This window comes from Squalius cephalus (genome assembly GCF_949319135.1).
Source record: "Squalius cephalus genome assembly, chromosome: 1".
NCBI classification, from domain to species: Eukaryota; Metazoa; Chordata; class Actinopteri; order Cypriniformes; family Leuciscidae; genus Squalius; species Squalius cephalus.
Window position 1 is genome coordinate 8,800,830 of NC_137122.1, and position 120,704 is coordinate 8,921,533.

Here is a 120,704-nt window from a genome sequence, read left to right on the forward strand (position 1 = left end):
CTCAGGGTCATTGGAATAAAAACACACAAGGTACATAATCACAGTGTTTTGTCTTTGTCTATAATTGTCCCCAATCTGGCCTGTCCGTCTCTGACTCTGTGCTCGATCTCTTCTTCAGTCATAGTGATTTCTGTCGCTGCAGTCGCTGTTCTCCTTCTTGCTCTTCTCTGGCTGATCTGCAGAAAAAGAGCTGGTGAGTTTTCAGATTTACTCCTTTACAACAATTAAAAACAGTTCAGATGAGCAAACAAACACATCATGTTCAGACTGTAAGTATCATAGAAACATGTGGATTATATGAAATTCTCAAACAGAAGTTTATTCCTGCTGAGAAATCCTGTAATGTCAATCTCTCAGAGTTATCAAGTCAACAATCATTTTTATTATTCATTTTAATGCTTCAACAAAATCTGATTGTTTCAAAATATTAATGCTTAACTTTTGTGTTTTTGTGTGTGTTTTATCATAAATACTCATATTTCATGAGGCACTTGTTTTCAGATAATAAAAGAGGGACTGGCTACTCTGCGGTGAGTTCAGTAATGCAGTGATTTAGATTTGATTACTGTCTTTAAAGCTCAATAAAGTGTCATTCATGCAGTTTAACTGTTTGTTCTGAAGGTCAAAGATGAGAATGATCATAAAGAGACGAATGAGATGATCAACATGTCCATTCCTCCCTCTGCAAGAGCCAATGTGAGTCCACTAAAAGCTTTTATGTTATTCTACACACTGTTAGACCTTACCAGGTTTTTTTACAGTAAAATACTGGCAACACTGTTGCCAGTAATATACTGTTAATTGTATAGTTCTTTACTACAATCTACAGTATGTTACTGTAAAAATGCACTAAATTAAAACTCAAGTTAACTAATTTCACTTGCAGAAACCGACTGCCTTAAATTGACCAACTGTCATTTAAATGTATTAACTAAAATTTATAATGCATTAATAATGTGAGCAAAGTATTACTGTGAACTTCTTTCATTTGAAACCACAACAAAACCTTTGTAAATAAAGAGATTTCCACTGGACCAGCAACTACACAGTCACCGCCTGTTAAATAAAGCAACATACAGCATATCATCAATGTTAGTAGATCTTCTGCTGGACTGAAGCACAGGCTCTACTCTTCTGCACAATGGTGACCCAAAAAACAAGAGTTTACAGTAAACTACTGGCAACAGTGTTGCCAGTATAAACCTGTTTTATAACTTACAGTTTATTACTGTTAAAATAGATTTTGTGGGTGTGTCTTTTTATCTTACACTGTTAACCCTTTCAACCCCACAGGGAAATCCACACTACAAAGAGTAAAAGTAACATTGAGACAGTGTTGCAGTGAGATAATTAAGAGAATATGTAAGTGATTGTTGAGCATTAGTGATGAACACCTGCTGTTAGAACAGAAAATAGAGAAACACAAGAACTACAACTGACTTCCAGCCATTACACATTATTACACTTATTGTTAACCAGTATGACTTTATGTCTGTCATACATCTACAGAAGTTGTTATTGAGATGTTTAATTGAAAATGTTTGGTTTGAAGTTACCATTATAGAGATCAGTGCTTTAGTTGGGTTGCTGATGCTAAAGCATTAGTTTTTCTTTTGCTGCTTGAGCTGTTCTTGTGCAAGTCACACTTGTGCACACACAGTTTATGAATGATTGCAGTTATAATGATTATGATGAAAAAATCTTCATATTGCCTGTTCATTCACTAAGGAGTTCATTCTCACTCGTTCAGAGTTTAATCCTCAATCAAAAGTGTTACATTAGCACCACTGTGAAACCACAGCAATAAATTACAATGACTCTTTTTTTTAAAACACATCATGCATAAACCAAGAAAACAGAGCTACACTGTCTTTTAGAAACACAGAGATATCACAATTTAGCACATGAATCTCAACAGTGGTGGCAATATATATATATATTTTTTTTATTCATGCAGCAGTGCATGCTGGGAGTTTTATATTATCCTGGAACCCAGCATGCATTGCGACATGAAACTTTTGATTGTCACCATTGTTGAGATTCATATGCTGATTGTTGATGTATGTGTGTGTCTGAGTAAAGCAGGAATTAAAAATGTTTTAAAGCACTATCTGATTACGATATTCTTCAGAAGACCTGAATAAAGAAATATTGATTTCATGTTGTAAATTCACAAATATATGCAAAATATGAAATACCCATTAATTCAAAGAATATATACAGGAAAGATCAGAGAATCAGACATGTCCAGGATGATTGTGACATCATCACAAAATCCCAAAAACATCTGATCATCATACTCTTGACTTTTTCTTGCCATAACAAATGTGTTTTATAAACTCACTGTTACAGCAGTCAGAGAGAGATGAATGGTAAGAAGTCCAGGGACAAGAGACCAACTAAATCAAATACTGATCTCCATTATGGTGACAACAAACTTTACTATTAACTAAATCTCTGTTAATTCTCAACAAGAACTTTTGTACATGTATGAAATAAATAATTGTAAACTGGTTTCACACTCTGTGGCTGGAAGTCAGTTGTAGTTTTTGTGTTTCTCTTTTTTTTCAGGTCTTGTTTCTCTGTCCTTCAGTGATTCTGCTTATCAGTGTTCATCAGTGTCTCAATTCACTCTCTTCTTTTCATTCACTCTGTCAAGGGGACTATATTAGTGAACTAATGTAGGGAATAGTGAATGAGGGTATAGGGTGTGATTGGGAAAACAGCCTCTGAGTGTTGACTTTGAGCGCTGTTAATTTACAGTATATTCCTGTAATCTATTTTTGTTTTCTACGGTATATTACTGTTTTAATGGAAAATGGTATGATATTGTCAGAATTTGGCCTTTTTTTACAGCAAGGGTTAACAGTGCATATAATAGTGAGAGATATGTCTGTTTTGTGTGTTAAACTTGACTCTCTGCACGTTTGCATTGATGTTTAGGAGCAGACAGATGATGGGACTTATTCTGAGGTCACTTCTTCCAATACAAAGCCTGTAAACTCACTCAATGTGAGTAGATACCAGCACATGAGTTTGACTCTCAGATAAATGAAGCTCATGCTCTAATAATAATAATAATAATAATAATAATAATCGCTGGGGTTCAAACATTGATGGACATAATCTGTTCTTTCAGGATCATGATGATACAGTGACTTATGCTGCTGTCAGAGGAAGAGAAGATCAACCGTAGGATGAACTTTATGCCTCTGTGAACAAGAACAAGACCTTCACAAATAAACATTAACCCCCTGAGGTCGGCAATCACGCCGACGTGATCTGCTCGCTTTTTTTCCTTATCAGTGCAAAAAAGAGTCAAAATACTCTTTTGATTTTGACATACTTGTGTTATACATCAATCGATCCTGTTAAGTGTGTTTTTTTTTTTTGTGTATACTCACAATAAAAACAAAGTGTTGTGCTTTTTACCAAATAAAGAAAAATAAACATGAAGCGAGTTCTGCCTTCTGTCAGTTAAGTCCATTCTGAAACGCTTCCGAAAATTAACCATAACTCAGCGAATACTCAGTCAAACAGTCACACAGGCATGAAGCTTGAATTCTCTTCTTTTAAATGAAGTAATTTTTATAAAAAAAACAAATATTCTCAGTTTATGTAATTTGTATAAAGAGAGAGAGAGATGTTGAATAGCGCGTGCTATTCAAACGCAAATGTGAGGCGATCCATGCAAACCTTTGAGCCCACTTCAGCTGGATAACAATGAACACACACCGCGAGTTCACTTTCAGACTCGTGTACTTTAAGACGCTGTGAGGAATAATAGGCTACTATCTTGATAATAATCCTGGAAAATTTACCTCAGAAGTGCTGGAAGTTTCATTTCGAGGAGCAACAGATCCGGCTGAGGAATAGGTCAGTTCTATATTTGCTTTGTTCTAATCGCAAGTGTCTACGCAAAAAAGACTGTTTAAATATGAATCGCGTTTCTGTGTGTGAATGAATGAACAGCTTTTACCAAACTCTATTGCTATACTGAGATGAGTAAAAATCGACTACAAAAATTGGATAGATTATAAAGTTTTTACTGTAAAATACTGTTCATACATTATTCTCTCAAAAATACAAACATGTACATACATGTTGCTCACATATTATGGTAGCCCTGTTTGTGCTAAATAGAGTGTAATTACACCTTTGCCATTAATATGTTTATAAGCAACTGAAAAAAAACACAAATGTCAGGGCATGTCAGAACATCTCAAGGACCCCAAAAACACCTTAGACCCCAGAGGGTTAATGATCCAGATCATGAGCTCATCATATCAGGAGCAGACGGGAAGATTTCATCTCTCTGGGGTTTGGAGGAATTATATATTTGTGTGTGAACGAGCAGATATTTGTTGAATGTCCTGTGAATATGAATGAGATTTATTGTGAATCATCATCTGGTCAGAGCACAGAATCTCATCTATATCATCACAGCTACAGTAAAGTTAGAGACAGAAGCCCTGATGTGTTTTCATACAGGCCAGACTCAATCTAGTGTCTCACAAGCCTTTTCCATGACTGGAGTCTGTTTGACTGGCAGCACGTCACTCCTGGATAACAGAAAATGGGCAAAAAGGCGGGACGTGGGTGAGCTGAGGCTATTGGTATTGACCTGTTGCTGAAACCACGCCCGCCTAGCTCGACGTGGTCGAGTTAGCTCAGGCTAAGGAGCTAATGCTATATGCTAAAGGCCTCGCGCTAAAGTGACAGCTGATGATGTAAAGCCAATAGTTAAAGTTCATGTTTTTGCCCTTCGAAATATTATAATAGTTAAAAGACATAGCTGGGCCATTCTACAGAATTGGTGCAAAGTCAGAGTTGGAAACATCTTGAAATTTTTTTGTTTTTTCCCACAAATTTTGCATGTATGCAAATTGTATAATATCCAAGGTACGCTTTTCTAGTAATTGTGCAGTTAATTCTCATATTGTATTTTCAGAAAATGCTGGAATATTTTCCTTCTCCCCAAATTTGTCACTACCGAAACACAATATTAAATCATTTATTAAGAAGGCTTATAATGACCTATTAAGATTTTGTTTACATCTACCTTATAAATATATATTTTTTCTATTTAAAAAAAATATTTTTACTGGTTAAATCAATAAAGATTATAATTTTAATAATATTTTAAGTGTGATTTATGGGATTTGTTGTATTTTGAACCCAATCTTTCTTTGTAGAAGGCATAAAGTTTATCGTACTGATTTCAAAGTTAAGGATTCATTAGTTTGAATATGCATTGAACCAAACACTATCATAACATCTTAGTTGATAATTCAATATACTGTATTTTTGACAAAACATCCCATGTTACGGTAGTGACTGCACATTTTTGGTAGTGACAGTAATGTTTTGGTAGTGACCACAATACTTTGTTAGCCATGGCTGAATCAGACTGTCCACATTTTATGTTAATATAAATAAATAACTATGATGCACATATGCAGTCAGTACATATAGCAGACACACATCTGACAGTAAATATCTTATAAGAACACCTAGAGCTATTCTATATTTTGGGTCTTGAGGTGCAAGTGAGAAGAGGTATGCTCATAGATTTTTCTTCCCAAAAAAACAACAACTTACAATGTAGACTCAGACCCACTTTGTTTTATTTTCACATTTTCAACATTTTGTTTATGAGTCATTCAGATAAATCTCCAGAACCACTGAACTCTCTGTGTGTGTGTGTGTGTGTGTGTGTGTGTGTGTGTGTGTACATAAAACATTAATTTCAGAATAATTTTCCTCATTCAGATAAATCTCCAGAACCACTGAACTGTGTGTGTGTGTGTGTGTGTGTGTGTGTGTGTGTGTGTGTACTGGTGTCTGATCACCCTCACTGGATGTGCTAGGTGGTGTGGAAGCCCTGCAAAATGTCTCCATCTCTTTTTGTCTTTTCACCATCATCCTGTGTCTTTTCTGTCTTTTCCTCCATGCTTTTCTGACATGTCTTTGCTCCCTGTCAGATAATTCACTGATGCTCTTCTACTTTCCTTCTTCCCTTCGTTTCTTATTTCTTTCATTTTCTTTCCTCAAGTATTCCTCGTACTTTACTGGGTCTTCCCTCAACCTTTGTTTGTATTCTCTCTATCTCTCTGTTGTAGTTTTTCTATTTTTTTTAGGCATGTTGGTGTTTTGTCATTCTCCCTGTCAAGTTAATCATAGAAATTAACATTACTGACAACAACCTTACACCTAAGCTAGTATCATGGACTGCAACCTTAAGTAATTGTAACCTCATCACATTACAGAATTTTAACAGAATCTTGCATACTAAAACACTACTAAAACATACTACAGTAGTAATTATTTGCATAACTGTACTAAAATGTAGTTTATTCCTCCAAATAAAGGATTATGTGTTCCCTTTTGTCACTACCAAAACAATGTCACAACCGAAACTTCAAGAAAATGTTTCGGTTGTGACTGTTTTGGTAGTGACAATTTTAGATAACTTTTGAGCCTAGCTCGAAGATGCTAATCAGCACATGGTTAGCAATCACTGGTCAGAACAGTTGAACACATATAACAACTAAATTTTATGGAATAACATTCCAAAAAAAATTCTCAATAGCAGAAAAAATGAGTTTGGTAGTGACATTCCTTAAAGTTACACACAGATTTTTAGACTTTAGAACACATTTACCTCAAAATGATGGGATCAATCTACTCACCATATAGCACATGAGAGAGAGGGACACAGGAATATTTCCTGATCAAAAATGTAGGAGTGTGGTTAAAATCAGTCTCAGCCAATGGACTACAACATTCACTGTTTTGGTAGTGACATGAAAATGCGGGACATGTTTTTTTAGATAAAGTTTCATGATTTAAAAATAAAATATAAAATAAATATTTTTTTTAACTTCATTTTTAAAAAAAAAAAAAAAATATTTTTTTTAAAACAAGAATGGAAAAATTTGCAAAAAATTTTTCAATATCATTTTCACAAATTGAAATTTAGGGGTTAGGGTTTGGGACAGCCACCTCCTAATTGAAAGTAGCCCATAAATTATGATTTTATATATATAAAGCTTACTGATATCTTAAATATTATTGTGGGTTTCAATAGATAATTGAAGGATCTTAGTAAACATCTAAGATTTTAATAATTAAATGCTTTTCAAATGTGTTTTTTGGATGAGGGACAGCAGTTTGCACCAATTCTGTAGAATGGCCCAGCTACAAGTGAGACTGTGTATCGTGATTCTGTACTATTCTGCTTGTTGAAAATGTATTATGCAGTAACATACAATATTACTCTGAGCTTGTGTGTGTGTGACAGTGATTTATGTGCATACATGTCAGTCACTCTTTTTTTACAGTCTATGGTCCGTCAGCTCGGCATAGCTCATCAAGTTCGTGGAGAGCTTTATTATTTAGTCCATTTTAAATTCTGATTTTGGCCGCCTCTCTAATGGGTCAAAATCATAGATATAACCTCAGAAGTTCAAGTAAATGCGCTAGAAATCCTCGCTCATTCAAGGATGTGCATCTACTGCATGGCTGGAGAGAAAGCACTGACACCTGCAGGATTTCATCTGACAGTACTTTTTATTTAACACTAAAAAGATAAATAAGCATATTTAGTCTATCTGTCCCATGAGAGCAACTGTACCGCAGAACGAAATTGTCAGACATCCATGACTGCATATTCACAGAGGCAAACAACTGGAAAACCCATCCATCCATCCATCCATCTTCTTCCGCTTATCTGGGGCCGGGTCACTGGGGCAGCAGTCTAAGCAGGGATGCCCAGACTTCCATCTCCCTAGACACTTCCTCCAGCTCTTCCGGGGGGACATCAAGGCATTCCCGGGCTAGCCGGGAGACATAGTCCATCCAGCGTGTCCTAGGTCTTCCCCTGGGTCTCCTCCCGGTGGGACGCGCCCGGAAAACCTCCCCGGGAATGCGTCCAGGAGGCATCCGGAACAGATGCCCGAGCCACCTCAGCTGTGGGTTTGAAAAGCAAAACGCACCAAACAAAGGCTTCATGTTTTTACTCTAATCTCATTTCATATCATCATAACGAATGGAAACATTTTAAGTAACATATGATAATCAATATATTTTTCTCTAACGTAGTTGTTACTGAAATCTTTTGGAATATTTATAGGCTGCTATAGGCTATTGTTATTATTATTTTATACAGCACTGTGCATAGCCTATGCCTACAAGGCACACCAAACCTGGTGTTCATTATTGTTGGAAACATTTGTGTGTGTATTCTGTTCATTTTAAAAAGCAATTTTAATCAGAAAAATCTAAAAACTATTCCCAAAATCGTGCAGCCCTATACTATAGTTTCTCTTTATATCAGCATGTTCACAGGTTTTTTTTTTTGTTTTTGTTTTTTCAGGGACCAGATGCCCCACGGTCATGCTGAGTCCTGCTGACTTCAACATTCACATGAGTCTCTGTACATGAACATGGTAAAGTGAAAATCAAACACATTGGAAATGAAAGGTATGTACAATGTTTTTAGGAATGGCAGAAAGGTCTCTGTCTTTGGATCATTGTTTTCAATAATGTGCTTTTTTGTCATTTGTTGTGTATCTTTGGATTATGTTGTGTTGTAAATAAATCCAAACAATCTAAAAGCCATTCTTTTTTAAATCTGCTCATTCTTTGTGCAAGGTTGCTCAAAATGACAGGGCCTGATAGCTCCTAATAGAGCCATTAGGGGAGTGTCTTTGTCTTTCTCAGGTGTAAAAGGCTTACATATTAATGATGTGATCACGCCTCTTTGCATTAAGCTTTCTTACAGAAAACACGTCTTACAGTTTTTAAATCAATATATTGTCTTATCTGAATGAGCAGTCAGGGTGATTTTCACATAGTTTTGGAGCAAATATTCTAGGCTACGTGATACAATTTTCAAAAGTCTTGTGAAGAAATAATCAGTATGGGTTTCATGACCTTATTTCAGTGACAATTTTTTTTGTATTTTCACAAACCACGCATAAATGTCATTATCTCAAACCTACAAACGTTAACATACATGCTGCTGATATATTATTGTAGCAGAGTTTGTGCTGAATACAGTGTAATCAGACTTTAGCCATGAAAATGTAACAAGTAACAGAAATAAGCACAAATGTCAGAGCATGTCAGAACACCTCCAGGACCCAGAAAACACCTCAGACCCCAGAGGGTTAAAGGTACATATTAGTACCTGTGTACAAAGGTACCTTTTGAAAAGGTTCTGGCCCAGTGACAGCTTTTGTAAAGTTTTTACTAAGAGTGATTTCTATCAGGATGACTCTGAACCAGACTGTCGATGTGTAAACAGACGATTCAGAACAGGACTATGTCTTGGTCAATATTGCAGAAAACAGAAGTACGTTTGGCAGTAACTGCTATTTTAAGGGGAAAAAAAATATTACTGATATTCAATTTTTTAACAATAAATAACAATAAAAAATAGAGGGGACCTAGGATGATAACAGCACTAAACACTAGACAAGAGAGTCCATTATTCTGATCTACAAGGAAATGCTGAACATTTCGACACCATGTTTCACTTCCTCAAATCTGCTTCACAGCTTTATCAGCGCTTTAACCTATTCTGAGAACAGAGCTTGTTATTGACGCAGAGCAGAGAAGAGGTAAGCTAGCAGCGATGGGGTTAGGCTATGCTATATTGAGGATAAAAAAATTATCTTCCAAGCCATGGTAAAACAATATAAGTGATTATATTGTAACTTAATAACATGAGGTTTAAAACATCAGTCATATATGTCTGTTTGGGTTTGATTAGACAGGGTTTATGAACATTAAAATAAGAGGATATTTGCATTATTATTTGTATCATACTGCAGATATCTCTACTTAAAGTTAGCATTAAATGAAAATTCATGTTTCTAAGTGAATGATATTCATCTTATTGTGAATGTTTCATACATCCATAAAAATAGAATAGAATAGAATAGAGCAAAATAAAGTAGGATAGAAAAGAATAGAATAGTCTTTATTGTCATTATACGCAGGTGCAATAAAACTCTACACAGCAAATTTACCAGTGTTAAATGAACACTGCTCAGTGTTTATATGAGTCCAGAAATAAAGTAAATCTGGTTAATAATACACTGTAAAAAAAATTACATCCCCAAGTCAAAAATTTCAAGTGACCGATAACATCTAAATTTTTCAATTAGTCTGACGTATTATTTCTCATTGAGCCAATGTTAACAGACTATTGCAACAAGAATTTCACTTGAGCCAATTGAAAAATTTAGATGTCATTGGTCACTTGAAATTTTTGATTTGGGAGGGTTAGAAATTTTTTACAGTGTAAGTGTGTCACGGAGTCACCAGATCCGCACGCTTCGCCCACTCGTTCCCTCTCCCCGGAAGTCTGATTCACCGCTCCTGCACATCATCACCGACTCACACTATAAAGAGACACTTCCCTAGTGATGGCAAAATGAGGCTTCCTGAACCACTGAGACCTCGCAGCCCATTGCTTCACTCAAAGGGTCATTACTCGAAGCTTCATTCAGCATTGCTCACTAGTGACACCTAGCGACTGTGCAAAGAAACAGCAGACAGATAAATCAATACTGAACCAATGACCTGAGCAGACATTTGTCCATTGCCTGGGTATAAAATGGGACTGGGGATATATAGGAAACTGCAACACTGCAGGTTGGGGTGGGTGAAGGAAGGATTACAAATGATTTTTATTGAGGAACAGAATTATTTCACGTGTGTTGGGGTTTAGACGATTCCTCTTCTTGGACAAAACCTCTCCAGCCTTGGAAAAGATCCTATCTCATGGAACAGATGATGCAGGGGAACATAAAAACGCCAGTGCCAGCTGATATAAATGAGGATACTGATGCTTATGTTGAGCTCAATATTCTAGTGGATCCTATACTAGTGGTATAAATCAAGGTGGTCATAAATCAAGCAAAAGTGACACATGGTATATGTTAATACTACTCACACAACAAAGGTATATACTCATTGCTGTGGTGTGAAGATTGAGCTGCTTCTGAAGAGGCCGGCAGCTGAGCTGGGGGTGTGTTGGTGGAAGCAGAATGGAGACCACAACTTCTGATTACAGAAGCGCATTCAGATTTTAATCTTGATACCGCTTCTTGCAGTTTCCCTTGACTTAACAATCCCAGTGTTTTGAATCTGGGATCCAATAACGTGGGTATGGTCATCACACTTAGGCCATGTCCACACTAATACGTTTTCATTTTAAAACATATATTTTTCTCTCCGTTTTGGCCTTCCGTCCACACTGAGACGGCGTTTTATTAATGAAAACGAAGCTTTTTGAAAACGCACTCCAAAGTGGATACATTTGAAAACGCCATTTTTACGTTGTAGTGTGGACTGTGAAACCGGTGGTATTTAAAAACGATGACGTAAATGTAGTCATGTGACGCATATTGTACCAATAGATATTCATGTTTATGTGTTCATTATTCTGTTGCGTGATAACTTCATTATTTATTTTTCCATCTGAATCATATCAATGATCTTTTGTGGGGTTTTACGCATGCGCAGTAAAGGTGAATTTAGCGTTTTCAGGCGTTTTTCAAAAGTTTCTCATCCACACTGAAACGTCTGAAAACGCCTGAAAACGCTAGTCTGGACGGAGAGACCGTTTTCAAATATATCTGGATTAATGTAGACGTAGCCTTATTGATTCTAAATGTGCTGCAGGTTCCCTGACCCTCCGTACAAGGCTGTCACCCAGATGATGTTAACTTTGAATTGAGGCCTTCTAGCTTCTTATTTTAAGCGACGGGTGGCAACCCTAAGGCAGACACCGTTTTCTCTCCCGAAGGCTCTACTGTATCCTGGCGGAAAGGGGCAAGAACATCTAGAGCATCCTGGACTGCCTCATACTCCAGGGCTGTAGGAGGGGTGACGTCAGTCTTTAGAGAGGTCAGGGCTGCCCCCACTGGCTCTCTCAGCTGACAGAGACGCTCCAGCTTGTTACAAGAGCTGTTCCAGCGAGTGTCCACTTCAGTCATCATTTTCAGGACTGGTCTCCCCATCTGCTCCTGTACTTGGGTTAGTCTCTCTTTTGCTGTAGTGCTGGTTCGGAAATAGGTCACAAGTTTCCTACATTTGGATCGGATGTCGTTGAAGCTACTGATGTCATTTCGAGTCGGGATAACATAAGTGGGATCCAACACATACAGGAGCTCCCTAAACCCATCATCATCCACAATGGAAAAGGGTTGGGGGCCCGTGATGACCATGTTAACCAGGGCCTCATTCACCATTTCTTTTTTGGAATCTATAATAAAATAAAATACAGATGTATTGTAGGAGCCTAAAAAATTATTTAAATGATGTTTTTATTATTATTATCAATTACTTTGACTCCTGTGTGGATTGTTAGTAGTTTGATCTTGCTCATGCTGTGCTCGATAATGCCTGAGCATGGAGGAGGTGTTATTGCTGTATGTCAGCTCCTTTAGGCACAGCAAGCATTTCACCTTGAAACATAAATTAATAGACATGAAATATAATACAGCCATATAGTGAGGATTATTTTAATATCAAGACAGAAAAAATAAAATAATAATACACATACCTTATTGTGAGCCACCATTTCAAAATACTCCCAGACAGGGCAGGATCACCTCTTTCTTGCTGGCTCCATTACAAGGAAAAAGGTCACAAAAAGCAAACAAATCCAAAAGGGCAATCCAAGTCAAAAAGCAGTCCAGTCCAGATCCAAAAATCCAAAGCAATCCAAATAATCTTATCTAATTAATATAATACTATAAAATAGCTACTATAATGAATAATAACAATATACTATAACTAATCTAACCTGATATAATGTAATAATATACAGCCCTAACACAATAACGACGATGACACAACTCTCTAACTCTGACTCTACAACTGCTTCTACTACTCCTGCTACACCACAAGGAGGCAAGAGTTTCAAACCCCTTTTATCCGGAAGCGACACTCAGACCGAACCGATGACGTATCCACACAAACCGAGGCCTCGTTTGTCATTAGTCCCGTGATTTCCACGTAAACAACACAAGCCTGGAATCGCGGCTTCATCTGGCAAGCCCATTTTTTCTCAACACAAGCTCCGACGCCTCGGTTCAAATGTCACACCACCACACTTCCCCTTCACTTCCTTGTCTGGTCTCCTCCTTATGTGACTTAACACACTCCTACCTAACACTTACCTGTTGCTGCCTACCTGGAAGATTCCTCGTCAGTGCTTTATCTCCAATCATCCACTTCCTGTCTTCCGTCATCTGACCACTGTATCCACATTCATCTACATATGATAGTTCCTTATCCAGTTCAGATTCTTCAATATACACTCACCAGTCCTCTCTGCTGTTCACTCAGTGCCTCTGTTCAATAAAACTCTGTTTCTGAACTACTCCTGTCTGCTTCTCTCTACACCGTGACAGAGTGAAGCTGGTAATGCTGTCTGTGACAGGGTATTTATGAGTTTTGGAGGGCTCTTGTTTTGGAATACAACATCAGAATGTCCTGAAAAGGTGCAGTTGACTCTGTGAGAAGGTGTACTCTCCACCTGAGCTGAAATTGAAACAAACAGGGATCCCTTAAAAGATAGTACTATCGAACTTCACTTAGGGGTAGTGATGTAACGTTCGGCACCGAGGCTTCGAAGCTTGTATCAAAAAAACAAAACAGAATTTCTGGATCTCACACTGAAGCAGTGTATCAGAGCTTGATTCGTTTTGCCATAACCAAGTGATCTGTGACGTCCGAAGCTTCGTTTCCACACACAGTCACGTGACTGCTTCGTGTTCAGATTCAAAGATAACTCGAACCCCTTGATCAGGTCTCGAGTGTCGTGCCCTTCGGTAGTAGAAAATAAAAAAAGAAATAGACTTAGCCCTCACACTGTTGAACAAGTCCTGTTCCTTAATAAAAATCTTTAATTTATTAAATACCCACAAAATAAAATTCCAGCTCCCCAGTTCACAAGCACTTCACCAATAATTTTATTTTATGTTGATTATATATGCCTACATGAGCCTTGCCTATGAACTCGTAGGATTAGGACTGAGGGTAATGTTTATGTGAATAAGGCTGCATTTGTAGATCAAAGCAGATTCATAAGAACTGTTTCTGTACAAGTTAATTAGTCCCATTTATTATTATTTTTTCATGAATTCATTCATAGTTGTTTGTTCATACATTGTGTAAGAACTACATCAACACTAACACATGAATTATGAGGATTAATTGTATTGCTTTGTGGTTTACAGAGCACAAAGAGATTTATTAAATGAAACAATAAAAATAATAAAATAATAAAAAGTGTCTTCTGGGACAGAAAGGCAGCTTTTCCACCTTTTGACCACAAGATGTCGTTAGTGTGCAACGTGTTGAAAAGCTTCAAGTAATTGTTGCACACTTAAAACAGACTCCGTCTTCTCTTTTGCAACTTTATTTAGCCAGTTCTGTAGAAATGATCTTTTTTACACGAAGCAACACAACCTACGTTCACTTTTTCTCAGCCTGCCTACGTTTTTTTTTTCTCTCGCGCTGGCCTATGACATCATCGTAGCTGAACTTTCACCTCTCAGTAACATAAATCATTTTATCAAATTCAATTACAATGAAATTATAGTGATTCCCCTTACATAATTCTAAACATATCCCTATTCTAGGAAATTATGAAATTATAAGATAATACTTATAAATAATACTTCTAGGTCGCAACATAATGAACCATTTTACTATACATTCAAGGGGGAAAGCCCCAGTGCTTCACAAAGCTTCATTTCACCATCACTACTTAGGGGCAACAATAAATACAGAATGTGGAGTAAAAGTAGCAACAACGATTACCTTCTTTGAAGTCTCAAACAGAAAACAAAGCCAGTAGCCCACGCAAAAAACTGCTCTTCCGGTCTTAAACAGCGCACGGAAATCTAATCGCGTTCACAACTCCGCCCACAGAGAAACGCTCTTAAAGGGGCCATGTCACTTTTACCTTGTGATAAATAGATAGTTGATAGATAGATAGATAGATAGATAGATAGATAGCTGATGTTAATCATTTCAAAATACCTTAAAAACTTAATTTTCTACAAGTTAGTCATGGATAGTGGAAACCTTTTCAGTAACAAACAATTTTTTCACTAATAATGCAATAATCGTATTTCTAGATTTTAACGTCATGTGAGAAACTGCCAAAAGAAAGAAGTGAGACTAACAGTAATTCTCTCGTGTGAAAAAGTAGCCAATAAACTGTTCAGAGCAGATGTGTGTTGAGACAGTGTGTTCACAGTATATGCACTTCTCACACATTTCACACACACTTAAAGCAACACTTCACTGTGACATCGTGTCACAGCAACTCTAGCAGAATTTAATCACTCATTTGATCAGATGAGAGGAAGTTACACAACCAGAGGAGGAGCTGATGATGTTTAAAGGAAGAGCTGTAACTATATATAATGAAGAGGAAGACTGACAGAAACACAAAATGGCTGATAAGTGTGATCTGTGTCTGCTGCGACTGATCATTCTCTCTTCACTTCTCACAGGTAAGGAAATCTGTATTTTCTCTAAAGACATTGTAGGACTGAAAATAATCCAAGATATTTTAAATGAACAAAGACGTTTGCTTTACTGTTTTCCACCCCCTCTTTCTACCACAATGACCATTTGTAGTTCCTAAAGGCACAGAGGGGCTGATAGTGATCACTGTAGGCCAAGATGTGTGTACTTCAGGGGTCGATGAATTGTCACACATGTAGTACCGTGGGGGAAGTTGTAATTATCTGATTGGTCAGTTTAAACATCTCACATTTGGGTTTTAGTCACATGGTCAGGAAAGTATAAAAGAAGATTGTAACTGTTGCTCTGTCTCCTTTTTTCTCTGGGTCCCTTTCTTGGGTCTCTCTCTCTCTCCTCTCTCTCTCTCTCTCGCTCTCTCTCTCTCTCTCTCTGAGGATTGTGGGTAGCGGCGAGAGTGTTTGCATCAGAGCACGTTTGATTTTTCGGCGTTACCTGTTTTTTTTCCCATTTCTCCTTAATTATAAACAGTTTTTTAAGTAAAATTGTCAGATTAACTTCAGAGCGCTGACTACGGTCAGTGCAAATTTGCACGCAGGTATGGAGCTAGGCAGTGATTTTTCACGTTTGACCCTCGACCATGGTTGCAAGTGTACGCCGGATGACTCCATGTCAATTGAGGACGTACTGATATCGATCAGCGAACAGGTCGTTGGTTTAAATATTAAATCTGCCTCAAGGATGAACAGAGCACTCGTTATATTTCTTAATGAAGTTTCAATGGTCGATGAACTGTTAGAGAAAGGACTTGTTGTGAATGATACTTTTTTACTGGTACTGCCTTTGTCAAATCCTTCTAAGAAAGTTGTACTTTCAAACGTACCACCGTTCATAAAAGAAAGAACTTTGAAAGAAATTCTTGAACGGTATGGAAAACTAACTGCTCCGATTAAAGGTATAGTGGAGGATTTTCCCGAATTTTAGAAAAGAACCGCCCTCTCCACTTTTTGAAAAAATGCACATGTGCAACACTCTACCTGCTCCCAAGAGGGAACGCCTATTAAACGTGTGCACGAGAGAGCATGCACGAGCCTAGTTCTCCTCGTGCATGCTCTGTTTACAAGTTGCTGTCAGCATGGCTCATACAAGCCTACTTTTCAAAAGAAGATTTGCACTTTTTCCACTATGTTGCAAATTATAAACTAACTCAAAAACATTCATGCAAGACAAAATGTCAAATGCCCTTCCGTGTTTTATTTACTTATACTGATCGATTGAGTGAGGACTCAAGACATGATCTGCAATGGAGAAGTAGCTTGTTGCATTTGTGTAATAAATACTATGGTGAACACATTGGAATTATCAAAAATGAACACACAAGTTTTTAGAACATTTCAGCGTGATACCTTTTACCATTTGGTCATAAGGCTACTTTAGACAAATTGAGATGTTTACCATGTCTGTGCGTGACTTGTGCAAGGCTAGCATCGCTAATCATAGCTTACATTAACTTTTACTAGCAGTGATTTTAAATGGATTTCTCCAAATAGCATGCCAAACTTTACCTGTCGAGTAGAAACTTTGCGAAGCCCAACCTGTGCTTTTAGCGCATGCCAGCGTGTGAAATATTCTCCCAGAAACACTCTTTCTTCAGAGGCCTTTCTCTTCTTGGCACATAATTCGTAGACACTTTTTCTATTGCGACCCTCAGACATTTTGAAAAAACCCGGTGAGACCGGCGAGCTTCAAGGAATGTCTGAAACTGTAGCTCACCACACATATACACCTAGGGACGAGCACCTAAAAACTACCTAGGGACGAGCATGTACGACGGCCTTACGGAAACATATCACCAGAATGATTGACAATTAGGAGGACCAATAGTCTTGATGATCCACCCGGAAAAAGAAAATCCTCCACTATACCTTTAAGATGATTCCGTTGGGTCTTAAAAATCCAAACTTTAAGCATGTCATGTCTTTCCGACGTTTTACGTATACCGTAAAACTTTAAATAATAGCCCGGGCTTCTATTTACCCAAATCGCCAAACTGTACTGGCTTGTATTTGAGACAGGCGTCTATAAGAGACAGGCCTTTAATTTAGTGTTGAGATGTTCAAGCATGACAGTATGAGGTTACCACATTATATTATGTTTTATTTATAATTAATTCGAATGTGTTTAACAAATCAATTAATGTAAGAAATGTCTTTGGCTATTGGCAGCATAAAAAAATACATAAAAAACGAAACGATGTGACAGCAATGGGCAGAACACAAGTTACCGCTAAAATCCATCGAGCATATGAACTTGTTGCCCGAAACACATCAACAAGAAAGAATGAAGGCTACCCTGTAAACAACTGCAATCATGTGATAGAAAATTACTCTATTCATCACTATCATCATCCCCGCGATCCTCAATTACAAGTTCATTGGCGAATTCCTCCTCCACGTCGCTCTCCTCCACTTCTCCCTCTCCAGCCTCCGCTAACTCTGCCTGCCTTGCTTGCACTAACAGCTCCCGCCCCGATGCACACGGCTCTCCCTCTTTAAAACAATGGATAAGGTGATCCTCGCTTCCATCAGAAGCTACTGTCAGGCCACATACCTAAGGATAACATCCCGAAGTTAATGAAATATAGTATCTCCTCTTTCTCCCTCTGAGTCCCTCACACACACACACACACGCACGCGCGAATATTGATGAGTCGTTCATGAACGGTTGCGTCTGTCACGTGAAATCTAATCAAAACATAGACCAGACGATCTGACGGGTATTAGAAGATCAAATACAACCCGATACTAAAAAACAGACCAGGCCTCTATTTGAGACCGGCCTTTATTTACCCAAACCTGTCGTCACACCAGGCGTTTAAAAGAGACAGGCGTCTATTTGGGACTCGGCTATTATTTGAAGTTTTACGGTATGATACCCAATTCACAAAATGAGCTGCTTAATCTGGTGCTAAAAATAGCAGTAGAGGGTAAATATTATACAGTCTTTATCACTTCAGATAATATGCAATGTTTTTTTCTGTGGTGAACATGGACACCAGAAACAGACATGTCCCAAACAACAGAGCGTTAACATTTTGGCATGTTCACAAACAACTCCCAGAAAAAATGTTCAGGAGAATAATGCGGCCGTTAAAGAAAATAACGCGGACGTTCAGGAAAATAATGCGGGCGTTAAAGAAAATAACGTGGCCGTTCACGGAGTGATAGATGAAGCTGTTGAGAGAAATGTAGAGAGAAACAATGTAAACACTGGAGATGACACAGTAGATGGCGCTACAAGTGCTAATGCTGTAGGGGGAAAAAATTAAAGTATAGAAGCACAAAAAGTTCCTTCTCAGTCTAAAAACAGAGATGAAGATCTATTGATGAATGTAGAAAAATGATGATAAATCAGATGAAGAAGTAAATGAAAATTGTAGTCAGTCGTTTACAGCCGGCTCTAGTGTTGCCAGGTCTGATAGTGATTCAGATGAATGTGAGAGTGTAGGGAGTTTTTTAGAAATGGGAGACATTGATTCTCAAACAGGCACATCAGAATTGAGTGGCTGTGAAACAAAAGTCTATTCTACAAGAGAGATTAGTGCTTTCCTTGATGAAACTAAAGATGTACGGAATCCACAATTTGATTTGTTTTTTCCAGATTTAAGAAGATTTTTAGCGTCTTGAAGAGATGTGATGATAAATGCAACAGTTGAGGAGTTTAGTAGACAAAAACGGTATTGTCTTAAAAAAATAATTACAAATAAGTAATAAACTTAAACTTAAATAATAAAATAAGTAAAGAAGACGATTCATCAAGATACGAAAAGAAAGTAGCCGTTAAGAGATTGGAAAAAGATAGTGTTGTGAGATATCACCTGCTGCATTAAGATATTATGACATCCTTAAATACCGGATCTTTAAATGTAAATGGATGTCGTTATAAAGAAAATAGAAGTGCACTTTTCAAATTTTTGGCTTTCAAAAAGTCAAGTGTGATATTCTTGCAAGAAACACACACAGATGTATTTAACCAGGCAGAATGGCTAAGTAAATGGAAAGGACAGGCTTTTCTTAGCCATGGTTCCAGTGTAAGTGCTGGAGTAGCTGTTCTCATATCAGAAAGTGTTCAGGGTAACGCTTCCAATATGATAGAAATTATTCCTGGAAGAATGCAGCGGGTTGATATTATTTTGCAAGGTCTGTCTTTTTCCTTTATTAATGTATATGCTCCTAATGTTGGGTACGAACGAGTTATATTCTTTAAGAAATTACAGGACGCAATGATTAATATTCCTCGTGATAACTTGATTATTGTGGCTGGAGATTTTAATTGTACTCTTGATCATATAGTTGATAGGAATCATGACGAACCGCATCCTAATTCCGCTGAAGCTCTTAAGAAAGTAGTAACTTTTTATTCCCTTGTAGATGTGTGGAGAGAATCTTTCCCCAAAAGTAGGCAGTACACATGGTTGAAAGTGAATTCCAATACAATATCGGGTGCTAGATTAGATCGAATATATGTTCAGAAATGGCGAAGAGGAAACATTTTTGATAGTAAAATAGTTCCTACTCGAATTTCTGACCATTTCTATGTCTCTGTTATAGTTACAACATCGAGTAATACCTTCAAATCTTATTGCCATTTTAATAACTCTCTGTTGCACGATCGCACGTTTGTACATCTATTTGATTTCTTTTGGAGAGCTTGGAGAGAGAGAAAGACAGAGTTTAAATCCCTAAGTCACTGGTGGGACATTGGGAAAATCCATATTCAGTCTTTTTGCCAACAGCATGTAAAAAATAATACAAAAGAAATTCAGAAGAAAATCGAACAGTTGGAACAAGAAATTATGAGATTGAATAGCTCCATAAGTGAAAGCGGTGGATCAAGTGTGGATTTGCTTGAACAATATAATTTTCTCCTGAAAAATTTGCATGAAGAAAGAGATTATGGAACAATAGTACAACAAATATTTACTTAGCTTAACAACATGGACTCTTCAACATCATTCTTTTTTGCTTTGGAGAAAAAGGTTAGAGAAAAGAAATTAATTAGTCATCTTAAATTATCTGATGGAAGAGAGACAACAGATAAGAGAGAAATTACTTCACAAGTTTTGTCCTTTTATGAAGAACTGTATAGTGCTGAACCTTGTGATTCTGAAGCAACAGATTATTTTCTTACTGGAACTCCAAAATTGAATGAAGATGAGAAGATGCAATTAGAAAAGCCACTTTCACTTGAAGAGTTGAGCGAGGCTGCTAAACAGCAGTCTGTGGGACGATCTCCAGGATTGGATGGACTGACGTCCGAGTTTTACAAGGCTTTGTGGTCATTGATTGGACCAGATCTGCACTCTGTGTTTCTTGAATGTGAAAAATCAAGAATTCTTCCTCTCAGTTGCAGAAGAGCAATAATTACGTTATTGCCAAAGAAATGAGATTTAGGACTTTTAAAGAACTGGCGCACTATCTCGTTTTTAGGGATAGATTATAAAATACTTTCAAAGGCATTAACAAATCGCTTGAAAAAAATGTTATGGCTTCAATAATTTATAAAGACCAGTCTTATTGTATTCCAAGACGTTAACACTAGCAAGAACTTTTCCTGTGCGCAGAGGCGTAAGACAAGGATGCAGCCTCTCAAGACTCTTATATTCAATATCCATTGACCCTTTATTGACAGTTCTTAGAGAAAAGCTACAAGGTATTTCAGTCCTCAATCCCAAAATATCAGAAACTACTGTAGTAAGTCTTATTGCCTATGCTGATGACGTTACAGTCATAATAAGATCTCAAGAAGACATTTTTCAATTGAGCAAGTGTCTGGACTGGTTTCAAAAAGCATCTTCAGCGAAGGTAAATTGGAATAAAACGGAAGCATTACTTTGTGGTCAATGGCGGGAAGAAGTTATGTGGAACACAGAGGGGTTGAAGATCCCCGGAATCTTTTTTGGCACTCAGCAGTATATGACAAGGAATTGGGATGGAGTGGTTGAAAAGATATTGGGACGATTGAAGAGATGGAATTGGATTCAGCCACAGTTATCATGTAGAGGAAGAGTTTTTGTGATAACTTAGCTGCTTCAATGCTGTGGCATCGACTGACTGTTTTAGACCCTCCAGCTGGTCCTTTGCAGCTACTCCAGAAACATTTTGTTAAACTTTTTCTGGGGAGGACATCATTGGGTTCATCCAGGCATACTGAATTTACCTGTGTTTGAGGGTGGTCAGGGTCTCATTGATCTAACCGCTAAATGGAAAGCTATGAGATTACAATCAGCTCAAAAACTGCTTTATAACACTGATCCACAACCATGGATTATGTTTGGGTTAGCAGTATTACGAGCAGTTAGTAAAATGGGACTTGATAGATAATTATTCCTTATTTCTAACAATGCAATCAAAGGTTTGGGTTTAAATGGATTCTATCAGTCTGTATTAAGAGCATGGAGTATATTTAAGATGGAAAGAGAGAATCATTTTGGTCTTGAAGAACCACTTTCATAATTCATGGCTATGTCATCCGTCTAACTTGCCAAGTATTGAAATTAACACTTTTATTTCATCTGGTGTTTTAAAAGTGGCAGATTTAGTTGACACGGAACATAGTACATGGTTTTGTGCACAAGAAATAACTAAACAAATGGGCAGGAAGTCAGAAAGGATAGTGAAGAATGTTTTAAGCAAGTTAAAATCATCATTTCCTATATCATTTAACAAGTTTCTTGAAGATTATTTTGTTAATGGTTCAAATCAATGTTTTTTTCCTGAATTATTTGTAACACCATTGGCAGGATAATGGTGATATGAGACAACTTCTTTCCTTAAAAGAACTTCAACATATGTCATTTTCAGAAAGCAGTAAGCGACTTTTGTATATAGCTTGTGTGAAGTCAAGATTTTGTGAACAACTTAAAAATAAGACAGAAACAAAATGGAGGAGTTATTTATCTGTCCCTGATGTTCAATCACCTTCATGGCGTTTGTTTTATAAAAGTCCATTGCCAAAACGATCAGGAGATTTACAGTGGCGTATCCTGCACTGTGCATTAGCAACAAAAACATTTTTGTTCAAGAGCAACTTTAGTACATCTTCAGTTTGTAAATTTTGTAATGTATCGGATACTGTGTTTCACATTTTTTCCGACTGTTATAGAATTGTACATCTTTTGAATCTGATGATCATTGTATAATATGATAGAATAATACAAAAAAGTGGTTAAACGTCTCTCTCTCTCTCTCTCTCTCTCTCTCTCTCTCTCTGGTAACATTTTACATATATGCTGGGTACAATTAATGGTATAAGTTATCATCTCATACATTTATTTTGTAACTATTTTAAGTATAACTATATAACCATAACCATCTGATGATATTAAAGGAGAACTCCGGTCAATTTTAACATTGAGCTAATTTTTTTGTACATTTGGAGTGCTGTCAATACAGAGAACAACGACAAAAATCGGTGTTGCCTACACCGTGTTTTCCTGTTTTTAAAATTTGCACCCTGTTATCTTCAATGGGGCAAGTTTTAAACCTGCTTTTAGCCTCTTAACATCCTTTATGTGTCATTACAAGTGCACAGGTCATGTGAGTGATTCCTTCAAAGTGAACGCGAGTTAATCTGACTGCAGTAGATGTGAAAGATATGAATAAAAATGATGTTATTTCAGCCAGCGCACATACCTGTATTTACATCCTGTTTTCGGTCAAAGTCAACAGTAATCGATTGTCGAGTTCACGCGCATTGGTTTAGTACCTATGATCACGCGCGTGAACTCGACAATCAATTACTGTGGCCTTCGACTGAAAACAGGATGTAAATACAGGTATGTGCGCTGGCTGAAATAACATAATTTTTATACATATCTTTCACATCTACTGCAGTCAGATTCACCCGTGTTCACTCTGAAGGAATCACTCACATTTTCTGTGCACTTGTAATGACACATCAAGGATGTTAAGAGGCTAAAAGCAGGTTTAAAACTTGCCCCATTGAAGTCAACAGGGTGCAAATTTTAAAAAGAGGATAACACGGTGTAGGCAACACCGATTTTTGTCGTAATGTACAAATGTACAAACAAATGAGCTCAATGTTAAAATTGACTGGAGTTCTCATTCATTCATTCATTCATTATTTATTTGTAGAGCACATTTAAAAACAACCCATGGTTGACCAAAGTGCTGAACAGGACAAAATAATCAATACAAGGATATAGTAAAATTACAAGAGCAGTCAATATGATTACAAGCATACTAGAATAAATAACACATTGAATATAATACAATTACAGGTTAGGAAAGTAGATTAAGGATCAGCATTAAGAAAGTGTCTTTTAAGCTTAGATTTGAAAGTGGCAACTGACGTCTCTAATCTAATTGATAATGGTAGGCTATTCCATAATTTGGGGCCTGCTATTTCAAAGGCTCGGTCACCTCGATGTTTCAGTCTCGATCGACGTACAGAGAGCAATCCAAGGTTACTAGACCTAAGTGACCTGGGTGGGTTGTGGTAGTGTATTAGGTCCGATAGGTACCCCGGTGCAAGGCCGTGTAATGATTTAAAAACAAAAATTAAGATTTTGAACTCTATTCTCTTTCTGACTGGTATCCAATTTAGAGAGGTTAGGATAGGCGTAATGTGATCGAACTTTCGACTACCAGTCAACAGCCTGGCGGCAGCATTTTGTACTAATTGAAGGCGCGCAATTGATGATTGATTAGCTCCAAAGTAAAGTGAATTACAATATTCTAGTCGTGAGGTGATAAACGCATGAATGACTATTTCGAAATTCTTAGGAGAGAGAAAAGATTTTACTTTTGCAAGATGCCGTAAGTGAAAGAAACAGGATTTAACAACAGAATTAATTTGTTGATCAAACTTAAGGCCTGAATCGAACAGGAAACCTAGATTTTTTGCTGATGAGGTAACATGAGGATTTAACTCATCAAGATCTAAAGTCCCGGAGTCATAGCGATCATTTGGTCCAAACAATATTACTTCCGTTTTGTTTTCATTAAGAGCTAAAAAATTTTGTGTAAGCCATAGCTTCACTTCCTGAAAACATGCAAGAAGGACTTCTAGAGAGCTTGAGTTGTTTTGCTTAAAAGGAAAGTACAATTGGGTGTCGTCGGCATATAAATGAAATGACACTCCGTGTTTAGAAAAAATAGAACCCAATGGTAACAGATAAAGAGAGAATAAAATCGGAGCTAGAATGGATCCCTGTGGTACACCGCAGGAAAGATGTGCTGCTGAGGAAGTGCAATTTTCAATGCATACAGAGAATGTTCTATTAATTAAAAAAGACTGAAACCAATTTAAAACGGTGCCATGAATGCCTAAATTCTTCAGTCGAAAAATAAGGGTTGAATGATCAACCATATCGAAGGCAGAGCTCAGATCTAAGAGGACCAAGGCAACAGCACTCCCAGTATCTGTAGCCAGCATAATATCATTAGTAACTTTCAGTAAAGCCGATTCAGTGCTATGCAGTTTCCTAAATCCTGACTGGAAAGTATCATATAATGAATTTGTACTCATGTAGGAATGTAATTGATTGAGAACGACCTTTTCCAGGATTTTCGAAATAAATGGAAGATTAGAGATAGGTCTGAAGTTACTTAAATCAGATGTATCGAGATTAGGTTTTTTCAATAGGGGAGTGACTGTGGCATGTTTTAGGCAGTCTGGTACCGTACCAGTATTCAAACAAAAATTGATAAAAAATAGGAGATCAGGCCCTATGACATCAATAATTTGCTTAAAAAAGTGTGACGGAATAGTATCATTAGGACAAGAGGTAGGTTTTAGATGTTCAACAATGTCTTTGCAGGTAGTTAACGAAATTGGATCAAACATTCTCCAGGTAGATGGGCACCTAGGCACTTCAGGGAAAACAGGAGAACTCAGCGTTGTTTGTGGTCTTAACCTTATTGTCTTTGTGATAAAAAAAGATGAAAAATTTTCACATCCACACTGAAACGCCTGAAAACGCTAGTCTGGACGGAGAGCGTTTAAAAACGAAAACGCCGTTTTCAAATATATCTGGATTAATGTAGACGTAGCCTTATTGATTCTAAATGCACTGCATGTTCCCTGATCCTCCGCACAAGGCTGTCACCCAGCTGATGTTAAATTTGAATCGAGGCCTTCTAGCTTGGTCGTTACAGCGTGATTAAGCGTCTTCATCAGAGGTATCACTTTGGAGGCAGACACCCTTTTCTCTCCCGAAAGCTCTACTGTATCCTGGCGGAAAGGGGCAAGAACATCTAAAGCATCCTGGACTGCCTCATACTCCAGGGCTGTAGGAGGGGTGACGTCAGTCTTTAGAGAAGTCAGGGCTGCCCCCACTGGCTCTCTCAGCTGACAGAGACGTTCCAGCATGTTACAAGAGCTGTTCCAGCGAGTGTCCACTTCAGTTATCATTTTCAGGACTGGTCTCCCCATCTGCTCCTGTACTTGGGCCAGTCTCTCTTTTGCTGTAGTGCTGGTTCGGAAAAAGGTCACAAGTTTCCTACATTTGGATCGGATGTCGTTGAAGCTACTGATGTCATCAAAAGATTTCCTCGCAATAAGGTTTAGTGCATATCGCATGCCTAACATTCAATGATCTTACACATGCTATCATGTTGGCTGCAGCATCAGTTACCAGGCACTTCACTTCATCCTTTATGCCTCACTCCACCATGAGCTTGATATGTCCAGTAGTTCTCAGCAGAATGGCTCTTAGGGAAATGCTCTACACCTAGTAAAATAGTGCAGAGCTTGTCATTGTCATCTATAAAAGGACAAGTTACTGCTAGGTAGGCATCCATGTTTAGGGATGTCCACATGTCCGAGGAAAGGCTTATAGCTGCAACTTTCTGCAGCTGCTCTCTGGCCTTCTCCTTAGCCTCCTTATATTATGATCAACCATGACCTTCAAAGCCTGTGGATAAAAATAAATGCAGCTACTCTTACTTTTAACTCGTTAAATAATGATGAACCGCTTTATTAATCACATACCTTTCGAGCTGGGATAACATAAGTGAGATCCAACACATGCAGGAGCTCCCTAAACCCATCATCATCCACAATGGAAAAGGGTTGGGAGTCCGTGATGACCATGTTAATCAGGGCCTCATCCACCATTTCTTTCTTGGAATCTATAATAAAATAAAATGCAGGTGTATTGTAGGAGCCTAAAATATTATTTAAATAATGTTTTTATTATTATTATCATCAATTACTTTGACTCCTGTGTGGATTGTTAGTAGTTTGATCTTGCTCATGCAGTGCTCGATAATGCCTGAGCATGGAGGAGGTGTTATTGCTGTATGTCAGCTCCTTTAGGCACAGCAAGCATTTCACCTTGAAACATAAATTAATAGACATGAAATATAATACAGCCATACAGTGAGGATTATTTTAATATCAAGACAGTAAAAAATAAATAAATAAATAAATAATAATAATAATAATAATAATACACATACCTTATTGTGAGCAACCATTTCAAAATGCTCCCAGACAGGGCAGGATTTCCTCTTTCTTGCTGGCTTCATTACAACTATTAATAATAACTATATACTATAACTATTCTAAGCTGATATAATGTAATAATATACAGCCCTAACACATATATGACACAATAACGACGATGACACAACTCTCTAACTCTGACTCTCTGACTCTACAACTGCTTCTACTACTCCTGCTACACCCACAAGGAGGCGCGAGTTTCGAACCCCTTTTATCCGGAAGCGACACTCAGACCGAACCGATGACGTATCCACACAAACCGAGGCCTCGTTTGTCATTAGTCCCGTGATTTCCACGTTAACAACACAAGCCTGGAATCGCGGCTTCATCTGGCACGCCCATTTTTTCTCAACACAAGCTCCGACGCCTCGGTTCAAATGTCACATCACTACACTTGCCCTTCACTTCCTTGTCTGGTCTCCTCCTTATGTGACCTCACAGACTCCTACCTAACACTTACCTGTTGCTTCCTACCTGGAAGATTCCTCGTCAGTGCTTTATCTCCAATCATCCACTTCCTGTCTTCCGTCATCCGTCTTCTGTCTCCAGCCATCTGACCGCTGTATCCACATTCATCTACAAACAAGAGATCAAGATTATCATCCAGTTCAGATTCTTCAATATACACTCACCAGTCATCTCTGCTGTTCACTCAGTGCCTCTGTTCAATAAAACTCTGTTTCTGAACTACTCCCCTGTCTGCTTCTCTCTACACCGGGACAGAGTGAAGCTGGTAATGCTGTCTGTGACAGGGTATTTATGAGTTTTGGAGGGCTCTTATCTTGGAATACAACATCCGAATGTCCTGAAAAGGTGCAGTTGACTCTCCACCTGAGCTGAAACTGATCTGTGGAAACTAGGATAAAAAAAAAATAATAATAATGATTTTCTGAATGTATAGACACAACAGCATATTTATGAATTTTGGAGGGCTCTTATTTTGGAATAGACAGATAAAAAATAATTAGATGGATGGATGTATAGAAATACAAAATATAGTGGCGGATCTGATCTATTTTCTCATGGCTGGAGAGAGTAAAGCAGAACATTATAATCCATGTGTAGAAACTCTTCCTGAAGACATTTAATATCCGCTTTACAGACGCTCATGAAGTGTGTGCAAAATACTTTCTGTTTCACCAAACTGGAGCTGACGTTAATCATTTCAAAATACCTTAAAAACTGTTTTAGAATTAATTTTCTACAAGTTAGTCATGGATAGTAGAAACCTTTTCAGTAACAAAACAATTTTTTTCACTAATAATGTAATAATTGTATTTCTAGATTTTAACATGCGGGAAACTGCTAAAATAAAGAAGTGAATCTAACAGTAATTCTCTCGTGTGCAAAAGTAGCCAATAAACCGTTCAGAGCAGATGTGTGTGAGACAGTGTGTTCACAGTATATGCACTTCTCACACGTTTCACACACACTTAAAGCAACACTTTAGTGTCACTAAACAGCAACTCTAGCAGAATTTAAACACTCAGTATGTCAGATCAGAGGAAGTGAATAACCAGAGGAGGAGCTGATGATGTTTAAAGGAAGAGCTGTAACTATATATAATGAAGAGAAAGACTGACAGAAACACAAAATGGCTGATAAGTGTGATCTGTGTCTGCTGGGACTGATCATTCTCTCTTCACTTCTCACAGGTAAAGAAATCTGTATTTTCTCTAAAGACGTTTGCTTTACTGTTTTCCACCCCCTCTTTCCTCCACAATGACCATCTGTAGTTCCTAAAGACACAGAGGGGCTGATAGTGATCACTGTAGGCCAAGATGTGTGTACTTCAGGGGTCGATGAATTGTCACACATTTAGTACCGTGGGGGAAGTTGTAATTCTCTGATTGGTCAGTTTGAACGTCTCACATTTGGGTTTTAGTCACATGGTCAGGGAAAGGATAAAAGAAGATTGAAACTGTTGCTCTGTTTCTTTTATTCTCTGGGTCTCTTTCTTGTCTCTCTCTCTCTCTCTCTCTCTCTCTCTCTCTCTCTCTCTCTCTCTCTCTCTCTGGTAACATTTTACAAAAATGCTGGGTACAATTAATGGTATAAGTTATTATCATCTCATACATTTATTTTGTAACTATTTTAAGTATAACTATATAACCATAACCATCTGATGATATTAAGAGTGTGTCTGTGATTTGAACAGCTCTCTGATAAAGACTAATAGTTTATTCTGGAGAGTGTGTTGTTTGCTTTAAGTGATGAAAAAGACTATGATTTAAAACTTCTGCTTTTTATGATGATGTGTTTTATGGTTTAATTTATTAATATATAAAATAATGATCACTGAGATATACTGTGTTTCAGGTACCAGTGGAGTGGATGATCATGTGTTCATCAGTTCTGGTGAAAATGTCTCTCTGCCCTGTAATAATACTCTTTCTGACTGCAAATCAACTACATGGACCTACTATAACAGATTCAGTCATCCAGTAGTAGTTGAACTGATTCATGGAGGGATAAATAATAAAGACACAGAGAGACATGAGAGACTGAGTCTGGAGTCTGACTGCTCTCTGAACATCAAGAACGTCACAGAAGAAGATTATGGATCTTACACCTGCCAACAATGGATGCATGTGAATGGAAAAGACCAAAAACAAGGAACTGATGTTTATGTTTATCTGCATGTTCTTCATGGTAAGTTTATGATTATGTGGTCAATTTGAAAAGGGCAAATTCTCCCTGTAAACTCAGATGATGATTGAAGAGTCTGTGATTTGTGTCTTGTGTTCAGTTTCAGTGTCTCCATCATCATCATCATCATCATCTTCATCCTCACCGACTGAGATCAGTCCAGGCCGCTCTGTGACTCTCTCCTGTCAGTTGTATTTTTATACTGGACTCTCCTGTGATTATTGGGTCAGTTCTGGGAGAATTGAGCTGTTGTGGGTGAATCAGGCTGGTGTTGATCTGAAGACAGACTCCAGATATCAGATATCATCATCATCAGATCAATATCGCTGTATCATCATCACTCTGACTACAACACTCCTGAATGAAGATAACAACAGAGAGTGGAGATGTCAGCTTACTCACAGAAATCAACTCAAGACCTCAGTCAGATACACTGTCAAGTATTCAGGTGAGAAAACAGTGTTAGAAGAGCCTCATAATGTCAGTAACACTAAGGTCTATCAGTATCACTGAACCAGAACAAACTGAGGGAACAAAAGCTTCTTTGACTCTCACAGAAGAGTAACTCAAAGCATTGCTTCAAACTAATGAACTGCAGTGAAGGAACAGTCCAAAACGTGATGCTGGAAATAATAAAGGAATTGAAACTTGACAGCAAAAATATTAACTTTTTATGTAATATGATGATCAAAGTTAAAATATGATGGTCATATTGTACAGCACATGTGTCAAACTCCAGTCCTGGAGGGCCACTGTCCTGCAGAGTTTATCTCCAACCAGCCTGGAAGTTTCTAGTAATCCTGAAGACCTTGATTAGCTGGATCAGGTGTGTTTAATTAGGGTTGAAGCTAAACTCTGCAGGGTTGTAGCCCTCCAGGAACTGAGTTTGACACCCCTGTTGTACAGTATTAATGATCTGAACTAACATTCATCTTCACAGCTCAAGCTGATTCAACGACAGCAGTGAATCCAGTCCACATCACACACTCTCAGGATCCCTCAACTATAAACACACACGTTTCTAAAGGTACATCATCACTGTCTTTCTCACATCAGTGCTTTTCAGAGCATAATGCTAGAGTTATCTTCAGTGTTAACTCATCAAAATATGACTGTCATATTCTACAGTATGATTGTCACATTGAGTTGTTGTTTTAATTTAATTTCATGGACTTTTATGGTGTGTCCCAATTAGTGTACTTATGCATATTCTAGGACAGCCATTCCCAAACTGTGGTCCGCGGACCACTAGTGGTCCGTGAGGGTACTGCAGGTGGTCCGTGGAAAGGCAAAATAAAATATAAAATAATATATATTTTTTTACCTTCATTTTACTAGGAAATTCCCATTAAAAAAAAGTAAAAAGAATATGTAGGCCTATATTGATATAACATTTTAATTAAATTGTCAAGTTATTGTGTGATTACTAAAATAGCCTAGTGGTGTTCTGCCGTGACATTCAAGTTCAGTGCCGTTAGAACCACAACATTGGTTCGGTGGACAGCAACACGTTCTCTGAAGAGAAAAGGGCAGAGGCAAATCTCATTATCACATCACACGCATAGCCTTTAATGGTGCGTTCACAACGGACGAAATTTCGCTTCAAACTTTTGGTTTTATTGGTACAAAGTGGTCAAGCGTATCACTAGACGCAGCAGGCGCGAATTTGACATATGATCCCTTTTTGAATTTGACGCGCTCGCGTCCGGTGTGAACGCACAGTGGCATAGGCAGTTTATATGAAACGAAATGTTTATAAATGGAATGAAAAAGGCCTGTTATTATTTTAATTTCCAGTTAGTTTCTTGATTTCGCGTTTCTGAAATGTTTTGCTGATGTGCTGTTAAGTGGACAAACTCAAGCCTAGGTACTTTTTGAGGACTTTGAAGATTAAAAATCACGTAAAATCGCCAAAGGTTTTGAAATGTTGACTATATTCCAGTGTTCTTATTACTGTATAGATTTCATACTCCATTGCTATGGAAATAAGCATGTTGTTCAAATGAACCTGATTATGCCCTCAGGCAGGGACGTGCAGTCAGGGTAGGCAGTGCCTCACCAAAGGAAATGTTGACATTACATTTATTAATTCCAAGAACTTTATTAATTCACCACATTATTAATTGCATTTATTTTATTCCAAATATAATTTTTTGTAACAAAAATGTTCAGGAATACACACATAATATACAAATTTTGCCATTGTTTGCTCCTAAAACCATTGTTTCATGCAGGAAATTCAAAGCCATGGCCATTGAGGCAGAGGTTAGCAGTGCCTCTTCGGTCCATAGAACGTAGTTTACGTAGGTTTGCGCATGCGCAGTCAGTTCTCATGCTGTCTTGAATGATCAACATTGAGGCAGAGACCGAGCTTGCTTCATGTCACGTGACCCACTCGCTCTCGGGCTTGGCAACCGACGTCACTGCGCAGTGCATTCTGGGACGTAAACAAGAATGCGCCGCCATTTTGTGAGGCCACATCGGGCGAGATTTAAAACAATCACTTACTACACGAAACAATGTTGAAAAGTCGATTAAAAGAACGAAATGTACTATACAGAGACAAACTTCTACCTGACGCAAGAAAACGGTACATGGAAAAGATGTCATTGATCGGAAATATGGATCCGTATGAGGTGCCTGCAAGAGAATATACTCGAGACCCCGACGATTTACCTCCTCTGACATTTCCAGATATTTTTGTTTATTTAGTCTGTGGTGTGAGTGCTTATTCCGAGGCTCAGTTTCGTAATTATAAATCTATGGAAGCCCACGTTCAGTTCACAAATGGCTGGGTTCATGACTTGGAAGCCTACAAACCGCCGAGTTGTGAAAACACTGTTGTTCGTACAAAGGTGCGTATCATCTTGCTTACCTAGTTGTGATTAGTAAAACTCCTGACTACCTGCTATAGTGTTTTGTCCTCTGTAGTGGACATTATGTTTTAGCGATTTCTCTGAGACATTACATGTCCTGTACAGAGCACATTCAGGGCTTTTCAGAGATAAGTTACCAAATGATTGTATGTTTCACCATGACAACTGCGTGTCGGTGTGTGCGCGTAGCGCAGTTTGTAGGAATAAGCTGTTTTTGTACTTTAAAGCTGTACTGCTGACACAATGTTTTCTGACTGTAGCCTATTCAAATCCTGGTGCGCCGTCACCAGACCAATAGTGTGTGTGTGTGTGTGGCTGTCTGTGCGCGTTTGCGCATTTTGAAGGAGTGACTAGGCTGGTTGTCGGTTCGCTGACACCGCGCCGCCTCCCTCTCTTACTGTGTCCCGCACAAAACATTTGTTTGTTGTATAAGTCATAAGATAGATGTGTCCATTAATTTGATTATTAGATTTGATTGTGCATTAGCCTCACATATGACTGACTTTGCTGTATGCAGGCAGCGATGTGATGATGCCTGATATTGAACTTGGGTTGCTGAATGAATATATGAACATATATGCCACATTGATAGGTCACAGCCTACCCATGACAAGATTTCACCGCACGTTACTGCCCTCGGGCTCTTCAGTAAATAAATAAATATATGTGGCAGCCGTTGTGTGCAGTAGGCTAAACTTTCTTTTAACAAGCCTGTTGTACTGATATGATGACCAATGATAGTTTTAGTGCTAGTAAGCCTATTTAGAGGTGTGGATTAATTCAGGTAGGACTCTGAGACATATTTTATTATGAGGTGGAAAATTATCAAAAACATACATGTAAAAGTAAACAAAACAAAATATACAAAATAAGAGAGAAACACAAAATAAGCCGTACACTCGTAATGCTCGGCAACAAGTTTAACAGATAAAACTTCAGTTATTCATCAAGTCTGGGTGTCTTATGACCCCAATATGAAATAAACTGATTTAAATATCTTTTTAAAATATATATTTTTGACCCTAAAGAATAATAGTTATCTCTGCCTACATTTTGTTTCTGTCTGACCGGAGAAAGTTTGTCCTGCCATTCACCTCAACAGCTCAGATGAAACTGAAGAGAAAATGGCCGACTTCACTTATTTTTTACTCTAATGCTCAATTCGCCTTCTTATACTACGCCCTAAAAGTATGTGCTCTTTTTTTGTGAGAAAAAACAAACAAAAAAAAAAACTACATTGTTTCAGCCCAGATCCGGCCCACATCTGGCACATGTGGAAAGATGATCTGGCCCTCATGCAGTGTGGAATGACGGCCCTTGGGCGGACCGCTCCTGTTTGCCAGATCCGCTCCTGTTTGCCAGATCCGCTCCTGTTTGCAAAATAGTAATAAGTGAAGCTGGTAATGCTGTTTGTGGAGTTGTTTAATCCTCCTCTGCTGAGATCTTCACAGATTTAATGTCTTCTTTTCTCTTCAGTTGATTTCATCTAAAGCTGTGGCTGAAGTCAGTTGTAGTTCATGTGTTTCTGCTCGTCTCTTCTTCTGTTCTCTTCTTTCCTTCAGTGATTCTGCTTGTTAACAGGCTTATTAAGGCTGAGATGACTCCATATTTAATATACACAGGTTTTGTGGCTCAGATAAGGTCCAGTTCTGGTTTATTTCTTTGCTCTTGGCTCACATGTGGCATTGCTGTGGCCTGCTTGTGGCCCAGATCTGGCAAACAGGAGCGGTCCGCCCAAGGGCCGTCATTCCACACTGCATGAGGGCCAGATCATCTTTCCACATGTGCCAGACGTGGGCCGGATCTGGGACGTCACAATGTTGCTATGTGGGAATAGCTAGCCTAACGGCTAAGATGCTAACGGACTTTTTCGAAGACGCTAAACCATTTCTGTAAACGAAATATTCAACAGAAGCGTATCAATTACATGTAAGAAAGTGTCAGGAACAGTTGTGTGTATTATTTGTGTAACTTTAGGGCATAGACTTGCCTGAAAGCCGTGAAAACAACAGTGAGACAGAGTTTTTTGCAGCTTGCCAGTTGAGTTGCCCCGTTTTAAATCATACACTCATTGGGAGCTGATCCCCGCTAAAATGAAAATCCTGTGTGAAGATTGTAGACAAGTATTATGTGATGATGATGTTGTGTATATGTGGCATTATGTGTTGAACTGAACTAACAGACGTGATCCACAGATCCAGGAGAAACTGAAGTCAGTGTGACTGCTGGATCATTATACAGAGGTACGACACGTTCATTTATACTGACAGCTTTATAACATTAAACTATCAGTCAGTCTGTAAAAGCTTCATCAATAACTGTTGATAGTTGAATACCCTTGACTCTCCCTCGCACATATTAATCAAAATAAATCGACACGGTGGTAAAAGGTCGGAAGACCAAAGTTTCATGTGTAAATACAGTAACACACCATTGCGATACATCCATATGAAGACGTTGTTCTGCAGGATCGTCGTCTTCATTTTCATCTCGCTCCGGCTCCGACTCTGGCTCGAACATGTAAGGCTGGCTGGACAAGTCTTCCGTTGTTGACATTTTGTTAATAACGTGTGAATAAAAAGTTTCTGTGCCGCTAGATAATCGTATATCTGCTATCAAACTACAAAAATGGCCGAACGGGGTGGAGTTGAACCTCTGCAACCTGGAGAGGGGGCGGGGTATGAAGTGTCTCAGTTGTATTTAAAGAGACCGCACCAAAACGAGTTGCTCTCAGACGCACGTCAGGAAAGGGGCCTGTGGAGCTATAATAATGAGGAATTCAGACCCAAGCATTGCAGTTCCGCTTTATATAGACTACAAATGTATGATTTATATGTAAAAAGGAACGATTTAAAAGCATGATATGTCTCCTTTAAATACAGTAATGGACAGACTCAGACTGTATAATCTCTCTCTGTTCTGTGTGATGGAGCTGATTTGTTGATTCTTGGATCTTGTCTGTTCATTCCTGTCTTAATAAAACCTCTGCAATTGTGTTTAATATATCTCCTTTCCTGAGATGTTTCTTACAAATATGGTGATTTCCCCTCATGAGCTCGTAATGTATTGTAATATAGAATAGTAAGTGTGAATATTAATGGGTCAAGTGTTGATGTAAAAGAAGCGTTTCAGTCGTTTCTTGAAAGTGGCTTAAGTCTCTGCAGTTCTGAGAAAATTGGTTTGTTACTGAAATGCTACTCCTGAAATGCATATATCCACAATTTCGGTGTTCGAGCGCTATCTGAACCCGTCTCTCTCTCTCTCTCTCTCTCTCTCTCTCTCTCTCTCTCTCTCTCTCTCTCTCTCTCTCTCTGTATGCACGCAGATGGGTGTGAGTCCCGATCTTCGCCTCTTCCTCTGCGTTTAAAATTGTTTGAATATGTAAATTGGCAAGACAAAACATGTCCAAATTGTAAACTTTCACTCTATGATGGTTAAATTCAGCAGTTAAGTGATCGATCGGATAGCTCTTATATTATTTGTTTGTTTTTTCACAGAGATTAATCACATCCCAAAAGATAATGGATTTATGAAAATGTATAGATAATAAATGCTTAAGGAAAAATCTAAATATATATAAAACCTATGAAATGTAAAGCATTAAAAAATACTAAAAAGCATATCTATATAATAATAAATAAATAAATAAATAGATAGATAAATAAAACACACTTTAAAAAATGGCACCCCCCTGCTGGACAATACGTGTAGAAGCAACCTTCTAATAAACATTACATATCGAGCAGCTGTGTAGTCGTTTCATAAAATATTATAAGTAAAATTTTATACAGTATATATAAACTTTTAAATCTACAACGCAAGAAGTGTTTTTACAGAGATTAAGCACATCCCAAAAGATAATGGATTTATGAAAAGTTATAGATAATAAATGCTTAAGGAAAAATCTAAATATATCAAACCTATAAGATGCATTCAAAAATACTAATAAGCATATCTATATAATAATGAATAAATAAAAAAATAAAAAAATTAAACGCGCTTTAAAAACAATTAACAACAATACCCTCAGCCATTAGACATTGCAAATACAGCGACGATCCCCCTGCTGGACAAAAAGTATATAGACGCATCAAACTGGGGTGAAATCCTGTGATTCCTAGAACCTTGCATAGCATAAAGACATTGCAAATATAATCAAAGGCTTTTTAAAAAGTTCTTTTAAAATCAGAGACTGTAATAAAATATATCCTCAAATCGGAAAGATCTAGTATTACTTTGAAATATAATGTCAAAACATTAATCCCGTCTCTCCGTCAGAGAAATGCAGGGTTTGAACCTCAGGCATCGTTACAGAAACACCATAGCTATCACGGATGCATGCTATGGGGCGTTATGCTACGCAATCTTATGCATGCATCAAATAGCCATGTGCGAAAATACAGCAAATACGTTAAAAAATTAATATCGGTGAAACACACCATAGCAAATGACATAAAATTACATGCGGCCTCGAGCGATCAAAGCAACGCATCTGAAAAGACTGGCGAAGCACCCAGAAATGCATGAATTACGAATTGCCAGCCAAATAAATAGAAAATGGTGGTATCATTCACTGACTAGGTCAACATTATTTACACAACATATCGTAAACATTAATTAAGCTTATTCTAGACAATATTCATTAATATTGATAATAATAATTAAAAACTTATTTCAGCAACAGATATCATCGTTTAAATCATACCACTTTTCAAATAAAATAATTACACCCAATCACAGTTTAAAACTATAAAGAAAATTTAGCTCTTACCATGAAAAACGTGAAAAAACAATAAGGGTCTTGCGTGACCTAAGCCAAACTACTATTGAAACCCCCGTATGTTGACTGAAGCATAACGCTTTCAAGCCGATTCATACATATTATTAGTAAGATATTGTGTATAAATTTATTCAGTTTAAACATTTTAATGGTATAGGTCAATATAAAGGCTCATTGGTTTTAATGCATTCTGATAATCTGTATTTAACAACAGAACCTTTATCAACGACCCTTGGTTTTATAACTAAAAATGAATTGTTTAAATAATTTTGACTCGTAGTAAATAGACCCAAATTATAACCCGTCAAAATGTAACGAATTAATGTTTATCTCTGGCTTGTTGAATAATTTGGTCTGATGTGAAAAGTATATTCACAAGTATATGTGTAACGTTATAGGTTACTATATTTAATTGTAGATTATCTTAAAATAAATGAAAAAGCAGAGTCGTTTACCAATTAAAAAATAAACCTAATAAATGATAGGAGGGCAATATTGTATTAATACATTTCTTTATATCCAATGAAACTTTATTTATTTATTTATTTCAGGCGTTCAGACACCAGTCAGTCTGGGTTGGTGTTGCATCACTGTATGGGGTCGGGCGAGAGGATGTTTATCCGGACAGTATGTGTCAGAAATATCGCTTGGGTCTAGACCGGGTGAAGCCAGAACCCCCGCGTTCGGCTACAAATGGTTTGGGGGCTATTGATCATTCAATCATAAAACGAGGTGTTATTTCCCACCATAAAACCAAAAACACACCAGCTCAGACAGGATGGCAACAGATATGAGATTTAATGATAGGAGACAGTTGTGATCATAATTTCATCGTTCTATGGATATTATCCTGCTGTAATAAAAACACCCCTGAAAAACATTCACATCATTGTCACACCAAGCAGATTGCAGTCATAAACACACATCCATAAACCTCACACAACCACACAGGGTCAAAGGTCACATACCACCTGGCCCCCATATATGGTCATATCCTGTCATAAAATAATAAATCATAGGGGTCATAAATCAAAAGTGACACAAGCTACAGCTTATCAACTACTCAGGTTCTTCCAGTCGGATCTCCGTATCCAGGCTTGTGTTGTTTTAGTGAAGGGACATTCAAAGCCTTGTTTGATTGCAGTGTCTCGAGAAGGGTTTGGACTCTTTCTGAAGACACTGGAAGAAATATTGACTTCCACTTCTCTCTGTCCAGTCCATATTACTCACTCTTACCCTCTTTTATCCAGTCTAAATAACTCCATCATTCCCCTCTGTTCAACAAAATCTCTGCCCAGTTACAAAATTATGAAACAACAAAACTTCAAAGAACTCTTTTATTTATTTATACATGTGTTTATGCTTGTATATGTTAATATATCATGAGCCATGTAACTCATCTTGGTGCTGTCAAGACTCCTGAGGATTTTTGTTCTGCACAATATTAGCATTGACCAGCAGGTGTCGCTGTGTGCATTCGAAACCTCGAGAAATCAACCACTTTTACACACATCAGGCTGAAGCTTCATCTCACCATAACTACCTTCAGGTTCACTTAGCTCAACAGTTATACGGTATATTCGCACACACACACACACACACATATATATATATATATATATATATATATATATAATTACAGTAGTAAATCACTTGCAACATTTTTTGAACAATGTCTAAAAATGTAAACAAAATATGAGTTTTGGTTTCTTTCCACTGTCACATTCGGCTTGCTCAGTTAATTAATATTCTGAAAATAATATAATAACTGTACTTGACCCTTTTATATGAGAACACAGAATAATTGAATGAATTGAGCTGGATAATGACACTATTGTCTTCAATAGAGGTGAAGTGTACAGAACATCTTCAGTTTGCTGTATACAGTGACACTTCACATGAGAGCATCCGCTAAAGAATGAGTCTCTTTCAGACTGTAAAGTTCGACGTCACATCAGAACGCACCGATGAATTGGGATCTGGCCTGAGAGATTCTGCTGTTTATTCAGCTTGAAAGAGTGAGTGCTGCTGCCATTCCCCCTGTGCGCTTCAGCACTATAAAGAGAGATACAGTTCCCTGAAAGAGCGTTATACACGTGTGACACTGCGTCTTTCGCCTGGCGTGTTTGGGCATTAAGCTCACTGAGGTAGAGGTCGTGGTTCAGTGATGTTCTCACTGCGGGAAGATGATCATCTCTGTGTTACGGTCGAGACTCCAATACCTCAGGAGTGTTCGGAAAAGGAAATAATTGTTTAAGCTCTGGTGTTTCCCGGACACATTTAAATGGTGAACAGACATGAAGTAAAGCTTGTTATGATGTGTTACTCCCTGTGTCCGTCTCATGCTTTCCGCTCACATAACATGGTGTCAGAAGTTTAGGAAAAACCAGTTAACTGTTAGTTGCGACGCCACCATAAATACTCGGGAGAGAGTGTGTGCGCGGACAGAAATGAAGATTAAAGTGGAGATCGGAGAAGCCACGAGTGAGTGAGACGGAGAAAAGAGGACAGATGAGCTGGTGAGATACAGCAGGAAAATAAAAGGAGGTGACAATGGATGATGAAGCAGCAAGTATGCGGCATCTGATGCCGTCGCTGATGCCCCCAGGCAAGTTTGATTTCAGCCATATTAGTGAATGGCCCAAATGGATGCGACGCTTTGAGTGTTATAGAATCGCGTCAGGCCTAGACAAGCAGTCACGAGAATATCAGGTTAATACGTTTATGTATACCATCGGAGACGAAGCTGAAGATGTACTGAATGTTCTTCCTCTGTCTGAGAAGGAGAAAAAGTCATATGAGACAGTGGAAACGGCGTTCACACGGCATTGTGTAAGCAAACGTAATGTGATTTTTGAACGTGCACGTCTTAACAGACGTAATCAAGAGGCAGGAGAGCGTATCGAAGCTTTCTTCACTGCTGTACATGCTCTGGCAGAACATTGTGAGTCTGGAGCTTTAAGAGACGAACTGATGAGGGACAGAATTGTCGTTGGTATACAAGATGCAAGACTGTCTGAAAGTTTGCAACTTGATCCTAAGCTCACACTGGAAAAAGACGTGATTAAAGTGAGGAAAAGTGAGGTCTAGTAAAGCAAAACAAAACAAAAGAGGCCTAGTAAAGTGGATGAAGACAGTAGATCGGCTGGGTGTGGGAAATGTGGAAATATAAAGAGACACAATTGGAGAGAGTGTCCTGCATGTGAAGGGGAATGCTCTAAATGCCACGAAAAGGGACATTTTGCAAAGCAGTGTTGGTCAGCTGGAACGGTTCATGGCATCACTCAGGATCGAGAAGAGCAGAGCATGAAAGACTTTGCTTTCCTGGGAGAGGTGAGTTCAACAGAGACAAGTGAGTGGATTGAACTAGTCAGATTGAATGGTCAAAATACTGAGTTCAAGCTGGACACTGGCGCAGCAGTCACTGCAATCCCAGAAAGCTTTTCAGCAGCCGTTCATGACAAACTCCAGCCACCCTGCAAAGCCCTGTATGGGCCCGGTAACCAGGCCCTCGATGTTCAGGGACTATTCACACACAACGTAATGAAGACCGTGGTCGCCCAGCCCTGTTTATTTGAACCGCGAGAGGCATCAATTGCCGTCATGTGCGTCAAGTTCAAGTGTTACTCTTGGCGTAAATCGATGCTTACGACCGTCCGCCAGAAACTAGTTATTTTAGTCAATAAAGGTTTAAATATTGATATTTTTCTAACACAAACACATCGCTGCACTTCAGAAGGCCTTTATTAACCCCCGGAGATGCGTGGAGCTCTTTAATGATGGATGGATGCACTTTGATGGACTTCCAAAAACAAACGGCCATTCACTGCCATTATGAAGCTTGGAAGAGCCAGGACATTTTTTTATATAACTCCGATTGTATTCGTCTGAAAGAAGAATGTCATATACACCTAGGATGGCTTCAGGGTGAGTAATTTTCATTTTTGGGTGAACTATCCCTTTCAGTTTAGCTTTGCATATCATATTTCTCCATTCCCATCTAGCAAACCGTCAGGAATGCTCAGCAAGCTTTCATCAAGTAATTCAAAAGTACGTTCTTAAAGGGATAGTTCACCCAAAAATGAAAATTCTGTCATCATTTTCTCACCTTCAAGTTGTTCCAAACCGGTATGATTTCCTTTCTTCTGCTGAACACAAAAGAAGATATTTTAAAGAAGGTTGGTAATTAAACAGTTGCTGGTCCCCATTGACTTCCATAGTATTTTTTTTTTCTACTATGGAGGTCAATGGGGTCCATCAGTCGTTTGGTTACCGACTTTCTTCAAAATATCTTCTTTTGTTAAATTAAATCTCCTGAGGTAAGCATACAATCTATACAAACTTCTGTTTGTGGTGGCAGTTTCCCTTACTTATTTATTTCCCAGCCAACCCAGCTTTTTCCATTTGGCCTATCGAGGCTAACTCACTAATAACTCACTAACTCAAGCTGTCTTCTCCTCACCACGGCCTAATGTGATAATATCTTAGGATCTTCATACAGAGAATCCTCCAACTGGTGGGCTTCATCTTCAGGCGGGAACTGAGAGTGTCTTCTTGTTGATTTCATTTATGGCTGTGTCTGAAGTCAGTTGTAGTTCTTGTGTTTCTCTTTTCTTCAGAAACCCACTTTAAGAAAGAAGAGGAACTGTTTTCTGAATGTGTGAGAATTCACACCGGCCCGCCTTAACAGCCAGCGATGACATGCTTCTGAAAACACTAGAGCTCAAAGCCACAACACAAAGAGACGGTCTACAGATGTAGAAACACATGCGAAGATGAAGATGAATATTTAATAAATCCAACAGGTAATTCAAACAGGAACAGAGTAACATGCAACACACACACTAAAGACGACACCAGACACTGACTGAACCAGAACTGAACACAAATACAGATGATGATGGTGATTGATGAGTGTAAAGCTGAAAATCATTAGTGTCCATGACAACAAAAGAGTGATTAAGGCAGACGATGATGAAACACAACGAGTCCAAACAAACCTGACTGTGACCGACACAAAAGACAACCATTACTGTGGACAGCAAGTTCGGTCCGACTACGGCATGATTGGTGTCATTGTTCTCAGTGTGACTCAAGAAATCTGTCAAGACCCGTTTCATTACAAAAGGAAAAAACAAAAGATATACATTTTTTTCATTATATTTTTTCAAGGAAGAAATATGTTGAGTATCTTCAGATCATGGTGCCGATGACACATACTGACTCTCATAATGACACACCAATGTATTCATAAAATATAGCCAACACTGGCTCATTGGAAAAACGTTGCAAAACGCAAAATACGTACCAATATGTACATATTACTGCAGTTTCTAAAAGAAATGAAGCCTAGAGGCAGTAAAACAGCAAGCACTTTTAATCGTTTTCACACACATTTCTAAGCTTGCTCAGTAGCTCAGCTGGAAGACCTTGGGTTCGAATCCAGTGAAAGACGAGTCATGGTATAAGAGCTCAAAGTTCATAAATAATCTTAAACACCATGGCTACGATTACGTTTTCATGTCGCATTTGCTTTTGTTAACACTATCGGGTAGGTTTAAGGTATAGTGTAGGTGTACGTTATTTTAAAGCGTGATGGTTAATCTTTTAGCGCCACTCACCGGACATTTCAACTCAGAACTGCGATGATACGGACAAACTTCGACGTAATAAAACGTTGCCATATTCACGTTCATCTGTTCCGGAAAAAAGGCTAAACACACTTTTAGCGCCACTCACTGGACATTTCACTTTGATACTGTTGTATTCTGCGTCTCGCAAAAATGTTGCCACAGGAACGTTAATCATTTCAAAATACCTTAAAAACTGTTTTAGAATTCATAGTCAACAAGTTAGTCATGGATATTGGAAACCTTTTCAGTAACAAAACAATGTCATCACTAATAAAATTTTAATGTCATGCTGGAAACTGCTAAAAGAAAGAAGTGAGACTAACAGTAATTCTCTCCTGTGCAAAAGTAGCCGATAAACTTCTCAGAGCTGATGTGTGTCGTGTGTTCACAGTATATGCACTTCTCACACGTTTCACACACACTTAAAGCAACATTTCACTGTGTCATGGTGTCACTAAACAGCAACTCTAGCAGGATTTCAACACTCATTTGATCAGATGACAGGAAGTGAATAACCAGAGGAGGAGCTGATGATGTTTAAAGGAAGAGCTGTAACTATATATAATGAAGAGAAAGACTGACAGAAACACAAAATGGCTGATAAGTGTGATCTGTGTCTGCTGGGACTGATCATTCTCTCTTCACTTCTCACAGGTAAAGAAATCTGTATTTTCTCTAAAGACGTTTGCTTTACTGTTTTCCACCCCCTCTTTCTACCACAATGACCATTTGTAGTTCCTAAAGGCACAGAGGGGCTGATAGTGATCACTGTAGGCCAAGATGTGTGTACTTCAGGGGTCGATGAATTGTCACACATTTAGTACCGTGGGGGAAGTTGTAATTATCTGATTGGTCAGTTTGAACGTCTCACATTTGGGTTTTAGTCACATGGTCAGGGAAAGGATAAAAGAAGATTGTAACAGTTGCTCTGTCTCTTTTATTCTTTGGGTCCCTTTCTTGGGTCTCTCTCTCTCTCTCTCTCTCTCTCTCTCTCTCTCTCTCTCTCTCGGGTAACATTTTACATATATGCTGAGTACAATTATTGGTATAAGTTATTATCATCTCATTTCATTTATTTTGTAACTATTTTAAGTATAACTATAACCATGTTGTCAATAAACCCTTTCAATTACAACTAATGTGCTAACTAGTTTTGATTTGGTATTGACTTGCTATATGGGCCATTCTACAGAATTGGTGCAAACTGCTGTCCCTCATCCAAAAAACACATTTGAAAAGCATTTAATTATTAAAATCTTAGATGTTTACTAAGATCCTTCAATTATCTATTGAAACCCACAATAATATTTAAGATATCAGTAAGCTTTATATATATAAAATCATAATTTATGGGCTACTTTCAATTAGGAGGTGGCTGTCCCAAACCCTAACCCCTAAATTTCAACTTGTGAAAATGATATTGAATAATTTTTTGCAAATTTTTCCATTCTTGTTTTAAAAAAAATATTTTTGTTTTTTTTAAAAAAATGAAGTTAAAAAAAATATTTATTTTATATTTTATTTTTAAATCATGAAACTTTATCTAAAAAAACATGTCCCGCATTTTCATGTCACTACCAAAACAGTGAATGTTGTAGTCCATTGGCTGAGACTGATTTTAACCACACTCCTACATTTTTGATCAGGAAATATTCCTGTGTCCCTCTCTCTCATGTGCTATATGGCGAGTAGATTGATCCCATCATTTTGAGGTAAATGTGTTCTAAAGTCTAAAAATCTGTGTGTAACTTTAAGGAATGTCACTACCAAACTCATTTTTTCTGCTATTGAGTATTTTTTTTGGGATGTTATTCCATAAAATTTAGTTGTTATATGTGTTCAACTGTTCTGACCAGTGATGGCTAACCATGTGCTGATTAGCATCTTCGAGCTAGGCTCAAAAGTTATCTAAAATTGTCACTACCAAAACAGTCACAACCGAAACATTTTCTTGAAGTTTCGGTTGTGACATTGTTTTGGTAGTGACAAAAGGGAACACATAATCCTTTATTTGGAGGAATAAACTACATTTTAGTACAGTTATGCAAATAATTACTACTGTAGTATGTTTTAGTAGTGTTTTAGTATGCAATATTCTGTTAAAATTCTGTAATGTGATGAGGTTACAATTACTTAAGGTTGCAGTCCATGATACTAGCTTAGGTGTAAGGTTGTTGTCAGTAATGTTAATTTCTATGATTAACTTGGCAAGGAGAATGACATAAAACACCAACATGCCTAAAAAAAATAGAAAAACTACAACAGAGAGACAGAGAGAATACAAACAAAGGTTGAGGGAAGACCCAGTGAAGTACGAGGAATACTTAAGGAAAGAAAATGAAAGAAATAAGAAACGAAGGGAAGAAGGAAAGTTGAAGAGTATCAGTGAATTATCTGACAGGGAGCAAAGACATGTCAGAAAAGCATGGAGGAAAAGACAGAAAAGACACAGGATGATGGTGAAAAGACAAAAAGAGATGGAGACATTTTGCAGGGCTTCCACACCACCTAGCACTTCCAGTGAGGGTGATCAGACACCAGTACACACACACACACACACACACACACACACACACACACACAGTTCAGTGGTTCTGGAGATTTATCTGAATGAGGAAAATTATTCTGAAATTAATGTATTATGTAAACACACACACACACACACACACACACACACACACAGAGTTCAGTGGTTCTGGAGATTTATCTGAATGACTCATAAACAAAATGTTGAAAATGTGAAAATAAAACAAAGTGGTTCTGAGTCTACATTGTAAGTTGTTGTTTTTTTAGGAAGAAAAATCTATGAGCATACCTCTTCTCACTTGCACCTCAAGACCAAAGTATAGAATAGCTCGAGGTGTTCTTATAAGATATTTACTGTCAGATGTGTGTCTGCTATATGTACTGACTGCATATGTGCATCATAGTTATTTATTTATATTAACATAAAATGTGGACAGTCTGATTCAGCCATGGCAAACTAATTATTGTGGTCACTACCAAAACATTACTGTCACTACCAAAAATGTGCAGTCACTACCGTAACATGGGATGTTTTGTCAAAAATAAAGTATATTGAATTATCAACTAAGATGTTATGATAGTGTTTGGTTCAATGCATATTAATACTAATGAATCCTTAACTTTGAAATCAGTACGATAAACTTTATGCCTTCTACAAAGAAAGATTGGGTTCAAAATACAACAAATCTCATAAATCACACTTAAAATATTATTAAAATTATAATCTTTATTGATTTAACCAGTAAAAATATTTTTTAAAAATAGAAAAAATATATATTTATAAGGTAGATGTAAACAAAATCTTAATAGGTCATTATAAGCCTTCTTAATAAATTATTTAATATTGTGTTTCGGTAGTGACAAATTTGGGGAGAAGGAAAATATTCCAGCATTTTCTGAAAATACAATATGAGAATTAACTGCACAATTACTAGAAAAGCATACCTTGGATATTATACAATTTGCATACATGCAAAATTTGTGGGAAAAAACAAAAAAATTTCAAGATGTTTCCAACTCTGACTTTGCACCAATTCTGTAGAATGGCCCATATAGTATAATAGTGCTTTGCAATACAATATTGTCACTCTCTATAGCAACGCTCTCCCACATATTAATCTATTGTAACTGCGCTTATTTCCCTCATTGGTATAAGTGGCAGTGGGTGGAATAGACAAGAAATGTACAGTTTTCTACAGTCTTGCTGACAATGTTTCTTTAGTCATTCGTCAGTCTTGCAGGAAATCCACCCTTACAACATTTAGTGGAATTAGTCTGGAAAGAGTTCATTTGAACATGCTCAGTTTATTCTTGCACACATTCACGTTGTGATCTCAGAGTTGTGTATTGATACACACAGATCATACTGTATTATTCCTGATACTGGACATAGTGTCACTCAAACATCTGATGATGAAGAATTATCTTCATATTAAGAGTGTGTCAGTGATTTGAACAGCTCTCTGATAAAGACTAATAGTTTATTCTGGAGAGTGTGTTGTTTGCTTTAAGAAAGAATAAAGACTATGATTTAAAACTTCTGCTTTTTATGCTGGTGTGTTTTATGCTTTAAAGGGACATTGTGTAGGAATTTCTCCCATCTAGTGGTGAAATTGTATTTTGCATTCAAACGAATAGTGCTCTCCAGCGCCTCACTTTTTCAAATGCGTGTTGCATCTACGGTGGCCGTTATGTACTAAAAAGCTATGACAGGATGTCTTATAATAGCACTTCATCGAGTTTTCCTTCGGGTGAACAGGTTTGTTATTTCAAACAAACTGCAACTTGACACAACGAACAAACGAATGTTACAGTATGAATTACTGACTGTGAAAAACATGAACTATGGCTATAGGCATACATACAGAATTACTGTATGGGTCTGTATTATTCAATGTGAGGTCACAGTATATATGATAAATAACAGAAAATGTCAGATGACATAAAACTTGAAATAGCTTTAGGTGTGCAAACAATGCAAGAACAGTCATATTAAAATAGATTATTATCAAACTTCTAGGTTACAAAAAGTAAAACTTACAACCTTGTTTTTAGCGCCTTCTCTACTTTACTCAATAGCTGCTATTCATCAAAGAGCCTGTTTAACTTTTAACTATAAATGTTCTACTGTCTATATAATAAAGTACACAACCAAGCAATGAAAAAAAGAAAGCAGGCAACTTCAGGGTCTCTTTTGAAAGCTTTCTCCTGCATTAGCTCTTTCCACCTGGAAAAAGCTATCCCGACATTAGCCCTTGTGTTTTGTAATCTCCGCTCACGTTTCCTTTTACGGTCTATTTTGGTCTTTTTCGATGCCGAGGACTTCTTATCCTGTGACTCAGCATATGTATGCTCCTCCATTATAAATAACCGTGCAGTGCAGCCTTTTAAACTTGCCGCGGCAGTGACAAGCGCCTCTCTCTGCTCTGCTCCTCCACTTCTGCTGGCTTCAGTCACGTGACGCTGGCTCTGAACGAAACGCGTTGGCCTGGTACTTTTTGTCCCTCTCTGCTATTATAGTTTTTCAAGATGGCGGAACTACATGGAAGCTTCCGTGGACCTACCCGTCCAATGTATATAAAGATAATAAATTCTTCGTTTACGAGGATTAGTCAGATCATTGGCAGAGGTATTTGTACACCATCGAGGACATATTTAAGAATAAAAATATTGATTTTAGATAATAAAATACTTACAAAAACTACACATTGTCCCTTTAATTTATTAACATATAACATAATGATCACTCAAATACACTGTGTTTCAGGAACCAGTGGAGCGACTGAGACTGATGTGTTCATCAGTTCTGGTGAAAATGTCTCTCTGTCCTGTAATAAAGACAAATCTGGCTGCAAATCTAAAACTACATGGAACTATAACAGATTCAGTTATTCAGAAACAGTTAAACTGATTACTTTAGGGATAAAGAATAAAGACACAGAGAGACATGAGAGACTGAGTCTGGAGTCTGACTGCTCTCTGAACATCAAGAACGTCACAGAAGAAGATTATGGATTATACAGCTGCCAACAATGGATACATGAGAATGGAAACCACCAACAAGAAGGACCTGATGAACGTGTTTCTCTGCATGTTCTTCATGGTAAGTTTATGATTATGTGCTCAATTTAAAATTCTCCCTTTAAACTCAGATGATGATTGAAGAGTCTGTGATTTGTGTCTTGTGTTCAGTTTCAGTGTCTCCATCATCATCATCATCATCATCATCTTCATCTTCATCCTCACAGACTGAGATCAGTCCAGGCCGCTCTGTGACTCTCTCCTGTCAGTTATATACATATACTGGATCTTCCTGTGATGATCGGGTTCGTTCTGGGAGAATTGAGCTGTTGTGGGTGAATCAGGCTGGTGTTGTTATGAAGACAGACTCCAGATATCAGATATTATTATCATCTTATCCCTGTATCATCACTCTGACTACAACACTCCTGAATGAAGATGACAACAGAGAGTGGAGATGTCAGCTTACTCACAGAAATCAAGTCAAGACCTCAGTCAGATACACTGTCAAGTATTCAGGTGAGAAAACAGTGTTAGAAGAGCCTCATAATGTCAGTAACACTAAGGTCTATCAGTATCACTGAACCAGAACAAACTGAGGGAACAAAAGCTTCTTTGACTCTCACAGAAGAGTAACTCAAAGCATTGCTTCAAACTAATGAACTGCAGTGAAGTAACAGTCCAAAACGTGATGCTGGAAATAATAAAGGAATTGAAACTTGACAGCAAAAATATTAACTTTTTATGTAATGTGATGATCAAAGTTAAAATATGAATGTCATATTGTACAGTATTAATCATCTGAACTAACATTCATCTTCACAGCTCAAGCTGATTCAATGACAGCAGTGAATCCAGTCCACATCACACACTCTCAAGCCTGTTTTATACTTCTGCGTCGAACTCACGCCGTATCTACGTCGTAGGCTGTGTGTAGCGCGCGTACCCTTCGGCGTAACCTGACGTGCACCTCTCCAAAAATGTAACAACGCGTCAACTCTACACGGACACAAGCGCTGTGATTGGTCTGCTAGAACCCCTCCCTCGGGTTTCACATGCTCCCTCTGCAAGTGTAATTGCGCATCAACGCGGACAACGAAGCAGAAGTATAAATGAAAACCAACGCGTTGCCTACAGCGTAGAGGCTTCGGCGTAGGTCCGACGCAGAAGTATAAAACAGGCTTCAGGATCCCTCAACTATAAACACACACGTTTCTAAAGGTACATCATCACTGTCTTTCTCACATCAGTGCTTTTCAGTGCATAATGCTAGAGTTATCTTCAGTGTTAACTCATCAAAATATGACAAAACAAATATACAAAAAAAGAGAGAAACACAAAATAAGCCGTACACTCGTAATGCTCAGCAACAAGTTTAACATATAAAAATTCAGTTATTCATCAAGTCTGGGTGTCTTATGACCCCAATATGAAATAAACTGATTAAAATATCTTTTGTAAAAGAATATTTTTGACCTTAAAGGGGTGATGAACTGAGAAATCAAATTTTCCTTGAGCTTTTGACATATAAGAGGTCATCATACTATAATAATATCCTGTAAGTTTCAGAACTGAAAACGTTCTTGTTAGTCCAATAAAAGCTTTTATTGACACCAGGCTCAGCAAACGACTCGTTTTTCAAAGTGGGGAACTATGACGACAAAGAGGATAAAACACCACCTCCGCAGAAGAAGATCAACGCCTACTTCAACACGGCCGGTTTAGCCCCGCCCACCGATTCACGCAGTGAGTTGAAACCAGGGGCGGCCTTAAGCATCTGGGGGCCCGTTTCAATAACTAAAATGGGGCCCTGCCCACATAAAATGTAAACATAATAGAGCAGAAAAAGCAAGGATTCCTGTTGGTTTGCATCATATTATTTTATTACGCGCACTTTCAGCTTCATGAACAGGCAGTTCAACATAGAAATAATCCAACCTTATTTGATTAAAACTATATACAATTATACAGCGTTTTACGTTGGAATAAGCCTCGCCCTTTCACGCAGGGCAACATCACTGCTTTTGATTTGCGCAGTAGCTATATTTTCAGCTGTCTGGGCTGACTTAAAAAAAAAAAACAGCTCAAACATCCCCTCAACTTGAAGTATTACGGAGCCCGAGAAGTCACCTGTGTGAGTAAAAATAATTTTTTAAAAATCCGTGGCGACGGTTTTGCAATCCGTGCGCCCATGCAGTTTATAAACCGTACTCACGAATTCTCAAACTGTTCCCTCGGTTTAACAAATCGTGCCCACGAGTTTTTAATCCGCGCTCTCAGATTTGTAAACAGTGCCTTCAGTTTTTGCAATCTGTACCCACTAATTCATAAACCGTGCCCACGCTTTCACAATCCGTTCCCACGGGTTTGTAAAATGTAGGCTACTCACGGATTTGTGGCTCACTCTCATTTTAGAAGAACACCAGGAGGTACGTTGTTAACGAATCTTATAGTAGGCCTATATTGTTTTATTGTGTATTAAGTGGAATACATCGAATTGTCTTAACTGCGTCTAGCGGGTTTGGGTGAATATACAATTTAATATTAATGGCGTGCATCAAAATCTTTTGTTTATTTGTGATAATCTTAACACTTTAGTATTCTAAAATACTAAATAACAAAAATAACAAAAGCGTCTTCTAATGTAGCCTATAAAATGTAATAATAATAATAATAATTATTATTATTATTATTATTATTAGTTTATAACTATAAATGAGTCCACTTAAGACAGTAATATGTTTATCATAAAATAATTTATGAACGCTTTATTTAAGCAAAAATTATGCAAAAAATGTAGGCCTATTTTATCCAAAACTGTAAAAGGTTAGGTTATAGCCTATAAAAATAAAGCATTGATAAATTATTTTATGACAAACATATTACTGTCTTAAGTGAACTCATTTATAGTTAAACACAAATAATAATAATTATTATTATTATTATTAATAATAATTATTATTATTATATAATTATAATATATAATACAAAAGCAATTCGTCAAATATCAGTCATAATACAGGTTAGAAAATAATACTAAAGTGTTAAGATTATCACAAATAAACAAAAGATTTTGATGCACGCCATTCATATTAAATTGTAGCCTATATTCACCCATACCCGCTAGACGCAGTTAAGACAATTTGATGTATTCCACTTAATAGGCTACACAATAAAACAATATACTATAAGATTCGTTAACAAAGTACCTCCTGCTGTTCTTCTAAAATGAGAGTGAGCCACAAATCCGTGAGTACATTTTACAAACCCGTGGGAACGGATTGTGAAAGCGTGGGCACGGTTTATGAATTAGTGGGTACAGATTGCAAAAACTGAAGGCACTGTTTACAAATCTGAGAGCGCGGATTAAAAACTCGTGGGAACGGTTTATTAATCCGTGGGCACGATTTGTTAAACCGAGGGAACAGTTTTTGAATTCGTGAGTACGGTTTAATAAACATTAAAATAGTAACATTAAAAATGATGGCCAAATTTGAAAAGTACGGAGTGTCTTGCAACATGTTACTAACATGTACAAGTTCAAATAAAGTTTTGACAAAAAAGTTTTTATAAAAAGATAAACCTCGCATATTTCAGCCTTTAAATCATTTTTATAAAAAGAATGATTCAAAAAAGACAAAATACTGACATTTACAATGCACATTAGCTTATCTTTTATTATTAATAGTAAAATTAGGTCCGATTTTCCCGTGGCGTCTGTCGTTGCTAATGCTATGCAACCATGCGCTCTCCACAACGACAAAGAAGTTTTAATAGCTAATGGATTTCCACCACCGAAAAACGCTTGCTGTAGCTCTGCTAGAAGATTTATTTACGGAGAAGAAAAAAACACCCGTAGTTTGGGTGTACCCCCATCCTTCATGTTGACTCGTTGCGCCTGGAAAAAATGAGCGCGTCGCTTCAATTATTTGAAATAATGAACTTGAGCGCGCAAAAGACGCAATATTGAACGGCCCTTGTCGAGCTACCTCCAATCAGGCCACGAGCTACTCTCTCGAGCGACGTGTTGGAGACCACTTTAGACATTATGTCTGAAAATCAATATCCTAGGGAGAAAATGAATGAGATTTTCCTGTTATGTTGGGGGCCCCCTTGGAGGGCGGGGCCCGTTTCAATTGAAACGGGTGAAACATAGGTAAGGCCGCCTCTGGTTGAAACTCATTATAATATGCAAAACTGTTATCCACTCACAGCAGTTTACTTCCAAGTCTTCAATGCGACACGCCCATAAAAAACGAGCGTTTTTGAACTAGGCTCAAAACTAGAAAATAGCATATTACTTATTCATTTTGATGTTTTTGAATGTAAAAACCAAGCGAACGTCATAAGTTGACCTCAGACAACAATATAATTAAAAAAAAAAAAGCCAGTTCATGACCCCTTTAAAGAAAAATAGTTATCTCTGCCAACATTTTGTTTCGGTCTGACCGGGGAAAGTTTTGTCCTGCTATTCACCTCAACAGCTCAGATGAAACTGAAGAGAAAATGGCCGACTTCACTTATTTTTTACTCTAAGGCTGTGTTTACACTTTTTATGCTCATCCCTTGTTAATGTTGCATGAGTACCCACTACTGGAGAACTCTTGAAATGTGTTTGAATGAAATACTCTATGCCCGTGAACACATGTAATCTGATATGGAGCTGATTATAAATTATAAATGAGTTTTACACGCCATTATATAGGCCTGTATGTATGCTTGGGCTGTTGGAGCATTGTTGTCACCATTGTTGGGATTTAAAAACCTAAATTCAGAATGTCTGATCTGTTGCAAGAAAGTGTTGTTGGTGAATATAGTCTATTAATATAATAATAATAATAATTCATTACATTTATATAGCGCTTTTCTCAGCACTCAAAGCGCTTTACATAGAAGGGGGAATCTCCTCAACCACCACCAATTATTAATAACAAACAACCACTTTTACCGTCACCATAGCGGTGGCCAAACATTTTCAATAAAACACTGTGTAAAAATATGTGTAAGACATATACAAACATGTGTCCACAAGACTTTTGACTAATGGATGTTGTCGCCTAGTTTTTGCTTCAAAATGATCTGAAAATCATCCTGGCTAATCATTCACATAAAACAATACAATGATTTAAACTTTCTAAGACACATTTTGTTTGGAAAGGCAATATGCGTGTGGGATCATGAATAATGAAGTGGTTCACACCTGAGAAGACAATGAGCCGCATAATGAGCTGCATAATGAGCCTTTCATTCAGGTGTGTCACTGAGTGAATGAAAAGAATTGCAAGGACAATATATATATATATATATATATATATATATATATACACACACACACATACATATATACTGTACAGAATTGGTTCAGAGTTGGAAACATCTTGAATTTTTTTGTCTTTTTCCACAAATTGTGTATGCTTGAAAATTGTATAATATCCAAGGTAAACATTTCTAGTAATTGTGCAGTTAATTCTCATACTGTATAAATTATACATTTGATTTACATGCCATTATATAGGCCTGTGTGTGTGCTTGGGCTGTTGGAGAAAATATATTTAAAAAAATAAAATATATATAAAATAAATAAAAGTTTAATATCATACTCTATAGAGTTGTGTGCTGTGGCATGCTTCATGCCGCAATGCATGCTGGGAGCCATGAGTTTTATACTATGGGTGGCTCCCAGCATGCATTGCGTCATGAAGCATGACACCATTGTCAATGGATTTTGTCTTTGTTTATAATTGTCCCCATTCATCCTTTTCACCAGACACAGACGCTCAGGGTCATTCGACTACAAACACACCAGGTACATAATCACAGTGTTTTGTCTTTGTCTACAATTGTCCCCAATCTGCCCTGTCCGTCTCTGACTCTGTGCTCGATCTCTTCTTCAGTCATAGTGATTTCTGTCGCTGCAGTCGCTGTTCTCCTTCTTGCTCTTCTCTGGCTGATCTGCAGAAAAAGAGCTGGTGAGTTTTCAGATTTACTCCTTTACAACAATTAAAAACAGTTCAGATGAGCAAACAAACACATCATGTTCAGACTGTAAGTATCATAGAAACATGTGGATTATATGAAATTCTAAAACAGAAGTTTATTCCTGCTGAGAAATCCTGTAATGTCAATATCAACGAGTTATCAAGTCAACAATCATTTTTATTATTCATTTTAATGCTTCAACAAAATCTGATTGTTGAAAATCTCAATGCTTAACATTGTGTTTTTCATGTGTGTTTGCTCATAAATACTCATATTTCATGAGGCACTTGTTTTCAGATAATAAAAGAGGGACTGGCAACTCTGCGGTGAGTTCAGTAATGCAGTGATTTAGATTTGATTACTGTCTTTAAAGCTCAATAAAGTGTCATTCATGCAGTTTAACTGTTTGTTCTGAAGGTCAAAGATGAGAATGATCATAAAGGGACGAATGAGATGATCAACATGTTCATTCCTCCCGCTGCAAGAGCCAATGTGAGTCCACTAAATCATCAAACATTACGTTCACTGTCTGTTCAATAATGTGATTTAAAAGCTTTTGTGTTATTCTACATATTATAGTGAGAGATATGTCTGTTCTGTGTGTTAAACTTGACTCTCTGCACGTTTGCATTGATGTTTAGGAGCAGACAGATGATGTGACTTATTCTGAGGTCACTTCTTCCAATACAAAGCCAGTAAAATCACTCAATGTGAGTAGATACCAGCACATGAGTTTGACTCTCAGATAAATGAAGCTCATGCTCTAATAATAATAATAATAATAATAATAATAATAATAATAATTGCTGGGGTTCAAACATTGATGGACAGAATCTGTTCTTTCAGGATCATGATGATACAGTGACTTATGCTGCCATCAGAAGAAGAGAAGATCAACCGTAGGATGAACTTTATGCCTCTGTGAACAAGAACAAGACCTTCACAAATAAACAATAAAGGTCCCATTGCAGGAAAATTTCACTTTATGAGATTTTTTAACCTTAATATGAGTTCCCCTAGCCTGCCTATGGTCGCCCAGTGGCTAGACGTTTTGATGGGTGTAAACCAAGCCCTGGGTATTTTTGAGAAAATGAAAGCTCAGACGGGCGAATCTAGAAATCTTCCCCTTATGTCGTCATAAGGGGAACGGTTACCTCCCCTTTCTCTTCTTTGCCCGCAAAGAGAATTTGGCCCGTCCATGAGAAAATGAGCTGCGCGAGCGCGATAATGGTTTTCCTCGAGAGACATCATGGCTTGCAAACGAGCGAAGCATTACAGTTGCTCAGTGTTTGGATGTACAAATGAACACAAAGGTATTTTTTTAGTTCCTTCATCCGAGCCTCTGAAGAACCAGTGGGTTATGTGAATTTCTGATGCGTAATTGTTCAAGTTCAGACATAATCTTTCTCTCTAAGTCGTTCAATACTGTTTATGCATCAGTAAATCAAGCCAGTGACTAAACGATCAACTTCACATCGTTTCTCTTAGTAGGATGAAAATAATCTTACTTAAACTGTGATTAATATATATACAGAAAGCGATCAAAGAAACAATCCCTTTCCAATCGCCCAAGCTGTCAATCACACAGCGCGAGTTTATCTGGACACTTGCCAAAACTCGTTATAAAATCAATGACGCTGTTACGCTGCACAACGAAGCTCTTACTGTACTTACCTCATGTTTGCATTGGTGAAATCATTAGTGAGAGTGCAGAAACTGCGTTGCAATGATAAGATCTTCATTCACGCGACGTCATATGCTCAATGCTCATCACTGCAACCTTTTATGTGACGGGAATAGATCTAAAAACTTTAAAAAACTTCTCACGATTCGTTAATCCCGATAGCTGTAATAGTAAAAACGTATAATAGCTGTAATAGTAAAAGTTTTCGAGAGAGTTCCACATGTAATGCGAGATATTCCAGCCCGTTCTCATCCTAGGGCGTCATATATTGACGCTTCTGACATTTCGTCGACATCGAACGCACATGGCACCCTTTAGCGTCAATATGAGACGCAGATAGAAATGGGCCAGAAGGCGCCTCCTAGCGGTCTAACCCTAACCCTACACCAGACCTAAACCTACCCATAACCGAACAAAGCTCTGTGCATGTCATATTGACGCTAAAGGGTGCCATGTGCGTTCGATGTCGACGAAATGTCAAAAGCGTCAGTATATGACGCCCAAGGATGAGAATTCGTTGGATATTCCATATGCAAGGATGTCAGCCAATCACAGCAGTGGGCGTTTACACTGAAGTCTCACAACAGCCAATCACAGCAGTGGGCGTTTACACTGAAGTCTCACAGCAGCCAATCACAGCAGTGGGCGTTTACACTGAAGTCTCACAGAAGCCAATCACAGCAGTGGGCGTTTACACTGAAGTCTCACAGCAGCCAATCACAGCAGTGGGCGTTTACACTGAAGTCTCACAGAAGCCAATCACAGCAGTGGGCGTTTACACTGAAGTCTCACAACAGCCAATCACAGCAGTGGGCGTTTACACTGAAGTCTCACAGCAGCCAATCACAGCAGTGGGCGTTTACACTGAAGTCTCACAGAAGCCAATCACAGCAGTGGGCGTTTACACTGAAGTCTCACAGCAGCCAATCACAGCAATGGGGGTTTACACTGAAGTCTCACAGCAGCCAATCACAGCAGTGGGCGTTTACACTGAAGTCTCACAGCAGACACGCCCCTTCAAGCAGAGCGTTCAAATCAGAGGCTAAAATCAGGCTAGGAAATATGCCTTTTATTTCTAAATTATAACAACTTTTGATCTAAAAAAGATACTAACATTATAAGGGCACCCCAGGAAACATTCTAAAATAATAAAATAATCCATGGAATGGGACCTTTAATGATACAGATCATGAGCTCATCATATCAGGAGCAGATGAGAAGTTTTCATCTCTCTGGTGTTTGGAGGAATTCTATATTTGTGTGTGAACGAGCAGATATTTGTTGAATGTCCTGTGAATATGAATGAGATTTATTGTGAATCATCATCTGGTCAGAGCACAGGATCTCATCTATATCATCACAGCTACAGTAAAGTTAGAGACTGAAGCCCTGATATGTTTTCATACAGGCCAGACTCAATCTAGTGTCTCACAAGCCTCTTCCATGACTGGAGTCTGTTTATCTGCTGGATTTCTGTCTGAAAACCTTCATCTTCATGCAGAAGCTCATGCTGAAATCAGGGCCGGATTAACAATTTCCTGTGCCCTGGGCAACAAGACTCAAGGCCCCCCGTAGTTAGGGGGGTTCGGGGGCATGCTCCCCCGAGAAAATTTGTATTTCTCTGACCTACATATGTGCAATTTAGGACTTTTGAAGGCCAAAAAAATTATAAGAAATAGGCTATCTTTAAAACCTTGTCATTAGATTATTTGTCAATACCTGCTCTCTCCTCATCTTCATATTTCTTATTATTTCAGTCTTCTTATCCTGGCCTATTTCTTCCCCTCCTAAAGCTGAACTTTGACTGATAGTCTTTTCATTTTCGTCTGTGTCAGTGACAAAAGTAAACATAGGCTCAACTGATATTTATACGTTTTATGAATCATTTTCTTAGACATGTTAATTTACTCAAGGCTACCAGAAAAGCTGTAGCCTAAGTCAGTACTGCCATTAGGAACCTTCTGCAAGCTTTGGAATTTGAAAACGTCTGTTTTTTAAAATAATACAAATTATAGACTACGTTTACCGCAGTTGGTGGAATTGGCAGATGTTCCCTTAAGCATTGTGCGCTGTGGAAACGCGTCAAAGCATTCTCAGGTATGATTATGCAGCATTAATGAATGAATGATTTTGAACGAATATTTCATCATGTCGATATACAAACTAATCTTGATATTGATATCTTTGTTAGACTACCGACCCTATAGAACAGTGGTTCCCAACCCTGCTCCTGGAGTACCCCCAACACTGCACGTTTTCTTTGTCTCCCTAATCAAACACACCTGATTCAACTCATCAGCTCAGTAACCCATGTGATAATGAGCTGATGAGTTGAATCAGGTGTGTTTGATTAGGGAGACAAAGGAGCAGGGTTGGGAACCACTGCTATAGAACAAATGTCCGGCTAATATCGAGCCTGAAACAAACTTTACCGCGCTCAACCAGCGGGAGTGCATTTCACGAATTAGTAATCGCTGGCGTTCAGCAGGGAGGGAGGAAAGTCTGCGTGAACCCGCGTAGATGCAGTTTATGCAGTGAAGACTGTAAAGAGTTTGATAACTTTATTAAATTTCTGTGTATTTCCTACCTGTCAGGGCCCCCTAGATGTCATGGGCCCCTGGGCAAGTGACCAGTTGCCCTAATGGTTAATCCGGCCCTGGCTGAAATGATCCTCTTGCTTCAGCTTGTATATCAGCTGTTTCTTCTACAGAGAGACGTCCGTCTGAGAATTACATTAGTTTCTGCTCACATTATATTGTCATAAAATATCCTAAAATTTGACTTTGCAGTGTGTATATGTCACAAAATGAAATGCTGGCTATTTCTTTCTATTTTTCACATGTGACAATAAAAAGCAAAGTTGTTAAAATAAAAGTTGTTGTCTCTTCAATTCCTGTAAAAACAGACATAACTAAACTTGCTCCTTTTAAAAACCCTCTATTTGAAAACCCACCAGCCGCCACTGGAAAACAAGTACGTTTGGCAGTAACTGCAAAGCTATTTGAGGAAAAAAATATTACTGATTTTCAATAAAAAATAAATAAATAAATAAATAAAAATAAAAATATGGGGGAGCTAGGATGATAACAGCACTAAACACTAGACAAGAGAGTCCATGAGCTACAAGGAAATGCTGAACATTTCGACACCATGTTTCACTTCCTCAAATCTGCTTCACAGCTTTATCAGCGCTTTAACCTGTTCTGAGAACAGAGCTATTCTCTGAACGTGTTCAAATGCATCCTGCAAAATCACCATCATCTGGAAATCACACTGAATGCTGCACTTGAAGTCCATTTCAGAGTCTTGCATATCTGAGCTTTCTCTATTCTCCTGAGTAACTCTCTCAGTTAAATGATCTATAAGAGATCGTTTGAGGTTTTGCATATGTGATAGTCCTATTTCTCTTTATTTTGCAGATTTTAAACACACATAAACACTAACATTTTACATGAAGCATTGGCTTTATCACATTTGCTGTCAATGAATAAATGATGTTACTGCCATGATGGTGTTGTTCCAGCATCTACCAGCAGAGGGTTGATGAGATTATTCAGTCAATTCCTGACCCAATCCCAGAGGAAAAGGATCAAGCACTCTTTTAAAAAGACAAATGTCGGCCTATACTTTTGGACTCTGCTCATATATATATATCACAAAAAGGTGCTTGTATATAGACTGTTTAATGTACAAGGGATCATTAAAAGATCTCTAGTAGAGAGAAATTGTACTAATCCCCGAACTTCATGACACATGACCCTAAGAGTGAAAATGAAATAAAATCATGCCCTGACGAACATAACTACTTTCTACTCAAGGACCTTGACAGAATTGTAGAGTAAAAAGTATGATGTTTGTCTTTCAAATGTAGTGAAGTTAAAGTAACAAGTTTCCAGAAAAAATAATACTCAAGTAAAGTACAGACACTCAAAAAGTGTACTTAAGTACAGTACTCAAGTAAATCGTTACTGTCCACCTCTGAATGAGAAACAGCACTTACTTCTGTTATAATCTCCATAATGACCATAATGATGAGATATATGGATGATGGAGATCATGAAGATATCAACTCTGACTCTGATCAACACAATGTTAATCACTCTCAGAAAAAAGTACTTTTTTCAAAAGGTACAACTTTATACCTAAAGCGTGCAAATTGGCACCACAGACTGTAAGAAAAATATGTGTGTAGTGTGCGTGACGTCACCCGTTGGTTTCTGAAGAGCGTTTTTGAAGCCTAAAGTGGACAGAGCCGGCCGTCGCCATCTTGGCAGCGCGTCACTCCCGGATAACAGAAAATGGACAAAGAGGCGGGACGTGGGTGAGCTGAGGCTATTGGTATTGACCTGTTGCTGAAACCACGCTCGCCTAGCTCGACGTGATCGAGTTAGCTCAGGCTAAGGAGCTAATGCTATGTGCTAAAGGCCTCGCGCTAAAGTGACAGCTGATGATGTAAAGCCAATAGTTAAAGTTCATGTTTTTGCCCTTCGAAATATTATAATAGTTAAAAGATATAGTTACAAGTGAGACTGTGTATCGTGATTCTGTACTATTCTGCTTGTTGAAAATGTATTATGCAGTAACTTACAATATTACTCTGAGCTTGTGTGTGTGTGACAGTGATTTATGTGCATACATGTCAGTCACTCTTTTTTTACAGTCTATGGTCCGTCAGCTCGGCATTGCTCATCAAGTTAGAGAACTTTATTATTCAGTCCATTTTAAATTCTGATTTTGGCCGCCTCTCTAATGGGTCAAAATCATAGATATAACCTCAGAAGTTCAAGTAAATGCGCTAGAAATCCGCGTTCATTCAAGGATGTGCATCTATTGCATGGACAGAGAGAAAGCACTGACACCTGCAGGATTTCATCTGACGGTACTTTTTATTTAACACTAAAAAGATAAATAAGCATATGTAGTCTATCTGTCCCGTGAGAGCAACGGTACCGCAGAACGAGTGTAGCCTCTATATCTATAGACACTTTTAAATCTGAACTCCAAAAAGCAACAAAATTGTCAGACATCCATGAGTGAATATTCACAGAGGAAAACAACTGGAAAACCCATCCATCCATTCATCTTCTTCCGCTTATCCGGGGCCGGGTCGCTGGGGCAGCAGTCTAAGCAAAGATGCCCAGACTTCCCTCTCCCTAGACACTTCCTCCAGCTCTTCCAGGGGGACACCGAGGCGTTCCCAGGCCAGCCGGGAGACATAATCCCTCCAGCGTGTCCTACTGTAGGTCTTCCTCTGGGTCTCCTCCCGGTGGGACGCGCCCGGAAAACCTTCCCGGGAAGGCGTCCAGGAGGCATCCGGAACAGATGCCCGAGCCACATCAGCTGACCCCTCTCGATGTGGAGGTGTCATGATAGAAACACGGAAGCAAATGCAAGTTAACTCTCTCTTTATTGTATAACAAGTTGATGGTAGATATAGTCCAGAGTGAAACAGGGTAGTGGCGCAGGGACTTCGATGGTCAGATGTGTGCCGTGATGAAGAGTGGTGACGTGACGTGACAAATCCAGGGTGAACATCCACGGGGACACGAACAGGAAACGAGGAGACACCGAGACTGGAACGAAGACGAGATCACACACCGGGAACCACATACAACGATCTGACAAAGGAGATGAGAATTGAGTGAGTATATATAGGTGCTGAGATGAGCTGCAGCTGGTGACGGGAGTGATGAGCTTGATCGCTGATGAGTGATGATCAGCCGGCACGCCCACACAATCAGCACACAACACACAATAACAGAAACACGAGACAAGAAAGAGGCATAGGATTTATGAACCGTGACAGGAGGAGCAGCGGCTCTACTCTGAGCTCCTCCCGAGTGGCCAAGCTTCTCACCCTATCTCTAAGGGATCGCCCAGCCACCCTGCGGAGAAAGCTCATTTCGGCCGCCTGTATCCGGGATCTTGTCCTTTTGGTCATGACCCACAGCTCATGACCATAGGTGAGAGTAGGAACGTAGATTGACCGGTACATCGACCACATTACTGCAGACGCTGCACCGATCCGTCTGTCAATCTCCCGTTCCATCCTTCCCTTACTCGTGAACAAAACCCCAAGATACTTGAACTCCTCCACTTGAGACTCTCCACCAACCTGAAGTGGGCAAGCCACCCTTTTCCGACTGAGGACCATGGCCTCAGATTTGGAGGTGCTGATTCCCATCCCAGCCGCTTCACACTCGGCTGCAAACTGTCCCAGTGCATGCTGAAGGTCCTGGTCTGATGGGGCCAGCACGACAACATCATCCGCAAAGAGCAGAGAGGAAATCATGTGGTCCCCAAACCTGACACCCTCCGGCCCCTGGCTGCGCCTAGAAATTCTGTCAATAAAAATTATGAACAGAACTGGCGACAAAGGGCAGCCCTGCTGGAGTCCAACATGCACCGTGAACAAGTCTGACTTACTGCCAAAGGGCCTTATTGGCAAAGGGCCCCGGACCCCATACTCCCAGAGCACCCTCCACAGGACACCGCGAGGGACACAGTCGAACGCCTTCTCCAAATATATCACAACTGGAAAACAGTGCTGGTTATTCTCTCGATACTCGACCACGACGGAGTCCAAAGGCGTGGGCGAAGTAATGGGTATATTAAATTGTATGAAATAATCCCAAAAAAAGCACAAAGCACAAAGTTCAGCGGCTGGAATTTGCTGAGGTGACGTGACGCTAACAGACAGACAAACTGCTGATAGTGACAGGCTGACATCAGCGGCAATCCACCTGTCACTCAAGTGGCCCCGCCCTTAATTATGCATAACTTTAAGGCTTAATGTTATTTAAACGGATGAGTTATAAATAAATTCACCCCCTCACAGTTTTCATGAAGGGCAAGATTAGTTATTTAGACCAAAACCAATTTTTGTTCCAGGCTGTAAACATATTGTTTTCTGCTGTAAAGTTGGGCATTTTAACATGGGGGATATATGGAATTGACTCTCTTTTGCAGCCTCTCTCTAGTGGCCAGACGATGAACTGCAGTTTAAGTTACTTCTGTATCGACTTCACAAGAGAGACCGGAAGGTTGCCGCTTGATTGGCACCTTAAAGGTACATATTAGTACCTGTGTACAAAGGTGCCTTTTGAAAAGGTTCTGGCCCAGTGACAGCTTTTGTACCATTTTTACTAAGAGTGATTTCTATCAGGATGACTCTGAACCAGACTGTCGATGTGGAAACAGACGATTCAGAACAGGACTATGTCTTGGTCAATATTACAGAAAACAGAAGTACGTTTGGCAGTAACTGCTATTTTAAGGGGGTAAAAAAATATTACTGATATTCAATTTTTTTTTTTTAAATAAAGAAAAATAAAAAAATAGAGGGGACCTAGGATGATAACAGCACTAGACAAGAGAGTCCATTACCACACTCTGGGCTACAAGGAAATGCTGAACATTTCGACACCATGTTTCACTTCCTCAAATCTGGTTTAACCTATTCTGAGAAGAGAGCTTGTTATTGACGCAGAGCAGAGAAGAGGTAAGCTAGCAGCGATGCTATATTGAGGTTAAAAAAAATTATCTTCCAAGCCATGGTAAAATAATATAAGTGATTAACATTACATTACAACTTAATAACATGAGGTTTAAAACATCAGTCATATGGGTTTGATTAGACAGGGTCAAATATTAAAACATGCTGTAATGTTAAACTATTAACAGTTTATGGACATTAAAATAAGAGGATATTTGCATTATTATTTGTAAATATCATACTGCAGATATCTCTACTAATGATGCTTAAAGTTAGCATTAAATGAAAATTCATGTTTCTAAATGAATGATATTCATCTTATTGTGAATGTTTCATACATCCGTAAAGAATAGAGCAGAATAAAGTAGGATATAAAAGAGTAGAATAGTCTTTATTGTCATTATACGCAGGTGCAATAAAACTCTACACAGCAAATTTACCAGTGTTAAATGAACACTGCTCAGTGTTTCTATGAGTCCAGAAATAAAGTAAATCTGGTCAGTAATAAGTGTGTCACGGAGTCACTAATGCTGCGTTCCAGTCCAAAATTGTCATGCCCTTCACTCGCTAACTTCCCTTCGTCTCGTTCACTCGGATGTATGTCATTGCGAGTGCCCACTACTGGCGGAAACTGCAATGGTCTGAACTGGAACGTCCTAAGCCCTTGATCACTTGGAATCAGCTGTGGAGTTGATTTATTATTTACATTTTTTTTCCCTTTAAGAATTTGTTTAATGCAGCATCCAAATGTTTATAGGTGTGTTTGGGTTGTTTTAAATTTAAAAAAATTATAATTAATATATCATAGAGTTGTCTGTGTGGTGGTGATTAGACGAGATATGCGGTGACGTCACAATCGTGTTGCATTGTGGGACATATAGGTGCCTGAAGTGTACATTTGAAGCAGACTCGCTCCCTCGGTCAAAATCGAGGGAACGAGGGTCTGTACATATAAACTTCCCTCGTCCACTTCACGAAGTGGAACGCACTTCAAAATGGCGGCAGGGATTCCCCCGAGGGGAAGTGCTTAGGGAAGTTCGCAAGTGCGTGTCTAAAAGTGGACTGGAACGCAGCACAGATCAGCTCGCTCCGCTCACTCGTTCCCTCTCCCCGGAAGTCTGATTCACCGCTCCGCTCCTGAACATCATCACCGACTCACACTATAAAGAGACACTTCCCTAGTGACGGCAAAATGAGGCTTCCTGAACCACTGAGACCTCGCAGCCCATTGCTTCACTCCAGAGGTGGGTAGTAACGAAGTACATTTACTTCGTTACATTTACTTGAGTATTTTTTTGGAAAAATTGTACTTTTAAGAGTAGATTTGAATGTGGGTACTTATTACTTTTACTCGAGTACATTTCTAATGAAAAAACTGTACTTTTACTTCGTTACGTTGGGCGACGTTCCTCTCGTTACTTTATTTTAATGCAATATGTGTTGTTAAATGCGTAAGTGTGATGTATCTTTTTTCTGGGCTTGAGCGATGCTCAATTCACAAATGAATCACTCTTTTGAGTCGATTCTGTTCAAAGACTTCATCAAACAAGTTGGCAGATCTGTCTAAATCGGTTCGCGAATCAGTTTGAATGATCTGTTCAGTTCCTGCACGCACTGAATCGTCTGAAACGATTTCAATTCACACTCGACTCGGAGTCGTAACAGGAACATTTAAGGACATCAAGAGCGTTGGATGAAGTGGCAGTGGACCTACAGTACAGTCAAGTGAGAGCAAATCTTCCAATGCATCATATATTTGCCAGCGATGAAGATCTTTATTAGTTGAACATCTTCGTAAGCTGTCTGTGAATGAATGATTCCACAGGACGATATATTCGATTTCATTTCACTCAGACTCAGGTAATACATTTTACAACCAAAAAGATTATTACGCCATGATAGCACTACTAGAAAGTATGACATTACCCGTTTTTTGGACATATACATTAATTTATACATTAAATAAGCTACCATTGTTCACAGTTTATGAACACCCGCCATCCCGCGGTAGTTTGTGTATTGTTGCGCAGTGGCGCGCGAACTCGGCTTGAAAACGAATGCCTTGCCTGCCGTCGACACAGTTGAGTTAACCAGTTTAAACATGCTTGCAGAAATACCGTATACATTTGATTATATTTTGGAGAACCGACAGAAGAAGATCCGTCGATGTACTTTTGTTTGTTTTTTTGTGTTCAGATATTCAGTAGCAGTCATGAGCGCGAGCACATGTGAAGAGTTTTAACTCTTTCTTCTCTGTGTCAATTACATGCTTTGAATGCAACACTCTGCAGATTCACTTTATTTCGACATTGTCTAATAATCCAAATGTAGTTGTATAAGTTACTATTATAAAAACCAAAGGACAGGCAATGATTTTCTTTTTCGGGCTACAGATTTTACTTTTTGTTGCAAAGAGAGCCAATCTACTTATGAAAACAATAGTCATTTAAATGAAAATAAAAATCTAAATAATATCATTTTATATATATGATGACTTCAGATGCAAAAGCCTATAAGTACCATCTGAAATTTTCTTCTAAAAGAGCATTTTTATCAAGCTTGTATGTTTATGTTCAGTTATTTCACTTAAATGGCAATGAAAAGTACCTATTAATTGTCATTAAAGTGAAATTACTGAACTTAAATATACGAGCTTGATAAAAATGCTTGTTTTAGAAGAAAGTTTCAGATGGCACTCAGAGGCTTTTGCATCTGAAGTCTTCATATATATATATATATGCCTATATGATCCGAAGTAAGTTACTCGCTACTTGAGTAGTTTTTTCATTGGATACTTTTTTACTCTTACTCAAGTAACTATTAAGATTATTACTTTTACTTTTACTTTGAGTAAATATTTCTATAAGTACTTGTACTTTTACTTGAGTACAGTTTTTGGGTACTCTACCCACCTCTGCTTCACTCAAAGGGTCATTACTCGAAGCTTCATTCAGCATTGCTCACTAGTGACACCTAGCGACTGTGCAAAGAAACAGCAGACAAATAAATCAATACTGAACCAATGACCTGAGCAGACATTTGTCCATTGCCTGGGTATGAAATAAAATATGTCTGAATTTACTTGTGCAGAGACAACTGTCACACACAGTTCATTAATTATTCATAAATTGTTTGGATAGTGACAGTATGAACAACAAAAGTGAGACTGTGTTGAGTGCAGTGCTTATGGTGGAGGGAGTGTAATAAACAGAAAAGTGTGGGGTGGGAAAGGTTAAGAATTGTTTCTGGATTGTTTAGTGCATTGAACTGTTACTAGTTTTAGTGCAGTGTTGTGCTTATGGGACTGGGGATATAGAGGAGCAAACTGCAACACTGCAGGTTGGGGTGGGTGAAGGGAGGATTACAAATGATTTTTATTGAGGAACAGAATTGTTTCAAGTGTGTTGGGGTTTAGACGATTCCTCTTCTTGGACAAAACCTCTCCAGCCTTGGAAAAGATCATGGAACAGAGGATGCAGGGGAACATAAACACGCCAGTGCCAGCTGATATAAATGAGGAGACTGATGCTTATGTTGAGCCCAATATAAAAGTGGACACATGGTATATGTTAATACTACTCACAGAACAAGAAGAAGATTTTGAAGATTCAGACATTTGTCCATTGCCTGGGTATAAAATAAAATATGTCAAAGAGACAACTGTCACAGTAAGGTTTAGTGCATATCGCATGCCTAACATTCAATGATCTTCCACATGCTGTCATGTTGGCTGCAGCATCAGTTACCAGACACTTCACTTCATCCTTTATGCCCCACTCCTCCATGAGCTTGATATGTCCAGTAGTTCTCAGCAGAATGGCTCTTAGGGAAATGCTCTACACCTAGTAAAATAGTGCAGAGCTTGTCATTGTCATCTATAAAAGGACAAGTTACTGCTAGGTAGGCATCCATGTTTAGGGATGTCCACATGTCCGAGGAAAGGCTTATAGCCACAACTGATCTCTGGCCTTCTCCTTAGCCTCCTTGTGTTTATGATCATCAACCATGACCTTCAAAGCCTGTGGATAAAAATAAATGCAGCTACTCGTACTTTTAACTCGTTAAATAATGATGAACTGCTTTATTAATCACATATCTTTCGAGTTGGGATAACATAAGTGGGATCCAACACATGCAGGAGCTCCCTAAACCCATCATCATCCACAATGGAAAAGGGTTGGGAGTCCGTGATGACCATGTTAACCAGGGCCTCATTCACCATTTCTTTCTTGGAATCTATAATAAAATAAAATGCAGGTGTATTGTAGGAGCCTAAAATATTATTTAAATGTTTTTTTTTTTCATTATTATTATTATTATTATTATTACTTTGACTCCTGTGTACTCCCAGACAGGGGAGGATTTACTCTTTCTTGCTGGCTCCATTACAACACACGTCCACCAGTCCCACGACCATCAGGGAGATCTAATCAGCCTAAAACAAATCCCTAAAAATTGTTAAAAGCAAGTCACAAATTTCAAACTAAATGAAAATCATTCTGACCTACCTCTCACTCAATATACAGCACCCACACACAAGCGTGGGGGAAACACCCTACAAACAAAACAAACAGGGATCCCTTAAAAGATAGTACTATCCGAACTTCACTTAGGGGTAGTGATGTGACGTTCGGCACAGAGGCTTCGAAGCTTGTATCCAAATAAAAAAAACATCTCACACTGAAGCAGTGTATCGGAGCTTGATTGGTTTTGCCATAACCACGTGATCTGTGACGTCCGAAGCTTCGTTTCCACACGCAGTCATGTGACTGCTTCGTGTTCAGATTCAGAAATATTTCACTTTCACTACCCAGTTCACAAGCACTTCACAATTCCACATTAATTTTCTTTTATTTTGATTATATATGCCTACATGAGCCTTGTCTGTGAACTCATAGGATTAGGACTGAGGCTAAAGTTTATGTGAATAAGGCTGCATTTGTAGATCAAAGCAGATTCATAAGAACTAGTTAATTAGGTTAATTAGTTAATTAGTCCCATTTATTTTATTTTTTTTCATAAATTAATTCATACAGTTGTTTGTTCATACATTGTGTAAGAACTACATCAACACTAACACATGAATTATGAGGATTAATTGTATTGCTTTGTGGTTTACAGAGCACTGAGTGATTTATTAAATGAAACAATAAAAAAATAATGGATGGGTCTTCTGGGACAGAAAGGCAGCTTTTCCACCTTTTGACCACAAGATGTCGTTAGTGTGCAACGTGTTGAAAAGCTTCAAGTAATGAACCATTTTATGATACAGTCAAGGGGGAAAGCCCCAGTGATTCACAAAGCTTCATTTCACCATCACTACTTAGGGGCAACATTAAATACAGAATGTGGAGTGAAAGTAGCAACAACAATTACTTTCTTTGAAGTCTGAAACGGAAAACAAAGCCAGTAGCCCACGCAAACCACTGCTCTTCCGGTCTTAAACAGCGCACGGAAATCTAATCGCGTGCACAACTCCGCCCACAAAGAAACGTTCTTAAAGGGGCCATGTCACTTTTACATTTCTATAGGCCTTATTCGCAAACACCGGAAGTAGCTAACCGCGGCCATATTGTTGACATGACATCTGTCCTGCCCCTAGCCGCACGCAGGTTTGAGTTGAGGGAAGCAGTAGCTTAATGGCTTCATCTCGTCGGTATCAAGAGAAGATAAGCTTGATTGTGTGGACCCATATCAAATAGACCCAATAGCCTTAAGTAAAAATCCGTCCTTATTGCCAGCCGTAACTTATCCGGATATTTATTAAATTTTACAGAGCTGCCAACTCTCACGCATTCACCGTGAGACACTTTTCACACGCTCTCACGCCACACATCCATTTTCTCACGAAGCAAAGAGGGCACAGAGACCGACAGACTAGACAGAGCAGGTTAGTTATGATATAAAAAATCTATCATTTTCTGTCACTTTTATTACGAAATTCAAACAATAAATACCGTTTTGGCGCTTGTAAATGTGACGCGACAGATCCCTAGCTGCACGTGAACCGATCATCTCTAGCTAATAGTAAATAAACACGAACACTGTTGAAAGATACAGTACAACTTACCGAAATGTATATTCCTCATACATAATATCGACCAATCAAACAAACAAACAAACAAAGGGTTCAATAAAACTGCTGGAGAACAATTATGTCACATAACATTTACCTCAGGAAAGCAATTTGATGACCATAATATAGGCTATAGTTAGTTGGCTAGAAAAAAGAGCTATAGAGTATTTTGCTAAATATGTGTACTATATTATATATTTATTATATGTTTACTTATATCATTAAATAAAGTTATAATAAAAAAAACGCATTATATCTCTCTCTGTATGTTTACAGCATTAGGTGAGTTGTTTTTTTCTTGAAAAAAAAATTATGCCTATCTTGTGTAGCCTACCTAATATTTATCCAAATGAGTCAATATTAAATCAAATCACAATAATTGAATCGAAATAATAAAAAAGCGTATAGCTTACCAGAAATCGTACCATGTAAACATTGTAACATGTTGTCACTAAACCTAATAAAATTCAGATTAGTTGCTAAAATGTTTTGACAATCACAAGTGGTGAGTGGTTTCTATGTCAACAACATGGCCGCCGCGAACATTGATGACGTAGATCAAATAAGAACTATAGATAGATAGATAGATAGATAGATAGATAGATTCATTTTCTACAAGTTAGTCATGTATAGTGGAAACCTTTTCAGTAAAAAAACATTTTTTTCACTAATAATGTAATGATTTTATTTCTAGATTTTAACTTCATGTGGGAAACTGCTAAAATGAAGTGAGACTAACAGTAAATCTCTCGTGTGCAAAAGTAGCCAATAAACTGTTCAGATCTGATGAGTGTGAGACAGTGTGTTCACTCATTTGATCAGATCAGAGGAAGTTACACAACCAGAGGAGGAGCTGATGATGTGTAAAGGCAGAGCTGTAACTATATATAATGAAGAGAAAGACTGACAGAAACACAAAATGGCTGATAAGTGTGATCTGTGTCTGCTAGGACTGATCATTCTCTCTTCACTTCTCACAGGTAAAGAAATCTGTATTTTCTCTAAAGACATTGTAGGATTGAAAATAATCCAAGATATTTGAAATGAACAAAGACGTTTGCTTTACTGTTTTCCACCCCCTCTTTCCTCCACAATGACCATTTGTAGTTCCTAAAGGCACAGAGGGGCTGATAGTGATCACTGTAGGCCAAGATGTGTGTACTTCAGGGGTCGATGAACTGTCACACATTTAGTACCGTGGGGGAAGTTGTAATTATCTGATTGGTCAGTTTGAACGTCTCACATTTGGGTTTTAGTCACATTGTCAGGAAAGGATAAAAGAAGATTGGAACTGTTAGGGGCCGATCACACCTGATGCATTTTTTGCAGTGAGAGGTGCCTATTTTCAGTTGGTTTCCTATATGGTGCTGCACGCTGTTTATGCGCCTGCTGCGCCTGCGTTTTTGAAGTTGAAAAAAAAAAAGCAACTCCGAGCGGAAAAAGCGCCGACGTCATCGCATTTTTTTCCACTTGAATGAAGTGAGAGGCGGGCCTTCCGTTGTAGTGATGAAAGCTACAGTTGCTTGAAGGCCCGGAGAGTGCGATGATGGAGGATAAACGTGTGGTGCTCTCGCGGGTTACCAGGAGCTTAACGACTCCACGAACAGTAACTATCACAATGTTAACAGAAAGTAAATAAAGTTAATAAAAGGTGATTGATTTTGACGTTTACTTGACTGACAGGACAGCTGTTTCAGTGGTTGCCTAGCAACATAACAAACGCAGCACAATGCTCGTTCTGTGTGATGGTAAGTGCTGTGTGCCTTGCGTTTTCGAACCTGAAAAACGCGTTAGGTGTGATCGGCCCCTTAATCGCTTAATGGCTTGGGCCATCACACTCTGTCTCTTTTATTCTCTGGGTCCCTTTCTTGGGGCTCTATCTCTCTCTCTCTCTCTCTCTGGTAACATTTTACATATATTCTGGGTACAATTAATGGTATAAGTTATTATCGTCTCATACATCTATTTTGTAACTATTTTAAGAATAATTATAACCATGTTGTCAATAAACCCTTTCAATTACAAATAATGTGCTAACTAGTTTTGATTTGGTATTGACTTGCTATATAATATAATAGTGCTATCTATTGCAATACAATATCGTCACTCTCTATAGCAACGCTCTCTCACATATTAATCTATTGTAACTGCACTTATTTCCGTCGTTGGTATAAGTGGCAGTGGGTGGAATAGACAAGAAATTTACAGTTTTCCATTAAAACAGCAATATAACGTAGAAACAAATGCATTCTGGGACATATTTGTCTTTTTTAAAACACACCCTATACCCTCATTCACTATTCCCTACATTAGTTCTCTAATATAGTCCACTTGACAGAGTGAATAAAAACAAGTGAGTTAATTCAGACACTGATGAACACCTGCTGTTAACAAGCAGAATCACTGAAGGAAAGAGGAACAAGAAGAACAGAAAAAATATGAAATCAACTGAAGATAAAGACATTAAATCTGAAGATCTCAGCAGAGGAGGATTAAACAACTCCACAAACAGCATTACCAGCTTCACTTATTACTAACCAGACTGACTTTATTTCTGCCAGACGTCTACAGAGGATCTTATTAAAAGGTGGCAGAGGTTTAGATCATTTGATGTCACCATGATGGTGATCAGTGTTTGCTTTAGTTGGGCTCTGGACCCTTGACTTTTGAACATTAGTTTGTCTTTAGCTGCGGTAGCTTTGTCTTTAAATACATTTGCTATTGCAAAAAAGCTGAAAGAAAACAGGATCAGATGGCAATGGCTGTTTGTTGATGGTCACATTCAGCATCTAGTGGCACAGATCTCATTTATTGTCTAATGTATTTTATCAGCACAGTTTTTTTACAGTGTGTATTTTAGCTTTCTGCTTTTAATGCTGGTATGTTTTATGTTTTCATTTATTAACATATATCATATTGATCACTGAGATATACTGTGTTTCAGGAACCAGTGGAGTGGATGATCATGTGTTCATCAGTTCTGGTGAAAATGTGTGTCTGTCCTGTAATAATGCTCTTTCTGACTGCAAATCAACTACATGGATCTACTATAACATATTCAGACGTTCAGAGATAGTTGAACTGATTAAATTAGGGATAAAGAAGAAAGACACAGAGAGACATGAGAGACTGAGTCTGGAGTCTGACTGCTCTCTGAACATCAAGAACGTCACAGAAGAAGATTATGGATCGTACACCTGCCGACAATGGACAGAACACCAACAACAAGGAACTGATGCACGTGTTTTTCTGCATGTTCTTCATGGTAAGTTTATGATTATGTGGTCAATTTAAAATTATCCCTTTAAACTGAGATGATGATTGAAGAGTCTGTGATTTGTGTCTTGTGTTCAGTTTCAGTGTCTCCATCATCATCTTCATCTTCGTCATCATCATCATCTTCATCCTCACAGACTGAGATCAGTCCAGGCCGCTCTGTGACTCTCTCCTGTCAGTTGTATTCATATACTGGACTCTCCTGTGATTATTTGGTCCGTTCTGAGGGATTTGAGCTGTTGTGGGTGAATCAGACTGGTGTTGATCTGAAGACAGACTCCAGATATCAGATATTATCATCATCAGATCAAAATCACTGTATCATCACTCTGACTACAACACTCCTGAATGAAGATGACAACAGAGAGTGGAGATGTCAGCTTACTCACAGAAATCAACTCGAGACCTCAGTCAGATACACTGTCAAGTATTCAGGTGAGAAAACAGTGTTAGAAGACCCTCATAATGTCAGTAACACTAAGGTCTATCAGTATCACTGAACCAGAACAAACTGAGGGAACAAAAGCTTCTTTGACTCTCACAGAAGAGTAACTCAAAGCATTGCTTCAAACTAATGAACTGCAGTGAAGTAACAGTCCAAAACGTGATGCTGGAAATAATAAAGGAATTGAAACTTGACAGCAAAAATATTAACTTTTTTATGTAATATGATGATCAAAGTTAAAATATGGTTATCTTGAGTGTTAACTAATCAAATTATCACTGTCATATTCTACAGTATGATTGTCAAATTGAGTTGTTGTTTTAGTTTCATTTCATGGACTTTTATGGTGTGTCCCAATTAGCGTACTTATGCATATTCTAGGACATGTTTAGTATAAACAGTGAGAGTAGTGTGTTCATATAACACTCCGGTTCTCTCACTTGATTCTCCCAGAAAGCAGAAATTACATCGCTTATAAAAAGCTGGTGCGGGATTGTGCACTTCACAAGCGTCAATTCATTATTCGCAGGGAGTTTGATTGACATGCGATCTGAGTCTGACCAATCAAAATCCACCATTTTTGTCCGACAAAGCAGTCAGGAGAGTTAGTAGATTAACGTCGGTGGATTTGAACTTGGCTTTAACTGAGGCAATCTGTCACGACACATTAAAGAGCCACAAAACGGTAGGCCTATTTACTGTTTAATTTTCTTTGACTGACAAAATTTGAAAGTTGAGACTTAGTTTCATATTAAATATTTCCTGCTCGGTCCTGTCTGTCAGCGCGTTGTCAGTGTCCTCTGTTTTTCACTGCTTGAGAACATGGGTTGAATCCGAAATCGCCCCCTAAACCCTCATTCACTAAGTTAGGCCTATTCCTTACGTTAGTCCACTAATACTGTTCACTTGAAGGAGTGAATGAAAACGAGTGAGCGAATTCGGACAGCCGTTGAGCGTACATAAGCTGTACAATCGTTAATGCAGCGCGATGTGGGATTGAATAAGTGCACTCAATGACGTCCACTATAGAGCTCGTGTGAATTGCACGTATAAAATGAAGTTAACGAACAACCTCGATCCATCAGGAAACGCCACATAGGTCGCTGAATTTCACTGCGCTTCATGAAGAGTTTTTCTTTTGCGTGAAGAAGCCGTTCGCCGGAGATGTGTTAAAAGATAGCGGAGTGCATTCATGATTATTAGGCTACCGGTATAATAATCCTCCTGGTTTGCTTTCACACTGCTCTTTTTGCAAGTGAACCAAAATTTGTAAACACAAATGTGTGCTATGGTCATCCATTCATTGGACAGGAATTCTCAAGGAGGGAAAAGCAGGAAGTGCAAAAACAGTCTCAGCATGGAGATATTTTGTAATGCAATATTTGTTATTTTACAATATTTTATTCTACAAACGCAATATGAAGAAACTAATGAGCATCATATGATACAATGTCATCTATACGATGTTGTAATTAGGATTTTGCAAAGACGAAGATGTGCTGCAAGACGGGTCTGGCGGAGAGAGCATGCTCTTAACTGATAAAGTTCAAACATTATTAAAAACAAGTGAACAGTCAGTAATAAAATAAGAACAAATACACAAATTACAAGCAGAGATAAATATTAAATAAAGTTACAAAGTCTAACAGTAGTATTCAGGTAGGCTACAGAAATTATTAAGCCTAAAAAATAAAACTATTTGTTCACTGAAGAAAATAAATATAGTTTCATCTTTCTTAAAGTTGTATTTTGTTATTTTATTAATATTTTTTTAATATTAATTTTATTAATTAATTATTTCTTAATAATGACACAGACAACGGTAGGACCCCTCCTTGAACTGCCACCTTACTGTGGTGGAGGGGTTTGAGTACCCGAATGACCCTAGGAGCTATGTTGTCTGGGGCTATATGCCCCTGGTAGGGTCTCCCAAGGCAAACAGGTCCTAGGTGACGGGTCAGACTAAGAGCGGTTCAAAAACCCTTATGATGGATAAAAATTCAAGGACCGTGACGTCGCCCGGCATGGCGCAGCCGGGGCCCCACCCTGGAGCCATGCCCGGGGTTGGGGCTCGTATGCGAGCGCCTGGTGGTCGGGCCTCCCCTCATGGGGTCCGGCCGGGCTCAGCCCGAAGGAGCGACGTGGGGCCATCCTCCCGTGGACCCACCACCTGCAGGAGGGACCGTAAGGGGCCGGTGCTAAGTGGATCGGGCGGCAGTCGAAGGCGGGGGCCTAGACAACCCGATCCCTGGACGCGGAATCTAGCTCTAGTGACATGGAATGTCACCTCTCTGGCGGGGAAGGAGCCTGAGATTGTGCGTGAGGTTCAGAGATTCCGACTAGAGATAGTTGGGATCACCTCTACGCACGGCTTGGGCTCTGGAACCACACTCCTCGAGAGAGGATGGACTCTTCACTACTCTGGAGTTGCCCATGGTGAGAGGCGGCGGGCTGGTGTGGGTTTGCTTATAGCCCCCCAGCTCAGCCGCCATGTGTTGGAGTTCACCCCGGTGAACGAGAGGGTCGCTTCCCTGCGCCTTCGGGTTGGGGGTAGGTCTCTCACTGTCATTTGTGCCTATGGGCCAAACGGCAGTGCAGAGTACCCGGCCTTCTTGGAGTCTCTGGGAGGGGTGCTGGAAAGTGCTCCGACTGGGGACTCCGTTGTTCTACTGGGGGACTTCAACGCCCACGTGGGCAGCGACAGTGACACCTGGAGGGGCGTGATTGGGAGGAACGGCCCCCCTGATCTGAACCCGAGTGGTGTTCTGTTATTGGACTTCTGTGCTAGTTACAGCTTGTCCATAACGAACACCATGTTCAAGCATAAGGGTGTCCATCAGTGCACATGGCACCAGGACACCCTAGGCCGGAGGTCGATGATCGACTTTGTGGTCGTTTCATCCGACCTCCGGCCGTATGTCTTGGACACTCGGGTGAAGAGAGGGGCGGAGCTGTCAACTGATCACCACCTGGTGGTGAGTTGGATCCGATGGCGGGAGAGGAAGCTGGACAGACTCGGCAGACCCAAACGTACTGTGAGGGTCTGTTGGGAATGTTTGGCCGAATCCCCTGTCAGAGAGATCTTCAACTCCCACCTCCGACAGAGCTTTGACCAGATCCCGAGGGAGTCTGGAGATATTGAGTCCGAGTGGACCATGTTCTCCACCTCCATTGTCAACGTGGCCACTAAGGTCTCCGGTGCCTGTCGAGGCGGCAATCCCCGAACCCGGTGGTGGACACCGGAAGTAAGGGATGCCGTCAAGCTGAAGAAGGAGTGCTATCGGGCCTGGTTGGCTTGTGGGACTCCGGAGGCAGCTGACGGGTACCGACGGGCCAAGCGGACTGCAGCCCGGGTGGTTGTGGAGGCAAAAACTCGGGCCTGGGAGGAGTTCGGTGAGGCCATGGAGAAGGACTGTCGGTCGGCCTCGAAGAGATTCTGGCAAACCGTCCGGCGCCTCAGGAGGGGGAAAGCAGTGCCCTACCAACGCTGTTTACAGTGGAGGTGGGCAGCTGTTGACCTCGACTGGGGATATCACCGGACGGTGGAAGGAATACTTCGAGGATCTCCTCAATCCCGCCGTCACGTCTTCCATTGAGGAAGCAGAGGCTGAGGGCTCGGAGGCGGACTCGTCCATCACCCGAGCTGAAGTCACCGAGGTAGTCAAGAAACTCCTTGGTGGCAAGGCACCGGGGGTGGATGAGATCCGCCCTGAGTACCTCAAGTCTCTGGATGTTGTGGGGCTGTCTTGGTTGACACGCCTCTGCAGCATCGCGTGGCGGTCGGGGACAGTGCCTTTGGACTGGCAGACTGGGGTGGTGGTCCCTCTTTTTAAGAAGGGGGACCGGAGGGTGTGCTCCAACTATAGGGGGATCACACTTCTCAGCCTCCCCGGGAAAGTCTATGCCAGGGTACTGGAGAGGAGAATCCGGCCGATAGTAGAACCTCGGATTCAGGAGGAACAGTGTGGTTTTCGTCCCGGTCGTGGAACACTGGACCAGCTCTATACCCTCTACAGGGTGCTGGAGGGTGCATGGGAGTTTGCCCAACCAATCCACATGTGTTTTGTGGATTTAGAGAAGGCATTCGACTGTGTCCCTCGCGGCATCTTGTGGAGGGTGCTCTGGGAGTATGGGGTTCGGAGCCCTTTGCTAGGGGCTATCCGATCCCTGTACGACCGGAGCAGGAGCTTGGTTCGCATTGCCGGCAGTGAGTCAGACTTGTTCCCGGTGCATGTTGGTCTCCGGCAGGGCTGCCCTTTGTCGCCGGTTCTGTTCATAATTTTTATGGACAGAATTTCTAGGCGCAGCCAGGGGCCGGAGGGGGTCGGGTTTGGGGACCACACGATTTCATCTCTGCTTTTTGCGGATGATGTTGTCGTGCTGGCCTCATCAAACCAGGACCTCCAGCATGCACTGGAACGGTTTGCAGCCGAGTGTGAAGCGGCTGGGATGGGAATCAGCACCTCCAAATCCGAGGCCATGGTTCTCAGTCGGAAAAAGGTGGTTTGCCCGCTTCAGGTTGGTGGAGAGTTCCTGCCTCAAGTGGAGGAGTTCAAGTATCTTGGGGTCTTGTTCACGAGTGAGGGAAGGATGGAACGGGAGATTGACAGACGGATCGGTGCAGCTTCTGCAGTAATGCGGTCACTGTACCGGTCTGTCGTGGTGAAGAAGGAGCTGAGCCGCAAAGCGAAGCTCTCGATTTACTGGTCAATCTACGTTCCTACCCTCACCTATGGTCATGAGCTGTGGGTCATGACCAAAAGGACAAGATCCCGGATACAAGCGGCCGAAATGAGCTTTCTCCGCAGGGTGGCTGGGCGATCCCTTAGAGATAGGGTGAGAAGCTCGGTCACTCGGGAGGAGCTCAGAGTAGAGCCGCTGCTCCTCCACATCGAGAGGGGTCAGCTGAGGTGGCTCGGGCATCTTTTCCGGATGCCTCCTGGACGCCTTCCCGGGAAGGTGTTCCGGGCATGTCCCACCGGGAGGAGACCCCGGGGAAGACCTAGGACACGCTGGAGGGACTATGTCTCCCGGCTGGCCTGGGAACGCCTCGGTGTCCCCCCGGAAGAGCTGGAGGAAGTGTCTAGGGAGAGGGAAGTCTGGGCATCCCTGCTTAGACTGCTGCCCCCGCGACCCGGTCCCGGATAAGCGGAAGAAGATGGATGGATGGATGGATGGACAACGGTAGGAATATTGGGTGTCTGCTGTCATTTTAAGACCGAATGCATGGACCGAAAAAAATTACAAACATCAACTATGACATAACCGAGAAAATACTTGCGAGACGGGTAGACTCGTTTTTAACAATGTTGTGTGCATGTGTGTCCGTTCAAGGGCAAGGAAACGCAAAAGAGGATGAATTCGGTGTTCGAGCGCTGTCTGAAACGTGCCCCTCTCTCTCTCTCTCTCTCTCTCTCTCTCTCTGCGTGCGCGAGTCCCGATTTTCGCTCCTTTTGCGTTGAAAAATGTTTGAACACGTCCAAATTATACACTTTCACTCTATGATGGTTAAATTTAGTAGTTAATCCGCGAATCACATGCGTGCCGAACCGTGTGGCAGCTGGTCCGGACGGATTACAGATTAATGTAGCCTATAGGCATTTCTTCACCCCAAATTACATAGTAAAACTCTGACCCTGTCAAAAAAGGCAGAGTGCTTTTTACAATTGGGTTGGTTCATGTTCACACCTTAAACAAACCGTACCAGAGTTCGTTTGGCACCGGACCGAGACTACCTCTTCAGCCGGGTCTCGGTACGGTTGTTCGGTCCTCACCCGAGTGAGATTGCTGTATTCACACCTGCCCAAAAGATCCGCACCAAGGGGGGGAACAAACTTGAGTTCAATTCAATCGAACCAAACAAGACAGGTGTGAATACACCCTTAAACTGCTCTTATGAGGACACTCGACAAAACGGACATTTTGGGATAATTTGTGTGTGTTATGGTTTGTTCAAGCCCAAAAGAGAACTCGATACTGACGCGTGTCTTTTTTGTTTGTGTGTGTGTGTGTGTGTGTGTGTGTGTGTGTGTGTAAAAGGCAGGACTTACAGCGCGAAAAACATTCACATTAATAAGAGCGTGATCATAAAACGCTAGTCAATATATATATATATATATATATATATATATATATATATATATATATATATATAAAATATATATATATATATATAACCTTAAAGAAAAATAGTTATCTCTGCCTACATTTTGTTTCTGTCTGACCGGAGAAAGATTGTCCTGCCATTCACCTCAACAGCTCAGATGAAACTGAAGAGAAAATGGCCGACTTCACTTATTTTTTACTTCTAATGCTCAATTCACCTTCTTATACTATGCCCGAAAAGTATGTTCTCTTTTTGGGAAGAAAAGGTGCATACTTTTGAGTGTGTAGCAGAAGAGTAGACAAGCTTTGGGACAAAAACTATCACGCCTCTTGATCACTTGGAATCCAATATGGAGCTGATTATAAATTATACATTTGATTTACACGCCATTATATAGACCTGTGTGTATGTTTGGGCTGTTGGAGAAAATATATTTTTTTTTAAATCTAAATAAAAGTCTAATATCATACTCTATATAGAGTTGTGTGGTGTGACATGCTTCATGGCGCAATGCATGCTGGGAGCCATGAGTTTTATACCAGTGGTTTTATACTATGGGTGGCTCCCAGCATGCATTGCGGCATGAAGCATGTCACCATTGTCGATGGCTTTTGTCTTTGTATATAATTGTCCCCATTCATCCTTTTCAGCAACACCAGGCAAAAACTCGCAGGGTCATTGGAATAAAAACACAGGTACATAATCACAGTCTCTTGTCTTTGTCTATAATTGTCCCCAATCTGGCCTGTCCGTCTCTGACTCTGTGCTCGATCTCTTCTTCAGTCATAGTGATTTCTGTCGCTGCAGTCACTGTTCTCCTTCTTGCTCTTCTCTGGCTGATCTGCAGAAAAAGAGCTGGTGAGTTTTCAGATTTACTCCTTTACAACAATTAAAAACAGTTCAGATGAGCAAACAAACACATCATGTTCAGACTGTAAGTATCATAGAAACATGTGGATTATATGAAATTCTCAAACAGAAGTTTATTCCTGCTGAGAAATCCTGTAATGTCAATATCACAGAGTTATCAAGTCAACAATCATTTTTATTATTCATTTTAATGCTTCAACAAAATCTGATTGTTGAAAAAGCTTAATGCTTAACTTTCCGTCTTTTGCACATGTGTGTTTGATCATAAATACTCATATTTCATGAGGCACTTGTTTTCAGATAATAAAAGAGGGACTGTCGACTCTGCGGTGAGTTCAGTAATGCAGTGATTTAGATTTGATTACTGTCTTTAAAGCTCAATAAAGTGTCATTCATGCAGTTTAACTGTTTGTTCTGAAGGTCAAAGATGAGAATGATCATAAAGGGACGTATGAGACGATCAACATGTCCATTCCTCCCGCTGCAAGAGCCAATGTGAGTCCACTAAATCATCAAACATTACGTTCACTGTCTGTTCAATAATGTGATTTAAAAGCTTTTGTGTTCTTCTACATATTATAGTGAGAGATATGTCTGTTCTGTGTGTTAAACTTGACTCTCTGCACGTTTGCATTGATGTTTAGGAGCAGACAGATGATGTGACTTATTCTGAGGTCACTTCTTCCTATACAAAGCCAGTAAAATCACTCAATGTGAGTAGATACCAGCACATGAGTTTGACTCTCGGATAAATGAAGCTCATGCTCTAATAATAATAATAATAATAATAATAATAATAATAATCGCTGGGGTTCAAACATTGATGGACAGAATCTGTTCTTTCAGGATCATGATGATACAGTGACTTATGCTGCCATCAGAAGAAGAGCAGATCAACCGCAGGATGAACTTTACGCCTCTGTGAACAAGAACAAGACCTTCACAAATAAACATTAATGATACAGATCATGAGCTCATCATATCAGGAGCAGACGGGAAGATTTCATCTCTCTGGTGTTTGGAGGAATTATATATGTGTGTGTGAACGAGCAGATATTTGTTGAATGTCCTGTGAATATGAATGAGATTTATTGTGAATCATCATCTGGTCAGAGCACAGAATCTCATCTATATCATCACAGCTACAGTAAAGTTAGAGACTGAAGCCCTGATGTGTTTTCATACAGGCCAGACTCAATCTAGTGTCTCTCAAGCCTCTTCCATGACTGGAGTCTGTTTATCCGCTGGATTTCTGTCTGAAAACCTTCATCTTCATGCAGAAGCTCATGCTGAAATGATCCTCTTGCTTCAGCTTGTATATCAGCTGTTTCTTCTACAGAGAGACGTCCGTCTGAGAATTACATCAGTGTCTGCTCACATTATATTCTCATAAAATATCCTAAAATTTGACTTTGCAGTGTGTATATGTCACACAATTAAATGTCAGTTATTTCTTTCTTTTTTTCACATGTGACAATAAAGAGCATGAAAAATCATGAGTTAGAAGAAAAGTTTTTGTCTCTTCCATTCCTGTAAAAACAGACGTAACTAATCTTGATCTTGCTGGAAAGTATCAAAGTTAGAATTCACGTTTTAAATGAATACTTGTATGAAGGTAAAAGAGTGGCAAAATTCAAGAGCTTGTAGATTTGAATTTGAGAACAAAATATTAATATTTATAAGCTGAAATGTACCCTCATAGTTCTGATGTGAAAATCTGAATGTTTCGATTCACACAGACAATAAACTAGTCAGACGTTACCAACTAAGTCCAAACGTCGAGCGAAGGGTTCATTATGATGACCATTACACTGACCTCGTACCTTATGCACAACAATGATGTTGAAACCATCTGGTCATCTACAGCTTTAAGATGGTATGAGCTTCTGGAGTCGGGATTTCATCCCAGTTATAGGAATTTCGATCTCTGTTCTGGTGACTGAGAAGAAGGCTTTAGGTTTCCATGATTTGGTTGGATGTTGCTTCTCAACTCTGAAAGGTACAGTGCTGGAAGTTGAGAGGGAAAAAGCTGGGATCGTTCCTCATCTCTGACCCCATGCCTAAGTCAGATATAAGCTACAGCAATCAGCTTCACTAAACCACTGAAAGTGCTCTTTAACACGGACATTTAAAAGGACAGAAGGATGGATTTTCTGCTTCGAGTGATAGGACTAGCTGAGTGATCTTATATTTCTATAAATATTCAGATATAAGTGACCAAAAAAGCCATTTTAAAGTAGTTAAAACATCCAACTGGTAAAATTGTGTGTGCTTTCTTCTATTTTAAAACCCGTATGTTTAGCAGTAACTACAAAACTATTTGAGGAAAAAAATATGACTTATTTTCAATAAAAAAAAAAAGAAAGAAAAAAAAGGACTGACCCAGGAGCTTCTGAATGATAACAGCTCTAAACACTAGACAAGAGACACTAGACATTACCACCCTCTGAGCTACAAGGAAACGCTGAACATTTCGACACCATGTTTCGCAGTCTCTAGACACTTCCTCAATGTGGGATTGACTCTCTTTTGCAGCCTGTCTCTAGTGGCCAGTCGATGAACTGCAGTTTAAGTTACTTCTGTATCGGCTTCACAAGAGAGACCGGAAGGTTGCCGCCTTAAAGGTTCATATCTTTTTTCAAGAGAGTGATTTCTATCAGGATGACTCTGAACCAGACAATGTGGAAACAGACGATTCAGAACAGGACTATGTCTTGGTCAATATTACAGAAAACAGGAGTATGTTTGGCAGTAACTGCTATTTTAAGAAAAATAAATATATATTACTGATTTTATTTTTTTAAAGAAAGAAAAATAAAAAAATAGAGGGGACCTAGGATGATAACAGCACTAAACACTAGACAAGAGAGTCCATTACCACACTCTGAGCTACAAGGAAACGCTGAACATTTGGACACCATGTTTCACTTCCTCAAATCTGCTTCACAGCTTTATCAGCGCTTTAACCAGTTCTGAGAACAGAGCTATTCTCTGAACATGTTCAAATCATCCTGCAAAATCACCATCATCTGGAAATCACACTGAATGCTGCACTTGAAGTCCATTTCAGAGTCTTGCATATCTGAGCTTTCTCTATTCTCCTGATTAAAGGAGTCATAACCTGCAATTTTCACTTTTCCACGAGAATCAATGTATGTTATGATTGCCTAACGATTATACACTGGCCGGGAAGCCGATATTTAAAAGTGAAGCGTTTGTTTACCTCAGGATAAATAAACCAGCGTGCGTGCACGCGCATTCAAATACGAGATTTTGATTTCAGCCCCGTCTTGACGTCATGACGGGGCAGGATATACCATATATGGACACCTATGCCGCGGGAAGCCCGCCCCTCTCTCACTCATATTCAGTTCAGTCGAGAAAGATGGAGAAACGAGTACACACCTGAGTTGCTCTGTGGTTGACTGCCACAAACAACATGTAAATGTGTTTTCTCTACCAAAAACGGACCAAACTATCAGGGACCAGTGGATGAAATTCATTTTTAATGACGCTGTCCCAACAACCCTTTCAACTGGCTTATCGTTAGGAGTCTGCGCTAAACATTTCACACAGGAATCATACACAAATTTGGGGCAATATCAGGCGAAGCTGGCCTCGAAGCTCTGTTTGGAAAAAGGTGCAATTCCAACCATCAGAGACTTGCCTGAAATTGAAACGGTAAGACTGAGTTTTTATTGCTCTACTGTGTGTAACAAACAGCAGCTAACTGCTAATGCGGCTATTGTATGCTAGCGGGAGTATTAGCTTCGAGGTAAACATGGGGAATGGCTGCTAACGTTACTTTGCAAACAACAAATGACTGAGATCATCATGAATTCGGCTATTGTATATTGATTGCCTAACGCTTATATATGAGGCGCCGTCTAGTTTGTGTGTGTGTGTGTGTGCTCGCGTCTTATATGAGTATGTGCGCGAGTTTGTGTGTGTGTGCTCGCGTCTCATATGAGTATGTGCGTGGAGAGTTCATATACATATATGTGTGACTACTTAGTATGTATGCAAGCGTGTTTCATATATGTGACCCTGGACCACAAAACCAGTCTTATGTGTAATTTTTTTTAAATTGAGATTTATACATCATCTGAAAGCTGAATACATAATCTTTCCATTGATGTATGGTTTGTTAGGATAGGACAATATTTGGCCGAGATACAACTATTTGAAAATCTGGAATCTGAGGGTACAGAAAAATCGAAACATTGAGAAAATCTCCTTTAAAGTTGTCCATTTCTATTGGCGATAGTGCTGCATCCATTCACAAAAATAAATGTTTTATATATTTAAGGTGGGAAATTTACGAAATATCTTCATGGAACATGATCTTTACTTAATATCCTAATGATTTTTGGCATAAAAGAAAAATCTATAATTTTGACCCATACAATGTTTTGTTGGCTATTGCCACAAATATACCTGTGCAACATAAGACTGGTTTTGTGATCCAGGGTCACATATGTGTGCGTGAATGAAGTTTGATTTAAGCCCTAAACGGCGCCTCATACTTATACACTGGCCGGGAAGCCGGTCGCGGCCAGGTTGGGTTCATTCATAACTTGCGCCATGATGTCATTTTGGAATGATATGCTAAAGCGTTACCTGCGGTGTCAACCCCCTCCTTCCTGCCACCAATCAACGCTTCCCTCATTTGCATTATTAAAATGACCGTCCACGACAGCCAAAATATCGCATCAGATCTCGCCAGACAATAATGCCTTCAGAAATAAGGGTCTGAGGAGCTCTGTGTTTATTTTTTTTCCACTTTTCTTTTTTAGAAGGGCCTGAAAGACTATAATACAGCAGTAGGTATCCAAGGTAATACTAGGTTATTACTCCTTTAACTCTCTCAGTTAAATGATCTATAAGAGATCGTTTGAGGTTTTGCATATGTGATAGTCCTATTTCTCTTTATTTTGCAGATTTTAAACACACATACTTTTTACATGAAGCATTGCCTTTATCACATTTGCTGTCGATGAATAAATGATGTTACTGCCATGATGGTGTTGTTCCAGCATCTACCAGCAGAGGGTTGATGAGATTATCCAGTCAATTCCTGACCCAATCCCACAGGAAAACAGTGAGGATCAGGCACTCTTTTGAAAAGACAATTTTCCGGCTATACTTTTGGACTCTGCTCATATATATATCTCACAAAAAGGTGCTTGTATCCAGACTGTTTAATGTACAAGGGCAGCATGAATGTTCTTCTTATTGTGAATGTTTCATACATCCATATAGAATAGAATAGAATAAAATAGAATAGTCTTTATTGTCATTATACGCAGGTGCAATAAAACTCTACACAGCAAATTTACCAGTGTTAAATGAACACTGCTCAGTGTTTCTATGAGTCCAGAAATAAAGTAAATCTGGTCAGTAATAAGTGTGTCACGGAGTCACCAGATCCGCACGCTCCGCCCACTCGATCCCTCTCCCCGGAAGTCTGATTCACCGCTCCTGCACATCATCACCGACTCACACTATAAAGAGACACTTCCCTAGTGATGGCAAAATGAGGCTTCCTGAACCACTAAGACCTCGCAGCCCATTGCTTCACTCAAAGGGTCATTACTCGAAGCTTCATTCAGCATTGCTCACTAGTGACACCTAGCGACTGTGCAAAGAAACAGCAGACAAATAAATCAATACTGAACCAATGACCTGAGCAGACATTTGTCCATTGCCTGGGTATAAAATAAAATATGTCTGAATTTACTTGTGCAGAGACAACTGTCATACACAGTTCAGTAAAGGTGAATTTAGTGTTTTCAGGCGTTTTTCAAAAGTTTCTCATCCACACTGAAACGTCTGAAAACGCCTGAAAACGCTAGTGTGGACGGAGAGCATTTATAAACGAAAACGCCGTTTTCAAATGTATCCGGATTAATGTAGACGTACGTAGCCTTATTGATTCTAAATGTGCTGCATGTCCCCGCCGTAGAAGGCTGTCACCCAGCTGATGCTAAATGAGGCCTTCTAGCTTGCTCGTTACAGCGTGATTAAGCATCTTCATCAGAGGTATCACTTTGGAGGCAGACACCCTTTTCTCCCCCCCGAAAGCTCTACTGTATCCTGGCGGAAAGGGGCAAGAACATCTAAAGTATCCTGGACTGCCTCATACTCCAGGGCTGTAGGAGGGGTGACGTCAGTCTTTAGAGAGGTCAGGGCTGCCCCCACTGGCTCTCTCAGCTGACAGAGACGCTCCAGCATGTTACAAGTGCTGTTCCAGCGAGTGTCCACTTCAGTTATCATTTTCAGGACTGGTCTCCCCATCTGCTCCTGTACTTGGACCAGTCTCTCTTTTGCTGTAGTGCTGGTTCGGAAATAGGTCACGAGTTTCCTACATTTGGATCGAATGTCGTTGAAGCTACTGATGTCATCAAAAGATTTCCTCACAATAAGGTTTAGTGCATATCGCATGCCTAACATTCATTGATCTTACACATGCTATCATGTTGGCTGCAGCATCAGTTACCAGGCACTTCACTTCATCCTTTATGCCCCACTCCTCCATGAGCTTGATATGTCCAGTAGTTCTCAGCAGAATGACTCTTAGGGAAATGCTCTACACCTAGTAAAATAGTGCAGAGCTTGTCATTGTCATCTATAAAAGGACAAGTTACTGCTAGGTAGGCATCCATGTTTAGGGATGTCCACATGTCAGAGGAAAGGCTTATAGTCGCAACTGCTCTCTGGCCTTCTCCTTAGCCTCCTTGTGTTTATGATCATCAACCATGACCTTCAAAGCCTGTGGATAAAAATAAATGCAGCTACTCTTACTTTTAACTTGTTAAATAATGATGAACCGCTTTATTAATCACATACCTTTCGAGCTGGGATAACATAAGTGAGATCCAACACATGCAGGAGCTCCCTAAACCCATCATCATCCACAATGGAAAAGGGTTGGGGGCCCGTGATGACCATGTTAATCAGGGCCTCATTCACCATTTCTTTCTTGGAATCTATAATAAAATAAAATGCAGGTGTATTGTAGGAGCCTAAAATATCATTTAAATAATGTTTATTATTATTATTATTATCTATTACTTTGACTCCTGTGTGGATTGTTAGTAGTTTGTGCTTGCTCATGCAGTGCTCGATAATGCCTGAGCATGGAGGAGGTGTTATTGCTGTATGTCAGCTCCTTTAGGCACAGCAAGCATTTCACCTTGAAACATAAATGAATAGACATGAAATATAATACAGCCATATAGTGAGGATTATTTTAATATCAAGACAGAAATAATAATAATAATAATAATAATAATACACATACCTTATTGTGAGCAACAATTTCAAAATACTCCCAGACAGGGCAGGATTTCCTCTTTCTTGCTGGCTCCATTACAAGGAGAAAGGTCACAAAACGCGTTATGGTTATTGCATTATTATTATTATTTATTTTTTTTTTTTTATTTGAATGCTTTATTTCGGACATAAACATAAAACAAGTAACAAAGAAAGTAAACTGAAAAATAAAAAAGACAAACAAACCAACAATTAATGATAATAATATTAAACCAACATGTCCGAAAAGGAGTAGGATGAAGCATAAGCTTATTAAAACCTACCCCTTCTCCACTATTCAAGAAACAATCAGTTTTCCCTAATAAACATATTTACATAATACCTATCTACAAAAAATAGAAAATAAATAAATTAAGCAAACACATACATAAATTATTTACAAAAACACCCAATTGCTAACTCCCTTCCTCCTCCCTGTACCTTGTGAAAACCATGTGTTTGTACTGCTTCTTAAACTGGATCATGCTTGGACATCGCTTAAGCTCCACACCTAGACTGTTCCACAACCTCACTCCACAAACAGAAACACAAAAACCTTTTATAGTTGTACGTGCCCGCTGATGTTTTAAATTAAACTCCCCTCTCAAGTTATAACCCCCCTCTCTGTTAAAAAACAATTTTTGAATATTTCCCGGAAGTTTATTATGTATTGCTTTGTACATGATTTGTGCTGTTTGAAAATGAACCAGGTCAATTAATTTTAATGTTTTTGATTTTAAGAAAAGTAAATTTGTGTGCTCTCTGTAACCAGTATTATGTATTATTCTTATGGCTCTTTTCTGCAATATAAATAGTGATTGTATTGAACATTTATAAGTATTGCCCCATACCTCTGCACCATACTGTAAATATGGTAAAATCAATGAACAATAGAGAATGTGGAGTGATTTGTGGTCCAGAATATGTCTTGCTTTACTAAGAACAGAAATACTCCTTGACAATTTGCTGTAAACATATTTTATATGTGACTTCCAGTTTATTTTATCATCAATTATTACCCCAAGAAACTTATTTTCATTTACTCTTTCAATGCTCACCCCATCTATTTGTAACTGTACCTGTGTATTCTTATTACAATTACTGAATAATATGAATTTGGTTTTACTTAAGTTTATTGATAATTTGTTTCTATCAAACCACATTTTCATTTTACACATTTCAGAAGTAATCCTCACCAGTAGTTCATGCAAATCTCCCCCAGAACAGAAAATACTAGTGTCATCTGCAAATAATACTATTTTTAATGTTTTTGAAATGTTACATATATCATTGATATATAATAAGAACAGTTTTGGACCTAATACTGATCCCTGGGGGACGCCACAAACAATGTCCAAACATGATGATGAATATTCACCCAACTTCACAAATTGTTTTCTGTTGCTTAAATAACTTCTCACCCAGTGCAATACTAATCCCCTGATCCCATACCGTTCCAGTTTATTGATTAATATTTCGTGATTGATTGTGTCAAAAGCTTTTTTAAGATCAATGAATATTCCAATTGAATGCAGTCTTTGGTCTATTGCTTCTGTGATCAACTGAACTGATTCAGTTAATGCCAGTGATGTTGTATTGTTTGTTCTAAATCCATATTGACTGTCAGAAAGTAATTTGTATTTGTTTATGAAATTTTCTAATCGGTTATTGAATAGTTTTTCTAATATTTTTGAAAATTGTGAAAGTAAAGAAACAGGTCTGTAATTTGTGAAGTGGTGTCTATCCCCAGTTTTATACAATGGCACAACTTTTGCTATTTTCATTTTATTAGGAAATTTACCAGTTTGAAATGATAAATTACAGATGTATGTAAGTGGTTTTGAAATCCCATCAATTACTTTTTTTAAAACTTTCATATCAATTTCATTTAAATCGGTAGATGTTTTTCCTTTACAGTTATTTACTATATGTATTATTTCTTTTTCTTCAACTGCTGTAAGAAACATTGAACACGGATTTCTCACTATGAGATTATCCTCCCAATCCCCAGATGACAGTGAATCAGGAATTTTTTCTGCTAGGTTTGGTCCAACATTCACAAAAAAATTATTAAAACTATTTACCACATCATCCATATTATCTTTTTTCATATTGTTATCAATAAAATATTGAGGGTAGCTCTTTTGTTTCAAACCATTTTTAATAATGCTGTTCAATATGTTCCATGTTCCTTTAATATTGTTTTTGTTATTATCTAATATTTTACTATAGTAATCTTTCCTACATACCCTTATAATATTGGTTAACTTATTCTTATATTTTTTGTATTTATTTTCTGCCTCTTTAGTCCTTCGTTTTATGAATTCTCTATATAGTGTATTTTTCTTTTTACAGGCATTTTGTAATCCCTTCGTGAGCCATGGTTGATCTTTGTATTTTTGTTTTCTGTAATACTGTTTTATTGGACAATTTTTATCATATAATGATGTGAATATACTTAGAAAAGTTTCATATGCACTATCAACATTGCTTTCATTATATACCTTTTCCCAATTTAGTGCCAGTAGATTGTTCTTAAATGCAGTTATAGTTTCCGCTGTCCTTACTCGTCTGTATTTTAGTTTGTCTTCTGGCTGTTTTCTCTGGTTATTGCTATTATAAACAGTAAAAACCGGTAGGTGGTCACTGATGTCGTTAATTAATAATCCACTCACTGTATTATTGTCAATGTCATTAGTGAATATGTTATCGATTAAAGTAGCACAATGGGATGTGATTCTACTCGGTCTGGTAATTTTGGGGTATAAACTCATGCTGTACATTGTATTAATAAATTCATCAATAACTTTGTGCCTATTTGGATTAAGCAGGTCAATATTTAAATCACCACAGATAAATACAACTTTTTGATTAGTTTTTGAAAACATTCCCTCTATCCAGTTATTGAATGCTTCAATACTAGAGCCTGGTGCTCTGTATATACAGCTGATTATTACATTTTTACTTTTTTCTTCATATATTTCAATTGTTATACATTCTAATAAATTATCAATCACAGTTGTCATTTTTTCTACTACTTTATAGTTTAACATTTTATCTACATACACAGCCACTCCTCCTCCACTCTTGTTCTTTCTATTTATACAGTTAAATTCATATCCATCAAGTTCAAAATCCGTTCCTTTATCTTTATTTATCCATGTTTCTGATATAGCAATAATTTTAAATGGTTTTATAAACTGACTTTCAAACGGAAAGAATTTCAAACGGTGTACGCACAGAACAGAGGTGTGGGGTGAGCAAAGCTCATTATCATTTAAAGACACATGCACTGAAACGGCGTGCTGAAAACAGAGCTGTTTTTGACCAGGTGAAATTAGTGTTTTCTTACAATACTAATGAGAATTTTTAATTAAAGTATATTACAAACTTTTAATTTAGACCCTAAAGAATCATATTAGCTTGTACAAAAATGGCATTATATGACCCCTTTAAAAGAGAGAACACCAACTACAAGAAACAAAACAAACCCCCTGTAGCATTCCAGCCGGAATTTATTCAGACGATGCACTCAATGATCATAACTGATGGGCTATGGTGGGGTATTCCAACCCATTTATTCACAGTGTAACCATAGACACACCGTAAGAGCTGAAATCATGACATAAAACATAAAATCATTCACTTAATATTAACATGTTTCACTTTTAACTTGCTGGTACATAGGATGAGCATAGCACGCGCTAGCGCTAGCATGCTGGCTAACTCTGGAACTTGATAACATTCAGGAAATACATTTACAAATTATCTGAAAATTAAACAACACAAACTCCACAAAATACCTGTTCGCCTTCCAGCTAGATGCTAAATTAAAGGATGGAAAACGATTCCTTTTTGATCAGTAACTTTCTTCCAGTAAACAAACAGTAGCGTTTCACTTTCCTTCTCATTTCTTCATTGAATAGACGCATGCGCAAATTGCGCATGAAAGGGAAACCACATCACTGTCTTCACAATAAAAGCCATGTGAACATTATAAAGTAAAATTCGCTTAGGGATATTAAATTCTGAGCAATATCATTTAAAACATTTACACCCCCCAAAAAACTAGCGGACACTCGAGGAGGACTGACCGGCCACTGGCGAGAGCCCACTCTAAAATTCCCAAGTAAAATTCACCAAAAATGTGCCAAAAAAAAAAAAGAAGAGACAAACACACACCACACGCACACACACACACAGAGAAAAGATGTGCACACCACAGTGTACATGCAGCACCAACGGAGGGTATCCACCAGAGACCACACCCGCCTTCTAACCAGCACCCCTCAGTGATCCGCTAAAACAACAAAACAAGAATAAAACAAATTAGTGGTTCTCAGAATAAAAGAAAGCTCAGAAACTGACCATTATAGTTTAAGCAGACTCTTATGTAGACTAATAACAGCAGCAATACCCAGCCTTACTAGACGCGTCACAATATTAAATATTAAATTAATAAACAGACCTTAACCAACAAAACCAAAAGAAAGAAAAAGGTTACATTTCCCAAAAAGTGATAAAAGGGGGGAGGAAAGACAGCAGTGGCAAATCCTAAAGAAAACCAAATAAACAAATGTTACATCAGATAAATATAACATCAAATAAACATGATAAACTACACAAATAAATATTGCCACTCCCCCAGCTACATCACTCCAAAAACACATAAAACCCTACCGGTGCTCTGATGGGTTGAACAGCATCACAGCGCCATTTTCAATGGTCACTAACACACGTCCACCAGCCCCACGACCATCAGGGAGATCTAATCAGCCGAAAACAAATCCCTACAAATTGTTAAAAGCAAGTCACAAATTTCAAACTAAATGAAAATCATTCTGACCTACCTCTCACTCAATATACAGCACCCACACACAAGCGTGGGGGAAACAGCCTACAAACAAAACAAACAGGGATCACTTAAAAGATAGTACTATCCGAACTTCGCTTAGGGGTAGTGATGTGACGTTTGGCACAGAGGCTTCGAAGCTTGTATCAAAAAAACAAAACATCACACAGTGAAGCAGTGTATCGGAGCTTGATTCGTTTTGCCATAACCACGTGATCTGTGACGTCTGAAGCTTCGTTTCCCAGTTCACAAGCACTTCACCATTCCACAATAATTTTATTTTATTTTGATTATATATGCCTACATGAGCCTTGCCTATGAACTCGTAGGATTAGGACTGAGGCTAAAGTTTATGTGAATAAGGCTGCATTTGTAGATCATACTGTTGTTTGATAGAACTACATCAACACTAACACATGGATTATGAGGATTAATTGTATTGCTTTGTGGTTTACAGAGCACAAAGAGATTTATTAAATGAAACAATAAAAAAATGGATGGGTCTTCTGGGACAGAAAGGCAGCTTTTCCACCTTTTGACCACAAGATGTCGTTAGTGTGCAATGTGTTGAAAAGCTTCGAGTAATGAACCATTTTACAATACATTCAAGGGGAAAGCCCCAGTGCTTCACAAAGCTTCATTTCACCATCACTACTTAGGGGGCAACAGTAAATACAGAATGTGGAGTGAAAGTAGCAACAACGATTACCTTCTTTGAAGTCTCAAACGGAAAACAAAGCCAGTAGCCCACGCAAACCACTGCTCTTCCGGTCTTATGGGCATTTCACACAGGACGCGGTATGCGCGGCGCTGCGCTATAAAACCCATTCATCTCAATGGCTTGCGCCGCGCAAGGACGTTTTGTTTCTGCGTCGACCAAAGCGCAAGCGCAGCGGTGCGCATCATTGGCGTGCTCACGCGCATGCCGCGGTCAAAGTTCAAAATAGTTCAACTTTTGCAGCTGCGTGCTCTGACGATTACCAGCACGGCCAATAGAATCGGGGGGTCCAAACAAGCACGGAAATCAAAATGGATGAAAGTAAATTATATTAAGACATCGTATGGTATGATCGATCGTCTCATAGACAGACAGATTTACATTAAAAATAGTTGTGTTTTAAAAGCCATGTAACTTGTAGGTAGTCAATGTGTGTAAACAGTTTTTCCGCGTTGTATCTGAAGGGCAACGCTGAACCCAGCGGCAAGCAACGCACATACCGCGTCCTGTGTGAAAGGCCCATTAAACAGCGCACGGAAATCTAATCGCGTGCACAACGCCGCCCACAGAGAAACGCTCTTAAAGGGGCCATGTCACTTTTACCTTGCGATAGATAGATAGATAGATAGATAGATAGATAGATAGATAGATAGATAGATAGAGGCGGATCTGATCTATTTCTCAGGGCTGGAGAGAGTAAAGCAGAACATTATAATCCATGTGTAGAAACTCTTCCTGAAGACATTTAATATCTGCTTTACAGACGCTCATGAAGTGTGTGCAGATACTTTCTGTTTCACCAAACTGGAGCTGATGTTTCAAAATACTTTAAAAACTTAATTTTCTACAAGTTAGTCATGGATAGTGGAAATCTTTTCAGTAGCAAAACTATTTTTTCACTAATAATGTAATAATCATATTTCTGGATTTTAACGTAATGCGGGAAACTGCTAAAAGAAAGAAGTGAGACTAACAGTAATTCTCTCGTGTGCAAAAGTAGCCAATAAACTGTTCAGAGCAGATGTGTGTTGAGACAGTGTGGTTCACAGTATATGCACTTCTCACACGTTTCACACACACTTAAAGCAACACTTTAGTGTCACTATAGCAACTCTAGTTTATAGTCTCAAACAGAAAACAAAGCCAGTAGCCCACGCAAACAACTGCTCTTCCGGTCTTAAAAAGTAATTTAATCACGTACACAACTCCGCCCACAAAGAAACACTCTTAAAGGGGCCATGACACTTTTACCTTGTCTTACCTTTTCATTAATAATGTAATAATTGTATTTCTAGATTTTAACGGCATGTGGGAAACTGCTAAAATAAAGAAGTGAGACTAACAGTAAATCTCTCGTGTGCAAAAGTAGCCAATAAACTCTTCAGAGCAGATGTGTGTTGAGACAGTGTGTTCACTCATTTGATGAGATCATAGGAAGTGAGTAACCAGCTGATGCTGATGATGTTTAAAGGAAGAGCTGTGACTATATATAATGAAGAGGAGGAGCTGTAATGAAGAGAAAGAGCTGTAACTATATATAATGATGAGAAAGACTGACAGAAACACAAAATGGCTGATAAGTGTGATCTGTGTCTGCTGGGACTGATCATTCTCTCTTCACTTCTCACAGGTAAAGAAATCTGTATTTTCTCTAAAGACATTGTAGGATTGTAAATTATATTTGAAATGAACAAAGACGTTTGCTTTACTGTTTTCCACCCCCTCTTTCTACCACAATGACCATCTGTAGCTCCTAACGGCACAGAGGGGCTGATAGTGATCACTGTAGGCCAAGATGTGTGTACTTCAGGGGTCGATGAATTGTCACACATTTAGTACCGTGGGGGAAGTTGTAATTATCTGATTGGTCAGTTTGAACGTCTCACATTTGGGTTTTAGTCACATGGTCAGAAAAGGATAAAAGAAGATTGTAACAGTTGCTCTGTCTCTTTTATTCTCTGGGTCCCTTTCTTGGGTCTCTCTCTCTCTCTCTCTCTCTCTCTCTCTCTCTCTCTCTCTCTCTCTCTCTCTCTCTCTCTCTCTCTCTCTCTCTGGTAACATTTTACATATATGCTAGGTACAATTATTGGTACAAGTTATCATCTCATTTCATTTATTTTGTAACTATTTTAAGTATAACTATAACCATGTTGTCAATAATCCTTAAAACTAATAAACTTTCAATTACAAATAATGTGCTAACTAGTTTTGATTTGGTATTGACTTGCTATATAATATAATAGTAGTGCTATCTATTGCAATACAATACCGTCACTCTCTATAGCAACGCTCTCCCACATATTAATCTATTGTAACTGCGCTTATTTCCGTCATTGGTATAAGTGGCAGTGGGTGGAATAGACAAGACATGTACAGTTTTCTACCATCTTGCTGACAACGTTTCTTTAGTCACTCGTCAGTCCTGCAGGAAATCCTCCCTTACAACATTTAGTGGAATTAGTCTGGAAAGAGTTAATTTGAACATGCTCAGTTTATTCTTGCACACATTCACGTTGTGATCTCAGAGTTGTGTATTGATACACACAGATCATACTGTATTATTCCTGATACTGGACATAGTGTCACTCAAACATCTGATGATGAAGAATTATCTTCATATTAAGAGTGTGTCAGTGATTTGAACAGCTCTCTGATAAAGACTAATAGTTTATTCTGGAGAGTGTGTTGTTTGCTTTAAGTGAGGAACAATACTATGATTTAAAACTTCTGCTTTTTATGCTGGTATGTTTTATGGTTTAATTTATTAATATATATCATAATGATCACTGAGATATACTGTGTTTCAGGAACCAGTGGAGTGGATGATCATGTGTTCATCAGTTCTGGTGAAAATGTCTCTCTGCCCTGTAATAATGCTCTTTCTGACTGCAAATCAACTACATGGATCTACTATAACATATTCAGACGTTCAGAGATAGTTGCACTGATTACTAAAGGGATAAAGAAGAAAGACACAGAGAAACATGAGAGACTGAGTCTGAAGTCTGACTGCTCTCTGAACATCAAGAACGTCACAGGAGAAGAAGATCATGGATTATACAGATGCAGACAATATGTGGATGGACAGAAACAAGGATCTGATGCACATGTTTTTCTGCATGTTCTTCATGGTAAGTTTATGATTATGTGGTCAATTTAAAATTCTCCCTTTAAACTCAGATGATGATTGAAGAGTCTGTGATTTGTGATTTGTGTTCAGTTTCAGTGTCTCCATCATCATCATCATCTTCATCCTCACAGACTGAGATCAGTCCAGGCCGCTCTGTGACTCTCTCCTGTCAGTTGTATTCATATACAGGATCTGGATTCTCCTGTGATAAATGGGTCAGTTCTGAGGGAGTTGAGCTGTTGTGGGTGAATCAGACTGGTGTTGATCTGAAGACAGACTCCAGATACCAGATATTATCATCATCAGATCAATATCGCTGTATCATCATCACTCTGACTACAACACTCCTGAATGAAGATGACAACAGAGAGTGGAGATGTCAGCTTACTCACAGAAATCAAGTCAAGACCTCAGTCAGATACACTGTCAAGTATTCAGGTGAGAAGACAGTGTTAGAAGAGCCTCATAATGTCAGTAACACTAAGGTCTATCAGTATCACTGAACCAGAACAAACTGAGGGAACAAAAGCTTCTTTGACTCTCAGAGAAGAGTAACTCAAAGCATTGCTTCAAACTAATGAACTGCAGTGAAGTAACAGTCCAAAACGTGATGCTGGAAATAATAAAGGAATTGAAACTTGACCGCAAAAATATTAACTTTTTATGTAATATGATGATCAAAGTTAAAATATGATGGTCATATTGTACAGCACATGTGTCAAACTCCAGTCCTGGAGGGCCACTGTCCTGCAGAGTTTATCTCCAACCAGCCTGGAAGTTTCTAGTAATCCTGAAGACCTTGATTAGCTGGATCAGGTGTGTTTAATTAGGGTTGAAGCTAAACTCTGCAGGGTTGTAGCCCTCCAGGAACTGAGTTTGACACCCCTGTTGTACAGTATTAATGATCTGAACTAACATTCATCTTCACAGCTCAAGCTGATTCAACGACAGCAGTGAATCCAGTCCACATCACACACTCTCAGGATCCCTCAACTATAAACACACACGTTTCTAAAGGTACATCATCACTGTCTTTCTCACATCAGTGCTTTTCAGAGCATAATGCTAGAGTTATCTTCAGTGTTAACTCATCAAAATATGACTGTCATATTCTACAGTATGATTGTCACATTGAGTTGTTGTTTTAGTTTCATTTCATGGACTTTTATGGTGTGTCCCAATTAGCGTACTTATGCATATTCTAGGACATGTTTAGTATAAACAGTGAGAGTAGTGTGTTCATATAACACTCCGGTTCTTTCACTCGATTCTCCCAGAAAGCGTCACATGAAGACGATATGTTGAGCTCATCCATGCAGCTGTCCCAATTACTTATGCATATTCTAGGACAGCCATTCCCAAACTGTGGTCCGTGAGGGTACTGCAGGTGGTCCGTGGAAAGGCAAAATAAAATATAAAATAATATATTTTTTTTTACCTTCATTTTACTAGGAAATTCCCATTAAAAAAAAGTAAAAAGAATATGTAGGCCTATATTGATATAACATTTTAATTAAATTGTCAAGTTATTGTGTGATTACTAAAATAGCCTTGTGGTGTTCTGCCGTGACATTCAAGTTCAGTGCCGTTAGAACCACAACATTGGTTCGGTGGACAGCAACACGTTCTCTGAAGAGAAAAGGGCAGAGGCAAATCTCATTATCACATCACATGCATAGCCTTTAATGGTGCGTTCACAACGGACGAAATTTCGCTTCAAACTTTTGTTTTTATTGGTACAAAGTGGTCAAGCGTATCACTAGACGCAGCAGGCGCGAATTTGACATATGATCCCTTTTTGAATTTGACGCGCTCGCGTCCGGTGTGAACGCACTGTGGCATAGGCAGTTTATATGAAACGAAATGTTTATAAATGGAATGAATAAGGCCTGTTATTATTTTAATTTCCAGTTAGTTTCTTGATTTCGCGTTTCTGAAATGTTTTGCTGATGTGCTGTTAAGTGGACAAACTCAAGCCTAGGTACTTTTTGAGGACTTGTAAAACTCTGAAGATTAAAAATCACCTAAAATCGCCAAAGGTTTTGAAATGTTGACTATATTCCAGTGTTCTTATTACTGTATAGATTTCATACTCCATTGCTATGGAAATAAGCATGTTGTTCAAATGAACCTGATTATGCCCTCGGGCGCTTCAGTAAATAAATAAATATATGTGGCAGCCGTTGTGTGCAGTAGGCTAAACTTGCTTTTAACAAGCCTGTTGTACTGATATGATGACCAATGATAGTTTTAGTGCTAGTAAGCCTATTTAGAGGTGTGGATTAATTCAGGTAGGACTCTGAGACATATTTTATTATGAGGTGGAAAATTATCAAAAAACATACATGTAAAAGTAAACAAAACAAAATAAGAGAGAAACACAAAATAAGCCGTACACTCGTAATGCTCGGCAACAAGTTTAACAGATAAAACTTCAGTTATTCATCAAGTCTGGGTGTCTTATGACCCCAATATGAAATAAACTGATTTAAATATATTTTTAAAATATATATTTTTGACCCTAAAGAATAATAGTTATCTCTGCCTACATTTTGTTTCTGTCTGACCGGAGAAAGTTTGTCCTGCCATTCACCTCAACAGCTCAGATGAAACTGAAGAGAAAATGGCCGACTTCACTTATTTTTTACTCTAATGCTCAATTCGCCTTCTTATACTACGCCCTAAAAGTATGTGCTCTTTTTTTGTGAGAAAAAAAAAAAAGAAAAAAAAACCTACATTGTTTCAGCCCAGATCCGGCCCACATCTGGCACATGTGGAAAGATGATCTGGCCCACATGCAGCGTGGAATGACGGCCTTTGGGTGGACCGCTCCTGTTTGCCAGATCCGCTCCTGTTTGCCAGATCCGCTCCTGTTTGCAAAATAGTAATAAGTGAAGCTGGTAATGCTGTTTGTGGAGTTGTTTAATCCTCCTCTGCTGAGATCTACACAGATTTAATGTCTTTACTCTTCAGTTGATTTCATCTAAGGCTGTGGCTGAAGTCAGTTGTAGTTCTTGTGTTTCTGCTCGTCTCTTTTTCTGTTCTCTTCTTTCCTTCAGTGATTCTGCTTGTTAACAGGCTTATTAAGGCTGAGATGACTCCATATTTAATATACACAGGTTTTGTGGCTCAGTAAGGTCCAGTTCTGGTTTATTTCTTTGCTCTTGGCTGACATGTGGCATTGTTATGGCCTGCTTGTGGCCCAGATCTGGCAAACAGGAGCGGTCCGCCCAAGGGCCGTCATTCCACGCTGCATGTGGGCCAGATCATCTTTCCACATGTGCCAGACGTGGGCCGGCTCTGGGATGTCACAATGTTGCTATGTGGGTTATAGCTAGCCTAACGGCTAAGATGCTAACAGACTTTTTCGAAGACACTAAACCATTTCTGTAAACGAAATATTCAACAGAAGCGTATCAATTACATGTAAGAAAGTGTCAGGAACAGTTGTGTGTATTATTTGTGTAACTTTAGGGCATAGACTTGCCTGAAAGCCGTGAAAACAACAGTGAGACAGAGTTTTTTGCAGCTTGTCTGTTGAGTTGCCCCATTTTAAATCATACACTCATTGGGAGCTGAGTCCCGCTAAAATGAAAATCCTGTGTGAAGATTAAGTATTATGTGATGATGATGTTGTGTATATGTGGCATTATGTGTTGAACTGAACTAACAGACGTGATCCACAGATCCAGGAGAAACTGAAGTCAGTGTGACTGCTGGATCATTATACAGAGGTACGACACGTTCATTTATACTGACAGCTTTATAACATTAAACTATCAGTCAGTCTGTAAAAGCTTCATCAATAACTGTTGATAGTTGAATACCCTTGACTTCAGTCATGTACAGTTTCTCTTCTTCCTCTCATGTTTCCTGCAGTGATTGTGACTATTGTTGAGATGGCAGTGTTTGCTGCTCCTACTGTGATTCTTCTTCAGATCATCTGTGCAAGAAGAGCTGGTGAGTTTTGAGCCGCACACAATCTGATGATTCACACTCATCTGATCTGGAACAATCTGCAATCATGATAAAAACACATACGAGAGGTCAGTCAATGCTTTTATTTTGCAGGGAGGAAGGACTCGAAGCACCCAGAGGAAATAGAGATGCCGACAATATTACAATAAAATACTGATGAGTTTAGAGCCAATCTGCAGCAATATTTACAATAGCAGAAACTTACAGAGGATTGTTCATTGTTTTATTTTCTTCTTCTCAGAAAACAGAGAAAAAACTCTGATCACAATGAAGAAATAGTGACACCAAGTTTAGATTACATTTTCTTGTGCTTCATATATAAACTGCTTTAAATATAATATTAAATAAAGTAATGGACAGATTCAGACTGTATAATCTCTCTCTGTTCTGTGTGATGGAGCTGATTTGGTGATTCTTGTATCTTGTCTGTTCATTCCTGTTTTTAGCATCTTTTATTTTTTTAATTTTGAATGATTACCGTATTTTTCGGACTATAAGTCGCATCAGTCAAAAAATGCGTCATGAAGAGGAAAAAAACATATATAAGTCGCACTGGACTATAAGTCGCATTTATTTAGAAATTTATTTCACAAAATCCAAGACCAAGAACAGACATTTAATCAATATAGGCAAGTTATTCAACTACACAGAACAACAGGCTGAATAGGTGTCCGGTGTGTTAACGCAACACATTAACAGTTATTCAGCTACACAATAGCATAAATAACATATACCTGGGAGGCTGAATAGGCTAAATTAACATAAGCCAGCGAGTCCAACAAGAAATTTACCAGTAAACAAGTTCACCAAGCTCCCGCAATCTCATTCCAAATCATTTTCTTCATCCCTTTGTGTCGCTTCTGAACAACTCCGCCAACTAGAGCGCCCTCTCGCAGCTGTAGACGGTAATGTTTTCTCTTGGTTCATCTCAGTCTGAATTAATTTTGATATATAAGTCGCACCTGATTATAAGTCGCAGGACCAGCCAAGCTATGAAAAAAAGTGCGACTTATAGTCCGGAAAATACGGTAATGCTAATTTTCTTAATAAAACCTAGTAACCCACAAGCTTCATTACACCGTCTAATGTAGATAAACTGCCGCGCTTGTGACAGGGCGCATGTTTAACTGAAAGAACGAGCAGAGAGAGAGAGACCCCGGTCGCGCGCACACACTCTCTCTCTCTCTTCGGAGCCAGGCGAAAATGTAAACAAGACTTCACCGTCTCCAAACTAGATGCTGTCTTGCTCTCTCTCCCTCGCACATATTAATCAAAATAAATAGACATGGTGGTAAAAGGTCGGAAGACCAAAGTTTCATGTGTAAATACAGTAACACACCATTGCGATACATCCATATGAAGACGTTGTTCTGCAGGTTCGTCGTCTTCATTTTCATCTCGCTCCGGCTCCGACTCTGGCTCGAACATGTAAGGCTGGCTGGACAAGTCTTCCGGTGTTGACATTTTGTTAATAACGTGTGAATAAAAAGTTTCTGTGCCGCTAGATAATCGTATCTCTGCTATCAAACTACAAAAATGGCCGAACGGGGTGGAGTTGAACCTCTGCAACCTGGAGAGGGGGCGGGGTATGAAGTGTCTCAATTGTATTTAAAGAGACCGCACCAAAACGAGTTGCTCTCAGACGCACATCAGGAAAGGGGTAGAAAAGGGGCCTGTGGAGCTATAATAATGAGGAATTCAGACCCAAGCATTGCAGTTCCGTTTTATATAGACTAAAAATGTATGATTTATATGTAAAAAGGAACGATTTAAAAGCATGATATGTCTCCTTTAAATACAGTAATGGACAGACTCAGACTGTATAATCTCTCTCTGTTCTGTGTGATGGAGCTGATTTGTTGATTCTTGGATCTTGTCTGTTCATTCCTGTCTTAATAAAACCTCTGCAATTGTGTTTAACCCTCTGAGGTCTGAGCTGTTTTCTGGGCCCTGGAGGTGTTCTGACATGCTCTGACATTTCTGGTTATTTCTGTTACTTGTGACATTTTCATGGCTAAAGTCTAATTACACTGTATTCAGCACAAACTCTGCTACAATAATATATCAGCAGCATGTATGTAAAAGTTTGTAGTTTTGAGATAATGACATTTATGCGTGGTTTGTGAAAATACAAAAATAAATTCTCACTGAAATAAGGTCATGAAACCCCTACTGATTATTTCTTCACAAGACTTTTGAAAATTGTATCACGTAGCCTAGAATATTCTCTCTCTCTCTCTCTCTCTCTCTCTCTGTATGCACGCAGATGGGTGTGAGTCCCGATCTTCGCCTCTTCCTCTGCGTTTAAAATTGTTTGAATATGTAAATTGGCAAGACAAAACATGTCCAAATTGTAAACTTTCACTCTATGATGGTTAAATTCAGCAGTTAAGTGATCGATCGGATAGCTCTTATATTATTTGTTTGTTTTTTCACAGAGATTAATCACATCCCAAAAGATAATGGATTTATGAAAATGTATAGATAATAAATGCTTAAGGAAAAATCTAAATATATATAAAACCTATGAAATGTAAAGCATTAAAAAATACTAAAAAGCATATCTATATAATAATAAATAAATAAATAAATAGATAGATAAATAAAACACACTTTAAAAAATGGCACCCCCCTGCTGGACAATACGTGTAGAAGCAACCTTCTAATAAACATTACATATCGAGCAGCTGTGTAGTCGTTTCATAAAATATTATAAGTAAAATTTTATACAGTATATATAAAATTTTAAATCTACAACGCAAGAAGTGTTTTTACAGAGATTAAGCACATCCCAAAAGATAATGGATTTATGAAAAGTTATAGATAATAAATGCTTAAGGAAAAATCTAAATATATCAAACCTATAAGATGCATTCAAAAATACTAATAAGCATATCTATACAATAATTAATAAATAAAAAAATAAAAAAATTAAACGCGCTTTAAAAACAATTAACAACAATACCCTCAGCCATTAGACATTGCAAATACAGCAACGATCCCCCTGCTGGACAAAAAGTATATAGACGCATCAAACTGGGGTGAAATCCTGTGATTCCTAGAACCTTGCATAGCATAAAGACATTGCAAATATAATCAAAGGCTTTTTAAAAAGTTATTTTAAAATCAGAGACTGTAATTAAATATATCCTCAAATCGGAAAGATCTAGTATTACTTTGAAATATAATGTCAAAACATTAATCCCGTCTCTCCGTCAGAGAAATGCAGGGTTTGAACCTCAGGCATCGTTACAGAAACACCATAGCTATCACGGATGCATGCTATGGGGCGTTATGCTATGCAATCTTATGCATGCATCAAATAGCCATGTGCGAAAATACAGCAAATACGTTAAAAAATGAATATCGGTGAAACACACCATAGCAAATGACATAAAAATACATGCGGCCTCGAGCGATCAAAGCAACGCATCTGAAAAGACTGGCGAAGCACCCAGAAATGCATGAATTACGAATTGCCAGCCAAATAAATAGAAAATGGTGGTATCATTCACTGACTAGGTCAACATTATTTACACAACATATCGTAAACATTTAATTAAGCTTATTCTAGACAATATTCATTAATATTGATAATAATAATTAAAAACTTATTTCAGCAACAGATATCATCGTTTAAATCATACCACTTTTCAAATAAAATAATTACACCCAATCACAGTTTAAAACTATAAAGAAAATTTAGCTCTTACCATGAAAAACGTGAAAAAACAATAAGGGTCTTGCGTGACCTAAGCCAAACTACTATTGAAACCCCCGTGTGTTGACTGAAGCATAACGCGCTCAAGCCGTTTCATACATATTATTAGTAAGATATTGTGTATAAATTTATTCAGTTTAAACATTTTAATGGTATAGGTCAATATAAAGGCTCATTAGTTTTAATGCATTCTGATAATCTGTATTTAACAACAGAACCTTTATCAATGACCCTTGGTTTTATAACTAAAAATGAATTGTTTAAATCATTTTGACTCGTAGTAAATAGACCCAAATTATAACCCGTCAAAATGTAACGAATTAATGTTTATCTCTGGGTTGTTGAATAATTTGGTCTGATGTGAAAAGTATATTCACAAGTATATGTGTAACGTTATAGGTTACTATATTTAATTGTAGATTATCTTAAAATAAATGAAAAAAAAGCAGAGTCGTTTACCAATTAAAAAATAAACCTAATAAATGAGGAGGGCAATATTGTATTAATACATTTCTTTATATCCAGTGAAACTTAATTTTTTTCAGGCGTTCAGACGCCAGTCAGTCTGGGTTGGTGTTGCATCGCTGGGGTCGAGGCGAGAGGATGTTTATCCGGACAGTATGTGTCAGAAATATCGCTTGGGTCTAGACCGGGTGACGCCAGAACCCCTGTGTTCGGGTACAAATGGTTTGGGGGCTATTAATCGTTCAATAATAAAACGAGGTGTTATTTCCCACCATAAAACCAAAAACACACCAGCTCAGACAGGATGGCAACAGATATGAGATTTTATGATAGGAGACAGTTGTGATCATAATTTCATCGTTCTACGGATATTATCCTGCTATAATAAAAAACACCCCTGAAAAACATTCACATCATTGTCACACCAAGCAGATTGCAGTCATAAACACACATCCATAAACCTCACACAACCACACAGGGTCAAAGGTCACATACCAACTGGTCGTCATAAAACCCCATATATGGACATATCCTGTCATAAAACAATAAATCATAGGGGTCATAAATCAAAAGTGACACAAGCTACAGCTTATCAACTACTCGGGTTCTTCCAGTCGGATCTCCGTATCCAGGCTTGTGTTGTTTTAGTGAAGGGACATTCGAAGCCTTGTTTGATTGCAGTGCCTCGAGAAGGGTTTGAACTCGGCCTGAAGACACTGGAAGAAATATTGACTTCCACTTCTCTCAGTCCAGTCCATATTACTCACTTTCACCCTCTTTTATCCAGTCTAAATGACTCCATCATTCCCCTCTGTTCAACAAAAGCACTGCCCAGTTACAAAATTATGAAACAACAAAACTTCAGAGAACTCATTTATTTATTTATACATGTGTTTATGCTTGTATATGTTAATATATCATGACCCATGTAACACATCTTGGTGCTGTCAAGACTCCTGAGGATTTTTGTTCTGCACAATATTAGCATTGACCAGCAGGTGTCGCTGTGTGCATTCGAAACCTCGAGAAATCAACCACTTTCACACACATCAGGCTGAAGCTTAATCTCACCATCACTACCTTCAGGTTCACTTAGCTCAACAGTTATACGGTATATTCGCACACACACACACATATATATATATATATATATATATATATATATATATATATATATATATATAATTACAGTAGTAAATCACTTGCAACATTTTTTGAACAATGTCTAAAAATGTAAACAAAATATGAGTTTTGGTTTCTTGCCACTGTCACATTCGGCTTGCTCAGTTAATTAATATTCTGAAAATAATATAATAACTGTACATGACCTTTTATATGAGAACACAGAATAATTTAATTGAATTGAGCTGGATAATGACACTATTGTCTTCAATAGAGGTGAAGTTTACAGAACATCTTCAGTTTGCTGTATACAGTGACACTTCACATGAGAGCATCCGCTAAAGAATGAGTCTCTTTCAGACTGTAAAGTTCGACGTCACATCAGAACGCACCGATGAATTGGGATCTGGCCTGAGAGATTCTGCTGTTTATTCAGCTTGAAAGAGTGATCATTCCCCCTGTGCGCTTCAGCACTATAAAGAGAGATACAGTTCCCTGAAAGAGCGTTATACACGTGTGACACTGCGTCTCTTTCAAGATGTCGTTCCACCCGTGTGTTTCCTGGCGCCGGCTGATGGTCACGATCGTTGCCTGGCGTGTTTGGGCATTAAGCTCACTGAGGTAGAGGTCGTGGTTCAGTGATGTTCTCACTGCGGGAAGATGATCATCTCAGTGTTACGGTCGAGACTCCAATACCTCAGGAGTGTTCTGGAAAGGAAATAATTGTTTAAGCTCTGGTGTTACCCGGACACATTTAAATGGTGAACAGACATGAAGTAAAGCTTGTTATGATGTGTTACTCCCAGTGTCCGTCTCATGCTTTCCGCTCACATAACATGATGTCAGAAGTTTAGGAAAAATCATTTAACTGTTAGTTGCGATGCCACCATAAATACTCGGGAGAGAGTGTGTGCGCGGACAGAAACGAAGGTTAAAGCGGAGATCGGAGAAGCCGCGAGTGAGCGAGATGGAGAAAAGAGGACAGATGAGCTGGTGAGATACAGCAGGAAAATAAAAGGAGGTGACAATGGATGATGAAGCAGCAAGTATGCGGCATCTGATGCCGTCGCTGATCCCCCCAGGCAAGTTTGATTTCAACCATATTAGTGAATGGCCCAAATGGACACGACGCTTTGAGCGTTATAGAATCGCGTCAGGCCTAGACAAGCAGTCACGAGAATATCAGGTTAATACGTTTATGTATACCATCGGTGACGGAGCTGAAGATATCCTGAATGTTCTTCCCCTGTCTGAGAAGGAGAAAAGGTCATATGAGACAGTGGAAACGGCGTTCACTCGGCATTGTGTAAGCAAACGTCATGTGATTTTTGAACATGCTCGTTTTAACAGACGTAATCAGAATGAATAGAATAGAATGAGGCATTTATTTAGCGCTTTCATATGTACTACTGTACACCCAAAGCGCTTTACAATCATATCAGGGGTCTCTCCTCAACCACCACCAGTGTGCAGCATCCACTTGGATGATGCGACGGCAGCCACAGTACAACGGCGCCAGTGCGCTCACCACACACCAGCTACAGGTGGAGAGAGGAGAGAGAGTGATAGAGCCAATTCAATGTAAGGGGATTATTAGGAGGCCATGATTGGTAAGGGCCAATGTGTGGAATGTGTTACACCCCTACTCTTTACGAGAAGTGCCATGGGATTTTTAATGACCACAGAGAGTCAGGACCTCGGTTTTACGTCTCATCCGAAGGACGGTGCTCTTTGACAGTATAGTGTCTCCGTCACTACACTGGGGCATTAGGACCCACACAGACCACAGGGTGAGCACCCCCTGCTGGCCTCACTAACACCTCTTCCAGCAGCAACCTGTTTTTTCTCAGGATTCTCCCATCCAGGTACTAACCAGGCTCAGCCCTGCTTAGCTTCAGTGGGCAACCAGTCTTGGGCTACAGGGTGATATGGCTGCTGGCTGCTGCTAATCAAGAGGGAGGAGAGCGTATCGAAGCTTTCTTCACTGCTGTACATGCTCTGGCAGAACATTGTGAGTCTGGAGCTTTAAGAGACGAACTGATGAGGGACATAATTGTCGTTGGTAGATTAGCCGTGATTAACCCTCTGGGGTCTGGGGTGTTTTTGGGGTCCTTGAGATGTTCTGACATGCCCTGACATTTGTGCTTTTTTCAGTTGCTTATAAACATATTAATGGCAAAGGTGTAAATTCACTCTATATAGCACAAACAGGACTTCCATAATATGTGAGCCACATGTATGTACATGTTTTCATTTTTGAGAGAATAATGTTTATGCATGGTTATCGAAAAAACTAAAAATTAAAGTTTCTGAAATAAGGCCACAAAACACATACTAAATATGTGGCAATAAGACTTTTGACTAATGGATTTCATCGCCTAGTGTTTTTTCTTCAAAATGATATGAAAATCACCCTGCCTAATCATCCACAAAAAAACGATACATTGATTTTAGTTTTGTGAAACACTTTTAGTTTGGAAAGCCAATATGCGGATGGGGCATAACCGCTCCAACAGCATCATGCATATTTAGTAGTTCACACCTGGTGAGACTACGTCCCTGCATACTTAATGAGCCATTCATTCAGGTGTGTCACCTATAGCTAACTTAAATATACAAGCTTCATAAAAATGATCATTCTAGGAGAAAATTTCAGATGGCATTTAGAGGCTTTTGCATCTGAACTCTTCATATATACACACACACATACATACATACTTTATAATCTTAATCTTATATAAGCATATAAGATAAAAAAAAAATTTTTTTTTTTTTTTTGCACTCATACGGAAAAAAACGAGCCTATCGCGCCGGCGCGATAGCCGACCTCAGGGGGTTAAAGTGAGGCCGTGAAGAGACAGCAGCCTATCCTGGGTGGAAGTTCACGTGAGGTGCAAATAGCAGGGGGCGTTCATGCTTTAAGTTCAAAACCAACACAGTCAAAAAAGAAAGTGAACTGGCCAAAACAAAAGAGGCCTAGTACAGTGGATGAAGACAGTAGATCGGCTGGGTGTGGGAAATGCAGAAATATAAAGGGACACAATTGGAGAGAGTGTCCTGCACGTGAAGGGGAATGCAGTAAATGCTACAAAAAGGTACATTTTGGAAAGCGGTGTTGATCAGCTGGAACGGTTCATGGCATCACTCAGGATCGAGAAGAGCAGAGCATGAAAGACTTTGCTTTCCTGGGAGAGGTGAGTTCAATTGAGACAAGTGAGTGGATTGAACTAGTCAGATTGAATGGTCAAAATACTGAGTTCAAGCTGGACACTGGCGCAGCAGTTCCTGCAATCCCAGAAAGCTTTTCAGCAGCCGTTCATGGCAAACTCCAGCCAGCCTGCAAAGTCCTGTATGGGCCCGGTAACCAGACCCTCGATGTTCAGGGACTATTCACACACAACGTAATGATGAACGCGGTCGCCCAGCCCTGTTTATTTGAACCGTGAGAGGGGTCAATTGCCATCATTACGTTGTGCGTCAAGTTCAAGTGTTACTCTTTTGGCGTAAATCGATGCGTACAGCCGTCCACCAGAAGCTAGTTATTTTAGTCAATAAAGTTTTAAATATTGATATTTTTCTTACACGAACGCATCGCTTCACTTCAGAAGGCGTGAACTATTGAACTCACTTTTGAGTGAACTATCCCTTTCCTATACACATTACTCGCATCCTCTTTTGCTAACACTAAAGATAACTTTGATACTAACAAGCGTCAAGCATATCATAAACCTTGCATATTAAATCTCCTGAGGTAAGCTTACTATCTATACAAACTTCTGTTTGTGGTGGCAGTTTCCCTTATTTATTTATTTCCTAGCCAACCCAGCTTTTTCCACTCGGCCTATCGAGGCTAACTCACTAATAACTCACTAACTCAAGCTGTCTTCTCCTCACCACGGCCTAATGTGGCAGTCTTTCACGGCTTACTTGGCATTACTCACAACACTGGGCAACGACCTAACGGTTAGCTCTGTTTAAAGATTATTACACCTATGTCAATATCTGTATTTTTCAATAATATAATCTATTTTCTTTGCCTAAATATCTTAGGATCTTCATCCAGGGAATCCTCCAACTGGTGGGTATCGATGTCCTTTCTCAGTTCTTTTGGGGTTAGACTCCGATCCTGCCTTCATCTTCAGGCGGGAACTGAGAGTGTCTTTACGGAGCCTACGTGTGGTGGGACGTACAGAGTGTCGTTTTTAATAAATTTAATGCTCGTGGGTAATGTAGTGTCCAATTATATTCCATGAGGGAGCGTATAAAAAGGGATTCGAATGCACCGTTTGTGTGTGTGTGGTCACCGCCTGTGTGTCATTGCCGCCCATTCCCAGTTTGTTTAATCCCTTCTGCTTGAGTTATGTGTGTGGCTAACTAGTTAGCACATAGATTTGTGACTTTATGTAACAGTCATTTTGTTTATAGCATTATGGCCGATGGTTCGTTGTTGGGGTTGTTGGCGGCGGCTGTTCATCTGCCCCTCCCGCATTCCCGTGCTTCTGTTGGCATGGCGATAGTCTTCTGTGTGCGTGACTTGGACTTGCGACCCGCTATGAAATGAAGGTCCGTGTAACTACCGCTACTGTGCAACGTTCATTCATAGTTATGTTGGGAGTAATTTTCTGTTTAAATTCTAACAGGAATAATCTGTTCTCGGAGACCGTGTGTTCGGCGAGGCCTGCGGGGCAACACTATTTGATGCTGCTGCTTTGTCGATCCTGGTTTCTCCTGGACAACTCGCTCGTCAGCACGTGTGCCCGGTTCATGTGTTTGTGTTTTGCTTTCTTTGCTTTTTGTACATTTACTTTATTGTTCTTCAGTGCCATTGCTGTATCTCTTTTGTTTGTTTCGTCTACCCTGATCTCTCCTGTGACGAACTCGCTCGTCAGCGTGTGTGCGCTCGGTTCATGTGTTTGTGACTCCTGCTTTCCAGCATATTGTTTATGTGATCGCTGGGTTGCTGGTGAAATATGAAAGTGGAGTGAATATCCACCCAGTTTTGGTGCCCAATTCTTAACCTCAGCGTGTTTTGATGCATGATTCTCTGGTTTATTAATTAAATGTTATATTTATTTAAGTTTCAGTTGTTGTTGTTGTTGTTGTTATTTGTTTTGTTTATTTGGAGACCGTTTTGTTAATTTTGTTTCTCGTTATAGGAGCCGAGGCTTCAGGGCCGGCCGCTCATAGGCCCTCGTGTGCGGTGGTGGGATTCTGTCACGGAGTGCTGTGTGTTCATATTTGACCTTATTGGTGTGTGTGTGTGTGTGTGTGTGTGTGTGTGTGTGTTGTGGCGACACCTTGTGCTCATTAAACTAGTTTCCCTGCCATTGGTAAGCCTCGGCCTCCTCTTCATGTGTGGTTTCTTTAATGTGTGTATGTGTAACCTGCTCCTGCAGTCTTTTAATGTTTTAAGATTACTGCTTGATGATTTAAATAAAACTTTTGTTACTTTTGGTATCCACGTCTCAGGCCCTCCTTTCAATAACCACGTTCCTGTGTGTCCTTTGTAGGTGGTTAAATTCATTAATATTTATAGTTCCCTGTTTAACAGGGTGGCGTAGTCAGCTATATCGTATAGAGGTTTCTTGCTCTCAAGTAACTCTCAAAAAAGAAGAGGAACTGTTTTCTGAATGTGTGTGAATTCACACCAGCCCGCCTAAACTGGGTTCAGAGATGATCACAGTTGTGTGTGGGTGATGGTGATTGATGAGTGTAAAACTGAAAATCATTAGTGTCCATGACAACAAAAGAGTGATTAAGGCAGACGATGAAGAAACACAACGAGTCCAAAAACGCAAAACGCAAAATACGTACAGTACCAATACCAATATGTACATATTACAGCAGTTTCTAAAAGAAATGAAGACTAGAGGCAGTAAAACAGCAAGCACTTTTAATGGTTTTCACACACATTTATGATAACTTATAAAGCTTGCTCAGTAGCTCAGCTGGAAGACCTTGGGTTCGAATCCCGTGAAAGACGAGTCATGATATTAGAGCTCAAAGTTCATAAATAATCTTAAATACCAGGGCTACGAATACGTTTTCATGTCGCATTTGCTTTTGTTAACACTATCGGGTAGGTTTAGGGTATAGTGCAGGTGTACGTTATTTTAAAGTGTGATGGTTAATCTTTTAGCGCCACTCACTGGACATTTCAACTCAGAACTGCAATGATACGGACAAACTTTGACGTAATAAAGCGTTGCCATATTCACGTTCATCTGTTCTGGAAAAAAGACTAAACACACTTTTAGCGCCACTCACTGGACATTTCACTTTGATACTGTTGTGAAACGTGCACAATGCAACGTATTTTATCGTCTTGCAAAAATGTTGCCACAGGAACGGTTTTCACATGAGCCAGGGTTGCAACATCACATTTTACAGCAAATTAAATTCAAAATAGCCTTTAAAGCATCTCTGAATCGCTTTAAACAGCTCGTCTGTGTCACAGCACACAAAACCAGCTGACCGAGAATTATCCCCGTCAGAGCGGCTCGTGCCACTGCCAAATCCACCGGCCAAAGGGAAAATGACTGGCGTTTGGTGTTTGTAGTGTTAATAAAGGAGTCTGGATCTGATATATTTCTCAGGGCTGGAGAGAGTAAAGCAGAACATTATAATCCATGTGTAGAAACTCTTCCTGAAGACATTTAATATCTGCTTTACAGACGCTCATGAAGTGTGTGCAAATACTTTCTGTTTCACCAAACTAGAGCTCATGTTAATCATTTCAAAATACCTTAAAAACTTAATTTTCTACAAGTTAGTCATGGATAGTGGAAACCTTTTCAGTAGCAAACTAATTTTATTACTAATAATGCAATTATTTTATTTTATTTTAACGTCATGCTGGAAACTGCTAAAAGAAAGAAGTGAGACTAACAGTAAGTCTCTCGTGTGCAAAAGTAGCCGATAAACTGTTCAGAGCAGATGTGTGTTGAGACAGTGTGGTCACAGTATATGCACTTCTCACATGTTTCACACACACTTAAAGCAACACTTTAGTGTGACATCGTGTCACTAAACAGCAACTCTAGCAGAATTTAAACACTCATTTGATGAGAACAGAGGAAGTGAATAACCAGAGGAGGAGCTGATGATGTTTAAAGGAAGAGCTGTAACTATATATAATGAAGAGGAAGACTGACAGAAACACAAAATGGCTGATAAGTGTGATCTGTGTCTGCTGGGACTGATCATTCTCTCTTCACTTCTCACAGGTAAAGAAATCTGTATTTTCTCCAAAGACGTTTGCTTTACTGTTTTCCACCCCCTCTTTCTACCACAATGACCATTTGTAGTTCCTAAAGGCACAGAGGGGCTGATAGTGATCACTGTAGGACAAGATGTGTGTACTTCAGGGGTCGATGAATTGTCACACATTTAGTACCGTGGGGGAAATTGTAATTATCTGATTGGTCAGTTTGAACGTCTCACATTTGGGTTTTAGTCACATGGTCAGAAAAGGATAAAAGAAGATTGAAACTGTTGCTCTGTCTCTTTTATTCTCTGGGTCCCTTTCTTGGGTCTCTCTCTCTCTCTCTCTCTCTCTCTCTCTCTCTCTCTCTCTCTCTCTCTCTCTCTCGGGTAACATTTCACATATATGCTGGGTACAATTAATGGTATAAGTTATCATCTCATACATTTATTTTGTAACTATTTTAAGTATAACTATAACCATGTTGTCAATAAATACTTTCAATTACAACTAATGTGCTAACTAGTTTTGATTTGGTATTGACTTGATATATAGTATAATAGTGCTATCTATTGCAATACAATATCGTCACTCTCTATAGCAACGCTCTCCCACATATTAATCTATTGTAACTGCGCTTATTTCTGTCGTTGGTATAAGTGACAGTGGGTGGAATAGACAAGAAATGTACAGTTTTCTACCATCTTGCTGACAATGTTTCTTTAGTCATTCGTCAGTCTTGCAGGGAATCCTCCCTTACAACATTTAGTGGAATTAGTCTGGAAAGAGTTAATTTGAACACGCTCAGTTTATTCTTGCACACATTCACGTTGTGATCTCAGAGTTGTGTAGTGATACACACAGATCATACTGTATTATTCCTGATACTGGACATAGTGTCACTCAAACATCTGATGATGAAGAATTATCTTCATATTAAGAGTGTGTCAGTGATTTGAACAGCTCTCTGATAAAGACTAATAGTTTATTCTGGAGAGTGTGTTGTTTGCTTTAAGTGAGGAAAAATACTATGATTGAAAACTTCTGCTTTTTATGCTGGTGTGTTTTATGTTTCATTTATTAATAATTATACCATGGTCTGGGTGAATACTCGATTCTGATTGGCTGCAGGGTGTCCGTTAAAAAGTGATAATGGACACCTAGGAAAGGCGTCCCGTCAATTTGCCAGTTCTAATGATTGCGCTGGCTCAAACTCACTGATCAACTGCTGCGGTCGGGTCGCTGTGGCCACGTTGCTTGGCAACGCCTGTATACAGGAGATATTAAATAGTGCGCTCGACTTAATAAATAAAAACCCTCACGATTTTTACTCTAAAACACATTAAAGTATTATTAATTGATTACATTTTTCTTTCTTTCGTAAGTGACCATGGTATAAGCGGGTTAATGCCCTTCGAGGTGTCCATTGTCAGGTATTAATGGACTTCGGCGGAGGCAACCGTCCTCTGCTGCGCGTCGGACGGTTCACGCCTCGCCGTCGTCCATTAATACCTGACAATGGACACCTCGAAGGGCATTAACCCTTACATATCATAATGATCACTGAGATAAACTTGTGTTTCAGGAACCAGTGGAGTGAATGTGTTCATCAGTTCTGGTGAAAATGTGCGTCTGTCCTGTAATAATGCTCTTTCTGACTGCAAATCAACTACATGGACCTACTCTAACAGATTCAGTCATTCAGCAGCAGTTGAACTGATTACTAAAGGGATAAAGAATAAAGACACAGAGAAACATGAGAGACTGAGTCTGGAGTCTGACTGCTCTCTGAACATCAAGAACGTCACAGAAGAAGATTATGGATTTTACACCTGCCGACAATATGTGAATGACAGACGACAAGGAACTGATGCTGATGTTTTTCTGCATGTTCTTCATGGTAAGTTTATGATTATGTGATCAATTTAAAAAGGGCAGATTCTCCCTTTAAACTCAGATGATGATTGAAGAGTCTGTGATTTGTGTCTTGTGTTCAGTTTCAGTGTCTCCATCATCATCATCATCATCATCACCATCATCATCCTCACAGACTGAGATCAGTCCAGGCCGCTCTGTGACTCTCTCCTGTCAGATGTATTCAGTCGACTGTGATTATTTGGTCAGTTCTGTGGGAGTTGAGCTGTTTTGGGTGAATCAGGCTGGTGTTGATCTGAAGACAGACTCCAGATATCAGATATTATCATCATCAGATCAATATCGCTGTATCATTATCACTCTGACTACAACACTCCTGAATGAAGATAACAACAGAGAGTGGAGATGTCAGCTTACTCTCAGAAATCAAGTCAAGACCTCAGTCAGATACACTGTCAAGTATTCAGGTGAGAAAACAGTGTTAGAAGAGCCTCATAATGTCAGTAACACTAAGGTCTATCAGTATCACTGAACCAGAACAAACTGAGGGAACAAAAGCTTCTTTGACTCTCACAGAAGAGTAACTCAAAGCATTGCTTCAAACTAATGAACTGCAGTGAAGTAACAGTCCAAAACTGGAAATAATAAAGGAATTGAAACTTGACAGCAAAAATATTAACTTTTTATGTAATATGATGATCAAAGTTAAAATATGATGGTCATATTGTACAGTATTAATGATCTGAACTAACATTCATCTTCACAGCTCAAGCTGATTCAATGACAGCAGTGAATCCAGTCCACATCACACACTCTCAGGATCCCTCAACTATAAACACACACGTTTCTAAAGGTACATCATCACTGTCTTTCTCACATCAGTGCTTTTCAGTGCATAATGCTAGAGTTATCTTCAGTGTTAACTCATCAAAATATGACAGTCATATTCTACAGTATGATTGTCACATTGAGTTGTTGTTTTAGTTTCATTTCATGGACTTTTATGGTGTGTCCCAATTAGCGTACTTATGCATATTCTAGGACATGTTTAGTATAAACAGTGAGAGTAGTGTGTTCATATAACACTCCGGTTCTTTCACTCGATTCTCCCAGAAAGCGTCACATGAAGACGATATGTTGAGCTCATCCATGCAGCGCATTCACTGTAGATACATGAAAAACACCAAACAGACATAAAATACTGCTCATCCACTCACAAAGTTATCAAAAACATACATGTAAAAGTAAACAAAACAAATATACAAAAAAGAAAGACGGAATTCCTACCGTATCGGAGAGAAATGCAGTATCGCGTTGATCTGCAGTCGCGGGTCTTTCATGCGGAGACTCTCCTCATATTAATGCATAATGATGCATTTAAAAGTTATTGGACAAATGGATCTTTATCTTTTAAGTCCACATTGTTATTGCAGATGAAATATAACACAGATAACATTAAATAAATATTTTTCTATCAGGTTAAAATTTGATTAGTCACTCAAACCTTTATCTAAACCTCTCACCATCAGTTGCGCATATCCGCCATGTTTTGTAGTTTATTTAACACTTTTTACTCGTGTTTGTAGTTCCTCCTCCAAAGCGCAATGGGTTGTGGGTAATATTAGCCGTTATAGTGAGCACAGATCCACACTTCCAAAATCCACTGGAAATAGTAGACCATCTGGGGACTTCTGGCACACTCTTCAACATACTATGCTTTGGGACACTTATTTTAATCTCACACACTGTTTAGGAAGGATAGTATGGACATTGAGACGCAGGCAAGGCTGTGTTTACGTCCACTTTTTATGCTGAAGTGGGTGGATTGGAATCCATTCCATTACTGTTTTGAATTGTTAGGGGTTAACCATTTAGGACCCAAGGACCAGATGTTTGAAAGAAGACTCAGAGTCAGAATTATAAAAAATTGAAGAAAAGTTTTACTGAAGATAGTTTGCAGTTTCATCAGCAGAAGTCAGCTTCAAGACTCACACAGGAGTTCATAGGCCGCCCCGCTTACAGTTACACAGATCACAGCAGTTATACACTACACCAAGATCTAAGCTACGTCATTGCTTACAGGTTGAATGATTCTCATTGGCTAAGAAACAGATAAACATTTTCCACATAATTTTCTACACATATACAGATAGACAGAAGCGCATCTCCATAGATTATGCCGCTGACACTCAGACCCTGAAGTTAGGCACGTCATGACCTTCCAGGTCTCAGATTTGCATTGTTGGGCGCCAGCATGTCCCGAACAACAACTCAGTCAATCTCCAACAATGCCAGTGGTTCCTTAACCTGTAAGCAAGAAGACTAACACAGGCACCGACACACAGCTTTTCCAAGGTTGGATTTGGCCAGACTCTAACTATAAACAGGAGTCTCATCTCAAAACATCGAGATAACAAGTTCTTTCTCTCAAGGATAGGAAACTTTAGGCTAAATGGAAAGTAAGGCTTTAACTGAGAAATGGTCCCTTAAACTATAGACTTCAGCCACACTTGAAAGTCTTATTTGTTATGGAATTATAGTCTGGTTCGGAAATTTGTCTGTTCAATTGAAAAGCAAATTGATCCATATTCACAAAACAGCCATGAAAGTCATAGGATTAAAACAATATGAACCCATACAGACTCTATACGAAGAGGCAATGATGAGGAAAGCAACGAGTATTAGTACTGACTCTGAACATCCTCTTTTTAGTGAATACCAGCCGCTGCCATCGGGAAAGAGACTGAGAATGCCAATATGTAGGAATAATAGACTGAAGTTTTCATTTGTTCCTGCCTCAGTAAAACTGCTGAATATGACCCGGAGCAATGCACCTTTACACATTAGCAGTAGCAATTAAATGTGTTAAGTATTTTACTTATCTTGTATTTTATTTATTTTTTATACATTGGTGTGCTGTGTATACATTGTTGTGTATTGTATTGTGTTGTGTGTTGTACTGTAGCACCTTGCCCAGGACAAATTTCCCCTCGGGGACAAATAAAGTTTATCCTTATCCTTATCCTTATCCTTCAATGACCCCTGTATGTTTTAAAACATGTTGAAGACCTTTCTCAAACACAAAACATTTCCATATTTCATTTCTAGAAGCCGGGACAAACAAGCAAGCACTGTTACTGCATTCAGATATCAAATACTGACATTAAAGAATACATGAAAAGAACATTTCAGTAATAACACCTAACTTAACTAACTACCTAACTTTATGCTAATGCTGCACGAGTGTCCACTACTGGTGAACTCTTGAAATGAGTTTGAATGAAATGCTATAAGCCCTTCATCACTTGGAATCCAATATGGAGCTTATTATAAATTATACATTTGTTTTACACAGCATTATATAGGCCTGTGTGTGTGCTTGGGCTGTTGGAGAAAATATATAAAAAAATATCAAAATAAGTCCAATATCATACTCTCTAGAGTTGTGTGGTGTGACATGCTTTATGCCGCAATGCATGCTGGGAGCCATAATTGTTATACTATGGGTGGCTCCCAGCATGCATTGCGGCATGAAGCATGTCACCATTGTTGAGATTTATATGTTGATTCTTGATGTCCGTGTGTGTTTAAAAATCCTTTAATGTATTTAAAAATCAAAATTCAGGATGTCTGATATGTGGCAAGAAAGTATTGTTGGTGAATATAATCTATTAATAACAAATAATCACTTTTGGTCAGGGATAAGATTAGTGTATTATTCTACTTTATGATGCTGAAAACTATATCACCTAATCATCTTTGTTTTAGTAAACACTGTTACAAAGACACAAACTCACATAAAAAGCCAAGAGTCAAACTGCCCAACTATATTAAACACTGATATTATATATTTAAATAGACAAACATTTAAACCATCAACATCTAAACCTCTGTTAATTCTCAATAAGAACTTCTGTAGACGTCTGACAGAAATAAAGTCAGTCTGGTTAGTAATAAGTGAAGCTGGTAATGCTGTTTGTGGAGTTGTTTAATCCTCCTCTGCTGAGATCTTCACAGATTTAATGTCTTTATCTTCAGTTGATTTCATCTAAGGCTGTGTTTGGAAGTCAGTTGTATCTATATCATCACAGCTACAGTAAAGTTAGCGATTGAAGCCCTGATGTGTTTTCAAGCCAAGTCACCTTAATTTTTTTTTTTTTTATCTTTTAACAATATAGATTGTTTCAAAGCAGCTTTACAGTGATAATAGGAAATTACAGTAACAGAGATTGTTTTGGATTTATAGCAGCTCTAGAATAAAGTTATTGTCCCGCTAAAGTTAGTTTTCATTGATTCCCTTCTGTCACAATGATCATTAGTTATTATCTTAGGGGCCGCTAACACGACACCGTACAGAAAACATAAAACATAAAACCCTCAACGCCCTCCGGCCGCTCATCCACAAAAAACAGTGCCTGGTGGCTCGAGAACGCAAACCTTAAAATAGGTTCCAAGCTGTGTCTGAAGTCAGGTGACCCCATTTACTTTGTTAGCGCATATTACTAGTCTTGTGGTGAAAAATTAATCCGTGCAAGTTAATACACAGAAAAAAAATTGTTTGCCGTCGTAATCTTTAAAGAGGGGGGTGAAATGCTATTTCATGCATACTGAGTTTTTTACACTGTTAAAGAGTTGGATTCCCATGCTAAACATGGACAAAGTTTCAAAAATTAAATTGTACGTTTGAAGGAGTATTTCTGTGCCAAAAATTGTCCTTCCGGTTTGTCACAAGTTTCGGAAAGTTTTTTTCGAGTATGGGCATGTGTGACGTAAGAGAGAGCGGAATTTCCTTATACGGGTCCTAAGGGCACTTCTCCGGAAGGACGCGGGCGTGCGCGCAACCGTAGACCAGAGCGAGAGAGTGAAAGCAGTTCACCATCAAAGCGCTATGCTCGGCTTTAGGGAAGTCAATGTCACCAAAGAAGTGGGTTTTTGGTTGCCAGGGCAAGACAACCCTGCACAGATTCCCAAAGAACCCAGCGTTAAGGGACCAGTGGATGGAGTTTGTTTTTTCTGAGCATCAACGGAGGTTGTGCAAGACTGTTTGTTCCCTGCATTCCTACGATGCTTGTTTTATAAACAAAGCCCAGATCGACGGATTTGCAGATCGTCTAATGCTTAAGGATGGAGCAGTAACAATGATAAAGGTTCGCATCGTGCGTTGGAACCGGGCGGTGAGTAAAACTGCTTATATTGTCTCTGTGTTGTTAGCTCGGCGCGTTAGCACAGCTTTAGCTCCGCCCACACGGCCCACCTCCAGCCGCTCGTTTTTTTCCGGAAAGACTCGGTACAGCCTATCTTTCTTTTATAAGTATAATAAAACTAAAGACTTTTTGGGGATATGAAGGATGCAATACTACTCTATAGATACTCAAGATTAACAGGAGATTGAGTGAAAATGAGCATTTCACCCCCACCTTTAATCAAAGTCTAAAAAGTTACTTCCGGTCTGGAATGGCGTTCCTTCTGATGATGTAGGTTTGACGGCTTGGGTTGGGAAACGCTTAACCACTCCCCTCAAACCGTTAGTCTGCTATGAGCAGAGATGGAGAGGAGGAGCGCTAGAGTAAAACCCTGCCCTCTGTTCAATATTTCTTTTCACTGAGTAATATCACAACACTGGAGAAAAGACGTTTGCAACTTCCGGTTCACACAGACTTTAACAGCAGGTGTTCATCACTAATGCTCAATCATCACTTAATCCCTTAATTATCTCATTACAACTGATTCAGAGTTACTGTAACACTCTTTAGAGTGGGACCATATGTATTCTGAACAGAGTTAAATGACATCTGTGGATTTTGCTGTGTAATTAAAGCCTGCAAGAAGATTGCGATCCAAATTCTCTGTGCGCTGAT

General features: G+C 38.9%; 4 protein-coding genes and 2 long non-coding RNA genes across 6 annotated transcripts in view; 5 read left to right on the forward strand and 1 right to left on the reverse strand.

The window, feature by feature from the left end:
• The window catches only part of LOC307163111 (uncharacterized protein), a 14,815-nt gene extending 11,356 nt beyond the window's left edge, over positions 1–3,459 (forward strand). Inside the window, exons 7-12 of the mRNA XM_079878993.1 lie at positions 1–30; positions 119–193; positions 502–530; positions 622–696; positions 2,944–3,012; positions 3,140–3,459. The exon at positions 1–30 is cut by the window's left edge and continues 33 nt beyond it. Of these exons, the coding sequence (XP_079735119.1) occupies positions 1–30; positions 119–193; positions 502–530; positions 622–696; positions 2,944–3,012; positions 3,140–3,196 (335 nt within the window). The 3' untranslated portion in view covers positions 3,197–3,459. The remainder of the gene's footprint in view (positions 31–118; positions 194–501; positions 531–621; positions 697–2,943; positions 3,013–3,139) is intronic.
• A 25,159-nt stretch (positions 3,460–28,618) lies between these two features.
• Positions 28,619–42,043, forward strand: LOC307165905 (uncharacterized protein; the record flags this gene model as incomplete). Its single annotated transcript, XM_079883977.1, has 5 exons — positions 28,619–28,706; positions 29,371–29,703; positions 29,801–30,148; positions 30,641–30,727; positions 41,976–42,043. Exons 1-5 carry the CDS (start codon positions 28,646–28,648, stop codon positions 42,041–42,043), a joined length of 897 nt encoding a protein of 298 aa, XP_079740103.1. The 5' UTR covers positions 28,619–28,645.
• A 1,512-nt stretch (positions 42,044–43,555) lies between these two features.
• Positions 43,556–55,586, forward strand: LOC307163480 (uncharacterized protein). The gene is made up of 9 exons (XM_079879514.1): positions 43,556–43,643; positions 48,283–48,618; positions 48,708–49,055; positions 54,304–54,342; positions 54,431–54,505; positions 54,813–54,841; positions 54,933–55,007; positions 55,157–55,225; positions 55,362–55,586. Exons 1-9 carry the CDS (start codon positions 43,583–43,585, stop codon positions 55,416–55,418), a joined length of 1,089 nt encoding a protein of 362 aa, XP_079735640.1. The 5' UTR covers positions 43,556–43,582; the 3' UTR covers positions 55,419–55,586.
• A 15,078-nt stretch (positions 55,587–70,664) lies between these two features.
• On the forward strand, positions 70,665–81,971 carry LOC307163396 (uncharacterized protein). Its single transcript, XM_079879423.1, has 9 exons — positions 70,665–70,750; positions 72,715–73,035; positions 73,125–73,481; positions 80,248–80,292; positions 80,381–80,455; positions 80,768–80,796; positions 80,888–80,962; positions 81,112–81,180; positions 81,314–81,971. The coding sequence occupies exons 1-9, from the start codon at positions 70,690–70,692 to the stop codon at positions 81,422–81,424; spliced, it is 1,143 nt and encodes a 380-aa protein (XP_079735549.1). The 5' UTR covers positions 70,665–70,689; the 3' UTR covers positions 81,425–81,971.
• Positions 81,972–91,847: 9,876 nt separating this feature from the next.
• On the reverse strand, positions 91,848–93,398 carry LOC307164083. Its single transcript, XR_013822209.1, has 3 exons — positions 93,343–93,398; positions 92,462–92,571; positions 91,848–92,335 (listed from the first exon to the last, which is right to left on the reverse strand). It is a non-coding gene; the product is annotated as an uncharacterized lncRNA (long non-coding RNA).
• A 3,378-nt stretch (positions 93,399–96,776) lies between these two features.
• On the forward strand, positions 96,777–100,375 carry LOC307164060. The gene is made up of 4 exons (XR_013822200.1): positions 96,777–96,919; positions 97,412–97,498; positions 100,168–100,215; positions 100,361–100,375. It is a non-coding gene; the product is annotated as an uncharacterized lncRNA (long non-coding RNA).
• The last annotated feature ends 20,329 nt before the right edge of the window (positions 100,376–120,704 follow it).

What these genes read in the sequence shown, in the direction of transcription:
- LOC307163480 (XM_079879514.1), top strand. Translation starts at nt 43,583, where the DNA reads ATGGCTGATAAGTGTGATCTGTGTCTGCTGGGACTGATCATTCTCTCT. An exon ending in GATCTGCAGAAAAAGAGCTG is followed by an intron (nt 54,506 to 54,812) that starts GTGAGTTTTCAG and finishes ACTTGTTTTCAG; the next exon opens with ATAATAAAAGAGGGACTGGC. An exon ending in GAGGGACTGGCAACTCTGCG is followed by an intron (nt 54,842 to 54,932) that starts GTGAGTTCAGTA and finishes TTTGTTCTGAAG; the next exon opens with GTCAAAGATGAGAATGATCA.
- LOC307163396 (XM_079879423.1), top strand. Translation starts at nt 70,690, where the DNA reads ATGGCTGATAAGTGTGATCTGTGTCTGCTAGGACTGATCATTCTCTCT. An exon ending in TTTTCTGCATGTTCTTCATG is followed by an intron (nt 73,036 to 73,124) that starts GTAAGTTTATGA and finishes TCTTGTGTTCAG; the next exon opens with TTTCAGTGTCTCCATCATCA. An exon ending in GATCTGCAGAAAAAGAGCTG is followed by an intron (nt 80,456 to 80,767) that starts GTGAGTTTTCAG and finishes ACTTGTTTTCAG; the next exon opens with ATAATAAAAGAGGGACTGTC.